Raw genomic sequence first — 144,179 nt, 5'->3', positions numbered from 1 at the left:
AGTTCCAAAACAGATTCATATTATGAATGTCACTGCAATCCTTTAATGAAAAAAATTGAGCTGGCCAGAACCTGAAAAGCCTCGTTATCTAATCTGGTTCTCTTCCATGTACCATGTTGTTCTTTGAGTGCTACAGGCATCTCTCCTGGAAAATGGAAGGAAAAAAAATAATTTTAAAGTGATCAGGCCAAATCAAAGGATAAACTTTCAAATCTGAAATAAGAGAATAGGCATGAGATTTGAAACCAAAATTTAAAAAAAAAAAAATCACATCCACATCAGGGCTGGAGTGGAGGAGTGGCCTAGTGGTTAGGGTGGTGGACTTTGGTCCTGAGGAACTGGGTTTGATTCCCACTTCAGGCACAGACAACTCCTTGTGACTCTGGGCAAGTCACTTAACCCTCCATTGCCCCATGTAAGCTGCATTGAGCCTGCCATGAGTGGGAAAGTGCAGGGTACAAATGTAACAAAAATAAAATAGATACTACTGGAGATTCTACATGGAATGTTGCTATTCCACTAGCAACATTCCATGTAGAAGGCTGCGCTGCGCAGGCTTCTGTTTCTGTGAGTCTGACATGCAGGACGTCAGACTCGCAGAAGCCTGTGCAGCCACATTGGTGATCTGCAATGGCCGACTTTCCATGTAGAATCTCAAATAGTAGCAACAGTGGAGGAGTGGCCTAGTGGTTAGGGTGGTGGACTTTGATCCTGAGGAACTGGGTTCAATTCCCACTTTAGGCACAGGCAGCTCCTTGTGACTCTGGGCAAGTCACTTAACCCTCCATTGCCACATTGAGCCTGCCATGAGTGGGAAAGCACAAGATACAAATGTAACAAAAATAAATAAAAAAATTTGCTGAAGGTGAAATCTGATGTTAATTCAAAAAAATTCTTTAAAAACTGTGAGGTATGCAATAAACAGTTCTTGCAAGACCTGTCTGGTCTATTGTCATCTTTGTTACATAGCTTTCAGGTTTTAGTTACATTTGCAGGCTTATTTTCGAAAGAGAAGGACGCCCATCTTTCGACACAAATCGGAAGATGGGCGTCCTTCTCACAGGGTTGCCCAAATCAGCATAATCGAAAGCCAATTTTGGGCGTCCCCAACTGCTTTCTGTTGCAGCGAACAAAGTTCCCAGGGGCGTGTCAGTGGTGTAGCGAAGGCGGGACTTGGGCGTGCCTAACACATGGGCGTCCTCAACCCATAATCGAAAAAAAAGGGCGTCCCTGACGAGCACTTGGACGACTTTACTTGGTCCTTTTTTGTTACGACCAAGCCACGAAACGGTGCCCGAACTGACCAGATGACCACCGGAGGGAATCGGGGATGACCTCCCCTTACTCCCACAGTGGTCACTAGCCCCCTCCCACCTTCAAAAAATTGTTTAAAAATATTTTGCGCCAGCCTCTATGCCAGCCTCAGATGTCATACTCGGCTCCATCGCAGCAGTATGCAAGTCCCTTGAGCAGTTTTAGTGGGTGCAGTGCACTTCAGGCAGGCGGACCCAGGCCCATCCCCCCCTACCTGTTACACTTGTGCTGGTAAATGTGAGCCCTCCAAAACCCACCACAAACCCACTGTACCAACATCTAGGTTCCCTCCTTCACCCGTAAGAGCTATGGTAGTGGTGCACAGTGGTGGGTAGTGGGTTTTGGGTTTTTTTTTGGGGGGGGGGCTCAGCACACAAGGTAAGGGAGCTATGTACCTGGGAGCTTGGTTACCTGTTATTATCTCTGAGTAGGTATTTAATCTGCATTTATTTATAAGAATAGTCATACTAGGTCAGACCAATGGTCCATCTAGCCTAGTATTCTGTTCTCTAACAGTGGCCAAGCCAGATCACATGTACCTGGCAGAAACCCAGATAATAGCAAAATTCTATTCAGAATCTTAAATAGTAGCAACATTGCATGCTACCAATCCCAGAACAAGCAGTGTTTTCCCCATGTCTGTCTCAATAGCAGAATACGGACTTTTCCTCCAGGAACTTGTCCAAACCTTATTTAAACCCAGATACACTAACCACTGTTACCACATCCTCCAGCAATGAGTTCCAGAGCTTAACTATTTACTGAGTGAAAAATATTTCTTCCTATTTGTTATAAATGTTTTTCAATTTATTTTTTGCAATAATCCTCCAATATTACCTATAATAATATTATAAAGGCATCTCTTATATTCCACATATACCTATTATAAGTTCAACATGGATTACAATCAGAGACAAGGTCAGTTACCTATCACAGATTTATCAAGTCATCAAGCCAAAAAACTTACAATTTTTTTTGACACATTCGCTCCTGTTTACTAAGCCATGATAGCGGCTGCCGCACGGCAATGCCGACATACTTTGAATGGGCCCTGCTGCAGATGACTCTGGCTGGTCTTTAGTAAAAGACCCCCCTCAGTTTTTGCTGGGTAAAAATTGCTTCCGCGAGAGGAGGCAAAGTGACTTTAGGTTATACACTGGACACTGATACTTCATCACAGCTGAACACCAGTTTGTATGTAAGATTATTACTTAGTAGCCAAAAGGATATTCCCAAGACCATTATTAAAATGGACTTGGGGAAAATCCATTGCTTATTTATGGGATAAGCAGCATAAAATGTATTGTACTGTTTTGGGATCTTGCCAGGTACTTATGACTTGGATTGGCCACTGATGGAAACAGGATACTGGGCTTGATGGTCCTTCGGTCTGTCCCAGTATGGCAATACTTATGTACTTATTGTACTTTAAAAAAAACATTGCTGTTTTTTAAGGCCTTCCTGAAAAGAACGTAATCTGATTCCAAAGTATAGATAATGAGTTCCATGTCTTTCCACAAAATATGAAATAGAAGAGGCAAAAACCTAGGTGGTCACCGTGTATGAGTCGAGAGTATTTCAGAAGAAATTCACAGTCTTCATTTGTTAAGTCATGCAACGTGGATTGCATGATTCTTATGGTCAGACCTAGCCCGGTGTTTACAATTATGTCATTAATATTTTCAGTGACTCTACTTTGCACCAAACTGCTAATTATGATGAATTAAGATTACACATACTTTTTGGAGTAAACAAAATGAAGATTAGTGAGGCAAAGTAAAATCTCTGAGTCAGTATCATTTTGCATAATTATATTTACCGGTCAGTGTTGTCTACCTTGATTTACCAACACTGTTACAATCACGGAAGACTTGAGATATTCAGAGTACGCTCCTGCAAACTGCAAGCTTCAATAATCTATCTAATTATTTTCTTTATCAGACCCTCTGCCGTTCTCCACAGTGAGAAGAAAATATTTTAAAATAATGATAAAAAAGGCATTGTGGGGCCTGTCTCACGATTGCATTAAGATTTTGCCTGTATCAGCTTTTACATTGAAATAGAGAAATGACAATAGATAAAGATCATACAGTCTGCCCACATCACCTACTGTGGATTAAGAGCTGGTTAAAAGATAGAAAACAGAGAATGGGGTTAAATTGTAAGCTCTTTGAGCAGGGACTGTCTTTCTTCTATGTTTGTGCAGCGCTGCGTATGCCTTGTAGCGCTATAGAAGTGATAAGTAGTAGTAGTAGTCTCTTGTAACCAGAGCTAATATTGTGATGTCATAATGCCTCAGTCCACCAATAAGAGCCAACCTCATCAGTGATGTCACAATGGCTTGATTGTCCTATACTTGGCTCACTTTTATTACATAGCTCTTTGAGCAGGAACTGTCTTTCTTCTATGTTTGTGCAGCGCTGCGTATGCCTTGTAGCGCTATAGAAATGCTAAATAGTAGTAGTAGTAATATTCAATATTATCAATGGAAAAGGGTAAATAATGGGGTTCCCCAGGGATCTGTGCTGGGACTGCTGCTTTTTAACATATTTATAAATGACCTGGAGAGAGGAATGAGTGAGGTGAACAAATTTGCTGATGGCAGAGAGTTATTCAAAGTTATTAATCACAAAAGGATTGTGAGACATTGCAAGAAGACCTTACGAGACTGGGCATCTAAACAGCAAATACAAATTGGTACACATAGAAAAGAGCAACCCAAATTATAGGTAAGTGATGTAAGGTTCCAATTTTAGAGTCACCACCCTGGGAAAGGATTTAGGAGTCGTCATTGATGGCAAGTTGAAATTCTCTGTTCAGTGTGCAGAGATGGCAAATAATAAAACTGCAATATGGGATTAAAGGTTTTGGTGCAAAATTCCCCCAGTAGTAGTACACCATAGCTAGTTTTCTGGGATTTTACTCATTCGCAGCACATGGAGTCTGCGAAAAGCTCCAAGCTTCAGGCAGCGCTGGCTTCTTGCAGCTGTTAATACTTGGCAAGAGCACAACACTGTCCGTGGTTGTTGCTACAAATGCCAACAGCTGAAAGACGTTAGAACTAATACTGATACTAATTCTAGTATTTATATTCCACAATGTAGACCATAAAAGAAAACAGCTGACTAATAACCAGGACATAAGAATAGCCATACGTGGTCAGACCATTGGGCCATCTAGCCCAGCAGTATCCTGTTTCCAACAGTAGCCAATCCAGGTCACAGGTACCTGGCAGAATCCCAAAGAGCAGCAAGATTCAGGAATCCCAGAGTAACAAGATTCCAGAATCCCAAAGAGTTTCAAGATTCTGGAATCCCAAAATGTAGCAAAAGTCCTGAATCCCAAAATGTAGCAAGATTCCTGAATCCCAAAGAGTAGCAAGATTCCATGCAATTAATCCCAGGGCAAGCAGTGTCTTTCCCATGTCTACCTCAATAGCAGACGAAGGAGTTTTCCTCCAGGAACTTGTCCAAACCTCTTTTTAAACCTAGATACGCTAACTGCTGTTACCACATCTTCCGACAATGAGCTCCAGAGCAACTATTCATTGAGTGAAAAAATATTTCCTCTTATTTGTTTTAAAACTTGATCTTTTATTTGCTGTTGTGAATTGTTGTGACAAGCATGATAAGCATCAGGCAGACAAATCTCAAGTAAAGAATTTTCCCAGGTTGCAGCCTGGGTGTTATGAGAGGACTTTTTCCAGCCAGATGCTAGGATAGCCCTGAAGCTTGGAACCAGGAATGGTCCGTAGAGCTAAGGACTCCTTCTTCAAGAAGAAGCCTGACAACAGTCTGCCTGGAAGTAGGGGAAATGCTAGTGAATTTTCACGGAAGCATATAACTTATGTCTTGGAGCCAGAGAGGGGAGGAAGCCCACCTCAGCTAATACTCTCCTGAGGAACAGAGTGAGTATACTGTATGAAGGTGAACCCTATAGAAGAAAAGCTCTTTCACGCTGCTGACAGGAGGAAGGAAGTCGGTTTTTCAAAGAACCCATGGGCTTAGGAGGCACTGCAACAAGAGTTTACTCTTGTGTTGCCTCACCACCTTGATCTCTCAATTTACCCTAAGAAAGTGGAAGAGTTTGAAGAGAGAGGGAAACAAGGACTGAAAGCCATATCACACCATAACAATATTAAGATCATTTTGAAACAGGTACGTTTTCAGCATACGGACTGCTAGGAACTTCTCTTATGTACATAAGTACATAAGTACATAAGTAGTGCCATACTGGGAAAGACCAAAGGTCCATCTAGCCCAGCATCCTGTCACCGACAGTGGCCAATCCAGGTCAAGGGCACCTGGCACGCTCCCCAAACGTAAAAACATTCCAGACAAGTTATACCTAAAAATGCGGAATTTTTCCAAGTCCATTTAATAGCGGTCTATGGACTTGTCCTTTAGGAATCTATCTAACCCCTTTTTAAACTCCGTCAAGCTAACCGCCCGTACCACGTTCTCCGGCAACGAATTCCAGAGTCTAATTACACGTTGGGTGAAGAAAAGTTTTCTCCGATTCGTTTTAAATTTACCACACTGTAGCTTCAACTCATGCCCTCTAGTCCTAGTATTTTTGGATAGCGTGAACAGTCGCTTCACATCCACCCGATCCATTCCACTCATTATTTTATACACTTCTATCATATCTCCCCTCAGCCGTCTCTTCTCCAAGCTAAAAAGCCCTAGCCTTCTCAGCCTCTCTTCATAGGAAAGTCGTCCCATCCCCACTATCATTTTCGTTGCCCTTCGCTGTACCTTTTCCAATTCTACTATATCTTTTTTGAGATACGGAGACCAGTACTGAACACAATACTCCAGGTGCGGTCGCACCATGGAGCGATACAACGGCATTATAACATCCGCACACCTGGACTCCATACCCTTCCTAATAACACCCAACATTCTATTCGCTTTCCTAGCCGCAGCAGCACACTGAGCAGAAGGTTTCAGCGTATCATCGACGACGACACCCAGATCCCTTTCTTGATCCGTAACTCCTAACGCGGAACCTTGCAAGACGTAGCTATAATTCGGGTTCCTCTTACCCACATGCATCACTTTGCACTTGTCAACATTGAACTTCATCTGCCACTTGCACGCCCAATCTCCCAGTCTCGCAAGGTCCTCCTGTAATCGTTCACATTCCTCCTGCGACTTGACGACCCTGAATAATTTTGTGTCATCGGCGAATTTAATTACCTCACTAGTTATTCCCATCTCTAGGTCATTTATAAATACATTAAAAAGCAACGGACCCAGCACAGACCCCTGCGGGACCCCACTAACTACCCTCCTCCACTGAGAATACTGGCCACGCAATCCTACTCTCTGCTTCCTATCTTTCAACCAGTTCTTAATCCATAATAATACCCTACCTCCGATTCCATGACTCTGCAATTTCTTCAGGAGTCTTTCGTGCGGCACTTTGTCAAACGATGATCTGTGGGTTGCGGAATTAAAAACCACTGAAAACCAAAATCCCTACACAAGGCAGATATGGCACCATCACCCACCCCAGTCTGTCTACCCATCTGCACAAGACCTTCCCTCACCCCCTCATCTTCCTCATACACTCTACCCGTAACTCACATCACTGTCCCCCAGGACCACTGCAAGTGTATTAGGCATCTAAGATGAACCTTCAGCTTTATGTCCTCCCCCACCCCCCACCGACCCCCCAGTTAACTTGCAGTTTAAAGTACGCATTAATGGTTGAGTTTTGTGGCTGTCAGGATCTATTGTTTTGCTTCGACTGTGCTGTTCTTTGATGCCTCCCTAGTAGTTCCAGCCCTAGGTAATTGCTTAGTCTTGCCTTATGGTTGGGCTGTCTCTGCTGTCCCCATTCTCTTCCAACTCGAATCATCCAACATTCTCTTTCCCATATGTCTCCCTCCTCTAGATTGTCCCCAACATACTCTTTCTCTTACAGTTCATTTCTCATTATAGATTCTCTTTTCCTCCACACTTGCTCCCCATACCTCCTCCCTTCAACAAACTCTCCCCCTTCTCCACAACTCTTTCTCCCCAGCTATCCCTTCAACTTCACCAGCGATACCTGTTGATCTCGTTGGATGGAGTGGCTGCATTTGATACTGTTAGTCATGAACTTTTGCTTGGGCGGCTTCTCTCATTCAGTATCACAGGTAATATCTCGGCCTGGTTTTGGTCGTTCTTGGTGGATTGTTCTTTTCGGGTGGTTCAATGTACTTCTGTTTCCCAGTGGGCATCCATTGTGTCTGGTGTGCCGTGGGGTTCTTGCTTGTCATCGTTGCTGTTTAATCTATTTATGTGTCCTGTGTGTCAGGTGTTAGCTGACCTAGGAGTCAGCTGCTATCATCTTCATGTGTAACTCTGGTCCACTCCAGACAGTTCTGGATGCTGGCTAAGCTCTTAGGGTCAGGCGCACATTTCGGTGTGTACAAAAGGTAAAGTCTTTCTTGAGCTGGGCGCAGGCCGGGGCTGAGCTAAATCCCAGTAGGCTGTGGGGTTTACTTTAAGCCACCACCTTTATCACAATCCCAGAAAAAATTCACTCCCGCTCCAGGAGTTGATTTTGTAAACTCTTGAACTTTCACTAAAAGAACTTTAAACAGGAATATTCAGCAACAAGTCAACTTAACAATTGTAAATCTCAGTTCCCTCATGGGTGGGTGGGGGTGGGGGGGATTGGGGCACTAATTAGATGGAAATCCCTCAAATTCAGTCTCTTTCAGTGTCCACTCAGCTCTCAACCCTCCAAATCCATCCCACCTGGTAGGACAATCTGAGGCTGCAGCTTGCCCGCTCCCTTGACAGACAAGTGTCCCGCTGGGCTTTTCCCCAGTTGCCAGACTGTATTCAGGACCAGACTCCCTGTCCATCCTCCTTCCCCAGAGGTGCGGTTCCTCCCACCCACCTCCAGCCTGAACAGGTCTCTCTCTGCACTCGTGGGAAGGAGGGGGTTATTCCCTCTCTCTCCCTCCCCGCAGCTTTCTTGCCTCAACCTCTTCTTTATCAGAGCACCCTCTGTCACAGCAGCCCTTGCTTATTATGCCAGGCAGGATACACCCTCACTCCATGGGTCCTGGCGGCAACCAAACACCTCGTGTTTGGGCAACCAAAGACCTTGTGTTCTCCTGATTCATGGTTTTTTTTCCCATCCAAACCACACCCCCATGCATAACAACCATCATAACTTTATCAGTCTCCCAACTCCACCCACCCTAGGCAGCTCCACTACTCCCATCACCATAGTAACCCCTATGGGCTTAAGTATGCAAATAAATCTCTTACATAATCATTGTGGAAATCCTGAAAACCCTATTCTGTTGCGGCCCTCGAGGACCGACATTGAGCACCCCTGCCCGATATTCAAAGCAATTTACCCAGCTGATGACCGGTTAAATAGCTTGTTGGGGGCTAGCCTCTAATGTTCAGTGGCATGCAACTGGCTAAGTTTCGCTTCGTATTGTGGTTAGCGCCGAACACAAAGTTGGCTATACTGGAGGTGTTCTGGAGCGGAGTTAGCACTTGGCTATTTAAGTGCTGCTATTCAGCCCTTAAGTGGCCAGGTTTACTGCATAAATGGGACCACATAAAGTATGTCCTATTTTTATGAAGTAACCCATGGTTACTTAAGTGATGAACATCAACTCAAGTGGCTATGTGTTAGCCTACTTAAAAATAACCAGATATTGAATAGGTTGAATCCCTCACAGATCCCAGCTTTGAAAATCCAAGAATAACGCCATCGGCATTGAGCAAAACGCTCACCGTCATATTGACCTCATAAGATCCTTTGAATATTGGCCTATGTAGACTTAATTTTATTGAGAAACAGTCAAATTATTTTTTTAACACATAGAACAGGATAGATAAAACAGACATAATCATATGCAAAGAAGAACATGGGACTGCATACAAATACATGTAGGTTCAAGTACAGGTAGGAGGAAGAAACACCGAAGAGTCACCCCCACATCACCCTCCGTGTACCGTCTTGACAGATATCTAATGGATAGAATCCCCACAGGCTGACTCTTCAATGCCTAGGGAGAGGAGCAGGATCACGATCTCTTCCCCAAAGCAACAAATCCTGTGCAGAAGGAAGGGATCCTCAGGAGCTTAACCTAGAATGGGTGGCAGAGCTGGTGGTTGGGAGGCGGGGCTAGTGCTGGGCAGACTTATACGGTCTGTGCCGGGGCTGGTGGTTGGGAGGCGGGACTAGTGCTGGGCAGACTTATACGGTCTGTGCCGGGGCTGATGGTTGGGCGGCGGGGATAGTGCTGGGCAGACTTATACGGTCTGTGCCAGAGCCGGTGGTGGGAGGCAGGGATAGTGCTGGGCAGACTTATACGGTCTGTGCCAGAGCTGGTGGTGGGAGGCGGGACTGGTAGTTGGGAGGCGGGGATAGTGCTGGGCAGATTTATACGGTCTGTGCCAGAGCTGGTGGTGGGAGGCGGGACTGGTAGTTGGGAGGCGAGGATAGTGCTGAGCAGACTTATACAGTCTCTGCCAGAGCTGGTGGTGGGAGGCGGGGTTGGTGGTTGGGAGGCGGGACTAGTGCTGGGCAGACTTATACAGTCTGTGCCGGGGCTGGTGGTTGGGCGGCGGGGATAGTGCTGGGCAGACTTATACGGTCTGTGCCAGAGCCGGTGGTGGGAGGCGGGGATAGTGCTGGGCAGACTTATACAGTCTGTGCCAGAGCCGGTGGTGGGAGGCGGGGCTGGTGGTTGGGAGGCAGGGATAGTGCTGGGCAGACTTATACGGTCTGTGCCAGAGCCGGTGGTGGGAGGCGGGGATAGTGCTGGGCAGACTTATACGGTCTGTGCCAGAGCCGGTGGTGGGAGGCAGGGCTGGTGGTTGGGAGGCGGGGATAGTGCTGGGCAGACTTATACGGTCTGTGCCAGAGCTGGTGGTGGGAAGCGGGATTGGTGGTTGGGAGGCAGGGATAGTGCTGGGCAGACTTATATGGTCTGTGCCAGAGTTGGTGGTGGGAAGCGGGATTGGTGGTTGGGAGGCGGGGATAGGGCTGGCCAGACTTATACAGTCTGTGCCCTGAAGAGGACAGTACAAATAAAAAAGTAGCACATATGAATTTATCTTCTTGGGCAGACTGGATGGACCGTGCAGGTCTTTTTCTGCCGTCATCTACTATGTTACTATGATTCAGACCTGCCATCGCGGGTCATCTCCAACACTCCCGCCGAGAAGCCAGCATCTCCTGCTGAGTGGCCTCCCTGTCCAGTGGCAGCAGGAAAAGCGTTCATAAAGCACCATCTCGTGCTGCCGCTGATTCCATGGCTGCAGGAGATGATGTTTTATGAAGACGTTTCCTGCTGCCACTGGACGGGGAGACCACTCCTTTTCCTGCTGGCCGCAAATCAGCTGTACTGCGGCGGAGCAAGGAGTTGGGATGGGCAGAGTTGTGAGCTGAGCAGAGGATAGTAACATATAGTAATGTAGTAAATGACGACAGATAAAGACCTGAATGGTCCATCCAGTCTGCCCAACAAGATAAACTCATTTTACATGGTATGTGATGCTTTATATGTACATCCGAGTTTGATTTGTCCTTGTCATTCTCAGGGCTCAGACCATAGAAGTCTGCCCAACACTGTTCCTGTACTAAAAGTTCTGAAGCTAACGTCGAAGCCCCTTAAAATTTACACTCCAGCCCATCAATATCTATTCAGTTACAATCAGGACGTAGACCATAGAAGTCTGCCCAGCACTGGTTTTTTTGCTTCCCAATTACCGGCATTGCCACCCAATCTCCGCTAAGATTCCGTGAACGGGCAGGATGGAGCTGGGGGCAGAGTGGTGTGGGCTGGGGGCGGGCCATAAATCTCCCGCTAAGTGGGTCGGTCCCCTTAGCAGCTCTGTATGACTGCTTCTGACATTTTAACACTTTTATACCAGTAACAGATTTCCCCTTTCCCCAACATACAGCCACAGGGTTGCCAAGACTTAAGTGCTTATTTTCAAGCAAATTCAGTGATTTGAAGGGTACTGCAAATCTGTGTATATTGGAGTTCTTACATCATAACATTTAATTTTTGCCTCGTTGTAGGTGTATACCATTAGTTACATGCCTTTGTTATTAAAAATGGTACTCTTGGTTGGCATTCTCTCTCTCTCTCAGCTCCCCTCATCCCCAGTGTTAGACTTTCTTTCTTTTTTTTTTTCTTTCTCTCTCTCAGCCCTTCAGATTCCTTGATGTGAGGAAAACATATGAGTAGAGACTGGGCAGTAAGAACATTACAGGCCTCAATTAGCCGCAGCAGTCTGAAGTCTTGGAGGGGAGAGGCAGGCCTGCTCTGGTGACATCATCTGGATGTGACAGCAGCAGTTGGATGGCATAGCTGGATCATTATGAGGAAGGGCAGTTTTTCAAAGGTTTTGGTTATAACCAGAAAACCCAAATTCCACATCAGAGTGTTAGGATCAGGGCATTTTTTGAGGGGGTACTGAGTACCGGCACCTTTTCCATTGTCTGCTAAAATTGACCCATGGTCCCAGTGGCGTAGGAAGGGGGGGGGGGGGACGGGGGGGGCGGTCTGCCCCGGGTGCACGCCGCTGGAGGGTGTCGGCTCCTGTTCCGGGACAGAGAGAGCAGTGAACCAGCGCGGAGCCGACACACCCCAGCAACGTGCAGTCGGGGCGGATCGGCCCTCCCGCCTGTCCCTCGCCGCAGGTATGCACTCTGGGGGGGGGTAATGCACTCCGGGGGGGGGGGGGCGCTCCAGCGGGAGGAGGGTGCGCCGTGCTGCACCCGGGGGGGGGGGGGGTGCGCAGCAGCGACCCGCCTCTGCATGGACCCCAAGTTTTAATGAAAGAGCTCAGGCTCTACACACCAATTCTGCCTTGTCATAGATTCTGTGACTGGTTGCAGGGGGCCTGGCTATTGTGGGGTGGGTCCCTCAGTGATCACCCCACCCCTGAAGAGTGGCCTAGCATTTGAGTACCGGCACCGTTTTTGTTAGAAAAAAAACACACTCATTAGGATTCTCCAGTTAAAGAAACAATGCTTGTGAAAGAGAATACAAAAGCAAAGGGTAGAAAAAAAACAGAATTAAAAAAAGGGGGGGGGGGGTGAGGGGGGCCCAAGTACCCACTCCGAAAGAAAAGTCAAAAGGTCCCATATCCAGAAATACTTTGCACTGTAGTCATTGCACTCCAGACTCGGAGCGTGCATTTCTTCCCGATCGGGGGTTGTGTAACATGGTTTTTTTATTGAATTGGTCACTTTAGTTACCGTTTTCATTTCCACGCCCTCCCGCGGGAGGTGGTGGAAATGAAAAACATGCGTGGGATAAGCATAAAGGAATCCTGTGCCGAAGGAATGGATCCTCAGGAGCTTAGTCAAGATCGGGAGGCAAGGCTGGTGGTTGGGAGGCGGGGATAGGGCTGGGCAGGCTTATACGGTCTGTACCAGAGCCGGTGGTGGGAAGCAGGACTGGTGGTTGGGAGGCGGGGATAATGCTGGACAGACTTGTACGGTCTGTGCCAGAGCCGGTGGTTGGGAGGCAGGGCTGGTGGTTGGGAGGCAGGGCTGGTGGTGGGGAGGCGGGGATAGTGCGGGGCAGACTTATACGGTTTGTGCCCTGAAGAGCACAGGTACAAATCAAAGTAGGGTATACACAAAAAGCAGCAAACATGAGTTATCTTGTTGGGCAGACTGGATGGACCGTGCAGGTCTTTTTCTGCCGTCATCTACTATGTTACTATGTTACTGGTCAGAAGACCATGCTTGAAACCACTTAGAAAGCCCGCTGCCTTTTTCTGAGTCATATAATAAACCATACTGCCATTATTTTAAGGGAACAGACTTCTATATGTTATGTTGATTTGAATGACGGCTTCATTAATGCTTGTCATGGTACTGCACAACTCTATTAGTCCTATGGTTTCAGAGAATAATTGTTCATATTGACAGCGCTACAACACGGTTGACAATTTTTTTTCCTCTTTATTTAAATGCATGTGATATTTTATTGCATAGCTGCTCATATGTTCTCATTACTTTTGGATAGCTATATACTGTAGCACAGAGCAGCTTGGATGTGATGCCAATGAGGCCGACGGTGAGCAGAGCCTGAAGATATTATGTTATTCATGCACATTATATACAAATTAATGAAGCAGATAGGATTGCGTGAGCTCAAGGTCATCAAGGTTAAGAGACAGAAGCCCCAGAGACAGTGGAGGTGATATATAGTCATCTTAAAAATATCAGATATCAGATGTCATTCAACTAACCCTTCTAGGTTGGCTCCGTAGTGGTGATGCAATAGTTAGGTTCTGCTAGCAAGCCAGTCACGTGTAATTAAACTCTGGAATTCGTTGCCAGAGAATGTGGTAAAAGTAGTTAGCTTAGCAGGGATTAAAAAAAGGGGTTGCATAGCTTCTTAAAAGAAGAGTTCATAAGCCATAAATGACTTGGGGAAAAGCCACTGCTTATTTCTAGGATAAGCAGCATAAAATGTGTTGTACTGTTTGGGGATCTTGCCATGTACTTGTGACCTGAATTGGCCACTGTTGGAAACAGGATGCTGGGCTTGATGGACCTTCGGTCTGTCCCGGTATGGCAATACCTATGTTCTTATGTACAGCCCATCCTGTTCATTCAGTCATTAGACTTTCAACGTGTTTTCATTGTATTTCATTTGTTCTTTTTATATACCATGATCCTCAATTTACAAACTGCTAAATATGGTTTACAGAAGACAAAGGACAGTATTACCACAATAAAAAAAAGGGTCTTTGAAAGATACAATCCTTTATTAAAAACCTGATGTGGCCACGATTTGCTTCAGAAATGCCAGTGACTGACTCATGCTGTAATGCTGTGAAAACGGTTTGATATTGTTGTTTTATTCTGTTACTGAAATAACCTTGTGATTGACACTGGGATTTGTTGGGCAACTCATGACCACGCTGAATTTCTAATAAAGGATTACATCTTTCAAGGACCCTTTTTATCTGTGGTAATACTGTCTTCTGGAATTGAGTATTACCAACCCAGGGCCGCCGAGCGGTGGGGAGGCGTAGGGGGCAAGATTCCCCAGGCCTAGCCTCCCGGGGGGCCCTGGCACCGGGGTCTGTCTATCCTGCTCCTGTGTGTCAAGACCCGGGTGATTGGGTTAAAGCGATAATCCAGATCCCGGTACACAGGAGCAGTGAGAGTGACGGACTGAGGGAGGAGGAGAAGAGGGATGCTGGCTGCCCAAGTGGACTGCGGCAGGAGGGGGTGGCAGTGGCCCGAGTGCAGGGGTGGGGCAGCGGAGGCCCTGCCCCAGGCCCAGCTCTGTCTCTCGGGGGCCCTGTACCAACCCTCCGTGGTTTTCTTCAATATAGTTTACAATCATAAACTACTACTACTACTTATCATTTCTATAGCGCTACTAGACGTAGGCAGCGCTGTACACTTGAACATGAAAAGACAGTCCCTGCTCGACAGAGCTTACAATCTAATTAGGACAGACAAACAGGACAAACAAGAGATAAGGGAATATTAAAGTGAGGATGATAAAATAAGGGTTCTGAACAAGTAAATAAGGGTTCTGAACAAGTAAATAAGGGTTAGGAGTTAAAAGCAGCATCAAAAAGGTGGGCTTTTAGCTTAGATTTGAAGACGGCCAGAGATGGAGCTTGACGTACCGGCTCAGGAAGTCTATTCCAGGCATATGGTGTAGCAAGATAAAAGGAGCGGAGTCTGGAGTTAGCAGTGGAAGAGAAGGGTGCAGATAAGAGATTTACCCAGTGAACGGAGTTCCCGGGGAGGAATGTAGGGAGAGATGAGAGTGGAGAGGTACTGAGGAGCTGCAGAGTGAACGCACTTATAGGTCAATAAGAGGAGTTTGAACTGTATGTGGAAATGGATAGGAAGCCAGTGAAGTGACATGAGGAGAAGGCTAATATGAGCATAACGACACTGGCGGAATATTAGTTGTGCAGCAGAATTTTGAACAGATTGAAGAGGAGAGAGATGGCTAAGTGGGAGACCAGTGAGAAGCAAGTTGCAATAGTCTAAGCGAGAGGTGATAAGAGTGTGGATGAGGATTCTGATTGTTCTCAGCGCTGAAATCCAGAAAATGCTGTCAGTACAGGAACTTCCATGTAATACCATAATGTATTCCTCTGTACCATGTATGTATGCACCTTAATTCAAAACCATTTTATACCCGGAAAAGGAGGTCACTCAGAAACCACTATGCAATACCATAATGCACTCTTCTTAACCATGTATGTATGCACCTTAATGTAATACCATTTGTAATCCTGTACCCGGAAATGGCGATGGCCATCACGGCAAAATGTAAGCCACATTGAGCCTGCAAATAGGTGGGAAAATGTGGGATACAAATGCTACAAATAAATAACTAAATAACTTGTCCAGACAGCAGTTATCAGTGCTTACCGGTGACCACAGAAAGTGACACTTGTTTACCCCTGCCATTGACGTTGTGTAAATAGTCGCATCTAAACTTAGGTGCGCCCATGCCAACTTATGCTAACCTCGTTGATGATACGTTGAAACCCTCTGCTCGGAGTGCGGCGGTGGCTAAGGAAGCAAATAGAATGTTAGGTATTATTAGGAAAGGAATGGAAAACAGAAAATGAGCACGTTCTAATGTGTTTGTATCACTCCATGGTGCCACCGCACCTTGAATACTGTGTGCAATTCTGGTCATTGCATCTCAAAAAAAGATATGGAGGGGCATAATTGAACGAAAACGTCTATCTCCATGGGCGTTTATCTCCGAGAACGGGTCCGTGAAGGGGCGAACCGAACCGTATATTCCAAAAAAATAGACGTCCATGTTTTATTCGACAATTTGTGAGCTGGGCGTTTTTGTTTTTCAGCGATAATGGAAAATGAAAGCGCCCAGCTCAAAAACGAATAAATCCAAGGCATTTGTTTGTGGGAGGGGCCAGGATTCGTAGTGCACTGGTCCCCCTCACATGCCAGGACACCAACCGGCCACCCTAGGGGGCACTTTTACAAAAACAAAAAAAAAGGTAAAAGAGCTCCCAGGTGCATAGCACCCTTCCCTTGTGTGTTGAGCCCCCCAAATCCCCCTCAAAACCCACTGCCCACAAGTCTACACCATTACTATAGCCCTAAGGGGTGAAGGGGGGCACCTAAATATGGATACAGTGGGTTTGGGGGGGTTGGACGACTAAGCATTAAGCAGCACAATTGTAACAGGTAGGGGGGATGGGCCTGGGTCCACCTGCCTGAAGTCCACTGCACCCCCTAACAACTGCTCCAGGGACCTGCATACTGCTGCCAGGGAGGTGGGTATGACATTTGAGGGTGAAAATAAAAAGTTGTGAAACATCATTTTTTGTGGTGGGAGGGGGTTAGTGACCACTGGGGGAGTCAGGGGAGGTCATCCCCGATTCCCTCTGGTGGTAATCTGGTCATTTAGGGCACTTTTTGGGGCCTTATTCGTGAAAAAACAGGGTCTAGGAAAAGTGCCCTAAATTCTAGCTACAAACGCATACTTTTTTTCCATTATCGGTGAAAGGCGCCCATCTCTGTTCGGGTGATAACCACGTTCCAGTCCCGCCTTCACCACGCCTCCGACACGCCCCCATCAACTTTGTATGCTTCCGCGATGGAGTGCAGTTGAAAACGTCCAAGTTCGGCTTTCGATTATACCGCGTTATTCGTTTTTGGGAGATAAACGCCTATCTCCCGATTTAGGTCGCAATATAGGCATTTTTGTCTTTCGATTATAAGCTGGATAGTGGAATTAGAAAAGGCACAGAGAAGGGCGATGAAAATGATAAAGGGGATGGGGGGGGGGGGCTAGGGCTCTTCAGCTTAGAAAAAAGATGGCTGAGGGGAGATATGATGAAGGTCTATAAAATAATGAGTGGAGTGGAATCGCTTGTTTACTCTTTCCAAAAATACTAGGACTAGGGGGCATGCAATGAAGCTACAAAGTAGTCAATTTAAAACAAATTGGAGAAAATACTTCTTCACTCAATGTGTAATTAAACTTTGGAATTCGTTGCTAGCGAATGTGGTCAAAGCTTAACGGGTTTTAAAAACAGTTTGGATAGTTTCCTAAAAGAAAAGTTTATAAGTCATTAATAAAATGGAATAAGCAGCATAAAATATATTGTACTATTTGGGGATCTTGCCAGGTACTTGTGACCTGTATTGGCCGCTGTTAAGTACTTATGTAGTGTATGAATTCTTAGCCTGTAAACAGAAGGCTGGAAGTAGGCTGCTCCCCTCAGAGAAAGGAGAAGACTGAAGTTATTCCTTATGGGGAAGTGAAGTGAGAGCCACACAGAGAGGGAAGCATTTAGAAAAGAAAGATATGTTTGGGTAGCTCTATTGAGAGGTTTGAGAAAGCTGTCTGCTAAGGGGAAGGCTGTAAAGGGAAAGTCTGGAGCTGGTTACTTCAAGACAAGGAAAACCCCTTTTAAAGAGCGTTGCCACAGACACGGAACAGACAGGATTTCAGTTGAAAGAAGATGCTCCGCATCCAGCTTGCAGTTTTGATTGTCTTCAGCACCCCACGTCCCTGTAGAAGGAGTTTCCGAAACATGGATCTCGGTTGGGAACTATGGTGCAGCATTGAACCCAGATAAATGGTTTGCTGTTTGTATTAGTACAAATGTGCAGTACAAAGACTGCATATTTATATATTTTTTCACTTTCTTTTGAAAGTGTCTTCAACAGGGGCGTAGCCAGACAGCAGATTTTGGGTGGGCCTGAGCAAGAAGTGGGTGGGCACCAAGTGTTCTCCCTCCACCCCCCTCCCCCCACCACCACGAAAAAAATATCTCAGCTGGCAGGAAAACACTTCTTTCCACCTTGGCAGTCTGCAGCAGGCTTACACTGAAAACTGAGCATGCGCAGGTGCCAGTATCATGGAGAGTAGCGTTTTCGTTACCATCAGGGGGAAGTCTTCAGCTGGCGGAGCTTGGGATCCCCACCAGCTACTGCTAAACATGTGCTACTGATGGGTGGGCCTGAGCCCTGAATGGGTGGGCCAGGCCCACCTGTAGCTACGCCACTGGTCTTCAAACTAAAACATTTTGTGTTTCATAAAATAGGGATAAAATTCACAAAAGTAACTGGTGTAAATTTCAAGGAGAATCGAGATGTCTAGAGTGGTCATGTGAGCCGGTTTCCGGCATGGTTCATTGATTATACTGAATTCTCCTGATACACCTTATAATTAACTTAAGGAGTACCAGGAGCTCTACATTTATAGTTTCGGGATTGGTTTTTTCTCTTTGTTGTAGCACATCTTGGCACGCAGATGCGGCTATAGAATTGGCAGCCTGCTGCTCAGCATTGGTGGGCCAAAGTAGAGGTGCCAATCGATAGAATTGCCTTCTAAGTTCTTTCAAAAACTGACCCCAGGGATTTCAAAGTGTGAAGACTGAGTGTTCCAGTTCTGGGGCAGCGGCTGTTCATGTAACTCATGCTTGGCTTCGATTTACATGTGAGCATGCAGGACCAGACCAAGGGGTCCATCAAGCCTAACATCTTGTCTCTGAAAATGGCCAGTTCGGGTCACTAAGGAGGTACCTATCTGATCCAAAAGAATAGATCCATTTCGCGTGGTGCCCTCCTAGGGATGAGTGGTAGCACTCTGGAATCTACTTGCTTAATCATTTTTTATGGCCTTCGCCTCTGGGAACTTGTCCAAACCCCATCTAAACCCATATATATCCTTGGTCGGCTGCCACCCGGGGCGGATCGCCGCTGTGCCCCCCCCCCCCCCCCCACCGGGTGCATCGACACCCCACCCCCCCCAGGTGCATTCTTACCTGCTGGGAGCAGCCGCGTGGCTGTCGGTTCCGCTGGTTCCCTGCTCCCTCTACCCCGGAACAGGAAGTAACCTGTTCCGGGGCAGAGGGAGCAGGGAACCAGCGGAGCTGACAGCCTCATGGCTGCTTTCTGCACCCCTCCAGTGGCGTGCACCTGGGGTGAACTGCCCCCACCACCCCACCCTCGGTACGCCACTGGCTTTGATTGACATCCTTTGGCACCAGATTTCATAGCTTGATGGTTTGTTGGGTGACAAAGCTTTCTCCAATTTCTTAGGCTCTATTGACCTAAGACGTCTTAGGTACAGAAGGGAAACTTTATAATCTAGGTGCTACAATGTACATGTGTATTAACCCCCTAATTTTACAAAAGTTGCTAAACATTTGCACACGAAATGTGCATGCAATTTTATTGAATAATGAGCTAATTAGCACCAATAATTGGCATTTTATCAAGCAATTGGCACTAATTGGATTTCATTGGGATATACACATTTCAGTTGGTGCAAATGGCCGTGCCTAAAGTTAGGCACAATTCCTGGGCACAAGCACTATTCTATACATGGTACAATGTATAGAATTCACCACATCCCCCGGATTCTATATACCGTGCCTAGAGATCCATGCTGAAATCCAATCGTATTCTATAGCAACGTGCATAACTTAATTGATGTAACAAGCTAATCAGCATTGATAACAACTTTTAACAAGCAATAATGAGCACTGACAATTGGAATTTATGCGCACAACTCGCTAAGCGCATTCTGTAATGTAGTGTGCCTAACTTTTAACGCATGCAGGCAAAAGGAGCACGGTTATGGGCAGGGAAATGGGCGTTTCATGGGCATTCCGAAATTTACAATCATAGTTATAGAATACAGCTCAGTGCACCTAAATCTATGCACCGGGATTTACGCCACATTTTCATTGGTGTAAATGGAGGCACCTAATTTTAGGCGCTGAGATATCAACTAAGCGTATTCTATATACCATGCCTAAATAAGAAACAAAGTCAGATCATGAAGATCCTAACTAAACCTACACTACCCAAATTGCAAAGGACTGAAATACAAAACAACTTACGCAGCCGGCTTCTCCTACATAAGCGCACAACTATGGAATGGGCTCCCAAAAGCTGGGAAAACAATCCACAACCACTTGAACTTCAGGAAATCACTAAAAACCAACCTCTTCAAAAAGGCCTACCCCAACGACCCCACATAACCCTCTTCACCTACCAACACAGCATGACTATGATCGAACAGGACAACACGCAATCTTCATCCATTCCAACCCTCCACTTATACCTCATACGATCACTATACAACTTTGTATTTGTTATCCACCGACTGGGCAAACGCCTTTGATGGTACTATGTAAGCCACATTGAGCCTGCAAATAGGTGGGAAAATGTGGGGTACAAATGCAATAAATAAATAAATAAATCTAGGCGCCACTTATAGAATACGCTTAGTCGGCACTGATTTCCAAGCTGATTATTTTAGGCACCATATATAGGATCTCCCCCTATATGTGTAAAAGTTTAGAATACCAGCATATATGCCAGCATGCCACCTAAACATTCTTATGCAAATGCTCACTTAACTTACGTAGCACATGTTTGCAAGGGGGTGTAGGCAGTAGTGGTGCAGGGGCTGGACATAGGTGGGGCTTCCATTTATGCATATACATATGGAGAGGAGGAGTAGCCTAGTGGTTGGTGCAGTGGACTTTGATCCTGGGGGACTGAGTTCGATTCCCACTGCAGCTCCTAGTGACTCTGGGCAAGTCACTTAACCCTCCATTGCCCCTGGTACAAAATAAGTACCTGAATATATGTAAACCGCTTTGAATGTAGTTGCAAAAACCTCAGAAAGGCGGTATATCAAGTCCCATTTCCCTTTCCCTATTTGAGATTCTACATGGAATGTTGCTACTATTGGAGATTCTAGAAAGAATGTTGCTACTATTGAGATTCTGTTGCTACTGTTTGAGATTCTAGAAAGAATGTTGCTACTATTGAGATTCTGTTGCTACTGTTTGAGATTCTACATGGAATGTTGCTACTACTGGAGATTCTAGATGGAATGTTGCTACTGTTGAGATTCTGTTGCTACTGTTTGAGATTGTACATGGAATGTTGCTATTCCACTAGCAACATTCCATGTAGAAGCCTGCACTTGCAGATCAGCAATGCGGCTGCGCGGGCTTCTGTTTCTGTGAGTTTGTTTCTGGAGGAGTAGCCTAGTGGTTAGTGCAGTGGACTTTGATCCTGGGGAACTGAGTTTGATTCCCGCTGCAACTCCTTGTGACTCTGGGCAAGTCACTTAACCCTCCATTGCCCCTGGTACAAAATAAGTACCTGAATATATGTAAACCGCTTTGAATGTAGTTGCAAAAACCTCAGAAAGGCGATATATCAAGTCCCATTTCCCTTTCCCTACCTAAATTAGAGAATACTGTAAGCTGCACATGTACCTACCACACTTAGCTACTCACACCAGATCTTTGACTGACGAAAGTGCTGGGACCTAAATGTTAGGCATGTTAATATGTGGTTATACCAGTGGTTCTGAACCTTTCTTCTGTTGTGACAGCAGCTTACCTGCCTTGCATGCTGCCTGGGGCAGGGCGAAGCACCCCCCTGGGCAGCAGACATATGCGCCCCCGAGCAGCGCACACATGCACCCCTTACTCAGAAGGAGAACACCCTCTCCTCCAAGCGAGGGGGTGTGTAGAGCATGGCTGTCGGCTCTGCCGGTCCTCTACCCTGGAACAGGAAGTTGACGTCAGAGGGGGCAGGGGGCCACTGCTCTGCCCTAGGTACGCTAGAGTGTTGTGACACACCTGACAGGCAAGGTTCATGTATTTGAGACATACCGAACACTAAAATTCACAGAACAAAGCATGCCTAAATATTTGAAGAACCTGAATCTGGAGATTGTTGGTCTTCTCAGTTTGCAGGCACTGATGGTTGTAAAGGAAACACAGGCTTGCTTTCTACATCAAAGTTTTGTGGCACACCTCCTACCTCTTGGGGACACACTAGCGTGTCCTGACACAATGAGACCCACTGGGTTATACTAATATTCTACAATGGAAAGTAGGCAGCTATGTTCCTTTACATAGAAACATGTAGGCAGATAAAGACCATATGGCCTGGCCTATCCAGTCTATCTACTCTCCCTATCACTCCCTTAGAGATCCTATGTCCTTGTCCCAAGCTCTCTTGAATTCAGATACTGTTTCCATCTTCACCACGTTCCACGAATTCACCACCCTTTCTAAGAAGGGAAGGGAAATGGGACTTGATATACCACCTTTCTCAGGTTTTTGCAACTACATTCAAAGCAGTTTACATATATTCAGGTACTTATTTTGTACCAGGGGCAATGAAGGGTTAAGTGACTTGTCCAGAGTCACAAAGAGCTGCAGTGGGAATTGAACCCAGTTCCCCAGGATCAAAGTCCACTGCACTAACCACTAGGCCACTCCTGCACTAGAAACATTCCATGTAGAATCTCAAATAGTAGCAACCACTAGGCCACTCTTTGGGATTCCGGAATCTTGCTATTCTTTGGGGTTCTACATGGAATGTTGCTACTCTTTGAGATTGTGCATGGAATCTTGTTAATGGCACTTGATATACTGCCTTTCTGTGGTTTTTGCAACTGGAGGAGTAGCCTAGTGGTTAGTGAAGAAGTATTTCCTCAGGTTACTTCTGAGTCTATCCCCTTTATCATGAGCTTCTTTCAACTGAAAGAGACTTGCCTCCTGTCACGTAGGTATTTAAATGCCACTATTATGTCTCCCCCCCCCCCCCCTTCTGCCTTTCTTCCAAAGTATACATATTGAAATCTTTAAGTCTGTCCTCATACACTTTATGACGAAGACAAAGGGGATCCACCTGAGATGGGACTTGAACCCACAATCCCTCGCTTAGGGGGCCAATGCCTTATCTATTAGGCCACTGGGGCTCCTTTATGGAATAGGATCATACCACATTCTCTCCAGGCCTAATTCTAAGGTGCCCTATATTATAGAATTGCTCCCAGAATGGGAAAAGTCATTTTTCATAGGCATATTTTTTGGGTGGGCATGAGGGGGTGGCAATCCTGAAATGTTTTGTTCGTCCTAATGCTGAATCCCCTCTCCTCCCACTGCCAATATGACTTCCTTATCTTTTGCAGCCCCCAAAGTAAGAAGGCAAACTATACCCAGGGTTTTTTTTTAACCAATGCCAATGAATCGCCACCCAGCACTTAAAAAACATCACGCTTCAAAATGTTTTTTTAACAGGCAATCATTTTCACTATTTTTGTTTAGGTCTGTCAGTCTGACTGGTGCAATGACATTTGAAGCAGGTAGTTTTCAGAATCCAGTTAACAACAAAACATACAAAAAATTGGAGAGTCATGGGATAGGAGGTAGTGTTCTATTGTGGATTAAAAACTGGTTAAAAGATAGAAAACAGAGAGTAGGGTTAAATGGTCAGTATTCTTAATGGAGAAGGGTAAATTGTGGGGTTCCCCAGGGGTCGGTGCTGGGACCGTTGCTTTTTAACATAATTATAAATGACCTAGAGATGGGAGTAACTAGTGAGGTAATTAAATTTGCTGATGACATAAAGTTATTCAAAGCCGTTAAATCACGGGAGGATTGTGAAAAATTACAAGAGGACCTTACGAGACTGGGCGTCTAAATGGCAGATGACATTTAATGTGAGCAAGTGCAAAGTGATGCATGTGGGAAAGAGGAACCCAAATTAAAGCTACGTCATGCAAGGTTCCACATTAGGAGTCACAGACCAAGAAAGGGATCTAGGTGTCGTCGTTGATGATATGTTGAAACCTTCTGCTCAGTGTGCTGCTGCAGCTAAGAAAGCAAATAGAATGTTAGGTATGATTAGGAAAGAAATGGAAAACAAAAATGAGGATGTTATAATGCCTTTGTATCGCTCCATGGTGCGACCGCGCCTTGAATATTGTGTTCAATTCTGGTCGCCACAACTCAAAAAAGATATAGTGGAATTAGAAAAGGAGCAGAGAAGGGTGACAAAAATGATAAAGGGGATGGGACGACTTCCCTATTAGGAAAGGCTAAAGCGGCTAGGGCTCTTCAGCTTGGAGAAAAGGCGGCTGAGGGGAGATATGATAGAGGTCTATAAAATGATGAGTGGAGTTGAATGCCGTTTCTGCCTCGCCTCACCCCATGCCTGGAATAAACTCCCTGAGCCCATACGCCAGGCCCCCTCCCTGCCCATCTTCAAAGCCTTCCTCAAAGCCCACCTTTTCAATATCGCCTTCGGCACCTAACCATCATACCTCTATTCAAGAAACCTGGACTGCCCCTACTTGACATTTCGCCCTTTAGATTGTAAGCTCCTTGGAGCATGGACTGTCCTTTATGTCAATTTATGTTAATCTGTACAGCGCTGCGTAACCCTAGTAGCGCTCTAGAAATGTTAAGTAGTAGTAGTAGTAGAACAGGTAGGTGTGAAGCATCTGTTCACACTTTCCAAAAATACTAGGACTAGGGGGCATGTGATGAAGCTACAATGTAGTAAATTTAAAATGAATCAGAGAAAAGTTTTCTTCACTCAACTTTGGAATTAGTTGCCAGAGAATGTGGTAAAGGTGGTTAGCTTAGCGGACGTATGTGCAGGACGTCAGACTCACAGAAACAGAAGCCTGCGCGGCCGCACTGCTGATCTGCAAGGGCAGGCTTCTACATGGAATGTTGCTAGTGGAGGAGTAGCCTAGTGCTTAGTGCAGCAGACTCTGATTCTGGGGAACGGTTCGATTCCCACTGCAGCTCCTTGTGACTGTGGGCAAGTCATTTAACCCTCCATTGCCCCTGGTACAAAATAAGTACCTGAATATATGTAAACCGCTTTGAATGTAGTTGCAAAAAACCTCAGAAAGGCGGTATATCAAGTCCCATTTCCCCCTTCCCTATAGAGTGTAACCTTTATGCCCGTTCCCCTCTTTCCCCAGTTTATGAATGGACCTGTTAACTATCTAGCAAAGGAATGGAGGAAAACCATCAGCAAGGTCTAAAAAGGTTTTGATAGCAAACTCAAAAGCAGCACAAAATTATTCCAGTTGATCTTCAGCCCACAATTTGGACAGCGCTGACCACAGTGGATGCAAGTAGGCCTGGATACACAGTGCTGACACCTATCTCGGTACCGGCACTGAACACCTGGGTTTTTAGTGGTGCCTGGAAGTGATCTGGCTATGGTGGATATTCGGAGCAGTACCCGGATAACTCACCAGACAGAGTTAGGATGCATTGTATGTGATCCAAGTTGCCTGGTTAGCTTATCAGACACTGGCATTGAACATCTGTGGTGTCCAGTTAATTTTTGGGTCCACCCTGCTTCTGTTCCTGGTCAGCCCCGCCACTAATTGGACAGTACCGTGGCAGTCAGTGATAACATTCAGCATTACTATTCAATTAAGTTCCTCTGAATATTAGCGGTTGGACTGGCCATTGTGATTTAACTGGGCAGGCAGGGCTGGCTTAGCCATTGGACCAGATGAGGCTCTGGCTCAGGGTGCCGGTGATTAAGGGCACCAAAATACCTAGCCTCTGAGCTCACCTGGTCTACAAGTTAAGCCTTTCCTTCCTGAGCCCCTACGTCTTGCCCCATCCTTGGCCACCTTTAAATCTAGACTGAAAGCCCACCTCTTTAACATTGCTTTTGACTCGTAACCACTTGTAACCACTCGCCTCCACCTACCCTCCTCTCCTCCTTCCTGTACACATTAATTGATTTGATTTGCTTACTTTATTTTTTGTCTATTAGATTGTAAGCTCTTTGAGCAGGGACTGTCTTTCTTCTATGTTTGTGCAGCGTTGTGTACGCCTTGTAGCGCTATAGAAATGCTAAATAGTAGTAGTACTCCCCTCCCCCATGGGTCTGGTACTGCTCCCTCATCTCTCTCCTGTCTCCTCTGATGCAATTTCCTGTGGGTGGGACACAGCAGAGGGAAGACCCAGGGGCTAGCCAAAGGCAGCCTGTCATGTTGCTGCTGGTGACCAATGTAAACTTTATAGGACTGCAGAGGAGAGAGTTGAGGAGGTAGTGCTAGACCCACGGTGAGGGGGACAGAAGAGGGGGAAAGAGACTGGACTGGGGGGAGAGATGCTGAACCCACGGGGAAGAGGGAGGGAGGGAGTGCCAGAAGCGATGTAATGTGTGTTTGTGTGTGGGGAGGGGGGGACGCCATCAAAGCAATTTGGCTCAGGGGGCCAGGGTCGCTTTACTCATACTACCCCTCTCCTCAAGACCCTTCACTGGCTCCCTATCCATTTTTGCATCCTGTTCAAACTTCTTCTACTAACCTATAAATGTACTCACTCTGCTGCTCCCCAGTATCTCTCCACACTCGTCCTTCCCTACACCCCTTCCCGTGCACTCCGCTCCATGGATAAATCCTTCTTATCTGTTCCCTTCTCCACTACTGCCAACTCCAGACTTCGCGCCTTCTGTCTGGCTGCACCCTACGCCTGGAATAAACTTCCTGAGCCCCTACGTCTTGCCCCATCCTTGGCCACCTTTAAATCTAGACTGAAAGCCCACCTCTTTAACACTGCTTTTGACTCGTAACCACTCGCCTCCACCTACCCTCCTCTCTTCCTTCCCGTTCACATTAATTGATTTGATTTGCTTACTTTATTTATTTTTTTGTCTATTAGATTGTAAGCTCTTTGAGCAGGGACTGTCTTTCTTCTATGTTTGTGCAGCGCTGCGTACGCCTTGTAGAGCTATAGAAATGCTGAATAGTAGTAGTAGTAGCATTATCCCTTGAGCTGGCCCTATGGGCGGGAACAGTGGGTCCATTAATTTTGTGCTGCTTTGAGTTTGCAATTAAAAACTTTTTAGACTTTGGTGGCAGTTTACTCCATTCCTTCGCATCCGCTGGCTGTAAATCCTTGTCCGATAGGACTTGTTTCTGTTAAATACCTATACAAGGTTATTAAATCCCCTCAATCACCTCTCTTCCCCAAAGTGAGCATCCCAAATCTAATATACCTGTGCTATACTAATTGCTTCTTCCTCACAAGGGCTTTTGCTTTATCAGAACTCCCCCAGCCTCGTACATAGCTGAGCTTTATTAATGAGAGATTTCTCTGCTGACACCTTGTCATAGGCAAAGAACCTCGGAAAGAAATGGGAAAGAGTTGCCGGAGAAACACTTGGGCCTTGAATCCAGACATATCGTAGCCCGATGAGCACAGCACGAGGTAATGGATGAAAACCGGCAAGATAGCCCAGGACTAATTGTTCAGCTCTTTTTCTCTGAGACCCACAGAGAGAGTGGAGATCAGAAGTGACAGTCTGAAATCGGTCGGAATCAGCTGTGCTAGAAGTGAGCTTGAATACACTTATTTTTTGGGTTGTTTTGCAAGCACAGCAGACACAGTGATTCATAAATAATGCAAACTTATCATGTTTATTTTATACACGGTGTTTGCCCAGATTTTCCAGAGAGGATTCTGAGCTTCAAGAAATGGGACGGATGCATATTATGCTCAGGACTTCACCGCACTGAACGTGGCCCACACTGTTCACAGAAAACGCTTTATAAAATCCAAAATTGCTGTGCTAAGAAGGAAAGTGCTCTGGTCTAGGGGTTGGCATTTGACACTACAAGAGAGGATAAATCCCATGACCTGTATCTGAGCATTTTATCTGTAACGGGGTGTTCTGGTAGTTGCTGTATAGGAAAATCTTGAAAACTTATTTTGTTGATCCAGTAAACAAAAGTATCCCAAACTACAAAGAGAACCACATTTTAAGCTTCTTTCCGAATATCTGTAATTTAATATCGCTGAGTACATCATTTGAGAACTGTGGCACTGCTCTGAAGAATGTAGAATTTCCAGGTTGCAACAAATTTTAAAGTCATTGACAGAAGAAACAGCCAACCACAACTATGATTCAGATTGGAATACTAGAGGGGGCACGCCTTACTAAAATCGGGTAAAGCTTAAATACTGTTCACAAATCAATAGGAAGCCAGTGTAGAGTGATCAGAAATAGGGCTGATAAGAGCTGTATCCTATCTTTTACTTCTAAGAATAATCTTTGTTGCCGTATTTTGCAGCAAATGGTAAACATTTTAAGCCCTGCTGACTAAGCCACGCCAGGGGCGTAGCTAGATGGCCAATTTTGGGTGGGCCAGAGCCCAAAGTGGGTGGACATGGAATTCACCCCCCCCCCCCAGTCCCCCTCTGGTTTGCTCCTCTCTCCACCCCTCCCTGCCCAAAAACCCCAAATATTAAATACTTGAGCTGGCGGGGATCCCCAAACCCTGCCAGCTGAAGATTTCCTCCTCCTCGAGCATCCAGCACTCTTCCAAACGGCAGCCGGCAGCACTTGCCTCAAACTGATGCTGCTGCTGGCAGGCCGTGCATGCTCAGTGCTTTTGCATGTGCGAAAACTGAGCATGTGCAGAAGGGCCAGTCTGTGTCAGCTCAAGGCAAGTGCTGCTGGCTGACATTTGGAAGAGCGCTGGCTGCCCAAAGAGAGAAAATTTTCAGCATGGCAAGGTTTGGGGATCCCCACCAGCCACAGCAAGTGTCACAATTTTGGGTGGGCCTGAGTCCAAAGTGCCCAGGCCTACCTGTAGCTATGCCACTGAGCCACGCTAACGTTTTTAGCGCTTGCTAAAATAACACAACATAACAGTTTATTTTTATAGCCCGCAATGCGTCGCAGTTCAATGTGGATTACAAACAATAAATCTGAACAATCTGGTTACATGAATGGTAGAGACACCCATGGGTGTCTCTACTGCTTAGCGTGCGCTAAAAACGCTTCTGCACCCGTAGCGCAGCTTAGTAAACAGGGCCCTTTACTTGAATCTCTGGGTTCAGAAACTGCTTCATTCGGGATAGTCGTATCAGGCCACAGTTTGGTTTTGGTTCATTCTAATAGCTGTTCTAAAATGAAGGATTGCAATTTTTTTAAATTCATATATTTATATTTATGTTTCAATGCTTACGTCTATTTATTGGATCTTACTGATTTGGATTGTAATTATTGCTGAGATCTCTATTGTCAGAGTTTGCTAAGGGATCTAAGTGCTGATATAAATTAAATTAAATCAAAGCGTCTAGTGTCTCCCCTGTTGCAAATGCCTACTGCTTTTGGACAAATGACTTCAACATCCATCGCTTCATTTTATCCACTAGGGATGGGATAAGAACAGCATTGCTTTTCTCCCTCATTAATATTTAACATATAGAGGTCAATTTTCAAAAGGGCACTAAGCACACGTCATAGTAACTCCACATTTTAAGCCGATTTCCCACCGAATGCTGTTTGGTTAGGCTTTGAGCTGAAAATCAGTATAATATAGCCAGCTAAAAGCTAGATGTGTGGGGCCTGATAGTCAGCTGGCAGTGCTCAGCCTTTTGCTGGAATTATGTCCGGAAGGTCAATGCTGGACATGTCCAGGTTTTGCCATTGCACTTCCAGGTTTGTGGAGCTGGCCAAAGCATGGTTAGTTCAGCGGGTTGTTGACGATATTTCCTCTAAGGAGTGGCCTGGTGTGTGCAAAGTTTTCATGTGAGCAACAATTTTTGAGTGCCAATATTAGCAATGTATTTCTGTATATAGCACAAAAACAAACAAACCATTTTTCTGAGCAACCATGTCAAATCATTCATGGAGACGCCCCGACCTACATGCTAGATCTTGTGGACCTCCCACCCAGAAATGCTAACCAATCCTCCCGAACCTTTCTCAACCTACATTTCCCCAGTTGCAAAGGGGTCAAATACAAGTTAACACATACGTCCAGCTTCTCCTACATAAGCAGAAAGATGTGGAAGGCACTTGAAAACAATCAATGAACTAAATAGCTTCCGCAAAGCCTTGAAAACCTATCTCTTTAACAAAGCCTACCACGGAAATCCTTAATGAACAGAACACAACCCTTACGCTCCTTTATTCAGAAGGTCTCACTGTATAACTGCATAACCTGACCCTCCTGTCTTGATTAACCCTTTGTAACACCAATTGTATTTCTTCTCTGTTACGGTAATGCCATAACAGATTTCTGTAAGCCACATTGAGTCTGCAAATAGGTGGGAAAATGTGGGATACAAGTGCAATAAATAAATAAAACATACAGTGGGGGAAATAAGTATTTGATCCCTTGCTGATTTTGTAAGTTTGCCCACTGACAAAGACATGAGCAGCCCATAATTGAAGGGTAGGTTATTGGTAACAGTGAGAGATAGCACATCACAAATTAAATCCGGAAAATCACATTGTGGAAAGTATATGAATTTATTTGCATTCTGCAGAGGGAAATAAGTATTTGATCCCCCACCAACCAGTAAGAGATCTGGCCCCTACAGACCAGGTAGATGCTCCAAATCAACTCGTTACCTGCATGACAGACAGCTGTCGGCAATGGTCACCTGTATGAAAGACACCTGTCCACAGACTCAGTGAATCAGTCAGACTCTAACCTCTACAAAATGGCCAAGAGCAAGGAGCTGTCTAAGGATGTCAGGGACAAGATCATACACCTGCACAAGGCTGGAATGGGCTACAAAACCATCAGTAAGACGCTGGGCGAGAAGGAGACAACTGTTGGTGCCATAGTAAGAAAATGGAAGAAGTACAAAATGACTGTCAATCGACAAAGATCTGGGGCTCCACGCAAAATCTCACCTCGTGGGGTATCCTTGATCATGAGGAAGGTTAGAAATCAGCCTACAACTACAAGGGGGGAACTTGTCAATGATCTCAAGGCAGCTGGGACCACTGTCACCACGAAAACCATTGGTAACACATTACGACATAACGGATTGCAATCCTGCAGTGCCCGCAAGGTCCCCCTGCTCCGGAAGGCACATGTGACGGCCCGTCTGAAGTTTGCCAGTGAACACCTGGATGATGCCGAGAGTGATTGGGAGAAGGTGCTGTGGTCAGATGAGACAAAAATTGAGCTCTTTGGCATGAACTCAACTCGCCGTGTTTGGAGGAAGAGAAATGCTGCCTATGACCCAAAGAACACCGTCCCCACTGTCAAGCATGGAGGTGGAAATGTTATGTTTTGGGGGTGTTTCTCTGCTAAGGGCACAGGACTACTTCACCGCATCAATGGGAGAATGGATGGGGCCATGTACCGTACAATTCTGAGTGACAACCTCCTTCCCTCCGCCAGGGCCTTAAAAATGGGTCGTGGCTGGGTCTTCCAGCACGACAATGACCCAAAACATACAGCCAAGGCAACAAAGGAGTGGCTCAGGAAGAAGCACATTAGGGTCATGGAGTGGCCTAGCCAGTCACCAGACCTTAATCCCATTGAAAACTTATGGAGGGAGCTGAAGATGCGAGTTGCCAAGCGACAGCCCAGAACTCTTAATGATTTAGAGATGATCTGCAAAGAGGAGTGGACCAAAATTCCTCCTGACATGTGTGCAAACCTCATCATCAACTACAGAAGACGTCTGACCGCTGTGCTTGCCAACAAGGGTTTTGCCACCAAGTATTAGGTCTTGTTTGCCAGAGGGATTAAATACTTATTTCCCTCTGCAGAATGCAAATAAATTCATATACTTTCCACAATGTGATTTTCCGGATTTAATTTGTGATGTGCTATCTCTCACTGTTACCAATAACCTACCCTTCAATTATGGGCTGCTCATGTCTTTGTCAGTGGGCAAACTTACAAAATCAGCAAGGGATCAAATACTTATTTCCCCCACTGTATGAGCAATCACTCATGCGCTCTGCATAGAGGGAACATTGGTTGTGGACCTGGGGAACTGTGTTTGATTCCTGCTGCTGCCTGACAGTCAGCAGTAGGTTGAAATCCTGGGGAACCAGGTTCAATTCCCTCTGCAGCTCTGTGTAAGTCACTTAACCCTTCACTGCCCCAGGTACAACCTATAACTTCGACTGTGAGCCCATTAGGAACAATGCAACGTACCTGTAATAGAAATTGTAAACCGCATGGCTGCGTCAGGGATCACGTGCAGTAAATTGAATGCTGATAATAAATAAAGGATAGCTGGCTAAGGGTCCCTTTTACAAAACAGCAGTAAGCCCACCGTGGGCATATCGCACGCCAATCTGGAGATGGCGGCAGTGGTAGTCCCACCCCCAGCATGGGGAGTTACCTGGCAGTAACTGGGCAGCAGAAAAGAGCAAGGCAAACGATCTGCGAAATCCAACATGGAAAATGAGAAAGCAGATCAGTATATAATCCAAAATATTTTACTGAAGATACCGTATATAAGACAGTTGCCCGACACAGGCCGTGTTTCGCCCACAAAAGGGCTGCATCAGGGGCTAGTCTGTATCTCTACAAATAAGAACAATTGCAAATTGCATATCAGGACAAGGAAAAAGGAAATGCAAAAAAAAAAAAAAACCCAGCACAAACAGCGTGTCCTGTTGTGTTTCCAAATCACCAGCAAGTAGTTTGCCATCAAAGCTGGAAAAAAAAAATCACTTGCCCCTGAGGAGCGGAGTTGGTGAATCCAGGGACTTTACATATGAGACGAGCCACAGTATTCTGAGCTGTTTGAAGTTTTTTGGTAAGACAGACTTTTAGGCCTGCGTAAACAGCATTACAGTAATCAAATTTAGATAGCACTAAAGATTTTTTTTTTTTGTTACATTTGTACCCCACACTTTCCCACTCATGGCAGGCTCTATGCGGCGGATTGAACTAAAAGAGTGAAAAAGCGAGTTTGAAAAGAAAGGCTTCAGTCTTTTCAATCTTCACAGAAGCCTGAGGTTCAACCTGAGGTACTGGTCGATAGTTATTCCCAGGAATTTCATGGTGGTAGAAAAAGGGTAGGACACATTATCTATAGTGAAGTTTTTATTAGTCATTGGGTGGGCGGAATTGCTTAGGATCAGGAACGTGGTTTTATCCTTATTCAGTTTTAATTTAAAATTGGCAGCCCAAGATTCCATCAGATCCAAGCCAACTTAATTCTAGGCAAGATTTCATTTAAGTTTTCTTAGCGTCCTACTCCAAAAACTGGTTAAATTTAGATGTGATTTCCATGATACATAAGGGTGAGGTACTTCCTTTTCTTTTCCACTTGACAGGATATGAAAGTGAAAGGTTAACAAGTGTTTATTCAGTAAAAACACAACACAAATTAACACACGTGTATTGGGCACATAAGACAAAAAGGGACTGAATTAGCATAAGCTTGAAAGAAGCAGCAATCGGTAAGGCTTCAGCTTAAGTTACTGACCATTCACATATCTTCAAATACTCACAGGCCGATGCTCGGAACCAAACATGGGCACGAGGTGAATAGTATTGAACTAGCACCCGAATTAGTGACAGCAAAATGCTCGGAGACTTTAGCGAGGGAGACATTTCATATTTCCTTCCAATGCTCAAAAGAACAGCGCACAAAACAAAGCCACCATACCACTGAAAACATAACGCCAGCTCAGAGCAGGCATTAGGGTGAAGAGAGGATTTCTCCTGATTCTTTCATTAAAATCTGACTTTTTATATAATTTGGAAGCAGAAAGAAGCCCGTGCAAGCCCCCTAAGCTCTGGTAGTGAGAAGTGTGAGTAAGAGCAAACCCAAAAGTGAAAGCACACATTGGCACCTGTTTGCTGCGTTTAAATATAAGCATTCGAAGTTTTTTTTTTTTTGCTGCATCCATGTTGTCACTCTTTATTGTTGGTAGCATTTGTATTTAATCGCACTTATATTTTCAAACATGCCAATTTGTGCAGTATATGGATGTACACAGAAAAAGTATAATAACGGAACGGAATATAGGTAGAGTAGTAATTTGTTATAAATCGTAATCAGTGTTTCATTTGGAGGGGCTAGTTATAGAGGCACTCTAGCACGTGTTATATTCGTGCAATTGATTTTTTTTTCTCCTGGTAAAGGCCACTAAAACAGAATATAAGAAAGCCAATGGATTGCATTAGGGGCTTATAGCCCATTTAGTTATGTTTTTTTTTTTCCGTTCATTTTTATTAAACCAGAATTAGAACAGAGTTACAAGATTTTAAGTACAGCGTTTACCAACCATGGTATTACAAAACCAAACAACAACTCTGTTAAGGTTTAAACTTATTTCCCCTCCTATCCCTCCCCCCTTCCCATAGAACGTGGCCACCCACCCACCCCCCCAACTCAACCTATCACCCCCCTACCCTCCCCCCCCATAAGTTCAGGATACGGCTTCGAGCAGTAGGGGTAAGCGTGTCCCAAAAGGGTGCCCAAGTGGCACAAAAAATGTCCCCTTTGTTGGACACCAAGTCTTTTATTTTCCGTTTCTCCAATGAGCACATTTGAATCATTGCTATACGCCACTGTGCCAGGGAGGGGCTTTCTGCATTTCTCCGCAGTTGTAGTATTGCTCTCTTACCCATCAGCACAGTGCGCTTTAAAAAAGCTTTCATTTTCGCTGGCATACACCCTGCACTGGCAAAAGACTCAAATAATTGTCCTGGAGCTATCTTCCATCTTGTGCACCAACAGTTAGATACCTGCAGTCCCACGTCCTTCCAAAATTTTTGTACCCCGGGACACGTCCAGAACATGTGCCCCAGGTGTGCTCCGGAAGCCCCACACTTTGGACAGGAATCCACGTCTGCTATGGTTGCTCTCCAGGCCCTATGCGGTGAGATATACAGCCTCAGTAAAAATTTTAGCTGCAATTCTTGCCAGGCTACGTTCTCTGTAAACTTAGTCACCGATACCAACTGTCTGTGTAAGTGCTCCTCCTGGAGATTAAGTCCCAGTTCTGCATTCCATTGTTCAATTATTTTGGAAAAGTCAAAGTTCGGTAAAGATTCTCTTATAAAAGAGTGAAAGTATCTCAATGGTACTCTTTGTTGGGCCTCCAGACCCAACAGTTCAGTAAGTTTATCCCCTATCTCCGCGGTCAAAGATTGTTTGGGCAGAGAGGCCACGTAATGTCTCAGTTGATAATATGCAAAATCATCCAATTGGTCAATATGAAATTCTGTACATATGTCCTGCAAAGGTTTCATTTCCCCCTGGTCCGTTACAACATGAAACAGGTAAGTTATCCCATGTCCTTCCCAAACCCTAAATACCACAGATGTGTCTCCTACTGGAAAGTCTGGGTTCCCTCTGACCGACAGAAGCGGGGAATTTTTACTATCTAGAGAAAGGAACCTGGTCACCCACTTCCAAGTTTGTTTTACTGGCTGAAATACAAATCTGGCCTGGCCTAGGGTATCTCCCCGATATCCCCTCCCATGCACCCAACTTGCAAAATGGGTTTCCCCAAGCATTTGTGTTTCTGTTATCGTGCAAGAAAAGTAAGATGTGGAACGAAACCAATCCGATAAATGCCTTAGGTTGCTGGAAATGGAAAAAAGCCGCAAACTTAGGAGGCCTAACCCTCCCTTTGCCCTGGGCAGTTGTGCCCTTTTTATGTTCAGACGAGCCCTCTTCCCATTCCATAAGTAGACATTTAATCTTTTATGTAGCCACTGTTCATCCCTCCGTAACAGATATAGAGGAAGCATTTGAAACGTGTATATCCACATGGGAAAAAGGATCATATTATATAATGCTACCCTCCCTAAAAGAGACAGCGGTAAACCCTGCCAATTTTTCAACGTCTCTGCTGTCTTCACCTTCAAAGGTTCAATGTTTAAAGTATATATCCCCGCTAAGTCCGTGGGGATCTTCACTCCTAAATAAGTAATGAAGTCTGATGCCCATTTTAGCGGAAAACAGCCTACCCACTGGTCCTTAATTGCAGGGAATAAGGGAAGTGCCTCCGATTTCTGCAAATTTAACCTAAAGCCGGAGTAAAACCCAAACTCCTCCACCGCAGAGAGTAATTTATAAAGCGATTGCTGGGGGGAAGTGAGTGTTAACAACAGGTCGTCCGCATAGGCCAGTATCTTGACACTTTGGAATGGCAATTCTACACCCTCTATGTCTGGATCTTTCTCAATAGTACGTATTAAGGGCTCTAGATAGAGCAGGAATAATAATGGTGAAAGTGGGCAGCCTTGTCGGACCCCTGCTTGAATTTTAAAGGAAGGGGAAACAAATGAGTTAATTAATAACTTCGCTGTGGGTCCCTCATAAAGAGCTTGGAGTGCTTCCATAAACCAGCCTTCCACCCCCATGTATTCCAAAACTTCAAACATGTAATCCCAATGTACTTTATCAAACGCTTTCTCAGCGTTGAGGCCCACTATTAACAAAGGCTGTTCTATTGTATGACAGTGAACCATAGCCAGCAATAGTTTACGTACATTTAAGGTGGAGTGTCTGCCTTTTACAAAACCCACCTGGGCCGGGCTAACCAACCCTGGTAGATAGTGTGCGAGTCGTGCTGCCATTGCCCTTGTTAGAATTTTTAGGTCGGAATTCATCAACGATATCGGCCTATAGGACGTCACCTGGTTACTGGACTTTCCCGGTTTTAAAATCAGAGTAATTAAAGCTGTGTTTATCTCTTGTGGGAAGAAACCCCTCTGAACCACAACCTCAAAAAATTCTGAAAGATACCCCCCGACCTGTGGTGGCAGTAGCTTATAGTATTCATTGGGCAAACCATCAGGGCCCGGAGTGGACCCCAGTGGGAGTGATTTTATTACCTGCTGTATTTCTTGTGCCGTAATCGGTTTTCCCAGCCTTGCCCTAGCTATCTGAGGCAACTTCGGGATGCCCGAGTCCTCCAGGTAACCTAACAATTCAGGGCCTTTCCCTTGTGGTTCGTTTGAAAAGGTTTTAGTGAAGTAGTCATAGAATATTTTAGAGATTCCCTCTTGGGAGGACACCTTGCCACCTTTGTTATCTAGCACCTCTGTAATTAATGGTCTGGTTCCCCTATGCTTAACAATGTTTGCCAGGAGCCGGCCAGATTTATTTCCAAATCTCTGGAAATTTAGTTTCCCATACATTAACTGTTTTCTTGTCTGTTCATGTATTGCTGTATTCAAGGCCGCTAGTGTGGCCGCTAGATTGCTTTGATTTTGCAGAGTTGGCTGCCGGATACTAATTTGTTTCAGTTTTTTATATTCTTTTTCCAACCTCAGTATGGTTCCCGCCTGCTTTTTCGCTTGCATGCACACATATGCAATGACACCCCCTCGAAGGACTGCCTTAGAGGCTTCCCACAGCAAAATGGGTGAAGTACATGAACTTTCATTGTCGCTCAGGTATTGATCCCATAAATTGACCAAATGAGTCCTAAAGTTGGTGTCACCATACAAGTGCGCAGGGAATCTCCATCTAGCTCCTAGTGCTCCGGGCAAAGTAAACTCTAGGTCGACCCAAACCATACAATGGTCCGATACTACTAATGAACCAATATCTGCTCCCTTGACCTTAAAGAACCAAGATTGGGTTATCAATATATAGTCAATTCTAGACCAGGTTTTGTGTGCTTTAGATAAGTGAGTAAAATCCCTAACTGTAGGATTCAAGGTTCTCCAGACATCTATAAGGTTAAGAGCCCTGCTCATTTGTGACAGGACCTGCCGTGATCCCGAAGCTACTATTTCACTGTTTCTGATACTTAATCTATCTTTCCCAGGATCCATCACCTCATTGAAATCCCCACCCCACACCCAGGGGGCGTCTGCATAACGATATCCTAATGCGGTCAGGTCTTGAAAAAAATGTGTGTTGGAGTCATTTGGGCCATACACGGAGCAAAGATAAAAGGGAAGTCCATGCAGAACAACATGGAGCAGTAATATCCGTCCCTCTTTATCCTTGTGGATCAACTTAGCCTTACAATGGAGACCCCGTCTAATTAAGATCGTTACTCCTCTGCAGCCATTTCCAGCTGAAGAATAATAACATTCTCCAACCCACTGTCGGGTTAGTTTCTCGTGTTCTGCGTCCGACAATTTGGTCTCCTGCAGACACGCTATGTCCACTTTATGTCGTTTTAATTGTGTTAGAATTTTTGTTCGCTTTACAGGAGAAGAGATACCTGAAACATTCCATGAGATTATACGTTTTGTGGTACTACTCTTCATATAAAGTCTCTCTCATATAATGTGTCGATACCCTGTGGTGTACCACCCAGGAGCCCAGCCCCTCCCAGTGGCTTCCTCTATTCTTGCCTCCCAACTGCCCCCGTCTACTATTATATCGTATCTCCTGAATCCACTCTCTCCGTATCCACCCCCTAAGTAAACCCCTCCCCCCTTCCCCCCTTTCTCCCCCAGGATCCCCAGGATCCCTCCCCTATCCTTCCCCACTATTATGCTATTTCCCATATAGGGTCAGAATCACTATTAATGCTCGAGGCCCCCCAGCCCCCACTTACAATGTTATACAGTCAACATACCATATTTCCAACCTCCTAGAAACCCCCAGCCTTATAACCATAACATATCACCGGTTTAAAGTCCAGTCCTTTTCTCGCTGTAACTTCAGTCTCCACTCCTGCCAGGACTTGCAGATGTCTGTCCATTATTCGTTTCCAAAGTTTTCACCATTTCCATTGCAGCAGCCACTGTTTCAAAAGCCTTCCACCTTCCTTCATGTTTAATTTTCAGAGTCGCAGGGTATATTAGCATAAAGTTTTCTTTTGCCTCATGCAGGCGACGACAGATTGGGGTAAATTGTTTCCTTCGCTCTTGCAGCGATGCGGAATAATCCTGAAAAATGCGGATCAGATGCCCCTCAAATTTGGTGTAATTTCTTTTCAGGCGGTAGCCCCGTAGGATCTCTGTTTTATGTATATAATTATGTAGCTTCAGAATCACTACTCAGGGAGATGAGCGGCCATCTTGTTTCCTGCTCACGCGGTGTATTCTCTCTATGCACAAGGGCCCCGCATGGTCTGAGGTCGCGAATTCTTCTTTCAACCATCTTGCCACCACTGTTTCCAGCACCGAGTCACTCACCGATTCCGGGAACCCTACTAATCTCAGGTTTGCCCGTCTCGATCTATTTTCGAGGTCGTCTAGTTTGGCAGCGACCTCGTGCAACTTCTCTGTATGTTGTTTCAATTGCTGTGGTATCGGCGATACAGAGTCCTCCAACTCCGATACCCTGTGCTCCAGTTTGCCGGTACGCTGCGTGGTCTCAGTCAGTAAGGATTCAAAACTAGCGAATTGAGTGGTGAGCGTTGCCAGTTTTGCCTCTAGCGTTTTTTCCATAACCTCTGTAAGTTGTACTAATTGCTCTGGAGAAAATTTCTGTTCAAGCGGTTCTGGGCGCTGTTCCGTAGCTTGTTCGGCGCCCTTAATTTTTTCTCTCTCCTTTTTGGCAGTTTTCCCCACCGTCTTTTTCGCGAGGGTTTCTACAAATTTATCTATTTGTGCTGTAAGTCACTGGTTTTGTATTCTGGAGTCTCGTTTGAGAAAAATTTGTAAGTTTTCAGATGCGGGAGGCTGCGGGGCCTCGGAGAGCAGAGCAGGCACGTCTTGCTCTCTCTACAGCATCAAGTGACTCCTAAGCATTCGAAGTTTAAAAAAATTGAAATGCTTATATTTAAAGGTGCAGAAAACAGATGTCAGTGTGTGTTTGCGTTTGGGTTTGCCAGCTTACCGTAAAACGTTTGCGCGTTTGCCAAGCACGTTCCCCTATTGCTTTCAGTTTTACAGCGTGCATATAATTTGAATATCATTTCCTTTCAGCATTGGCGAGCTACTTTTTGCACTGTTCCAGCAGTACGGTCTCTGCACTGTTGGCTTACCGCAGGAGTTCCGAGCGTTGGCCTATTGGTTATTTTAACCAGTTTCTTAAAACAGTCGGACAGCATGGATGGAATTAGCCATGACAGAGAAATGCTTATACGAAGAGGATAGGAAAGGTGGCAGGATCAGGGGTAAGGTATGAGTCTATGAGATTGACAGTCAAAAGGTTTTTCTGGGTCATATTTGGAGTCATATGGACAAATCTCAACTTTCGAATTTTCTGCTCCAGTTAAATATCTAAGCACGCTTTGCAAATAAAATGTAATGGGCTTTCTCTGGGAGAAGCTGGGAATGTACTGGGGGGAGAGGAGGGGGTGTAGTTTAACAGGATAGCAGAAATATTTAGTGTTATCCAGTTAAAGCTGACCGGTTATGCCTAGTCAGAAAAATGGCTGTCCTAAAGTTTAACTAAACTTGTAAGTACTGCTGAGGGTGGGGAAATGCACAATCGTTAGATAATACCCAGGCACAATAATTTCCACCAAATGAAAATGATTAAAGTTTCTAAAGGTAGTACCGTTCTGTAGTCTAGAAGGAAAAAGGCCTCACAGAGCTCCTAGATTATGACCATCTATTGGAGCTTAAACGAATCTTAAAAGATCCTCTGTTCATCATTGGCCAAAAAAACCTTCTAAGGCGTGTGGTGGTTTTTGATATCCCTCACACATTTACACATATATTAAACAAAAAAGTGATATGTTATACTAAATATCACTCATAGTTTGACGTTACCGCTATGTTGATCTACAGGGTAATGCAAAAAATGTGGTGTTGAAAGAACACTTATCTTTCAAACCGCTAGCTGCCAGCACTAAGGAATTCTTCAACTAGAGATCGTTCTTTCTCTCCCTTGCCCCAAGCCAACGATGACCAGTGTTTCGTCAAGCTGCTTCAGGGTCTTGGTAGCGGGACTGTTTCTGTAAGCACAAGAAGAAGAACATGTATCCTTACAGTCTAAATGTCCATAGTGCTATACTGAAATAAGTCTCAAAACCACTGTACTGGAAACGGTCTCTAGTTCTGTCGTGTCTTGCCTGTGCTCAGCGCTATGGTGTTTCAAAATGGCTCTCGTTTTATAAGGTAAGTGATGTCAGATGCCGATGATCATTTCAACCAATCAGTTGAAGGAATGGCTCATTTGTTTAAAGGGACTCAAATCTGTTTCAAAAATATCAATGACTTCAAAAGAAGTGGCACCATTCAATGCGTAAGTTGAGACCATTTGGTTCTAGAGAATGTAATCGAAAAATCCATTTCTGTTCAAGTTGTAACAAAACCTGTCGTACACCCCCTCCTCTAGAGGAACATTGTACTACTTGCAAGATGACACATCTCAGATCTTCGAAAGAGCCATCTTTCGAAACCTGGTACAATCAATGGTACTAAGTCATCTGGACTACTGCAATGCACTTTACGCTGGTTGCAAAGAACAAATCATCAAGAAACTTCAAACTGCCCAGAATACCGCAGCCAGACTTATATTTGGCAAAACAAAATACGAAAGTGCAAAACCACTAAGAGAGAAACTACACTGGCTCCCACTTAAAGAACGTACCACGTTCAAGATCTGCACGATTGTTCATAAAATCATCTACGGCGAAGCCCCGTCATACATGACAGACCTCGTGGACCTCCCACCCAGAAACGCTAAAAGATCAGCCCGCACTTTTCTTAATCTACACTTTCCCAGCTGCAAAGGACTAAAATATAGACTAACACATGCATCCAGCTTTTCCTACATGGCCACCCAGCTGTGGAATGCACTACGAAAACAACTGAAAACAATCAATGAGATAACCAACTTTCGCAAATCTTTGAAAACATATCTCTTCAACAAAGCCTACCACGAAAATCCATAACCAACTACAACTCTCCCACATGCCACCCTTATTCTGATTGTCTTCTATATAACTGCTGATTATATCGTCTTGTCATCCTTAATATCTTTGTAACACCAAATGTATCCTTTGTACCCTGAAATGGCGACGCTATAACAGGTCTTTGTAAGCCACATTAAGCCTGCAAATAGGTGGAAAAATGTGGGATACAAGTGCAATAAATAAAAAATGTTGCTTGTGTTTGCAATGTGCTACTAGCGACAGTCTGATTTTGTCTAGATGTATAGCACTCTTGTGTTCTGTTGAACGAATTGTTAATTTATGAGATGTCTGACCTACATATATTTTGTTGCAGGGACATTTCAAACAGTAAATTACGTGGTCTGATTTACACGTTGTTTTTAATTTATACTTCCTTTGATCTACGGGATTGATGAAATCTGTCGTTTCTTCCATGATGTGGCAGAAAGTACAATTGCCGCATTCTTCTTCTTGTGCTTACAGAAACAGTCCTGCTACCAAGACCCTGAAGCAGCTTGATGAAATGCTGGCCATCGTTGGCTTGGGGCGAGGGAGAGAAAGAACGAGCTCTAATTGAAGAACTCCCTAATGCTGGCAGCTAGCGGTTTGAAAGATAAGTGTTCTTTCAACACCACATTTTTTGCATTACCCTGTAGATCAACATAGCAGTAACGTCAAACTATGAGTGATATTGAGTATAACATATCATGTCCTAAAGTTTAACCAGATAACTTATCTAGTTAAGGGGCCCTTTTACTAAGCTGCGTAGGTACCTACGCCTGTCCAACGCATGCCAATTTGGAATTACCACCCAGCTACTACATGGCCTCTGTGGTAATTTCATTTTTTACATGTATCTGCTACGTGCACCGGAAAATTAGTATTTTCCGGCGCGTGGCGAAAACCGGGCGGTAATTGGCATTCTACGTGTGTAGACAATTACTGCACAGTTAATGCAAGAGACCTTACCACTAAGTGAATGGGTGGTGGTAAGGTCTCAGACCCAAAATGGACGCACGCCAATTTTTATTTTGCCGCATGTCCATTTTCGGCAAAAGTTTTAAAAAGGCCTTTTTTACCGGCGTGCTGAAAAATGAATCTGCCCACGCCTAAAACATGCGCCTACACTAGCGCGGTCCATTTTTCAGTGCACCTTAGTAAAAGGATCCCTAAGTTTAGTCTGCATTTTTTTATTGGCCCAGCTTAAGTGGACAAGTTTCATTTTCAAATTTCCCAGTTAATGTTAACCAGATTCTTCACCAGGACGACTTTACTGTAATGTGTATGATGCGCTGAATATCAGCCTCAGTTCTCAAGCCACTTTCGTAGCCAACGGATATGTGCTTTGGTCCATATCTCCCCACCACCCAACGTGCTCTCTTGCAACTTCCCCCACCCTACTGATATTCAAATTCCCAGTGGGGTTTTTTTCTAGTGACAAAGGTGCCGGTACTGAAATGTAAGGCCACCCTTCGAGGGTGGGGTGATCACTGAGGGACCCCACCTCACAATAGCCAGGCTCTCTGCAACCAGTCACAGAATCTATGACAAGGCAGCAGGGCCTCCGAGAGGGGGGGCAGGGGGGACAAAATTCCCCGGGCCCAGGCCTCCAACGGGGGGCCTGGCGCCAGGGTCTCTCTCCTTCTCCTGCTCCCAGGCCGCTAGCGCTGCAGTCCCCGGTCTTACCTGCCCGCCCTTGGCTCCGTCGACAGCCCCTCTCCGTCCGCCACCAGGCCCCCTGCATTCAAATCGGCAGCGCCTCACCTCCTTGTAAAAGTGACTGATCGCCTCCCTTTGGGCCTTCCCTCACTGTGTCCCGCCCTCATCTGCTGTAACTTCCTGTTTCTGTGAGGGCGGGGCACAGTGAGGGCCTGAAGGGAGGCGATCTGCCGCTTTCACACGGAAGTGAGGTGCTACCAATTTGAATGCAGGAGGCCCGGTGGCGAACTGAGAGGGGCTGTCGACAGGGTTAGGGTGGGCGGGTGGAGACTGGGGACTGCTGCGCCGGCAGCCTGAGAGCAGGAGAGGGAGGCGACAGTGTAGCAATTGGGGGGGAGGGCGGCGGTGGCGACCTTGCCCCGGGCCCCGCTCAGTTTCTCGGTGGCCCTGCAAGGCAGAATTTGTATGTAGATCTTGAGCTCTTTCATTAAACTATGAGGACCATGCATCAATTTTAGCAGATAATGGAAAAGGTACCAGTACTCAGTACCCCCAAGTACCCCCTCAAAAAAAAAGCCCTGCAAATTCCCAAGCACATTAGCCTGCTCTGTTCCTTTATTGAAATCATGAAGCAAATAAATGTAGGAGTTTAAAAAAAAAAAAAAAGATAAATTCAGATGTTTAAAAAAAATATGTGCAGCCAGTAACTAAGGATGAAGCCTTACCGATTGGTATTATTCCTCACAAATTTCAAACTTGCTCTACTTCAGCCATTCATATGAGTTTAAAAATAAAAACTGTTAGCATTTTAGGAACTACTGGGAAAATTAATGAGCCATAGGGGTGCCTGTAGCTTTTTCACATTCTCAAGCTTTCGTTGTTAATTAACTTCATTAATATTAGTTAGTGGCAGATTGGCCAATATTTTTTGGACTATGCATGCCGTTAACACCATAAGGAAATTAACTGTTGCAAAATGCCAAGGAACATGCATTCATGCTGGCAGTTAAATACTATTTCTTGTAATGCGCTCACCTTGGCTTTGTACGCAAAGCTGTCCAGCTACTGTCCGAAATTAACTTTGAAGCAAAGTTGTCCAGTTGTCCAGTATTAACTGTACAGAGATTTTTTCTGAGGAAGACACAGATCTAAAGATAGATATCTTAACAATGAAGTACATAGTTACATAAGTACATAAGTAATGCCATACTGGGAAAAGACCAAGGGTCCATCGAGCCCAGCATCCTGTCCACGACAGCGGCCAATCCAGGCCAAGGGCACCTGGCAAGCTTCCCAAACGTACAAACGTTCTATACATGTTATTCCTGGAATTGTGGATTTTACCCAAGTCCATTTAGTAGTGGTTTATGGACTTGTCCCTTAGGAAACCGTCTAACCCCTTTTTAAACTCTGCTAAGCTAACCGCCTTCACCATGTTCTCCAGCAACGAATTCCAGAGTTTAATTATGCATTGGGTGAAGCCCGCTTACTCCAGGTTTTTAATTTTTTCTGAAAACGTTCTCGTTTTCTTTTATGTTCCTATGAACATAAGAATATAAATGCCCCAGCCTACATGTCAGATCTGATAGACCTACCTCCCAGGAACGCTAAAAGGTCATCCCGCACATTCCTTAATCTGCACTTCCCCAGTTGTAAAGGCCTAAAATATAAACTAACGCATGCGTCTAACTTCTCTTACCTGAGCACACCGCATAGCTTAAAAACTACGTATGAACTAACTAACTTTCGCAAATCCCTGAAGACCCACCTATTCAACAAGGCATACCAACAAGGTCAGCAACTATAAATGTCACACATCGCAACCTTACCTATTATCAACAAGGTTTTTGCTTATATCTGCTTGTCTGAATTTCGATTACGTCACTTTCTACGGCTTCTTCACCTTACCCATTATCAGTAATGTTTTCTACTTACACTTACTTGTTTAAATCTCGATTATGCTATTCTCTATGTAATAATAACTGTTACCTCCTAATCTACCATCTACCAATAACGATAGCCACATTGAGCCTGCAAAGAGGTGGGAAAATGTGGGATACAAATGCAATAAATAAGGGGTTGGTGGTTGAGAGGCTAGGATAGGGGAGGGCAGACTTATACGGGGTCTGTGCCGGAGCCGGTGATGGGAGGCGGGACTGGTGGTTGAGAGGCGGGAAATACTGCTGGACAGACTTATACGGTCTGTGCCCTGGAAAAGACAGGTACAAATCAAGGTAAGGTATGAGTTTATCTTGGGCAGACTAGATGGACCGTGCAGGTCTTTTTCTGCCGTCATCTACTATGTTACTATATGTAACATAAGAACATAAGAGTAGCCACGCTGGGTCAGACCAATGGCTGACGAGGGCGGGGCACAGGGAGGGAAGGCCCCAAGGGAGGCGAATCCAATCTGCCGCTGCTGCGCTTTCAGTCACGGAGGTGAGGCGCTGTGATGATTTGAATGCAGGGGGCCCGGCTCGGTGGTAGACAGTCGACGGAGCCGAAGGTGGGTGAGACCGGGGACTGCGGCGCCAGGCCCCCCTTGGGAGGCTCGAGGAATTTTGTCACCCCCCCCCCTCTCAGCGGCCCTGCTAAATACTCTACCAGCAAAGTTTGTTTTTGTTTTTTTTTACTATTACATATCACTTTCTCAGCAAGAGACATATGGAGACGCCTGGGTGAAATTAGCGAAAGACAGAAATGACAGATACTCTTCTCTGCAGTAGTAGGATACCAGTGTGAGGTCCCACCGAGATTCTTAGTAAGCAGCATGTCGCTGTAGTATGCACCATAGGCTGCAGGAATGTAAGATCACTGCCGCAGTTCCTCCAGCTCCCAGGACAGGTTACCATTATTCCTGATTTATTTCAGTGAGACACCCCCTTGTGACTGTGTGAAGTTTTTAGTTGGATTGGAAAGAGTCCAAGCTTTTCCCCTCCCGCTTCTCTGTATATGAATTGCAGGCTGAATGCTCTGGAGAGCAATCCTTGGTGCTCAGTCAGAGATTCACTTCTAGTGCAAATCCTGTGGCTGGTTGCAGAGAGATTTCTCCATTTCTGTAATTTTATTCTGGAAAGATTTTATCCACTTTTCTTCTTACAGAAAGATGTCTAAAGAGAAAATCTGTAACGAGGCTGCCATTTTTCTAGGGCAGTGGTTCTCAACCTTTTTTCAGTCAGGACATACACAGACGGTGCTCGCACATGTGTCACTCTGCACATTATGTGAGCATACGTTGGAATCATCCTTGATTCAGCACTGTCTTTCTCCGCCCAGATTTCTCAGGTAATGAAAACTGTTTTTTTATTTTCCCTGACACCTTAGATCTGTACGTAGCATGGCTAACTCAACATCAGTCTGTTCTCTTTTTTACGCCTATATTAATTCCCGCTATGACTATTGCAATTCCATCTATGCAGGTATTACCAAGGCCATCTGAAATGTCTTCAAATGGTTCACAATACTGCTAAATGCGTAATCTGTCGTGCAAAGTGCCACGATCATGTGTCACCACTCTTGCAACGTCTTCACTGGCTCCCTATTGAATTGCAAATCCAGTGGCGTAGGAAGGGGGGGCGGTGGGGCGGTCCGCCCCAGGTGCACGCGCTGGGGGGGGGGGGGGTGTCGGCTCGCTGGTTCCCTGCACTTTCTGCTCCGGAACAGGTTACTTCCTGTTCCGGGACAGAGAAAGCAGGGAAGCAGCAGAGCTGACGCAGCTCCCAGTGACGTGCACTGGGGGCAGATCGGCCCTCCCGCCTGAAAGGTAGGGTGCGTTTCAGGGGGGGAGTGCTCCGGAGGAGGGGGGTGCCGTGCCCTGCACCCGGGGGGGGGGGGGGGGTGCGCAGCGGCGACCCGCCCCGGGTGTCAGGCACCCTCGCTACGGCACTGTGCAAATCAAATACAAGATTCTTACTTTAACACGCAGGGTTCTTTACACCGCCACTCTTTCAAACATGGGTGTAGTTTGACTGTTTCATTTGGGGGGGGGGCAAAGGATGGGGTGGGGCATATTAGCATATTCATATGCTAATATGGAGGAAGGAAGGGAGAAAGAGCTGGCTTTTTTGGGAATAACCATAATGAATATGTATGAGATATCAAGCCATCTCTTTCTCCCTTCCTTCCTTCCTTCTTTCCTCCTTACCCAGCACTCCCTCTTTCACTCCAGTAGTATTTCCCCACCCCCTTTCCCATACCATGCCAGTGTTGACCTTAGAAATGCATAGGCTCTATATGTAGATCCTTCAAGAGGTAGTGTGTCATGGTTTAGGCTCTACACCCTTTCTGATGTTTTGGTGCCACCTCAGTAAGGCCAACACACAATCTCTCCACTGCAAAACGCTATACACAAACTTGTGCAAAAACACACTCATAACCTTACCAAACCATAACAGCACTAATTCCAAGGACAGGACGAGCTACAACCTTATGCGTGAAAGGGCAGAACTGTAATTACACCAGGCTCTAAAACACCAATACACTACCTCGTGAAAAAAAAAGCAAAACAAAAAGGGCTGCAAATACTACACGCTAGCAGAATACTGCACCTTAATCACACATGAAAAACATGACACAACAGACATGACACAAGGAACTAGAAATAAAAAAGTATGAAGGCAAAATACTGAACTAGAAAGTTACCTCAAGAAGTCAGACTCAGCATGCAGCAATACCAGAAAAATTGAAACTAATCCAATTAATAAATTCTGAATAAAATTCTTTTTTTCTACCTTTGTTGTCTGATCTATTCGCTTTGGTCCCAGTGTCTTCTGTTTTATGCAGTGACTTCTTTCCATCTGATATTTTTTCTCTCACCATGTCCACCATCCTCCTGTGTCCTTATGCGTCCTGTCTACCATCTGTAGCCCTGTCTCTATCCTTCCTCGAGTTCCAGTATCTGCCCTCAAAGTGTTCCGATCCAGTCCTTAAATTCAGCAGTTTCCCTCCATATCCAGCATTTCTCCTCACTCCCCTCCCCTCCCTCCATGTCCAGCATTTCTCCTCTCTCCCTTTCCCTCCATCCATGTGCATCTCCTTCCTTTGTCTTTTGTTCCCTCCATCCTTGTCCAACATTTCTCCTTTCCTGCCCCCCATCCATCCATGTCCAGCAACTCTCCATTCTCCCCTGCCCTCTCCTCCATCCATCCATATCCAGCAAATGTCCTCTCTCCCCTGCCCCCTCCATCCATCCATATCCAGCAAATTTCCTCTCTCCCCTGCCCCCTCCATCTATCCATCCATGTCCAGCAATTCTCCTCTCTCCCCTGTCCTCCCCTCCATGTCCAACGATTTCTCTTCTCTCCCCCTTCCATCCCCTCCATCCATGTTGTTAAGAATGTGCATCTCCTTCCTGTTTTCCCTCCTCTCCATCCATGTCCAGCAACTCTCCTCTCTCCCCTGCCCTCCCCTCCATCCATCCATGTCCAGCAACTCTCCATTCTCCCCTGCCCTCTCCTACATCCATCCATATCCAGCAATTTCCTCTCACCCCTGCCCCCTCCACATCCAGCAATTATCCTCTCTCCCCTGCCCTCCCCTCCATGTCCAGCGATTTCTCTTCTCTCCCCCTGCCCTCCCCTCCCATCCATGTCCAGCCAGCGATTCTCCTCTGCCCTCCCCCTATCTATGTCCAAAAATTGTGTAGCTACGTCTCCTCTGCTGGGTGTGTTTCCTGCTGCCGGTGCTCTCCTCTTCCAGCTGCTGCATTTTGTGATTGTGACACACTAGTGTGTTGCAACCCCTGGTTGAGAACTGCTGCTCTAGGGCCTTCTCCTGTGAGAAATACCCTGGTATTATTTTAGTTTCTGGAAGCATGGAATTTTACTTTTACTTGTAGGTGGGCATTGCCCTGAGGTATTTGGAACTTTTCCAGTTACATTTATGTTCCTTACTGAAAGAGACACGGGGGGAGGGGGGTGGTAGTTATCAAGCTTCATTAAGACACTTACTCATACTCTTAATCAGGGCCACCGAGAGGGGGGACAGGGGGGACAAAAGTCCCGGGGCCCGGGACTCCAGGGGGGCCCGGCGCCGCCGCCTGGCCCACCCTCTGTCGCCGCCTGGCCCGCACTCCATCACTCCCAGAACTAAACTTAAGCCTCCTTTCACTTTGCAGCAAGCAGCAGCAGGTCAGGCCACTCCTTCCTTCCATGTCCCGCCCTCGCCTGATGTAACGTCCGCGAGGGTGGGGCACGGAAGGATGGAGGAGAGGTCTGCCCTGCCGCTGCTTGCTGCGAAGTGAAAGGAGGCTTAAGGTTAGTTCCGAGGGCCCGGCCCGATAGTGGGTGGAGGTGGGCCCGGCGATCTCGGGTGGGCGGTGACCTCGGGTGGGGGGGGGCCCGGGGGCGGCCTTGTCCCGGGCCTGGCTCCGGCTCTCGGCGGCCCTGCTCTTAATGCATGTTAAAGGGCTCTAGTGCTGGTCGTGGTGCCCTAACACAGCAACATTTAGGTCACCCCGTATTACATAGTAATGAGATGCAAAAATGTATGCAAATGTACAACACGCTAGTGCAAAACATGCAAAGTCAGAGGATCTCTAATTAGAAAATGAATACACTAGCTTCAACAACCGTTGTTCTTAGTAATCAATCTTTATTAAATGTTTAATTCAAATTATCATCATGTCATCCACATATTAAAAACTATTCACACAAACCAACATCCTACACGCACGTGTTTCGCTCCGTAGAGCGTCTTCAGGGGTCATATATTCTGAATGAACAACAATACATAATTATCCAACTTATCCCTTACTTATACATTCAAGAAATACAAAATTCATCATGCCTACCGGCTACCACAGGTTGTTGAGCACTCAAACACCAGTTGCTCGTGAAGGCGTCAAGGAAGGACGCCCACGCATGCGTACAGCTTACACCAGGACCTCAGTAGTTTTTAATATGTGGATGACATGATGATAATTTGAATTAAACATTGAATAAAGATTGATTACTAAGAACAACGGTTGTCGAAGATAGTGTATGATGTACTTATTGCAACCAATTATATACCTAGAATATAACGCTATTAGAAAATGAATGGTATATATAAAAAAAAAGTTAAATGGTTGCATGTGTGTTTCCATGTCAAGTGGTGCTTAGATGGTGACTCCGGCTGTGAAGAACTAAGACCGGTGCTGGGTAGGCTTATACGCTCCGGGTCCTGTATATGGCAATCTGATTTAGGATGGGCTGGAGAGGGCTTTGACGGAAACTCCAGTAATGGGGAACGTGAGGACAGGGCCGGGCAGACTTTTACAGTCTATGTCCTGCAAATGACAAGACGGGTTTCGGATCGGCTGGAGTGGGCTTCAACAGCAATTTCAGTGGTTGGAGCCTAAGGACAGGGCCAGGTAGACGTCTACCGTCTATGTCCCAGAAATGCCAAGGAGAGACAATGATCAAATATTTTATATCACATTCATTGCTGGTTTAAGCATGGCTTGATAATGAGTACGATTGTTGGCAGATGTCGTCATTTACTATGTTACTAATGTAAAGCAGCTCATTACTTGCACACTGCAAGCTGCGTTATAGCCAGTAACATAACCCCCAGGTATCACAATCAGCATTGCTCATTCACAATCGGAGTCAGAAACCTGCAGTACTGGGATATTGCAGGTTGATGGCTCCTGAGGTAAATCAAGGTGCCATAAAAGCCCTCCTTTTACTGCACCTCAATATCTTATCCCCCTCACATTACTAGCTGGCAAAGGTGAGGAGAAGGATAAGACACCTGTCTGGTACTGTACAGGTGAAAAGGAAGGAAGTCGCCAATCTAGTGCTCAGAGATATCTCAGAAGGTGCACGCAGGTAGAAACAAGGAGGAGAGAAGTGAATTAGACAAAATAGTTACTCATATTTACAGCACTACAAAACAGTTGACAATTTCTTCTATTATTTAAAGCCACATGTTATTCTGGAAAGAAATTTGCTTCCCTTTCCATAGAAAGATGACAACACTTTAAAAAGGGCTGCAATTCCTTTAAGGCCTTGTCTCTTTGTGAGAAACAGGGTTGCCAGGTGGAAAATTTTTTCCCCACCCAAATCAGCCCAAATCCAGCCCAAAACCCGCTCAAAGTCAAACCCCACCCCTGACACCCCCACCCCCGCCGTCATCGGCCCCGCCTCTTCCATCACCGGCCCCGCCTCCCCGTCATCGGCCCCGCCTCCCCCATCATCGGCCCCGCCCAGAACGTCACTAACCCCGCCCAGAATGTCACTAACCACGCCCAGAACGTCACTAGCCCCGCCCCCGCGGCCCGAAAAAAACCACTCAAAAAACCGCCGAAAGACCCAAAACAAGCCCAAAAAACCGCAACCCGCCGCGGGCAAAAACCGCCCACCTGGCAACACTGGTGAGAAAGAGAAATTGAAACAGGAAGAGGACAGGGGTGGTGGCAGGGTCAGGGGTCAGCCACAGTGTGTGCTGCAAATTATAATTGATGCAGCTCTGGTGTTTTCACCTGGCCCAGGGCTATGTGTCTTAGTCATGATAATCCCATCCCTCAAGAGTCCAGGGATCAGAAATGCAAGGCCATCCCTAAAGCTGGGCCTCCTGCATGAAGTTTAAGCATTAACTAATAATACAATGTAATACAATAAATGCTTATATTGTGCATCAAACAGTTACGAAGATTAACCATTGGACTGCCTTTTGTGGAAAGCTTTGGGTTTTTTTGAGAGCACTATTGGTACATAATGGAGGAAATTTTTATAAAAAGTTGCCTATGTGTGAAGGTGAAGTAGACACCTATGAAGCTGTAGAAATTTATGCCTGACTGGAAGCAGGCGTAAATGTGAGTATATAAAGTACATGGAAATAAGCAGATGTATGTGCCTTTTTTTTTAATCATGAGGAGCTTTGCACACATTCCCCCGGATTCTATATATGGCGTGAACGGCCGAGATGTGCACACAAACCAATTGGTTAACGAGCTCTTAACCGTCAGTAATTGGGTGCCAACAATCAATTACTGATGTTAATTGGCACTCATTGAAATTTGCACGTGCGTCTGGCTGCACTCTATTCTATAAGGCAAGGGGGCGTGGACACGGGAAGGGCATGGACATTGAGCAAATCATGCCCATAGTTATAGAATTCTGCCTTACCCTTCACTACCAATTACAATGTTCTAGTACGTATTGTGTTGTCATTGCAAGTAGTATACCATGCCATACTTTGTATTGTCGTTCGAATATTTGTACTGCTCTAATTGCCTATTGCTTATGTTTGATCTATTCTTACTGTACACCGCCTTGAGTGAATTCCTTCAAAAAGGCGGTAAATAAATCCTAATCTCTCTATATAAAACGCACCTCCAACGTTCTGAAGCCTCCACAAGTCCCAACGTTCTAAATGCATGGTGGTGAAACCAGGAATTCGCCCATGAGTGTTGGCCCCGCCCCCCAAGTACAACGTCATGACGTCGAGGGCGGACCAATGACACTCAACCAATCACATCGCAAACCCATTACTAAGCGACGGAACGTTACACACAAACAACAGACACAGAGGGCATAGGAGGGAAGGAAAAAAACCAGCACATACACACACACTCTCACTCTTAACTGGCTATAATCAGCAACTGACCTGCCACTATCACAGGGACTGCTAGCACCTCTCTCTCTCTCAAACACACACACACACACATGGGACACAAAGGGGATGGAAGACAAGGAACGAATCGTTGGATATGGAGGGGGCGGCAGGGGAGGTAAGGCAAGAACTGCCTCAAATGTTTGTGCTGTGCTACGTACAATTATAATGCTGTCTCTTCATTTTGACCCTACCCTTTCACACTCTCTTTCACACAGACGCACACACACACACTTACACTGTCTCTATCTCACACACACGCACCCACGCACATATACACACTCTCTCACACAGACACACAAACACGCCTCAAATGGTTCAGCTGTCCTATGTAAAATTTCACTGCTGTCTCTTCATTTTCAACCTACCTGTGCACACTCTCTTTCACACAGAGACACACACACACACACATACATATACACACTCTCACTCTCTCTATAGCCTTGCTAGCGCCCGTTTCATTTGTTTACGAAACGGGCCTTTTTTACTAGTAATAAATAAATAATAAAATACAGGAGGAAGAGAACTAGATCTAATAGTGTGCCTAGCCCTGTCTTTCGGAGGAATTTCAAGGCAAAATGCCAACTGTATTTCATATCTGTATTCCTGATACCTGCGACATAACATAACCAAAGACCGTAATGAACATATCCTAACTCTTCCTCTCCCTCTCTAAGTTCCCTCAACTGTATTTACCATACATGTACCTCAACCTATCGGAATATCACCTTGTATTTGTTCATACTGGAATCGGCTAACGCCATTTACGGTACTCTGTAAGCCACATTGAGCCTGCAAAAAGGTGGGAAAATGAGGGATACAAATATAACAAATAAATAAATAAATACTAAATATAAAAATTCTTTGACAACGCTGATACAATATAAAATACTGAGAGGAATATCATTTGCAGCACACAGCAAACTGGAATTGCTAACAAAGAAACCTCTCAATGAAAGGATGATGGTACTTGAATTGACTGATCGAATTTATAGCAAAGAGGAACAAAGACTGGAATTTTAGAAACACATTAGGGTAGCAGAATGACAGGGCACTTACAATGGCAACAGCAGCGGCAAAGAAGGCGCAGAAGACTTGAGAAGCACTTCGTTAACAGGTGGCTGGTGATATTCAGCTGTACATCCACTGCGACGAGGATCAGAATGACACCGTGGGAAGACTGATAGGCCGATGATCAAAGCTCCAGTGCTATTCTGAATAGCGTCATAAAAAAAAAACACCTCCGGATCAGCGCAGAAGAACAACACCCTACTGGTCAAAGTTAATGAGATGCAAACATAGGCGTGCTCATAGCTTTGAGCATTAGGGAGTTCAGCGGGAGGATTTTGCTTGGCGGATGAGCAGAAGAATTCAGCGGTAAAACCAGAACATGAAGCACGCATGGGCTCTGTTTTCTGCAGCCTAAATATAAGTGTTTTTAATTTTTTTTTCTCTGGATGCTTATATTTAGATCAATGCCGTAGCGAGGGCGGCTGACACCCGGGGTGCGTCGCCGCTGCGCACCCCCCCCCCCGGGTGCAGCACGGCGCCCCCCTCGGTGCGCACCCTCCCCCGGAGCACGATCTTACTTAGTTTAGAAGCGAGGGGTGGGCGGGAGGGCCGATCCGCCCCCGAGTCCACCTCGCTGGGAGCTGCGTCGGCTCCATTGGTTCCTTGCTCTCTCTGCCCCAGAACAGGAAGTAACCTGTTCCGGGGCAGAGGGAGCAAGGAACCAACGGAGATGACACCCCCCCCCAGCGGCGTGCACCCGGGGCGGACCGCCCCACCGCCTCCCCCCCTTCCTACGCCACTGATTTAGATGCATGTAACAAACACCAATGTGTGCTTTTTTTTTTTTTAATGTACGGATGCTTTAAATTTAGATGCAAGACAAAAACGCCAATGTGTGCCTCACGTTCAGGTCTGCTGTTTCTCACAATGAGTGCTCGAGGGTTTGCATGAGCTTTCTTCTGCTTCCAAAAGTAATCAAAACGGTAGATTTTGCAGAAAGAATCATTAGAGAATCACGGGACGTCCTCCCTTCCAACACCCTAATGCCTGCTCGAACCTGACGTTATTTGTTTACAGGGGTAAGGCACCTTTGTTTCGGGTGCTCTTTTCTGATCATTGGAGAGGAATACAAAATGAGCTCATTTAAATGAGCTTGACTACATTTGCATGCTATCGGCGCTAAGGTCTGGCGCACTCATTATTTGCTGCCTTAGACCCCTTTGATCATTCTGCGCTGGTAAATGCAGGTGCTAGTATGGCGCTAATGGCCTCTAGCGCCCGCGTTTACTTTTGATCCTTGGCATCTGAACGCTTGTCGTCAGAGGTAGTAGCATGGTTAGCACACCATCCATCAAAATACATGGATACATGATAGACCTCATATAGACCTACCATTAAGAAACAGTATCGGATCATCACGATCCTACCTAAACCTACATTACCCAAACTGCAAAGGACTTAAATACACAACAACTTACGCACACGTAGGGTTACTATATGGCTCCAGAAAAAGGAGGACGGATTGAGCCAGCCGGGTTTTACTTCCATTGCTTTCCAAGCAATGGAAGTAAAACCCAGCTGGCTCAATTACTTCCATTGAAAGCAATTGCTTTCCATTGAAAGCAATGGAAGTAAAACCCGGCTGGCTCAATCCGTCCTCCTTTTTCTGGAGCCATATGGTAACCCTACGCACACGGCTTCTCCTACATAAGCACACAACTATGGAACGGGCTCCCTAAAGCTGTAAAAACAATCCATGACCACCTAAACTTCAGGAGATTACTAAAAACCACACTCTTCAAAAAGGCCTACCCCAATGGTCCAACGTAAACCCTTCACCCAGCAACACAGTATGGCCAACGATCGTACCGGACAATATACTATCTTCGTTACCTTCGACCCTCCATAATTACCTCATTCAAGCACTATGCATCCAAGTATTTGTTATCAACCGACCTGGTGATTGCCTTGACGGTACTATGTAAGCCACATTGAGCCTGCAAATAGGTGGGAAAATGTGGAATACAAATGTAACAAATAAATAAAACTGAAGCCAACTAAATCCAAGTCTCTTTGGCTTAAGAGGACAAAAGGATCAGGCATGCTGGCGGTAATTGAAGGGGGGCAGACTCAGGAAAGATGTCAGGAAGTATTTTTTGACGGAGAGGGTGGTAGACGCTTGGAATGCCCTCCCGCGGGAGGTGGTGGAGATGAAAACGGTAACGGAGTTCAAACATGCGTGGGATATGCATAGAGGAATCCTGTGCAGAAGGAATAGATCCTCAGAAGCTTAGCTGAAATTGGGTGGCGGAGCAGTTGGGGGGAAGAGGGGGTGGTGGTTGGGAGGCGAGGATAGGGGAGGGCAGACTTATACGGTCTGTACCAGAGCCGGTGATGGGAGACGGGACTGGTGGTTGGGAGGTGGGAAATACTGCTGGGCAGACTTATATGGTCTGTGCCCTGAAAAGGACAGGTACAAATTCAAGGTAAGGTATACACATATGAGTTTGTCTTGGGCAGACTGGATGGACCATGCAGGTCTTTTTCTGCCGTCATCTACTATGTTACTATGTTACTATGCTGGCGGTAATTCTATAAGGATCCAAAGGCTATCCTCACTCCAAACATCTCCTGTGGTGCTTGCTATTTCTTCATTTGTACTCGTGCGTAGAAGACCTTCTTTCATTAATGGTGGATGAGAATTGGCAAATGTGAGAGGATTGTGATACACAGCCTTTTGTGGACAGTGGTAGAGAATCCCATAGAAAATAGTGTTATTTTCACATCCAAAAAGACAATTTTCTCATAGCTATAATCCATAGAAAACTTGATGTGATCATCACAGCTTTTCAGGTAATCTCTAAATGAGAACAAATCATTTTCACGCCTCCTCCATAGAAGAAATATGTCATCTTTGTAGCTATATCAAAATAAAGAATTCCATGATATACAAAATATTTCTCAAAACATATACTCAAAAATAAGTAAAGAAATCTTCTCGTTTTGCTTCATATAGGGAAAAATGGCTACCACTTGTTGCTTATTTTGATACGGTACAATGATAAGTACTAAATTTGATGTGTGTTTTTTGACATGTGAATGCTTTACACTTTGATTTGTATTCTCCAGCCCCCCCCCCCCCCTCCCCTTTCCCTCTTCTTTTCCTCTTTCCTCCCTCTCTCTTCTTTTCACTTAATTTGATTCTGGATGTAGATTGCTGCTTCTTACATGTGAGCTCCGGTATTGCCTTACTTTGTAAAATGTTACTTGTTGTTATGTTGTGAGCTCTTGATGGTATCTGTATCAAAAATCAATAAAAGACATTAAACTTAAAAAAAAAAAAATAAGCAACTCGATCTTAATAATTTATTTCTTCACTTTAAAAATAGAAACATTCCATTGACTAACCATCCAAATACATCAAAGGACTTATTTCCAAAAACCTTTAAGTCCAATGCAATATGGACTTAGCACTAGGTTTTGAAATAAGCTCTTCAATTCTCCTAAAATAAGAGGAGGAAAAAAAAATGTAAACTCAATAGGAAGGTCACTGTCAGACAGCATAAAGATCTCATAATTGCTTTGCCCCATAAACATAGAATACAACAAAGCTCTTTCATTTATCTCAACATCTTGAAGTAAAATCCAAAGTTCCAAAGAGGTCCTCCCGTCCAATAAAAGAAAACAGGACCCTTCTTGTCAGCAGATCAAAAAAAAAAAAAAAAAAAAAGGCTTCCTATCAGCCAGAACAAAAAAACTCCTCCTCAGAAGCTACCTGAATACAAATCCTTCAAGCAGGTCCCATCAGTTTCACCTGATCAACAGGCTTCTTTGGGGAACTTCCATTTCAACATCCGCTTTGTAACTTGTCTCACACAATGCTGACGTTATAACACCTGGACTAAGAGGTTCTTAGTATGCCAGTAGCACAGAGATAGTTGCTCCTTATCAGTTCTTTAGTTCTAGTAAATTTGGTAATGTGAGGATCACATGTATATAGCATCTGTAAAAAGCTTAAAATATTTCTTTTATCTAACTCGAGCATGTGAGCATACTTCCAGCCCATCTTTATGAATGGATCTCTCTACTTGGACTTTTTGCGACTGGTAAGTTAGCAGCCTGTCAGCTTTACTGTGCTTTTCATAATATCTTTCCATAAGTCTAGTAAGCTGAAAGGCTACCAAGTTACTATTTAAACTTTCAAGATGGAGCTGTGCTTCACGGAACTCCCAGAGTCTTTAATGCCCCCTTCTGTTACAGTATACTTATTCACTCCCTCCACTGAGCAGCCAAGGCTTCCCTCTTGGTGCTTACGCTTAGAGGCAATGAATATAAAAAAAAGCCCCATGTGACCACTTTCAGAGCATCCCACACAGCCCTTAAATCAGAGTGAGGTATCCAAAAAGATGTAATCTGCCCAGGTATAGGTCTCATGGGGGGGGGGGGGGCAGTATAATTCTGCTGCTCTGGATTACTCTCCTGCCAGCTATCCACCACCCTCATAACATTCACAAACTTCCTCAATAGCTTAGTAGGTCTTGGAACAGTTTCCATAGCTGCTCCCTGTAGTATCATATTCTGGAGAGAGGCATGCATTAAAATCATTCCCCCCCCCCCCCCCCCCCCCGCCATTAGTAGTTTTCCCTTCAAAGAGGACAGTAGGACCTCTCTCAGCTCCGTCAGGAAAGGTGCCTGTTCAACATTAGGTGGATACACAGACACTAGAGTGTATTCCTGCTGATCTATAGTAACCTGGACTACTGGACTAGTATCTACTTCCCCCTCCCCTGGATCTCTGTGAATTTGGTGAGCCTTGGCTTGTACATTCCAATGGATCAGTATTGCTACTCCTTTCTTCCTATACCCTGTTACATCAGAGGTAAACAGCACCTTCATAAAGGCACTGTCATTTATTTATTTATTTATTTGGATTTTGCTCACACCTTTTTCAGTAGTAGCTCAAGGTGAGTTGCATTCAGGTTCATTAGGTATTTCTCTGTCCCTGTCAAGACTGGTGCTCTAACCACTAGGCTACTCCTCCACTGATCATGGCTCGTCTTAAGATGAGTTTCCTGCAGAAAAACAAGATGTTGTTATTCAGGGCATGAGCCCTTGAGCCCAGGCCGAGGCCTAGTATAGGATTCTGGCCAAGGCCTAGGAAAGACCGAACAGGCCCTACGCACCACCCCAGCCACCAAGCCCCACACACACACAGCAGCCAACAGGCACCACCAGAAAATGGGAGATAGAGCATTCAGGCAGGCCTCACGGCTGACTGGGAACCCACTCGCGCGAGTCCAAGCAAGCGGGCCTCACGGCCAACCGGGAACGCAGTCACACTCTGGGAAGGGAGAAAGAATAACAAGGGTTCCCCATGGAACTGGAGCACAAGCAGCGCACACAGTGCAGAGTAGAGACACAAGGGAAGGGGTGGGAGACAGAAGCCTCTAAAGGTATACAAGGCTTTGCCACAGGGCAATCAAGAATATAGGAAGCCCCAGAGGGGAACACTCTAGGCTTGCACATAAGTACATAAGCATCGCCTTGCTGAGACAGACCAAGGGTCCATCGAGCCCAGCACTCTGTCACTGACAGCGGCCAAAAGAACAAGCAATTTGTCCCGCCCATCCTAGAAATACTATATTCCCTCGTCCACTCAATAACATTCTATGGCTTTTTCCTCCAGGAAGCCGTCCAACCCTTTTTTGAAGTCCGCTAAGTTAACCGCCTTAATTACCTTTTCCGCCAGCGAATTCCAGAGTTTAACTATGCGTTGAGTGAGAAAACTTTCCTCCGATTCATTTTAAATTTACCACACTGCAGCTTCATTGCATGCCCCCTTGACCTAGTATTTTTGGAAAGCGTAAACAGATGCTCCACATTGACCCATTCCATTCCACTCATTATCTTATAGACCTCTATCATATCTCCCCTCAGCTGCCTTTTCTCCAAGCTGAAGAGCCCCAGCCTCTTCAGCCTATCCTGATAGGGAAGCCATCCCATCCCCTGTATCATCTTTGTCGCCCTTCACTTCACTTTTTCCAATTCCACTATGTCTTTTTTGAGGTGCGGCGACCAGAATTGATCACAATACTCGAGGTGTGGTCGTACCATGGAGCGATACAATGGCAGAATAATATCCTTATTTTTGTTTTCCATCCCTTTCCTAATGATACCCAACATTCTATTTGCTTTCCTAGCTGCAGCAGCACATTGAGCAAAAGTTTTCAACATATCATCAACGACGACACCTAGATCCCTTTCTTGGTCCGTGACTCCCAACGCTGAACCTTGCATGACGTAGTTATAGTTTGGGTTCCTCTTTCCCACATGCATCACTTTGCACTTGTTCATATTAAACGTCATCTGCCATTTAGACGCCCAGTCTCCCAGTCTCGTAAGGTCCTCTTGTAGTTTTTTCACAATCTTCCCACAATTTGACTACTTTGAATAACTTTGTGTCATCAGCAAATTTGATTACCTCAATAGTTACCCCCATCTCTAGGTCATTTATGAATATGTTAAAAAACAGAGGTCCCAGCACCGATCCCTGAGGGACCCTGCTAACTACCCTTCTCCATTGCGAATATTGACCTTTTAGTCCTACTCTCTGTTTCCTATCTTTCAACCAGTTTTTAATCCACAGTGAAACACAGCACTCCAGGGGAAAAAGGGAACCAACTATGGGAATACACTCTAGGCTGAACCATTCAGCACACAAGGAAAGGGGAAGCCACTCAAGGAATACTCTACGGTGTGCCACGAGGCACCCAAGGGAAAAAGGAAAACCACTCACAGGATTACACTAGGCTGTGCCACACAGCAGTCAAGGGAACTAGGCTGCACCTACAGCATACAAAAATACAGGAAGCCCCACAAGGGAACACACTAGGCTGACTATACAGCACACAATGGGAAAGAGAGAACTACCTATAAGAATACACAAAGCTGGCCCCACAGCAGCCAAGAGAAAAAGGGAACTGCTAAAGGAATAAACAGGGCAGAGCCATTCAGCAGACAAGGTAAAGGGGAGTGTAAGCAAACAGAGGAAGCTGCCTTGACACACACAGACCAGAAAAGGAACACTGCTCCCAAGAAATAGGAGACAGAGGGCCAGATGCACTAAACTTAACGAGCCATTAACTAGCAAGTAGTAAACCCTGGCATGCATTAAAGACTTTTTTCCGACCACGGTAGCAACTAACGAAAACAGAATGCAGATGAGCAAATTGTGTAGAAACCCTATTGTAATGAGATGCACTAACCTTTTCCGATTGCCTTAACGCTGGAAAATCTAACGAGAGGTCTGTACCTCTCGTTGGGGCTGTGCAGGATTGAAAAACTGCAACAAAAGTAACAAAAAATAAATAAAATAGCGCTCCGCTTAAAAAAAACATCCATTTTGGCCGTCTTCCCCCCCAAAGACGCCGCACTGCTCACCCCCTCCGATGCGGCTCAATCCAGAGGACAGTGCAGTTGAGGACGCCCATCCCAAAAAAACGTCCATTTTGGAGGTCATTCCCCCCTTGCAATAATAAAAATGTTTTTTTTTTTTGGCAGTGCTTCACTCAGCCGAGAGACCAGGAAGTCTCTGAGCCAATCATAGCGTGTTTAGCTCGGCTAAATGTGTTGTGATTGGCTCAGGGACTTCCAGGTCTCAGCTGAATGAAGCACTGCCAAAAAAGACGTTTTTATTATTGCAAGGGGGGAATGACGGCCAAAATGGACGTTTTTTTTTTTTGGATGGCCGCCCATTCTGGCCATCATTCCCCCCCTTGCAATAATGAAAACGTCTTTTTTGGCAGTGCTTCACTCAGCTGAGACCTGGAAGTCCCTGAGCCAATCACAACGTGTTTAGCCGAGCTAAACACGCTGTGATTGGTTCAGAGACTTCCTGATCTCTCAGGAGCTGCTCTGCTTGTGCCCGACCGGCCGATTGGCCGACTGTTTAATGATGGAATAGAGAATGCAAGTGAGCTATAACGAGCAGCTCATTTGCATTCCCTTTCCTTAATGCATGCCCGTTCCTTACCGATTCGCTAAGGGAATCGGTAAGGGAAGGGCTCTAACGATTGTTTAGTACATCTGGCCCAAAGTCAGCAAACAAAGAGCACTAAAACAAACAGCAACAAAATACAGGGACAAGGGGAACTGCCAAACGGAGGCAGAATCACAGGGAGCAGAGCCAAAACTCAGCACACCAAAGGGAACACAGAGGGAGAGAAAGCAAAACAAACAAAGGAACCATACAAGGCAAAAGATTACCACAGACAGCACAATGTTAGAGAAACAGAAAGCAGACCAGGTGTAGAGAAGTGGGGCAATCAAGGTCCTGCTGGGGAAACCCAGCACACCACACACACACACACACAGAATAAACAAGCACTGAGGAGAAAAGCTAAACTCCAACGGAAATACAAGCACCCAAGCACAGGCTGACTTCCGCTGAGCAAACAAAGCAATCAACGCTAAAGCAATGATTGAAGGGAAAGGCAGGCTTTAATGGATCAGGCTTCTGACGTCTGCTGACTCAGCCCTTGGCAAGCCAATCAGGAGTGAGTCCCAAACATTCCCCTGCCTATCCAGCAGAATCATAACAGATGTACTTTCAACAGTGCAAATACCTTTAACAGTAATCTTCTTTTCACAGAATGAAGTCCTTTAGTGTTCAAATTTGGCGGACTAAAATAGTAATCACTGAAACTGTAACTTAAACTTGTAACAATTCCACCCAGCACCCATTTGCACTCCTATGTCATCTCCAACCCTTCCAAACCACCACCACCACCACTTGAGCCTTTTGTCCCCCCCACCCCCACCCTCTCCCTCCCATTGCCTCCAACTTTCCCTCCTTCCATCCCTCCTCTTGAATGATCCCCTTGGACTTTCAAAAGAATACCTCAGGAGGTCATGATACGTCTACCCAATGAAGCCCTCCTTACCCCTCCATATGTCATATTGGCAACTCACAACTAACAACATCCACTGCCCACTAGTGGGAGCATTCATATATCTCATCCGTACATCTCTCCCAACCCCCACACAAGCAAGAAGTTATTATAACCCAGTACTAATGCCCTACAGTCAATGCAAGCACACTATATAAGGCAAGTCTCAAATCAAATCTCTTTCAATAAACTCCTTGAGTAAGTGCTATACAGAATCATACTAGTTGAACCATCTCAGGGTCCCACTTAAGATATATATACAGCAAGGTTGCAAAGGTCAAAAGGTTCAGGAACTTGGTGAGCTCTGTTCAATCATTATCGGTTGTACCACTTTTCTTCTGCCTCTTGTTCTTCCTCGCTACTGTCTGTCATCGAGGCAATTTATCGCAGGCCATTGACAGTGGTGACAGCAACACAGAGACTCCAACTTCACACAGCAACTTCCTAGCCTTCGCAACTGTCTCAGCTACACCAAAGCTAAGATAAAAAGGAAATCCCCAGCTATATTTTATATTTTCACAATTCAAAACTTCCGGAATGAACTTGAATTCTCTCCTCTTGGCCAAGGTAAACGCTGATAGGTCTTCAAAAATAGAGACCACCTGAGTCCTGAAAATGTGGCCTCTCACAAACTTTAGACTGCTACAAAATCCACTCTCTGTCCACGTATTTAGCAAATATGGCCATAATGTTCCTGGGTTTAGTATTCGGTGGGGTTCCACGCGAGCAGTGTACACGTTCTAATTTAAGTATGTCCCAGTGACGTAGCCACAGGAGGGGTCTGGGTGGGCCAGGGCCCACCCAACAGTAGCACTCGTTTAGTGGTAGCTGGTGGAGATCCCAAGCTCCACCAGCTGAAGACTTCCCCTACTACTACTACTACTATTTAGCATTTCTATAGCGCTACAAGGCGTACGCAGCGCTGCACAAACATAGAAGAAAGACAGTCCCTGCTCAAAGAGCTTACAATCTAATAGACAAAAAATAAATAAAGTAAGCAAATCAAATCAATTAATGTGAACGGGAAGGAAGAGAGGAGGGTAGGTGGAGGCGAGTGGTTACAAGTGGTTACGAGTCAAAAGCAATGTTAAAGAGGTGGGCTTTCAGTCTAGATTTAAAGGTGGCCAAGGATGGGGCAAGACGTAGGGGCTCGGGAAGTTTATTCCAGGCGTAGGGTGCAGCGAGACAGAAGGCACGAAGTCTGGAGTTGGCAGTAGTGGAGAAGAGAACAGATAAGAAGGATTTATCCATGGAGCGGAGTGCACGGGAAGGGGTGTAGGGAAGGACGAGTGTGGAGAGATACTGGGGAGCAGCAGAGTGAGTACATTTATAGGTTAGTAGAAGAAGTTTGAACAGGATGCGAAAACGGATAGGGAGCCAGTGAAGGGTTCCCCCTGATGGTAACAAAAATGCTATTCTCCATGATACCGGCACCTGCACATGCTCAGTTTTCAGCGCATGCCTGCTGCAGACTGCCAAGGTGGAAAAAAGTGTTTTCCCGCCAGCTGAGATATATTTTTGTTGGTGGTAGTGGTGGTGGGAGAACACTTGGTGCCCACCCACTTCTTGCTTAGGCTCACCCAAAATCTGCTGTCTGGCTTCTTGATCTGGCTCTCCAGCATGCCTCAGAATCATAGATTTTTGCCATAGCCCCTGTTTTCAGTGTCTTCTAATTTATATACGAGTTCATCATAATTGTTCTGCAATCCATCAATGTAACTTTTTACACCTACCAAACCTCATTATGTTACTCCACCAACGCTTCAAGCTCCTTGACACAAGCTCCCACCTCTCCGAGGTCACTATGCATGATATCAATCTTTTCTAAAGTCAGTTTGCATATTCTTAAAGCACTTGTTCCATGTCCCGACTAATGTCCTTTTATCCCTATCATAGCAATCCCCCTAACACATCTGTGCTGAGTCTGAGTCTAGTGTAGGCCTATATGGAGGGGATGACAGGTGAGAGCAGGCCTTCCCACCATTTTGCTGCGATCCCCAGTTTTATTTATTTATTAGGATTTACTTACCACCTTTTTTAAAGAATTCACTCACCCTTTATTTCAGTCGATTTTGCTCTATGTGATAGTTCTTCCATACAATTGCCCCTATTATAGACTTCTGGGCTAAATTTCAATTCTAATGTGGGCTGATTCATACACAATCATGGAGGGGAGGGGGCGTGTCAGGATGGTGTCGAGAACGGGTGAAGTGTAATTCGCTCTAGCCAGGTTGCTCGAGGAAAATGTTTAAAAAAAGTTTCTACTTATACAAAATGCCACATTCCAAACGAAAAGGGACGCTGAGGTCAGCGCCCCCGCCTACCTCAACTTCCTCCCTGATTCAACCTAGTCTCGAGCGTTGCTTCCCCGGGACTTCCAAGCACAGAGGGGAACAGAACCCACAGCGGTTGTTACCGGAGAAGCGGACCAAACGCGGGAGAATGAGACATCGTTGTCCCCTCCGTCAACATCAATGATTCCCCCGTGTCCAGCAACATTAGCAACTCGAGAGCCAGAGATCGGGTGTTTTCACACTCTCTGGAAGGAAACTCGGAGGTGAATCTAGAAAAGATATGGCTAAAACTTTTAGAAATGGACTCAACCCTACAGAGATCCTCTGGAGAGGTAAAAGCTTTAAATGTTAAGATTGAAGAATTGAAAGACTCAGTAGAACTGGTTAAACAAGAATTGACTTTGAAGGTTTCAACGTTTCAGAGTGAAGTACAACAAATGCAAGAGTTCAAATCCTACTACTACTACTACTTGGCATTTCTAAAGCGCTACTAGGGTTACGCAGTGCTGTACAATTTAACATAGAGGGACAGTCCCTGCTCAAAGGAGCTTACAATCTAGAAGACAAGTGAATGGTCAGTCCGATAGGGGCAGTCTGGATTTACTGAACGGTAAGAGTTAGGTGCCGAACACAGCAATGAAGAGGTGGGTTTTAAGCAAAGACTTGAAGATGGGCAGGGAGGGGGCTTGGCGTATGGGCTCGGGAAGGTTGTAGTGGCAAAGGATAACATTGAACTTCGAAGAAAGATTGAACAGATAGAAAATTATAATGGAAGATTGAATTGGCGTATATTAAATTTCCCTAAACTCCTTGGGACAAACCCATTAGATCTGTTTAAAAGATTTCTTGTAGAAAACTGAAAAATTCCACAAGAAGCAATTCCTCCTATTAATAAAATCTATTATATACCTATACATATATCTAGAACTGTCTTACAATATTTGCTTGTTAAACTACTATCATGTTTTATCAATATCATGTTACCCAAGATCCTCCTGTAATACTAAATGTATATTTTCTTATGTATTTCCACCATTCATGATGTATTGTAAGCCACATTGAGCCTGCAAAGAGGTGGGAAAATGTGGGTTACAAATGCAACAGATAAATAAATAAATAAAAATAAACCCAAAGGAGCAGAAGGAGAAAGAAAAGCTACAGAAAAAGAGGACATTGATGAGAACAATATTGCAGCAGAGCCGTAGCGAGGGGAGCTGACACCCTGGGCGGGTCGCCGCTGCACACCCCCCCCCCTGGGCGCAGCACGGCGCACCCTCCTCCCGCTGGAGCGCAACCCCCCGGGAGCACATACTTCCCCCCCCCCCTGGAGCACATACCTCCCCCCCCCCCGGAGCGCATACCTGTGGCGAGGGACGGGCGGGAGGGCCGATCCGCCCCGACTGCACGCCGCTGGGGTGTGTCGGCTCCGCGCTGGTGCACTGCTCTCTCTGTCCCGGAACAGGAAGTAACCTGTTCCGGGGCAGAGAGGGCAGTGCACCAGCACGGAGCCGACACCCCCCAGCGGCGTGCACCCGGGGCGGACCGCCCCCCCCTTCCTACGCCACTGTATTGCAGCAATTCTGGAACAATCTTTAGAGAATGTCACTGAAAGAGCCGCAATGATCGTTTCTTTTGTCTTCGAGCAAGATTTGAACTCAATTATGAGACTATACTTTAAGTCTGCCAATTCTCAGTTTGGAGGCGAAAAAATGTGTTCATATCCTGATGTTACTAAAGTGACACAACAGAGGAGGAAAGTTTTCTTGTCTATGAGAATGAAAACATTAGAACTGGGAGGCTCCTTTTTGTTAGCCTATCCCTGTAAATGTATAATACGGTTGGCCCAGACTAAATATGTCTTTTATGTACCGGAGCAGCTGAAGTCTTTTCTAGATTCAAAACCATCAAAAGCAGAATGAATATTGGGAAGTAAGACACCTTGTTACGATTTGTATAAATACTTTGTAATCTTCTCTGATTCCTACCCCCCCCCCCCCTCCTTTCACTTTAGTGGTCTAAGAAAGCTGTATAGATAGTGGTTAGAGAGATTACTACTACTACTACTACTTAGCATTTCTATAGCGCTGCCAGGGTTACGCAGCGCTGTACAAGTTTAAACATGGGGAAGGACAGTCCCTGCTCAAGAGAGCTTACAATCTAAAGGTAGCAAACTATGTAGTCAGTGTAGGTATCATGAATGGGGAAGGTGGTTAGGCGCCAAAAGCAAGGGAAAAGAGATGGGCTTTGAGTAAGGACTTGAAAACGGGCAGGGAGGGCGCATGACGTATGGGCTCGGGAAGTCTGTTCCAGGCATAAGGTGATGCGAGGCAGAAGGGGCGGAGTCTGGAGTTAGCGGTATTTCTTGTATTTATTTTTCTTTTTGGCTGTATTTCGCTTGACAGGTGTATTCTGCTTAAGTATTAAAAATGCCATTAAAACAAAAAACAATCATGGAGGGCTCAAGAACACTCAGAATAGGCATCCATCAAGACCAATGATGTCACTTCCTTGAGCCGAATAAATCGTATTTTTAAACAATTTTCATGCTCCATGAAGACTTTTAATCCTCGCAATTGCTAACCATAATCTTCCCTTTTAAATCATGTTATCATAAATGATTACCTTAAACTTTATTGCTGTACTAGTAAAAAAAGCCCCGTTTCTGATGCAAATGAAACGGGGGCTAGCAATGTTTTCTTCTGTGTGCATGTGGGAGTGTGTGTGTCCCTGCCCTCTCTCCCCTCCCCCCTCTGGGGCTAGCAATGTTTTCTTCTGTGTGCATGTGGGAGTGTGTGTGTCCCTGCCCTCTGGCCTCTCTCCCCTCCCCCCTCTGAGTCCTTCACTGTTACAGAGCCAGCGATTTGATTTCGTGCTCTGCTGTTTTCCTTCACTGACTGTTACAGAGAGGGCGGGGCAGACACTCATAGGGAAACCGGATATCTCGCCCCCTTCACACTTCCGGCTGGAGGCTTCATAGAACGTTGGTGTTGCTTTTTATATAGAGAGATGTTACTACTTCCACTGCCATTACCCGTGTATCACATCCAGCATTCCAGTGAGAAATAGATCTAAAGAGCCCCCACCCCCCATCAGTTCTAGCACCATTTGCTCCATAAATTGGTTATTTATTGCTCACTAGCTGCCACCGTCTGAAGGTGTCTCAGTCAAACTGTTTGGATTTATTAAATTAGTTTATCAGAGCCTGTGGTTTCAAACCATAAAAGTTGGTGACACCATTATGCACAGCCTTAAACTGTGCATGGATGAAGGAATCTAGTCCCATCATAGCCCAGAATTTCATAGTTCATCTCCCCTTGGGCTGTTAAGTTCATATATATTTTAATTAGACCAACTGTTCTTATGACAGGAAGAACCATTTAATGGAAGATTCCAGTGGAGAAAAGGCAACCGTAAAATAATTTCGAGTCACAGATGTCAGCAGAAGATGACTTAGGCTGCCTGTTGACAGTAGAGCAGATTATTTGGGAGTAACAAAGCGGGAATGTATAGTTTGGTACAGTTCAGGGTACCTGATGTATAGAACTGACTTGAATTCTTTTATTGGGGATACATTCAGAACACACAAATTTAATAAATAAATATATATTAAATTTATTTCTTGCGTGGTCCGCATTTATGCCAAATAAAAGTAGTCATTAGCAGCTGAAGGTTTGAGATGTAAATGCATATTATGAGTTGCATAAGCACATAATTACATAAGTATTTTGCCGTACTGGGACAGACTGAAGGTCCATCAAGCCCAGCATCCTGTTTCCAACAGTGACCAATCCAGGTCACAAGTACCTGGCAAGATCCCCAAAAAGTACAATAGATTTTATGTTGCTTATCCTAGAAATAAGCAGTGGATTTTCCCCCAAGTCCATTTTAATAATGGTCTATGGACTTTTCCTTTAGGAAGCTATCCGAACCTTTTTTAAACCCCAGTAAGCTAATTGCTTTTACTACATTCTCTGGCAATGAATTCCAGAGTTTAATTACACGTTAAGTGAAGAAATATCTTCTCCGATTTGTTTTAAATTTACTACTTTGTAGCTTCACTGCATGCCCCCTAGTCCTAGTATTTTTGGAAAGAGTAAACAAGTAATTCACATCTACCCATTCCACTCTACTCATTATTTTATAAACCTCTATCATATCTCCTCTCAGCTGTCTTTACTCCAAGCTGAAGAGCCCTAGACACTTTAGCTTTTCCTCAAAGGGAAGTCATCCCATCCCCTTTATAATTTTGTCGTCCTTCTCTGTACCTTTTCTAATTCCACTATGTCTTTTTTGAATTGAACACAATATTCGAGGTGCGGTCGCACCATGGAGCAATACAAAGGCATTATAACGTCCTATTTCTGTTTTCTATTCCTTTCCTAATAATACCTAACATTCTATTTGCTTTGTTAGCCACTGGTAACATGAAGATGTCTGACAACGTTTTTCCTATTTATATATCACAGTATTGTGCAAGCGAGGAAGGTGACCTTGTCAGTAGGTAGCCTGAACTTTCGTTCTTGTGGAAAAAATTCATTTCTGATTAAACCTGATCTGAGCCTTTCATCTCCTCACCCTAGATATTTAACAAGGGCACCACTGGGAATGCCTGGCACACAAATAGACCACCAGTGAGCTAAATTTGAAGCAATAAAGCTAACTGGCACCATTATAGACACACTTTGTCACACCCATCTCGTGCCAGTGCAGGATGAAGGATACAATGCAAATGTGACTTACTCAATGGCATATGCCAGGGTTTGTATTTCAGATCCAATGCTTTACTATCATCATCGTTTAGAGGCTAAGTAATATTACCTAAGGATGTAAAAAGAATTGAAGTGGTGCAAAGAAAAGCTACGAGAATGGTATGGGATTTGTGTTACAAGACGTACGAGGAGAGACTTGCTGACCTGAACATGTATACCCTGGAGGAAAGGAGAAACAGGGGTGATATGATACAGACATTCAAATATCTGAAAGGTATTAATCCGGAAACGAACCTTTTCCGGAGATGGGAAGGCGGTAGAACTAGAGGACATGAAATGAGATTGAAGGGGGGCAGACTCAAGAAAAATGTCAGGTTTTTCACGGAGAGAGTGGTGGATGCTTGGAATGCCCTCTCGCGGGAGGTGGTGGAGATGAAAATGGTAACGGAATTCAAACATGCGTGGGATAAACATAAAGGAATCCTGTTCGGAAGGAATGGATCCTCAGAAGCTTAGCCGAGATTGGGTGGCAGAGCCGGTGGTGGGAGGCGGGGCTGGTGGTTGGGAGGCGGGGCTAGTGCTGGGCAGACTTCTACGGTCTGTGCCCTGAAAATGGCAGATACAAATCAAGGTAAGGTATACACAAAAAGTAGTACATATGAGTTTATCTTGTTGGGCAGACTGGATGGACCGTGCAGGTCTTTTTCTGCCTTCATCTACTATATTACTATAAGTTACCTTGAAAGTAGAAAAGCGGGAGAACATTTCACCGCATTTACTGCATGCAGTTCTGGAGACCGCACCTACAGAAAGATATAAACAGGATGGAGTCAGTCCAGAGGGCGGCTGCAAAATTAGTAAGTGGTCTCGAACGCAAAAATTATAGGGACAGGCTTATGAACCTCAACATGTATACGCTGGGAGAGAGAAGACATGATAGAGACATTTAAATATCTCAAGGGCATTTATGTACAGGAAGAGAGCCTTTTTCAACTGAAGGAGAGCTCTGGAACGAGGGGGCATACGATGAAGTTAAGAGGGAACAGGATTAGGAGTAATCTAAGAAAGTATTATTTCACAGAAAGTGTGGTGGAGGCATGGAATGGCCTCCCGGTGGAGGTTGTGGAATCGAAGACTGTGTCAGAAATTTAAAAGGCACGGGATAAGCATGTGGGATCGCTTAAGAAAAGGAAGAGTTAGGGGTAACAGAGGATGGGCAGACTGGATGGGTCATATGGCCTTTATCTGCCGTCATGCTTCTGTGTTTCTTTCGTTTGCGTAATTGCGCCTGTCTCTTGCTTGTCTTTTTTTCATCTGGTTCATATATTTGCAAATCAAGGCGATTACAGCATCAGCTAAAGCGGAGATATTTTAGGGAGCAATTAACCGTGCTGACATCACCATCATTTGTTTGTCCCTGCAAATGACAAACTGTTGAGTTGTCTGGCTCGGAACTCTTCATGTGTCTCCTTTGTGCCAGCTCGCTTTCTCGTACTTCGTCTGGACGAGCTACTTAGAAGCAGCTGTCATGCTCTTAACTTTAATCATTCAGTCAGAGCAAAGAGATATACAAATCTGTTTAGTCTGTGTTTCAATCTGACTGTTTAAAAACGTACATAACCAGAAATAAAAGTTAGTTACTTGTGGTCGGTTGCAGGACTGGGGGAAGGGCAAGAAGCACGGAATCGGATGTAAATAATGTTGGTTACACACTCAGCGCTTTTCCTAGAGCTTCAGTGAAGTTGGGTTCATGCAGCATGAATGCTTAGCTCTGGTTACATTCCTCTGTTTTGAGATTGTTTTTAGTCTCACTGAGAAGCCCCTATGAGTTGCAAAAAAAAAGTAGGAACACAGGGATAGGCTTTTCACCTGATCCTTATGACCTGAGCTCCGCAACATTATTCCTTCATTCCTGCCCTCCCCACCAAAAATTCTAGCCCCTATCAAATTGAAATCATGTGAATATTGTTGACAAGGTCTACCTATTCTTTCCCCTCTCCCCCCCAAAAAATCTTAAATTTTATTTGACATAATTGAGTTCGTATTCTCTACCACTTCCTATAGACACCTTTCAGGGATGTGTATTCATCAGCACGTATTCAGTTCATTAATGTACTTTAAAGAAATGTATGTACACAAACTTGATTTAACACATCAAACCCCTGAATTAACACGTATGATTGATCTTACATTTTTTCTCATTAAAACAAAATGAAAAGAACAACAACAAAAAAAGCCCCAAAATCAGGAAAAAGTCCCAAAATATCTAAAAACAAACCAAAGGCCCAATGTTCGAACCAATTAATCCAGATAACGGCAGCCGTTATTCAGATAAACAGCTTCTTCGGGCCTATCCACTGATATCCAGTAGTTCTATCCAGCAACTGCCGCTGAATGTAATTGCAGACAGATTCATTGCTATCCGGATAGTACTGGGCAGTACAAATGTGGAGCCAGAAATTATCCAGTAACTGGGGATATTTCATCTGCTGCCCAGATAATGATTTGGATACAATTAAAATACCAAAAATGCTACCCAAACTTTATCTGGTTAGTTATCCAGAGAGCGGTGCCCATCACTCCTGAATCCAGATATTGAGCACCGGCCACTATATAAATTCTGGCACTGAATATCCAGATTTTTTATAGCCATGGTGGCTGGCATTAAAAAAACCCTCTAGTATATTTAAAGTTTACAAAATATCTTTATTGAAAAAGTGTGCCTTTAACAATCAGCACTTATCCTAGCTAAAATCCACAATACACTCATTCATTCACCAATCACACAAAGTACCTGACTAAAATCTCCATCAGTACCAACTCACTTGAATATACATAAACCATTATCATTCGCAATTATTGCAATGTTATAAGTCTTTGGATTGCTGTTAATTTCCAATTGAATCTCTCATCCCGGCTTTCCACTTGGGTACTTTAGTCAAACTAAGCTGTACTGGTTGCACCTTCAGTCCGCTTAGTTATAGTCTCTTGTACAATCCACATTTGCAAAATGTAATGTCTTTAGATCCCCCATACAGGTACACGGTGAAAGGTAACAATTCCACTGTTCATCATCAGCTGTTCTTCATACATATGCTGGTTCCCCAGTGCTGGACCGCATTTCGTTCACTTCATCAGGAGAAACCACCACCATATCTAAAACAACACGAACCCATTAACACCCCTCTATAACTAAATCCGTACATCATACTAAATCACAATATAAACCCAATATCACACTTACTTTCTCAAATTTAACCAGCCGCACGCCGGACTGGGACATCCCAACACCTGGAGTTCAGGTGTAAATCAATGAATGTTGAGTAACTCTAGTGGGTTCAACTTGTCCCTATTTACCAAGGCTGAATACTGGCCCAAAAATATTTTGTGTGAATGATATTTATTAAAGATTTCAATAATCACAAGAAATGTGAAAAGCCCTCCTACTTCTAATCCCCCCCCCCCCCCATATCAGTTAGTAATTCTCCCATACTCTCACTACCCTCATTCCCCCCTTCATGTTATATCCCTCCTGTAGTACTGCTAGTGGTCCATTATTCCCTCAGACCACAAGCGTTCTCCTCCTCCCCCCTTCCAGAAATCAAACGATACACATCTGAGCTTGGACTTATCATCATTTGAAGTCACTACTACTCATCTCCTTTTGGTGTACAATAGGTCCACAGTTTGGCGGTCAAGATGTCTATAGCCCTCAAGGTCTCCAGCCTAGTTTTTGCCTGTCCACCTCCACAGTATCTCTATTTGGAATGAAGCAGAATGAAGGGGGAGGGGGCACAGCTGCTCTCCCTCCATTGCTCCTGTGCTTTTGTATCTCTTGACGTGCACAAGCTACCCTATGAGGTACTGTACGTCGTACTGAAGCTAAGAACCACAGCACTATCCTTGCCACGAAAAGTACCAAGGTCTTCAAGAAATAATCCAAGGGCTAAATCATCTTTTCTAATATGGTGCTAGATTTACCAATGTGCATTATTGTTTATGGTTTATAGATTTGATTTCCATATCACTTATAAATACAAAGTGTTTTAATTACCCCTCTCTAAACCCCCGCAGGACCCTTGCCCACGGAGGTGGAGAGAGGGTTTCAGAAGGCTCATTTTAAGTCTGTTACCCAGGACCTCGGCTTTCTGACTCCTGGTGTCTAGGTGTATCTTAGGGCATCTATTCTCCCATATAATGTACTAAGGAGTAGGAGCTTCCTTGCTTATGTGAACACTATTTGTGTAAGGGTGTTCAGAAAAACAGATAGGCAGTCAAGAAATTTAGGCACAGACCAGGAGAGTAAGCGTTAGAAATAATCTTTAGTCTCACCACTTGGAACTTCAATCAATCTGGCACACTCATCAGTCAAGATCTTAGGTTACCGACCGTAGTTCTGCCCTCTGGGTAGAGTTGGGGAAAATTCCAAACTCCGCCTAGATTTGCAAATCTTAAATACCATCTGCTGGCCATTCAATTCAATGGGCACACAATTTTTTTCATATGTGAATCATACTTTCTGACAGTTTGCTTAACCGCAGATCGGATGCCCACCTTCCCCCCCTTTCACCTATTTCTTCATAACTGTCATTTCCTGAGTTGTAAACAAATGTCTTAACATACAGAGATTAGTATTCATATCTCATTAACAGGACACCATCTTTACAAAAGCAGACTCCATCTTCTTACTATTTTAGCCATTAATTCCTCCATCTTGGCCCTTACACTGTATTTGAATGTCACACCAGATCCTGATAAGGCTTGCCAAGCGGTCCTGCTTCCGCAGGCACCCAGCTACAAGGCCATCGTCAGATTTTCAGGCCTAGTCAGTGTTTTACAGCAGCTTAGGCTATAGAGCTTGGCCCACCACTATTCCAGTGGAGGGGTCTCAAGTTATAACACATATTAACAAAAGAAATGAAAGCAACTTACAAGTTAAGGGCCTCTTTTATCAAGCCATACTAGTGACTCCCGGTGCGGTAGTTCCGACAAAGCCTATTGCTGCACAGGAACCTCTAGCGTAGCTTGATAAAAGAGGCGATAAAAGAGTAAAATAGCAGAAAGAAAAAAGATCAATGGTGTTAAGTCACCTAGGTTACTGCAACTCAATATATGCCGGATGTAAAGAACAAATCATCAAGAACCTCCAAACAGCCCAAAACACAGCAGCCAGACTCATATTTGGAAAAACAAAATACGAAAGTGCCAGACCCCTAAGAGAAAAATTACACTGGCTCCCTCTAAAAGAATGTATCACGTTCAAAATCTGCACTTTGGTTCATAAAATCATTTACGGAGATGCCCCAGTCTACACGTCAGACCTCATAGACTTACCACCCAGGAACATAAATGTTCAGCGCGCACATTCCTGAACCTCCGCTATCCTAGCTGCAAAAGCCTAAAATATAAACTAACACATGCATCTAGCTTTCCCTACATAAGTACACAGCTCTGGAATGCCTTACCGCTTGCCATGAGAAAAATCAGTGACCTAACTAATTTTCGAAGATTACTGAAGACCAACCTGTTCAAAAAGGCATACCACAACGATACAACCTAACCACCAGCCAACAAAACTCAAGTCTAAGCAAGTTAAAAGCCAACCCTCTATATTAGACTACCGAAGACTGCTATACTACGAATGAACGTCAACGTATTAACACCCTATTCCCTAATTCCGAATATGAACTCTTTATACTTTTTAAACTGGTCTGTTTAATCTACCATGCCAATCATGATCTCTAATGTAATATCACTTGTATCTCTCACTCTGGAAATGGCGATCGCCATGACGGAACAATGTACGCCACATTGAGCCTGCAAAAAGATGGGAAAATGTGGGATACAAATGCAACAAATAAATAAATATATACAGAGTCTAGACTCCCAGTTCAAACACCCATCCCAGTCTCTAGTTAATGCAGAATGCAAGTGAGAAATAATAGTTTTTAGGGCCTTTTAAAATCTCTTGTGATTAGTTTCAGCAACAGTTTCGCTGGGTTAGTAACAGACTTGCTGGCTAGCACGTCAAGCAGTCTGTGGCTGGTGGGGTAGCCCCACCCCAAACACAGCCGGTATGTTCTCAGCAGAGTTGCCAGGTGGGCGGTTTTACCGCCCAATTGGGCGGGTGTTCGCCAGCGGTGGGGGGAAAATTTCGCCAGCCACGGGATGCGTTTTTTTGGGCGGTTTTCCCATCGCCGCTGTGCGAGTTCGGCAGTTTTTTCCGGGGCTTCTATTGGTCCAATTCGGTCCAATAGAAGCTTTTCCAGGGCTTCTATTGGTCCAATTTGAGCTTTTCCGGGGCTTCTATTGGTCCAAATTGGACCAATAGAAGCCTGTCAGGGGCGGGGTTGACGTCAGGGATGACGTGGGAGGCGGGGTTAGTGACGTGGGAGGCAGGGTTAGTGACACGGGGGGGGGGTTAGGTGATGCGGGGGGCGGGGTTGGTGACGCGGGGGCGGGGTTCGGTGACGCGGGAGACAGGGATTGGCTACGGGCGGTTTTTGGGCGGGTTTACGGCTTGTTTGGGGCTGGGAAAATTTTTCCCAGATGGCAACCCTGGTTCTCAGGTCTTCTGAGACTCAGGTCTGGCTCCAGCCAGACCTCAGCAAGGCTTTCAAGTCTTAACAAGAAACAAGCTTGGCTTACCTCTGCCAGGTCACAGCAACTAAACGCTTTTCGTAAAGGCCAGAAACTTGGGCTTCAGTTCTTCCTTCCCTGGGCCTCCTTATTCTTAGCCTGACCCTGTCTTTTAAACTCCCAGGTATTGACTCCACCCCTCTGGGTTCACTTCCTCCCAGGGCGGGATTAGTGCTCTTAAGGTGGCCCAGGATAGTTAGAGAGAGACTTTTCTTATGGGTGAGGGGCAGTGTTCAATAAACTCCTTTACGGGAGGGTGAATTCCAAAGAATTGGGGAAAGATGAAGAAATGCAGAGTTATAGACTTAAAGTAAATGCTTTAAACTGGGCGTCCACATTTATGTGCACATTACGGACCGGATTGAGTAAATGGCATTGAAAGTTAGGCACCAGAAAGATCTGCACTCAGGGCCGCCGAGGGGGGGGGGGGGGGGGGGGGACAGGGGGGGGGCCGGCCATCTTTTTCTTCGCTAATACGGTTGGGCCCAGCCAAATGTCAGAGATGACCGGGTTTGAGATGGCTGGCATCGATTTTCGGTGATAATGGAAACTAATGCCAGCGATCTCAAACCCAGCCAAATCCAAGGCATTTGGTCGTGGGAGGAGCCAGCATTTGTAGTGCACTGGTCCCTCTCACATGCCAGGACACCAACAGGGCACCCTAGGGGGCACTGCAGTGGACTTCACAAATTGATCCAAGGTGCATATCTCCCTTACCTTGGGTACTGAGCCCCCCAAAAATCCACTCCCCACAACTCTACACCATTCCCATAGCCCTAAGGGGTGAAGGGGGCATCTACAGGTGGGTACAGTGGGTTTGGGGGGGGGGGGGGTTGGAGGGCTCCCATTTACCACCACAAGTGTAACAGGTAGGGGGGGATGGGCCTGGGTCCACCTGTCTGAAGTGCACTGCACCCACTAAAAACTGCTCCAGGGACTTGCATACTGCTGTCAGGGAGCTGGATACGACATTTCAGGCTGGCATAGAGGCTGGCAAAAAAGGGGGGGGGGTTGAGTGGGAGGGGGTTGGTGACCACTGGGGGAGTAAGGGGAGGTAATCCCCAATTCCCTGCGGTGGTCATTTGGTCAGTTGGGGCTCCTTTTTGAAGTTTGATTGTGAAAAAAAAGGGACCAACTAAAGCCGGTGAAATGCTCATCAAGCCTGGCTTTTTTTTTCCATTATCGGGCGAAGCCGGCCATCTTGTGAGCACGCCCCGTCCCGCCCCCGTCCTGCCTTCACTACCCTACCGACATGCCCCCTTGAAGTTTCGCCGGCTCCGTGACGGAAAGCATTTGAAGCCGGCCAAAATCGGCATTCGATTATACCGATTTGGCCGGTTTCAGGAGATCAGCCATCTCCCGATTTGTGTCGGAAGATGGCCAGCGATCTCTTTCAACAATGAGCTGGATAGTTTTACATTTTTATCAAAAATATTTTAAGAATAAGAATGTATTTTATAAAGAAGGTACTTAGCTTTCTAGCTTATTAACTCAGCTTATCCATTTCGTTCTAAGCACCCAATCAATATTGGAGACCAGTTGTCACCGACACGAATATCCATGTTTCGCTCATAGCTGTTTCAAGGTAGTCTCCTAAAACCCCAAAATATCCACAGTTTTGGTATTTATTTCCAAATAAAGTATGTTATAACCAAGTAACATTCTCATACTAACATTCTCATAGAAGCCATGACGGCTTCTAAAATGGCCGCCTCGTTTTTTTAAAAACTTCCTTATATACTATTAATAACATCATGTGATATAAAGAGCTCCAGTCAACGGTCAAGAACTGCATAGGCATTAGCCAATAGATGAACACTGTCAAATTAAAGTCATCTATTCAATCTCAAGATTCAATCCCTTAGGTTCAATGGTACTCAATGAAAGTATCCAATATTGATCTCTATAGTTGAGAATTCTTTCCAAATTACCGCCCTCCCACCCATCTTTTTATGATCTATCATGCGCCATCTGAGATCAGATATCTGATGCTGGTGCTGTATCCAATGTTGTACCAGCGGAGCCTCAGTTTTTTTTAATTTAAAATCCTAGATTTATGCTCCATAAGGCGGACCTTTACAGCTCTTGTGTTCCTCCTGACATAGATCTTATTACAGGGACATTGGATGACATATACCACCATTTTGGTGGTGCAGTCCGAGCTCAGAAAAAGATTTAATTTGCAACTTGGAGCTCGGGTCCTCCCATGTTGCTCCAGTTAAAGAGTACAAACACCACTGGCAGTACTAATAGACTGAAAGATATGAAGAAGAACAGTAGAGTGATCCTTCCACCAAAAACATTCTGCTCGCCGAACATGACAGCAAAGTAAGTGGAGTTCATGATGGAACCAAGGATTAGATGGCCGATGGGAATATGTAATATTGGGAACATGGGAAATTGAGCTGAGAGACCAGAAATCTTGGAGGTAGCTGAATGAAAGAAAACCAGAAGGAAACTGAGAGAAAAGTGGGGGAACCATCTTAGCATCAGGGAGGTCAAGAAAAGGCACACAAGTCCAGGGAGGGGGAGGTAAAGGAACCAATAGGGACAGAACCCGAGACCAGGCAGCAGAGGCTGTCCTAGATGGCAGTCCTCAATTGGAGAGAAAAGTCATACCCTAGCTGGCCCATCAGGACAAAGATAGTAGGAATAATCAGGAAATGATTGTAGATTAACAAAGGAATCAAGCTTGGTAGAGAAAGGGAGGAGGCCTTTGCAGGAGAATACACTACTAGTAACAAACTTTACAAGCCTGTATTTCAAGACATAGATGTCCCTAGGTATGTATATGTGCCTGCAGTAAGGGGCAGCTCTACATGCCGATATCTGGGCTGCCCGTTGATCACCACCCCGACATTCATTTCTACTCAAGCCCTTCCCCGATATCTGTTCTCATTCTGACCGCAACAAAGCACCGATTCTTCCCTTGATGCAGCAACACCCCCTCTGGAGCATTAACCCCTCTCAAGCAGGATCCCCCCCACATGTGGCAACAACCCCCTACCACATGGCACTGCCCCCATGAGGGTGCAATCCCTCCAAGGCCACAACCTTCCCTCACTGTGCTGCATCTTGGCAGAATCCTCTATTTCCCACTCCACTATCCCCAGCCTGGACTTATCAAGGGCTCTTGAGGTCTAATGGGGCAGGAGAGATGTCCACTTGCTCCTGTCTCAATGATCCCACTCTCAAAATGGCTGCTGAGATCTCGAGAAAAAATATTGTGATATTACCACTAGGGATCAGGGTTCTGTAAAAGGACTGAGATCATCGAGACAGGTATTGCTCCTTCCCCACTAGACCCCCAAGGACCCTCAGTAAGACCAAGGTGGGGTTCAGGGGATGAGAGATAGGGCCTGCATGTGGGGCACATCAAGGTGGAGTTGTGGCCTGGGGGGGGTGCTATCTTGATAGGAATTGCTATGTGGTAGAAGTTGGTTGCCATATGGGGTAGGGAAGAAGCCTGAAGGGGTTACTGCCACAATGGAAGTCCTGCTTGGGGGAGATTACTGCTGTGGGTGAGGGGGTTGCTGCATCATGGAGGTGTTGTCTGGCCATAGGAGAGAGGTCATGGTACGGGTGAAGATATATGCCTTGGCGCACTGCTGATGATGGATTGGGGCCCTTTACAGAGGGAGAGCAATTTTAGCAAGCTGTTCCCATGTATTTAGGGAAGGAGAAGGAGAATTCTTCATTATTTTCTAAAATTGCTGCTTCGACTTTGATGTGTTTACCTGCACTTGTTTTACAATAGGCTGTATGTTTGGCAGAGCCTCTTGTAAAACAGTATGGCAATTGTCCACCTCCTAATTTGGATGTGTAAATTCACCTCTTCACTTGCCATGTAAAATCTGCTTGCATGGCTCTCAACTTACTTAGACAATTCCACCATTAAAGTTGTAAATAATTAAATTTAAAAAAAAAAAGAATTTAAACATCTATTTTTCAAGAATACTGGTTTTGACAGCAACATTTGTTTTCACAAAATAAACCCTCTTTAGCATTGAACATTAATTAATCCTTCAGTCAGTAGCTGAATTTTTGTCATCTCTAAGGGAAAATCCTAAGTATGTCTGCAGATTTATATAGGCCAAGAATTAGCATTCTCTATAGGCCCATGACTGTGTTATCAAATCATTTCCATGGCAACAACAGTGGGATTAAAATGGAAGAAGGTTTAGGAACAGTAGCTGGAATTCTGTAGTAGATGATGTGAGGATTATTGGACAGCATGCCAGGGTTGTTATGGGAATGCAGAGTTTGCATGTCATACTGGATTTAAAGTACTGTTAACTAGATTTTTCTGGAAGCGTCTTATAAAATAGATTGAAGTTCTTCTCATGCGTACCTTGAATGTCATTTTCATCTTTTCATTCTCAGAATAGTTAAACTAAGGACTCTACTTTTAAGTATGTGTAACCCCCCTAGTGGTGGAGCCGGTAATTACAATAAGTAAAGAAATAAACGTATAGGAATGTCACAGTTTCAAGTAGGGTTCCCAAATAAACTCCACGCGACCAAGGGATTTGACAAGAAAAATATTAAATATTTTATTACATGGTAAAGTAAATAGAAACACTTGGCTATGTTCCTTAATGTTGGTACCAATTCTTAAAGTTTGCTAGTATTAAATAAAAATAGTGCAAGTGTTAAATACTTTGTAATAAGTTACAAAGGCAATAAGATGTTCAAAAGTACAATTACAGTTACCAAGACCCTGACCCCACTTCTGCAATAACAGAAACCATCCCAAACATGTACACAACCCCAAATATTGTACTCAGATCTGAGATATATATATATATTTCTTTTTTTCAATTTGTGTGCACACAATGTTACCGGTGTATCAAATCTTCGCTAGCATCGCAGCTCTCTTGCGTTGGGTACCTTGGTCTTCTCCACATCCATGTCTCCTCGGTTGGCGAGGTCAGCTCACTGGCTCAGGAACTCCAGGATACCTACTTCTCTGACTCAAAGAACTAAAAAAAAATGAAAATCCTGACTCCCTGTGCTCGGTAGGGACTTTGTGGGCTAACTAAATTCAAATAAAAAGACAAGCAAGGAAAATTCCTATCTAGCCCTCCCAAAACATGACTCCTTTTCTTTTGTTCTACACCCACTACTCAAACTGATGGATGGCTAAACTAAACCTCCCAAAGGCAGGCCCTTAACTGCAGGCACCCACAGGGCCTGAGGCTTAGGCTGGGCAGCTCCTTCCCCAGGGCAGGCTCGCTTAGGTGTGGACACTTGAACCAGACTTCTGTGCTGGATCCTCCTGAGGCAGACACTCACATTGACAGACACTCTAAAAACAGTTCCTTTGGAGTCTGGGTGCGGGGGGGGGGGGGGGGGGGGTGTCTCTCTGTCTCTCTCCTTGTGGGGCTTCTCCCCTTTCCAGATAGGCCTCTTCTTTACAGGACAGGCAGTCACACGGCCGGCTTTCTCCTCTCTGGACAGGCAAGCACACACATGGAGGGATGCGCTGGGTGGACTTCTAAGATTCAGGGCCCTTGCCATGCTGCTCTCTATTCAGCTCTGCACTGCTCCTAACACGTCTCAGCTCCCTAGTGTGGTCCCTCTTCCTCCTCTGCTTCTCTCTCTGCCTGAAGAATGGCCTCTGTGGCTACTGCTACAGCTCCTCTCCTTGGCCCCAGCTCACCTACTCCCCTACAGCTCGGCTCCTCTTTTGCCCCCAGCTCGTTCCAGATCCCCTTCTCCTCCTCCTCTGTTCTGTCTGCTTTGGTGCCTGGCCCCTTATAGGACTCACCAGTTCTCTCTCTTCATCTGGGGCTCGTCAGTGGGTCCTTCTCTTGCAGCCTGCAGCTCACTCCTGCTTGGGTTCGATCTTTTTCTCCTCCAGCCTGCAGCTGCCTCTCTTGCCTGAGCTTGCCATTCTCTTCCCCTGCTTGCAGCACACTCCTGCCTGGATCTGATCTTCTCCTCTCAGAGCATGCTTGCAGCCTCCTCCCTTTGCCTGGGCTTGCCTTTCTCTCTCCCAGGTTGCCTCCAGGGTTGCCAGGTGGAAAATTTTTTTCCAGCCTAAAGGAGCCCAAAATCCAGCCCAAAACCCGCCCAAACTCAAACCCCGCCGCTGACACCCCGCCCCCGCGTCATCACCCCCGCCCCCGCCGTCATCAACCCCGCCCCCGCCGTCATCGGCCCCGCCTCCCCGTCATAGGCCCCGCCTCCCCGTCACTAACCCCGCCTCCCCCGTCACTAACCCCACCTCCCCCGTCACTAACCCCGCCTCCCACGTCACTAACCCCGCCCAGAAACGTCATTAACCCGCCCACCGCGGCCGAAAAAAGCCGGCGAAAAAACCGCAAAAGCCGGCGAAAAAACCGCCCCGAAGCCAAAAAGGAGCCCAAAAAACCGCAACCCGCCGCGGGCAAAAATTTCCCACGGCGGGTCGCGGAAAACCGCCCAATTGGGCGGTAAAACCGCCCACCTGGCAACACTGGTTGCCTCTGGCTTGCTATTCTTTTTCTGTTGTTCCACCCCTCCTGTCCCCTGGATTGGCTTGAAATTTGCGCCAATCTACGGGTCAGGCTGCCTCCTGCCACCTCATTGGTCCAAATTCATGCCCTTTAGCAGATCCCGGCTCCTACTGGCCACCTTCCACACTGCCCCTCAGGTTTGCTCCACATGCCCCCCAGACTCCCAGCTTTCCCTGGGGCCTCAGACAGCCAATCAGGAGCCTTGTAACAGACTTCACTGCATATCCTCCCCACAGTTACACTCATAAAATTTAAACACACCTCTAGCATCTATGGGCACCTGAGTTCTTAGTTTTATAACAGTGCTGGAGCTTTTTAAACACTTTAAACATTTTAACTAAAAGGTGTCAGTGCTCTTTCTGGGCTGCCCTGAGACCTCTGTACCTCCCTGTCCCCTGCAAGATGCCCCCCTCTCAGGGAAAGGGGGGCAAGGGAAAGGCTTCTTTTTTCTATATTTACATATGGAAAACAAATACTAGAGCAATTATCCAAGTTGATTGGCGATCTCAGCTCTTTGCTACTTTTTCTGGTAAACAAGCAGTAAGCAGAGCAGACTGTGTACTCGGTCAGCAACTAGTGAAGCTTAGGGTACTTCTTGACTGACTGCTGGAGTTACCAATGAAATGGTATGAGCTAAATGTAATTAAAATTTTCTTTTCATCAAGTAACCGCCTTGCTCAGGGTCCTACCTGTAATAGACAAGGAGCCACTTACTAATACCCTAAACTCACTCAAAATTGATTACAAAAGGTACCTGGTGACAGTGGCGATCCTAGCCGGCATGACACCCGGGGCGGATCGCCGATGCGTCCCCCCCCCCCTGGGTGCAGCGTGGCCCCCCCCCCCCGGCAAAATGACACCCCCCCGGGTGCACGCCGCTGGGGGGGGTGCCACGGCGCGCGCCTGTCAGCTGAGTTCGCTAACTTCACTCGCAGCTCCCTCTGCCCCGGCCGGAACAGGAAGTAACCTGTTCCGGGGCAGAGGGAGCTGCAGCGAAGTTAGCGAAGTCAGCGAAGTCAGTTGACAGGCGCGCGCTGCGGCCCCCCCCCCCCCCCCCCAGCGGCGTGCACCCGGGGCGGATCGCCCCCACCGCCCCCCCTTGGTACGCCACTGCCTGGTGAGCAGGGCCAGTCTTAGGAAGGGGCAACAGGGGTGGTCGCACAGGGCCTCATGCTTCTAGGGGCCCCGCATCTCTGGCACGTCTGCACTCCTGTCTCGGAACACCTCCCTGCTCCGTACCTTAATGTGCATCCACATTTCAGTAGAGAGCATTTATTTATTTATTTGTTTGTTACATTTGTAGCCCACCTTTTCCCACCTATTTGCAGGCTCAATGTGGCTTACATAGTACGGTAAAGGCGGTCGCCAATTCCTTTATGAACAAATACAGTAATGTTGTGGTAGAATAAGGTTCGTGTGTACAGACACATTAGGGAATCGTAGAGAGAAAGAGTTAATATACGTCCATTATATGACCTTCATAAGGAGAGTAAATTTGCGGCTCCCTATAGATGAAATACTTCAAGACCTGTACAGGGCCGTGCCAAGGGTCTCTGGCGCCCCCCTGCAGACTACCAGTTGGCACCATCCCCCCCCCCTGCCTGGCTCCAAGGCAGCGATTCCCCTATCTCCCTGAGCCCTACCCTCCCACCCATCCATGCCCATCTGTCCCCTGCCCCCGCCATTCATCCCGATCAAGCAATTCCCCTCTCTCCCTTCCATGAACCCTGCCCTCCCATCTATGCTCCTCTCTCCCCTGCCCTCCCGCTCCCATGTAGGAACTGCCCGCCCTCTTCTCCCCCAAGATCCCTTTCCTTTTTTTTTTCTTTTAAATTTACCTTCCTCCGGCAGCGCAGCGTCAGTGAAGGAGGCGGCGCTCCCAGTCCCGACGTCTCTAGCCTTCCATTGGTTCGCTCAGTGTTCCGTCAAGGATGACGTCAGAAGAAGGCGGGACACTGAGCGAACCAATGGAAGGCTAGAGACGTCGGGACTGGGAGCGCCGCCTCCTTCACTGACGCTGCGCTGCCGGAGGAAGGTAAATTTAAAAGAAAAAAAAAAGGAAAGGGATCTTGGGGGGGGGGGGAGAAGAGGGCGGGCTGTTCCTACATGGGAACGGGAGGGGCAAGGTAAGCACGCAGCGGCGGCACCCCCCAGAGGATGGCGCCCCCTGCGGCGCTTACCCCGCTTACCGCATCGGCACGGCCCTGGACCTGTACATACATGCTGCATCAGCCAGCAGCAGCAATTTTCATATCCTGTCGGCTGCCCGGCCCAGAGCCTCCTCGCTGCTGTGTCCCGCCCCCTTTTGATGTTACTTCCTGCTTCCGCAAAGGCAGGACGCAGCAGCGAGGAGGCTCTGGGCTCGTCAGCTGACGGGATATGAGAATTGCTGCTGCTGTATGCTGCTCTCTACTGAAATGTGGTGGATACACATCAAGGTATGGGGCGAGGTGGGGTTCCGAGAGCTCTAAACCTCCTTTTAAACTGATAAATTATGGCTTATAGTGGCAGGTGCTTTCTTATACATTAAAAAATAATCAGAGCCTTCAAAATCGCCTTCAAACTGTGGTTAATTAAAAAGTAGTGACAATAGCAAAAAAAATGTTCCAGCACTATGGAAATGAATAATCCTGACATTCAGCGGTAGCCACTGTCCATTCACCGATGCTTTTCAACCATGACATCTGGCTCAATATTGACCTGAATATTCAAAAACAGAGAGAGAAAATCACAAGCAAGATCAGCCAGTGGCGTAGGAAGGGGGGGTGTCGGCTCCGCTGGTTCCCTGCTCTCTCTGCCTCAGAACAGGTTACTTCCTGTTCCGGGGCAGACAGAGCAGGGAACCAGCAGAGCCGACGCAGCTCCCAGCGACGTGCACTCGGGCGGAGCGGCCCACCCACCCGTCCCCTTTCGTACGCCAGTGGTAAGAATGCGCTCCAGGGGGATGGTGCGCGCACCAAGGGGGGGGGGCGCTGTGCTGCACCCGGGGAGGGGGTGCGCAGCGGCGACCCGCCCCGGGTGTCAGCCGCCCTCCCTAAGGCACTGAGATCAGCACAGGCATTTGGCTACAAAAAACTCTTAGGGCAAGGTTGGGTGAGAGGCAGAAGAAAAGGAGCAAGCTCTTATACAATAGAAAATTCAAATACCCCCTTTTCATAGAAACGAAGCATGTGAAAGATTATTGAGCTGTTTCATGCAGATGAATCATATCTATTTGAGAAGGAGGAAAAGCATTACAGATAAGCTTATAAAGGTGAGTCAATAAGTGTCACAGTCACAATTATGTCCCCAATCAAGGAGACCACAATATTTTAAAATAATTTATATTTCCTTTGCTTGAACATTTGAGGAATGAAGAAGGGGGATTGTATGGATTTCAGGACATGCAGCAGAGGTTTTCACTTACCAATAAAGATTACTATACATATAGACAATTACATCATTATTGGTTTAGTTTGGACCCAGCAGCCTTGGATATGAGGGTGGGTCAAAGGCTGCGTGATTTTATGAGGGGAGATGCAAATGGACAGGTGTCAATATCAAGTTTACACAGAGCCTTAATGATGCCCAATCCACCTCGAGTATATGACAAGCTTAAAGACTCATGGAGTAAAGATTTGGGATATGAGCTGAAGGGAATAAATTTTGATAAACTGATCAAAGACATACCCAAACAAGTAAGTGGGGCGGAGCTGCAGGAGAGTCAATATAGGATTATACACCGAGGTTACATAACACAATCGCAGGCAGCAAGGGCCGGATGGATATCTGATGCCCAATGTCCTAAATGCAGCAAAGAGAGGAACACTTTTATGCACACATTCTGGAGATGTAATAAAATTAAATCATATTGGAAAGCAATACAAAACTATCTTGAAAAAATATCGGGGCAAAGGATGTTCCCCTCCTGGAGAGGGGTACTTTTGAATAAAAATAATGCATATGGAATTTCAAATAAAAACTTGGAGTTACTTTTCTGTAAGGCATACGCAGTGGGGAAGAAATGTATACTCAGGCACTGGACACAGGCGGAGCCACCCTCAGTGTGGCTCTGGAGGAATAGATTCCATGAGCTAATGCTTTGGGAGGCCAGATCGGCCTTTAACAGCCCAAAGAGAAGGAAGCATTTTATAACTATATGGAATCCATACTTACAAAATATCTCTCATAAAGCAAGAAGTGCAGTACTCAATAATTTAGGTAAACCCTAATTTGAGAAGAGCTCGGTTGACATATACTCCTAGTGTAATTAGGTATAGATTGACGTTGGTTTTGAAAGATGATACCATGAAGTAAGGAGCTCAGAGTAGAGGCTATGGGGGGAGGGGAGGGAGATGGTTGAAGGGGAGTTACTGTTATATAAAAATTGATGATCACTGATGAAACAATTAAGATGTATATAAATGCATATGCGGTATTGTTATGACTTTAATCTGTTTACTTTCTATAATTTTGTTTAAAATGTCTGATCATCAATAAAAACCGTTTAAATATAAAAAAAAAAATAATAATTTATATTTCACCTGCCAAATGTGTATATTGTACAAGAGGGTTTATTTATTTATAGTACTCCTTCTAGGCTATACTCTATCCCTAACTCTAGGTGGTTTACAAAAAATAGTCATAATCAATCAAAAACAAAACAGCACATATAATACAACAACAAAACACAACATAAGTTTAAAATGATAACTGCATAAGCTGGAAGGATGCTTGGACACATAGGGAGAGGAATGGCCAGTAGGAAGAAGATGATGCCTCTGAATAAGACTCTGATGACACTTCATTTAAAATATTGTGTACAATTCTGGAGGCTGCACCTTTCAAAAAGATACAAACAGGATGAACTTGGTCTACTACTACTACTTAACATTTCTAAAGCGCTACTAGGGTTATGCAGGGTCTAAAGGATGTTTACTAAAATGGTCGGTAGTCTTCATGTATTGGGGGCAGACTTAAAGATCTCAATATGTACTTAAGTATTTAAATGTTTCTAATGAGGCATAAATGCACAGGATGCAAATCTCTTTCAACTGAAAGGAAGCTCTGGAACCAGGGGCATAGGATGAAGGTGAAAGGGGATAGACTGGGAAGTAGCCTGGGGAAATACTTCTTCACAAAAAGGGTGGGGAATTCATGGAACAGTCTCCCGGTTGGACGTGGTGGAGATGAAAACAGTATCTGAATTCAAGAGAGTTTGGGACAAGTACGTAGGATCTTTATGGGAGTGATAGGGAGAATAGATGGCATGGATGGGCAGACTGGATAGTACATATGGTCTTTACGTACACGTTTCTATGTTTCTAAATTTTCATCTCCACCACCTCCACTGGGAGGCTGTTCCATGAATTTATACCTTTACCACATTTCCCTCTCTGGTGGAGATGAAAACTGTAACGGAATTCAAAAATGCGTGGGATAAACATAAAGGAATCCCGTTCGGAAGGAATGGATCCACAGAAGCTTTGTGGAGATTGAGTGGCAACACCGGTAATTGGGAAGCAAAGATGGTGCTGGGCAGATTTCTACAGTCTGTGCCCTGAAAATGGCAAGGACAAATCAAGGTCAGGTATACATATAAAGTAGCACATACAATGAGTTTATCTTGTTGGGCAGACTGGATGGACCGTACAGGTCATTATCTGCCATCATCTACTATGTTAACTATGTAGGTCTTCTCATCTTGAGTCATGGAGCTTTTTGCCACATCCATTTGATAACTGTCACGGTTGTGCCCAGGTCCCGGGCTCGCAGTCACCTCAGTCCCCGGGCTTCAGACCTGGGGAATGCTGCGAGGTGATGGTTTACTGTTTCCTGGGTTCCAGAAGATATGCTGGTCCGGTCCGGTCCGGTCCGGATCTTCCTGCTCTCCAGATTGTTTTGGGAGTTTTTTGGAACCAAGCAGCACCCATACCTGGTGAACTCCCTTGTGACCTGCCTTTATTAACCACCTGGTAAGGTTCTTAGTTGCCTTGCAACAGTGTTCTTCAGAGGCGTTCCTTTGGTGTGAAGTGTTGCAGTGCCTTTGTGCTGTTCGTGTTGGTGACTTTTACTCTGCTTGTTTTTTGGACTATTCTTCTGCCTGCCGCCTGCCCAGACCCGGATTGTTTATTGGACTATTCTTCTGTCTACATCCTGCCCTGACCCGGCTTGTTTCTGGATTGTTTGTTTGCCTACGGGTTTTCCTGGAACCCAGCGTGTATCTTGTGTTCCTGTTATTTCTCAGCCTGCTGCTGTGTCCTGCCGTGTCCTGCAAGTCCTACTGGCCGCCTGAAGCCCAGAGCTCAACTCTTGGTGAAAGGTGGCCAAGTGTAGGTGAAGCCTTACTCCAATCCACCGTGTTCCAGTTCCGGTCTGCCTTATCTGGTGCTGGGGTGATTCTCCTGCCGCTGCTGCTCCTTGGCAGTGGCCCAAGGGCTCACAAACCCAGGTTCCTGCTGTGTATATGTGACAATAACCCTTTTCAGGACCACTTCCACTCTGTTTATAACTTGTAGAGATTTTCTCTTACTAATAGAAAATCGACCCAAATGGATGTACCCCCAAACCACACCCATAATCCAGGTGTATGAGCATAGACAACAAAACAAAATACTGTAGTGTGATAAATTCTTTTAAGTCTTAGTATTTTTATTGATTTAAGAACAGAATAACATATTAGAAAGCATTATAACATCATTCTGAAGCCGTGTCCGTACTACAGACATTTCTGATATCTTTAACAATGCAGTCATTGATTGTGATCTAGTAAACAGCACCCCTAAAAATAATGACAATGTTGTGGGCCAGGTCTAAATTTTCTTTCTTTCTTTATTATACACTAGTAAAAGAGGCCCGTTTCTGGAGCAAATGAAACGGGCGCTAGCAAGGTTTTCCTCCCCAACACCCCCCCCCCCTTCTCCCTCCCTCCCTACTTACCTACCTACCTGCCGACCCCTTCGTCGTTCTAACGCCATTGCTCCACACCTCCTGAATGCACCGTACGTCATTGCTCCGCCCTCGGTGTGTGACGCCATTGCTCCGCCCTCGACGTCATCACGTTTGACGCGAGGGCGGGGCCCCGAGACTTGGCGATTTCGGTGGCTTCACCACCACGAACTCTTGGAACCCGTCTTGAAGGATGTGACGTCAGTGGCTTGGCTTCACTGACTTCAGTGTCTTCAGAACGTTGCAGGTGAGTTTTATTATATAGGATAATTTCTGATGGGGAATGACCCAAAAACAGGGAACAATGGTATGCTAAAATGCAAAAATACAGCAAATAAAAAACTCTGTGACCAAATTAAATTAAACAAACAAAAATTGTGCAAAAAATATTTAGAGGTAGGAACTATTCATATTTATTAGGAGTCAGACAGGGACATTTTTCTTGTTTTTTTCCCTCCCACTAGTTGGAGGTGTTTGGGCATGAGCAATTCCTGGTTACTCCAGCTGCATCAGAGGGTCTTTTACTAAGACGCTGCCATGTTTTTGGCACGCGCTAAAATTGTGGGTGCGCTAAACATTACATAAGTACATAAGTACATAAGTAGTGCCATACTGGGAAAGACCAAAGGTCCATCTAGCCCAGCATCCTGTCACCGACAGTGGCCAATCCAGGTCAAGGGCACCTGGCACGCTCCCCAAATGTAAAAACATTCCAGACAAGTTATACCTAAAAATGCGGAATTTTTCCAAGTCCATTTAATAGCGGTCTATGGACTTGTCCTTTAGGAATCTATCTAACCCCTTTTAAAACTCCGTCAAGCTAACCGCCCGTACCACGTTCTCCGGCAACGAATTCCAGAGTCTAATTACACGTTGGGTGAAGAAAAATTTTCTCCGATTTGTTTTAAATTTACCACACTGTAGCTTCAACTCATGCCCTCTAGTCCTAGTATTTTTGGATAGCGTGAACAGTCGCTTCACATCCACCCGATCCATTCCACTCATTATTTTATACACTTCTATCATATCTCCCCTCAGCCGTCTCTTCTCCAAGCTGAAAAGCCCTAGCCTTCTCAGCCTCTCTTCGTAGGAAAGTCGTCCCATCCCCACTATCATTTCGTCGCCCTTCGCTGTACCTTTTCCAATTCTACTATATCTTTTTTGAGATACGGAGACCAGTACTGAACACAATACTCCAGGTGCGGTCGCACCATGGAGCGATACAACGGCATTATAACATCCGCACACCTGGACTCCATACCCTTCCTAATAACACCCAACATTCTATTCGCTTTCCTAGCCGCAGCAGCACACTGAGCAGAAGGTTTCAGCGTATCATCGACGACGACACCCAGATCCCTTTCTTGATCCGTAACTCCTAACGCGGAACCTTGCAAGACGTAGCTATAATTCGGGTTCCTCTTACCCACATGCATCAATTTGCACTTGTCAACATTGAACTTCATCTGCCACTTGCACGCCCATTCTCCCAGTCTCGCAAGGTCCTCCTGTAATCGTTCACATTCCTCCTGCGACTTGACGACCCTGAATAATTTTGTGTCATCGGCGAATTTAATTACCTCACTAGTTATTCCCATCTCTAGGTCATTTATAAATACATTAAAAAGCAACGGACCCAGCACAGACCCCTGCGGGACCCCACTAACTACCCTCCTCCACTGAGAATACTGGCCACGCAATCCTACTCTCTGCTTCCTATCTTTCAACCAGTTCTTAATCCATAATAATACCCTACCTCCGATTCCATGACTCTGCAATTTCTTCAGGAGTCTTTCGTGCGGCACTTTGTCAAACATTAGAGACGCCAATGCATTCCTATGGGCATCTCTAATGTTTAGTGCGCCCTCAATTTTAGCGCACGCTAAAAACGTGAGCACGCCTTAGTAAAAGATGCCCTTAGTGACTAGGATCAAAATGGCACTGAAAGCCCCCTTGTGGTAGTCTTGTAGTACTACCACTATGGGTCAAGCTGTCAAACCAAGCACATGCTCCTATTTGGTAGCTTGGCCCCCTAGCTGCAATACTGCAAGACTACCACTAGGGGTCGACTGGCGCCATTTTGACGCAAGCAGCTTGATGAGCAGGGCTGCCTCCCTCCCCACCAGAAGACACCAGGGATTGCACTTATAGGTTTGAGGGGGTCTCATTTGACAGGTCTGAGGGAAAGGATCTTTTCAAGCGGAAGGGGCAGTGGGTTTATTGAGGGGCTCAGACTGCGGGATGGTCTTTTCTGGGGGAGGGGGGGAGTATGAGAGTGAGGATATAACTGGTGCCTTTAAGATGACCCCTGAAGCATCATGCATGTGTTAGTGACCTCATTTTCTAATGGAGTAAATAAACAGTTTGTGAAGTTCAGTGCATTTTTTCTACCAAAAAAGCTGCCGGTACTCAAATGCCAGGCCATCCTTCAAGGGTGGGGTGATCACTGAGGGACCCACCCCACAATAGCCTGGCCCCCTGCAATCAGTTACAGAATCTACGACAAGGCAGAATTGGTGTGTAGAGCCTGAGCTCTTTCATTAAAACTTGGGGACCAGGGGTCGATTTTAGCAGACAATGAAAAAGGTGCCGGTACTCAGTACCCCCAAGTACCCCCTCCAAAAAAAGCCCTGGTTCTAGAGCATGCGGATTTGTCCATGTATCCAGCTGACTCAGGAACTAAATTGAGCTCCTTCACACACCCTCAGCCAGGTTTTAAATCCATAAAAATATTCCTAATCTGTAGATCGGCTCAAACAGGGAATTGGTAGTGGGCTTTATTTCCCATACAGTCATCAATACATAGCATATGGAACCAGAGAAAAATCCCAGATTCAGTATTCACAGCTGTGCGGCTCCTGCTCTGAAAAAAAAAGAAAAGAAATCCGCTAGCTCCACAGAGAAAATTCAGTCCCTAGCAAAGCTGCCAAAAGAAAGCAAAATGCTGTCCCTTATGTCTTTACAAATGAAGTCAGCTTTTCCTAGAGTAGGTAAGACAGTTCTTTTTATTCAGTTCAATAAGTCCAGTACTCAGGTTTATTCTGTCACTCAGGCTTTCTAAATCAAACAATGGTATTTCACATCAATGCCTGATCCTGTTGAACCCCCCTCTCCCCACCTTAAGGAAGGGGTTTTGAAAAGCAGAAGGAGAAAGAAGAAATCTCTGGTTAAAGTGATTTTTGAAAGCAGACTTATTCTCCCTGGCTAATGTACAGTGTTTGAGAGAGAAAGGGAGCTTATAGCTGACATATTATTATTCTCTGGTAGCAACCCTGTGAAAAAAGAAACCGTTTTTTGAAGATTGTGAGCTAGGTGAAAGGTGAATAGCAAAGCAGGCTGGATATGTAAATTCCTCATTGTAAGGAAAGGCAAATCAATGATCAACATTTACACACTTTAAGGATGATTATTAAAGTTGATGAATAAAGCCTGTGTTAATAAATGAAAGTACCTGAAGTCTGTTGGGGGGGGTGGGGGGGGTCAGGGAAAACTTCTCACCTGAATCTAATTGGGGCATAGGTTAGCCATGATCAGGGCTTCCGAGAGACACGGACACTTAGGCTGTGGTGGTGCCAGCCCCCCCCCCCCCCCCCCCCCCCCCCCCGTGACACACACCTGTGCGCCCCCCTCCCCACACACATTCAGGCTGCCCGCTCCCTTACTTTCTGTGTCTGACTGCTCCAGCTCCTGTGTGCCAGGACCCTGATGATTGCATTAAAACGATATCCCAGCTCACCCAGGTTATCACATTAATGCAATTATCCGGGTCCCGGCCAGCACACAGGAACAGGAAAGAGACAGACCCGGAAGAAGCTTGCCGGCATCGGGCCTCCCGTTGGAGGCTGGGCCTGGAGAATTTTGTCCCCCCTGCCTAGGGTTACCATGTGGCTCCAGAAAAAGGAGGACGGATTGAGCCAGCCGGCTTTTACTTCCATTGCTTAAATCAATGGAAGTAAAACCCGGCTGGCTCAATCCATCCTCCATTTTATGGAGCCATATGGGAACCCTACCCCTGCCCCCCCCCCCCCCCCCCCGTTGGTGGCCCTGGCCATGACCTTCCTAGAATTCTGACCCCTTCAGACGTTCAGTAATATAGAGACTGACCAAGCCACACTGACTGAGCCCCTTATTGGATGTCCAGCAGCCACCAGTCCAGAGTGTTCCAGCAGGCAGGTGAGCTCTGAGTAGCTGATAAATTTTCTTCTATATGGAGAATGTTGATAATTCTGTTCCATACGTCTGTCCAGAAAATGTTTACATTGGGGCAATCATAACGTAAATGTAAGAAAAAACCAAGAGCAGGCCAGCATAAATTATTAGTTGAGAAACCACTTTTATAAGATTTAATAGGCGTCCTTAATGATCGGTGATATAGGAAATATAGTGATTATGTAATAAAATGAGGATCCTGCAGATCTCACAGATCTCCAATGTACAGCCTTAAATGTATACTGCTCTGTATGTTGTGACGTCTGTGGTTGCTGTTTGGGTGCTTTGAGCCCTCACACTGAATTCCCTTCTCATTCTCTGCTGGGTCCAGGGTTGCCAGGTGGAAAATTTTTTCCCCACTCAAATCAGCCCAAATCCAGCCCAAAACCCGCCCAAAGTCAAACCCCGCCCCTGACACCCCCGCCGTCATCAACCCCGCCCCCGCCGTCATCAACCCCGCCTCTTCCGTCACCGCCCCGCCTCCCCGTCATTGGCCCCGCCCAGAACGTCACTAACCCCATCCAAAACGCCACTAGCCCCGCCCCCGCGGCCCGAAAAACCACAAAAAAAACCGCCGAAAGACCCCAAAACAAGCCCAAAAAAGGCAACCCGCCGCGGGCAAAAATTTCCCGCGGCGGGTCGCGGAAAACCGCCCACCTGGCAACACTGGCTGGGTCCCGCTCCCACAGCAATAGAAGGTCGTGTCATAGGGGGCGGGACCCAGCACAGCATGATAGGGGAGGTTGACGCAAAGGTTCCCATCAGCCAAACAGCAGTGTTGTAAAAAAAAAAAAAAATTAAATAAAGTGCTGCAGAGCTACTCAAATTTGGCGCAACTCCTGCCTGCCTGAGCTGCTTATTATTGACTCTCTATGGGGGGGGGGGGGGTGCGGAATGAAAGAGACATGCCAGAAATAATGGGAGGGGAAGGAGAGAGATCCTGGAAATCATATGGGGGGAGGGAAGCAGGAAGGAGAAAAATGAGGAAAATCATGAAGGGTGGAGAAGGAGAGAGATGCTGGATTCTGGAGGTAGAGGGGGAAGAAAGAAATGCTGGATATTATGGGGTGGGGGAGAGAAAGAGAAATGCAGGACCATTCAGAGGAAGGTAGAGAGGTAGGGAACACGAGAGATGCTGGATACACAGTAGTGGCTCACTCAATTTTAGTCCGTCTTTCCTTTCCCTCTTATTCCTCATACCCACCACAAGAGCTGAATCCTATCGGGTCCAGCATTGACTCCCAAGAGAAGATATGATATGGTCTATAAAATAATGAGTGGAGTGGAACGGGTAGACATGAATCGCTTGCTTACTCTTACCAAAATTACTAGGACTAGGGGGGCACACAATTAAGCTACAAAGTAGTAAATTTAAAGCAAATCAGAGGAAATATTTCTTCACTCAACATGTAATTAAACTCTGGAATTCGTTTGCCAGAGAATGTGGTAAAAGTGGTTAGTTTAGCGGGGTTTAAAAAAGGTTTGGATATCTTCCTAAAAGAAAAGTCCATAAGCCATTGTTAAGATGGATTTGGGAAAATCCGCTGCTTATTTCTAGGATTAGCAGCATAAAATGTACTGTACCATTTTAGAATCTTGCTAGGTACTTGTGACCTAGATGGCCACTGTTGGAAACATGATTCTGGGTTTGATGGACCTTTGATCTGTCCCAGTATGGCACCGCTGATGTTCTTATGCAAGGACTGTTTCCACCCGCATTCAGCACTCATTCTCCCAGAAGGGCTTGATCCCTTGGATCCAGCACTAGTTCCTACCAGGAATTCTGGATCCCCATGGATCCAGCACTAGTTCTCTCCAGAAAGACCGCATCTCCACTGTTCCAATACTTGTTCCCTCTAGCAAGGCTGGACCTATACACATCCAACACTCATTGCCTCCAGGATGGAGGTGGGAACAAGTGTACGGATCTAGCACTTGTTCCCACCAGGAAGGCTGGATCACAACAGACCCAGCTCTTATTCTAACCATAAGGGATGGATCTACAAGGATCCAGCAATTATTCCCACTTGAAGGGCTGAACCAGGAAGCACCCCGACAACCACAGGATGCCAACACCTAGAAGCGGGTCACCGCCCAGAAGAACGCTGACAGAGAGTCAGCGCGAAACTGACCCCGACACCCCCAAGATGACAGGAGATGAGTCAAGGTGCGAGTCACGGTGGGAGTCATGACAGTACCCCCTCCTCAAAGGCCTCCTTCTCTCAGTCTAAGGCAAGGAGTCACAGGAAACTGAGGAACATCCTCAGGACACACAGGAGCAGGACTAGTAGACTTCCAAGAAGAGTCCTTGAAACTGCAGGCCCATCTGGAATCAGAGGTGTCCTAGACCATGACCCCATGGTCTAGTTCTTTGGGCACAGTACAGGAAATGCAAAGTTGAAGACATCAATTCACAGAGAACTTAGCCACCCAATCAGTCATGGAGGAATGCGAACAAGCTGTCCAAAGAAACCTCTCTCCCAGCAAGAGAACTGCAACATCGTGTTCATCCAATGAGGAGAGCACTTCTCTGCTTGCTGGATCAGGTCCAAGCAAACAGCTAGGTCCTGGGCAGAACTGGACAAAAGCAGAAGCAAAAGACAAGATGCTGAAGCAGGACTAGACTGTAGTCAAGATCAAGGTCAAAGCAGGAACACCAACACCACTTGACTCATCGAGTCCATGGCCTTCTCCATCTGTCATGAACACAGTACGGTGAGCCCTTGGTCTGCAGCCGGACCCCGACTGCGGTAGACAAGTCTCCAGGGCTGGCACAATGCAAGGTGATCCCAGGCAAGAACCAAGGCAACACTGGACAAGACAAGGCAAGACTAGACAGGACAAGGCTAGGCAGGACCAGGCAGGGCTAGGCTAGACAAGGCACAGCTAGACAAGGCAAGATAGACGAGTCTGGAACCAGATCCAGATGAGGCAAGAAAAAGCAAGGCAGCAGGGCTAGAACTGGAACCCAGCAGGACAAGGCAAGACAAGGAAGTAGGCTAAAACTGGGTCCCGACATACAAGATGAGGACAAGGCAAGAACTGGATCCAGACAGGACAGGACAAGACAACAAGCAAGAAAGACAAGACTAGGACTAGGTGCAGAAGGCAAAGCAAGGCGAGAAGGGAAGCAAGGTCTAGGCAAGATAGGACTAGCCAGGGCAAGAACAAGAGTCCAAGGCAAATCAAGACTGGATGGGTCCAAGGCAAGGCAAAGTCTGGAGGCAGGGCAAGGCAGGAACTCAGAGACAAGGCAGAACTGTAAACTTGGCAGGAACTTGGAGACAAGGCAGGGCTGGAGCTTCGCAGGAACTTGGAGACAAGGAAGGGCTGGAGCTTGGTCGGACCTCGGAGACAAGGAAGGGCTGGAGCTTGGAGACAAGGCAGGGCTGGAACTTGGGAGGAACTCAGAGACAAGGTAGGACTGTAAGCAAGGCAAGGCCTGGAGACAAGGCAAGTGGAAACAACCCTTCTTGGTTTGTGCTGGATCTGGGTGGATCCAGTCCTTCTCTTGGGAGTTAATGCTGGATCTGATAGGAAAAGGGAATGGGACTTGATATACCGCCTTTCTGTGGTTTTTTGCAACTACATTCAAGGCAGTTTACATAGTATATACAGGTACTTATTTGTACCTGAGGCAATGGAGGATTAAGTGACTTGCCCAGAGTCACAAGGAGCTGCAGTGGAAATCGAGTTCCCCAGGATCAATGTCCGCTGCACTAACCACTAAGCTACTCATGAATAAAGGGAAAAAAGGGAAGACGGGCCAAAAGCGAGTGAGCCACCACTGGGTAATACATATATGGATGGCCAATTTAGTTGCTGCTCATGCCAGAGTTTATGGAGCCCTCCAGCCCCTTGGCTTTCTTTGCTGTCTTTGAAATTCAAACATTTGTGGCCAGGGTGAGCAGACCTGTTTTTTTTCTTTTGGTGTTCCAATTTCAAAAACAACTCCAAACCTAAACCCAGAATTTTCCCCTCCCTTTGCTTATATTTCATTGTTCATTATCTGCCTTCTGTAGCCCCCGTTCCCTACCTCTCTACCTTACCTTGAATGGTCCTGCACTTCTCTTTCCTTCCCCTGCTCCCTCATAATACCCAGCATTTTTCTCCCCCCCCCCCCCCCGCAACTCCAGAATCCAGCATCTCTCTCCTACTCCACCCCTCATGATTACCCTCATCTTTCTCCTTCCTGCCCCCTCCATGATTTACAGGATTTCTCTCCTTCCTTCTCCCCCTCATGATTTCAACTATCTCTCTCCTTCCCCCTTCCTCCTCCTCCACCCCATGACTGACAGGACCTTTCTCCTTCATTCTCCTCCCCCCATACTTGTTATAGGGAGTCAGTAATGAGCTATTCGGGCAGGCAGGAGTTGTGCCAAACTCGGGCAGCTCTGTAGCACTTTTTTTTTTTTTACAACACTGCACAGCTGTTTGGCTGAAAAAGCCCTCGTGTCGGGTCCCACCCTCTATGACGTGAAGTTCTGTTGCTGTGGAGGCAGGTCCCAACAGAGAACGAGAGGGGAATTTGGCACTAGGGCTCGTGGCATCCAAACAGGATCCATGGCCATCACAAACATACAGAGCAGCATACATTTTAGGCCTTGCGCTGGAGATCCGTGAGATTCGCGGGTCCTGTAGGATCTTCATTTTACCCGGACCTTGATAGAAGCAGAGAGTAAGGTTCAAGGAGTATATGATGGAACTGGATACTATTATATAGAAAATATGAAAGAGTTCTAGAAACCAACTACCCATTACATAGTCGCTTTTTCGAAAAATGGAGAACACTAGATAATTATGGGCCATAAACCTGCTTAAATGTAGGCACATAGTCAGACAGTGGGAGTTAGACTGGCTAACTCCGTGGTCAACGCTGATCCCAGATATTCAATGCTGGCTGTTTTCAATGACTGGCATTTTATATCCGGTTTATTTTTGACCGGGTTAAAGATAACCAGCTAGGTCAATATTCAAACTTAGCCGGTTATCTTTAAACAGGCCAAACATGTCCCAAGTTTTCACGCAGTCAAATATTGCCGCTAAACTGACTTTCAAAATAGGCGGATAGCCAGTTATATCGGGTGATACATCTGGCTATCTGCTAGCCGCTAACCGGGGATATTCAGTGGGAGATAGTCGGTTAAGCACTATTTAACGTGTCAGCAGCCTTTCTGGCCGGTTAAATAGCATTGAATATTGGAGGTGGACCCAATATTCAGCTGGTGACAATGAAGAACCACATAAAGATAAGACTGCTTTTTATGTGTTCCTACTTATTTAGGTTTTGCTCACACCTTTTTCAGTAGTAGCTCCAGGTGAGTTACATTCAGGTACTCTGGATATTTCTCTGTCCCAGGAGGGCTCACAATCTAAGTTTGTACCTGAGGCAATGGAGGGTTAAGTGAGTTGCCCAAGATCACAAGAAGCAGCAGTGGGGTTTGAACCAGCCACCTCTGGACTGCAAATCCAGTGCTCTAACCACTAGGCTACTCCTCCACTAGCAATATTCCATGTAGAAGTCGGCCCTTGCAGATCACCAATGTGGCCGCGCAGGCTTCTGCGAGTCTGACGTCCTGCACGTACGTGCAGGACGTCAGACTCACAGAAACAGAAGCCTGCGCAGCCTTCTACATGGAATGTTGCTAGTGGAATAGCAACATTCCATGTACAATCTCCAATAGTAGCAACATTCCATCTAGAATCTCCAATAGTAGCAACATTCTATATAGAATCTCAAATATTTCTTTATTTAGATTTTGCTCACACCTTGTTCAGTAGTAGCTCAAGGTGAGTTACATTCAGGTACTCTGGATATTTCTCAGTCCCAGGAGGGCTCACAATCTAAGTTTGTACCTGAGGCAATGGAGGATTAAGTGAGTTGCCCAAGATCACAAGGAGCAGCAGTGGGATTTGAACTGGCCACCTCTGGATTGCAAGACACGGCCGCCTCTGGATTGCAAGACCGGTGCTCTAACCACTAGGCCACTCCTCCACTCCACTTATGCAGTTATCTATAACCAGTTATGTTCTGAATATCACACTTAACTGGTTGAGTGCTGATTCCTCCCCAGGAATACCCCCCACAATAGACGGTTTCAGTTTGGGAAGTAATTGGGCATTTTCAGCACCACATAGTAAAGTAACATAGTAGATGACGGCAGAAAAAGACCTGCACGGTCCACTCAGTCTGCCCAACAAGATAAACTCACATGTGCCATTTTTTGTGTATACCTTACCTTGATTTGTACCTGTCTTTTTCAGGGCACAGACCGTATAAGTCTGCTCAGCACTATCCCCACCTCCCAACCACCAGCCCTGCCTCCCACCACCGGCTAAGCTTCTGGGGATCCATTCCTTCTGAGCAGGATTCCTTTATGTTTATCCCATGCATGTTTGAATTCCGTTACCGTTTTCCTCTCCACCACCTCCCACTATACCAAGCAGGTGATTTAAATGGTCAGGAGCCTCTCCTGGCCGTTTAAATCATTTTTGAATATTGGGCCCTATGGGTTAGTTCTATTTACAGCGCCTAAAAAAATTGGTGTAGAAAAAAATGCACCCAGGTGTATTCTATAAACAATGCTTAAATGTAAGCGTGGTTTACAGAATACACCCAATGCCTATTTTCTGTGACTATATTTAGTCATGGCCACTTATGCCAATGGAAACCTGGTATAAATGCCGACACCTAGATTATGCGTGGAACGTACATATTCTACATAAGTATATAAGTATTGCCATACTGGGAAAGACCAAAGGTCCATCAAGCCCAGCATCCTGTTTCCAACAGTGGCCAATCCAGGTCACAAATACCTGGCAAGATCCCAATAAAGTACAAAACATTTTATACTGCTTATCCCGGAAATAGTGGATTTTCCCCAAGTCCATTCAATAATGGTCTATGGACTTTTCCTTTTTTAAACTCCGCTAAGCTAACTGCCTTTACCACATTCTCTGGCAATGAATTCCAGAGTTTAATTACACATAAATTCTAGGAATGCCCATGAGCCGCCCATGCCTCTCCCATGACCATGCCCCCTTTTCAGATCCACGTCTTAGAATTTACACGCATCACTTTGTAGAATACGCATAGACAGTTGTGTGCGTAAATTCTAATTAAAGCCAATTAGTGTCAAGAATTGCTTGTTAAGTGGCAATTATCAGCGCTTATTGGCTTAAGCCAATTGGACGCTCAAATCTAGAATATGACCAGATTTGCATGTGCAAATTAAGTCGCACTATATAGAATTTGGGGATATGTCTAAATCCATTTATTATGCTTAAAACTAACATGTCTTTCATGAGATTCTGTTTACATATGATACTATGTTAATGCGTTGTTTATTTTATATTTTGTTGATTACTCTTGATGACCAATAAAAAGATTTGAAAAAAGAAAAAGCTGCACCATATATTCTCTAAATATCTGTTTATATTTGTACAACCTGCTATATAGTTATATATGACAAGCAAAAATGCCCGTTTCGGAACAAATGAAACGGACCCTAGGAAGGCTATCGTCTAAGCATTTTCTCGTCTCTCTCCCCTGCCCTCCTCTCCATGTCCAGCAATTCTCCCCTGCCCTGCCCTGCCCTCCCCTCCATGCCCAGCGATTCTCCCCTCTCCTCCATGTCCAGCGATTCTCCCCTCCCCTCCTATCCATACCTCAGGTCGCTGCCGCGGCAGGCTCGACTCGGCTCGCGTCGTCTCCAGCCTTCCCTTGCCTTCCCTCTCAGTGTCCCGCCCTCCTCTGACGTCATTTCATCTTTCCGCAAGGACGGGACACTGAGAGGGAAGGGAACGCTGGAGGCGAGCTAACGTAATACGGTTATAAACCAAGCCAGCCAGCCATCCAAGGAGGCTGATTGACCAATTATTATATAGAGATAAAGGTAAAATCTATACACTAGTGAAGTTATCTATTTGCCTTTTGTGGTTATTTTTGATAAACAGAGGAGTTCTCACTGATTTGACTTTCTTATTATTTATGACCCAGCCCTACAGATCCCAGCAGTCCTGATTTTTCCAGACAAGGGGGAGCACATTTTTTACAAATTTGTACCTCCTAAATCTGAAGATATCTCCCAGAGCCTACCCCCTACTAAGTTTAATCTGCCACAGGGTGCTAACAAGAGGCTCGGATTGGGGGGGGGGGGGAAGGATTTACATGTGGTTATCACAACAAATATATATCTGTTCAAGCAAGCCTACCCAAATGAACCATAATAATCCTATGAACCCAATTACTACTACTACTACTACTACTTGACATTTCTAAAGCGCTACTAGGGTTACTCAGCGCTGTACAATTTAACATAGAAGGACAGTCCCTGCTCAAAGGAGCTTACAATCTAAAGGACAAATGTATAGTCAGTCAAATAGGGGCAGTCTAGATTTCCTGAAAGGTATAAAGGTTAGGTGCCGAAAGCAACATTGAAGAGGTGGGCTTTGAGCAAGGATTTGAAGATGGGTAGGGAGGGGGCTTGGCATAAGGGCTCAGGAAGTTTATTCCAAGCATAGGGTGAGGCGAGGCAGAATGAGCGGAGTCTGGAGTTGGCGGTGGTGGAGAAGGGTACTGAGAGGAGGGATTTGTCCTGTGAGCGGAGGTTACGTGCGGGAACGTAAGGGGAAATGAGGGTAGAGAGGTAATGAGGGGCTGCAGACTGAGTGCATTTGTAAGTAAGAAGGAGAAGCTTGAACTGTATGTGGTATTTGATCGGAAGCCAGTGAAGTGACCTGAGGAGAGAGGTGATATGAGTATATCGGTTCAGGCGGAATATAAGACGTGCAGCAGAGTTCTGAACGGATTGAAGGGGAGATAGATGGCTAAGTGGGAGGCCAGTAAGGAGTAGTTTGCAGTAGTCAATGCGAGAGGTAATGAGAGCGTGGACGAGAGTACGGGTGGTGTGCTCAGAGAGGAAAGGGCGAATTTTGCTGATGTTAAAGAGAAAGAAGCGACAGGTCTTGGCTATCTGCTGGATATGCGCAGAGAAGGAGAGGGAGGAGTCGAAGATGACTCCGAGGTTGCGGGCAGATGAAACGGGGAGGATGAGGGTGCCATCAACTGAGCTAGAGAGTGGAGGAAGAGGAGAAGTGGGTTTTGGTGGAAAGACGATAAGCTCGGTCTTGGACATGTTCAGTTTCAGGTGGCGGTTGGACATCCATGCAGCAATGTCGGATAAGCAGGCCGATACCTTGGCCTGGGTCTCCGCAGTGATGTCTGGTGTGGAGAGATATAGCTGGGTGTCATCAGCATAAAGATGATACTGGAAACCATGAGATGAGATCAGGGAGCCCAGGGAAGAGGTGTAGATTGAAAAAAAGAAAAAGAAGGGGTCCAAGGACAGATCCCTGGGGAACTCCAACAGAGAGCGGGATGGGGGTGGAGGAAGATCCATGAGAGTGTACTCTGAAGGTGCGGTGGGAGAGATAGGAGGAGAACCAGGAGAGGACAGAACCCTGGAACCCAAATGAGGACAGTGTGGCAAGAAGTAAATCATGATTGACAGTGTCAAAAGCGGCGGAAAGGTCGAGGAGGATGAGGATGGAGTAGTGACCTTTGGATTTGGCAAGGAACAGATCATTACAGACTTTAGAGAATGCCGTTTCTGTCGAGTGTAGAGGGCGAAAACCGGATTGAAGCGGATCGAGGATGGCATGAGAGGAGAGAAAATCAAGGCAGCGGCTGTGAACAGCACGCTCAAGTATTTTGGAGAGGAAGGGTAGGAGGGAGATGGGGCGGTAGTTGGAGGGACTGGTAGGGTCAAGTGATGTTTTTTGAGGAGAGGTGTGACTACGGCATCTCTTTTCTTCCCCTTGCATGCGGTTCGGTGTTTCCCCTCCTCTCTCATCCACCTTCCCCCCAAACATGCACACACACAAGTCTACCTTAAAACTGGCCTTCTACCCAACACTTACACATCTCCACCACCTATTTCTTCTACTACTCTGCCATACTCCCTATCAGGCTTCACTATCAATAATCTGTAATCCCTATTACTATGTAAGCCACATTGAACCTGCTTTGAGTGGGAAAGCGCGGGGTACAAATGTAATAAATAAATAAATAAATAGAAAGGAAAAGATCATGGTTTCTTTTTTGGGGCCCATACTGTCTCTTACCGTTTCCCATACCCAAGCCTGTTTCCAGAGCTCTCTCTTTCACCTTTTGGGGATGAAATCAGCGCTTCACCAAAAATCACACATTTTGTTATACTGTACACTCATAGTGGAAAGATAAGTACCATAAGTATTGCCATACTGGGAAAGACTAAAGGTCCATCAAGCTCAGCATCCTGTTTCCAACAGTGGCCAATCCAGGTCACAAATACCCGGCAAGATCCCCAAAATGTACAAAACATTTTATACTGCTTATCCCAGAAATAGTGGATTTTCCCCAAGTCCATTTAATAACGGTCTATGGACTTTTCCTTAGGAAGCCGTCCAAAACTCCACTAAGCTAACTGCCTTTACCACATTCTCTGACAACGAATTCCAGAGTTTAATTACATGTTGAGTGAAGAAATATTTTCTCAGATTCGTTTTAAATTTACTACATTGTAGCTTCATCTCATGCCCCCTAGTCCTAGTATTTTTGGAAAGCGTGAATAGACGCTTCACATCTACCCGTTCAACTCCACTCATTATTTTATAGACCTCTATCATATCTCCCCTCAGCCGCCTTTTCTCCAAGCTGAAGAGCCCTAGCCGCTTTAGTCTTTCCTCATAGGGAAGTCGTCCCATCGCCTTTATCATTTTCATCACCCTTCTCTGCACCTTTTCTAATTTCACTATATCTTTTTTGAGATGCGGCGACCAGAATTGAACACAATATTCGAGGTGTGCTCGCACCATGGAGCGATACAAAGGCATTATAATATCCTCATTTTTGTTTTCCATTTCTTTCCTAATAATACCTAACACATATTATATTTCCAAATATTTTATTAATTTCCAAGAATACAAATAACAGGAAAACAATGATGGAAAAACATAGGAAGCAAGAAACACAACAGGTGGGCTTTCTTAGCCGCAGCAGCACACTGAGCAGAAGGTTTCAACGTATCATCAATGACGACATCTAGATCCCTTTCTTGGTCTGTGACTCCTAACGTGGAACCTTGCATGACGTAGCTATAATTCGGGTTCCTCTTTCCCACATGCATCACTTTGCACTTGCTCGCATTAAACGTCATCTGCCATTTAGACGCCCAGTCTCCCAGTCTCGTAAGGTCCTCTTGTAATTTTTCATAATCCTCCCGCGATTTAACAACTTTGAATAACTTTGTGTCATCAGCAAATTTAATTACCTCACTAGTTACTCCCATCTCTAGGTCATTTATAAATATGTTAAAAAGCAGCGGTCCCAGCACATACCCCTGGGAACCCCACTAACTACCCTTCTCCATTGAGAATACTGACCATTTAACCCTACTCTCTGTTTTCTATCTTTTAACCAGTTTTTAATCCACAATAGAACATTACTTCCTATCCCATGACTCTCCAGTTTCCTCTGGAGTCTTTCATGAGGTACTTTGTCAAACGCCTTCTGAAAATCCAGATTAAACCTATCAGTGGCGTACCAAGGGGGGAGGCGGTGGGGGCGGTCCGCCCCCGGTGCACGCCGCTGAGGGGGTGCCGCGCGCCTGTTGGCTCTTCGTTTTCATGCTCCCTCTGCCCCGGAACAGGTTGCTTCCTGTTCCGGGGCAGAGGGAGCATGGAAACGAAGAGCCGACAGGCGCGCGGCACCCCCCCCCCCCCCCCCCAGCGGCGTGCACCCGGGGGGGGGTTTCTTTCACCGGGGGGGTCGCGCTGTTCCGGGGGGAGGGGGCGCTGCATATCGGCGATCCGCCCCGGGTGTCAGCGCCCCTAGGAACGCCACTGAAGCCTATTGATGTTGCAAAAAAGTGTTGTTCAACTAGCATTTACATGTACATATGGAGAGAGACAGAGAGAACGAGTCTTCTTCCCAGAAGCGGTAGCTCTTCAGACCATCATTGAGGTTATTGGCAAGCCTGGAGGAAGCCTGCTCTGCAGGTGTCTAATTGATGACCTAGGGATGCAAATAGATACCTTCAGTCTGCAGAGCTGATAGCCATTTAACCTATATAAACTCATGCATCTGCGCACACACATTAAAACCACAGGCTTAGGAAAGGCCATCTGCAAGTGAAGCTTCAGCTGCCAAAACTGGGTCTGCTCAGTTCCAACTTTATTGGAAGAGTATTGAGGCCTACTTCAACTTTTTAAACTTAGTTTACAGATTGCTAGCATAGGCCTGCAGCTGCCAAAAATACAACATAATTTCAGCTACAGAATCTTGCACACTGAGACATGATTTTATTTTAAAAGATTTATTATCGATTTAAGGCTCTTCAACCTTATCTCTTCTTTCTGAGAACACATTATAATAATTCACTTCACCCTACAATATCTCACTGCAACTGAAGCCCCAAGTGTCCTGCCTCTGAAGCATAGCAAGAAAGTGAAAGCACAGTGCCAGTGGCGTACCAAGGGGGGGGGGGGGCGGTGGGGGCGGTCCGCCCTGGGTGCACGCCGCTGGGGGATGCCACGGCGCATGCCTGCTGCAAGAGTTCGCTAACTTCTCTCGTTCGCTGCAGCTCCCTCTGCCCTGTTCCAGGGCAGAGGGAGCTGCAACGAACGAGCAAAGTTAGTAAACTCACAGCAGGCGTGCGCTGCGGCACCCCCCCCCCCCTCAGCGGCATGCACCCAGGGTGGGCTCGTTCGTCGGGGGGGGGGTCCGCGCTGCATCGGGGGGCGGGGCGCCGCCCCGGGTGTCCGCCCCCCTAGGAACGCCACTGCACAGTGCACTGTCTATATAACCAATAATATCTTCTTAGATACAGACAGTGGTGTGCTGGAGCAGGCTCTCACAGGCTCGCAAGAGCCGGTTGTTAAGTTTTTAAGAATTTTGGGAGCCGGTTGTTAAAGTAGGGCCCTCCAAGGCTACTTTAACAACTGGCTCCCAAAATGTGGGCTTGGGCCCCCTGCTGAATTACCTTTTACTTTGCTGGTGGGGATGCTGAGCCCTGCCAGCCAAGTAAATAGACTATTGCTGCTCCCCGCTCCTTGTTTCCAGCTCTGGCCATCAGGCTGGGACTTCTCGAGCATGTGAAAGAAGTTCCAGCATGCTGCTCAGAGCAAGACGTTGGGAGTGGTGGCAGTCCATTTATTGGCTGCCAGCAAAGGTATGCCTAGCGTGCCTGCACGAAGGGAGGGAGGAGAGAGAGGCAAGTGTTGCTCCCCCCCCCCCCCCCCCCGCCACCCCTGGCCCTTCCAACTGCAGAGCTGGCTACGTCCGGAGAAAGAGCCTGTTGTTAAAAATTTACCAGCACACCCCTGGATACAGACATCAGATACAGGGAGTTTGATATCCAAACTATCTTCCTTCACACAGTGTAAAGCCCTAATAAATTCATGCAAGGAATAACAAGCATGTTCCACACACAAATCACTATTGAACAGCCCTCCTCCCCCATCAATATGAGCTCACAAAAGACCAAACCCACTAAGCCATTTTCCACATAGAAATTTTAAAAGGAGTAATTGCGTTGGTCTAGTGTAAAAAAAATTGACTTGAACCAATTTTTCAGCCACGATCTTTCGAGAACCAGAGTCCAATTTGTAAGATGCGTATGTGGCCCTTAAAAGTTCATGCCTTAATAATTTGGTTAGTCTATAAGGTGTCACTTTTTTTCCACATAACAGTTTTCATAGTACGAAAAAAATCATTTTAGTACATATGACTGAAATGTCTTATATGGGAATCTCCCCTACAATTACTACTACTACTACTACTACTTATCATTTCTATAGCGCTACTAGACGTATGCAGCACTGTACACTTGAACATGAAGAGACAGTCCCTGCTCCACAAAGCTTACAATCTAATTAGGACAGAACAAACAAGAGATAAGGACAAAGTGTAGCAAGATTCCGGAATCTCAAAGAGTAGCAAGATTCCATGCAGAATCCCAAAGAGTAGCAAGATTCCAGAATCCCAAAGTGTACCAAGATTCCGGAATCCCACAGACTACTACTACTACTTATCATTTCTATAGCGCTACTAGACATACGCAGCACTGTACACTTGAACATGAAGAGACAGTCCCTGCTCCACAGAGCTTACAATCTAATTAGGACAGACAAACAGAACAAACAAGAGATAAGGACAAAGTGTAGCAAGATTCCGGAATCTCAAAGAGTAGCAAGATTCCATGCAGAATCCATAGAAATCAAACAAAATAAAACATGGAAAAGAAAATAAGATGATACCTTTTTTATTGGACATAACTTAATACATTTCTTGATTAGCTTTCGAAGGTTGCCCTTCTTCGTCAGATCGGAAATAAGCAAATGTGCTAGCTGACAGTGTATATAAGTGATAACATTCAAGCATTACTATGACAGTCTGACAGGGTGGGAGGATGGGGGTGGGTAGGAAGTATGCATGGGGACATCAAAGCATATCATTGATATTCTAACAGGGTGGGTGTGGATAGGTGAGGGGAGGGTGATCAACAGAGACATACAGCTTTATGGTTTATAATGGGCTAGGAACCCCAGATCCTTGTTAAGTCCTTTCTGTTGGGTGTTAAAATATTCAATCATTCTGACTTCAAAGGTCTTACGTTCTTGTATGGTTTTAAAGTTACCTTTGAGGATTCTCACTGTGAAGTCACTGGTGCAGTGTCCTGGTCCTGTAAAATGTTGCCCAACAGGCGTGGGAACCCTGCTGGCACCAGTATTGTTTATATGATGTCTATGTAAATTGAATCTTGTCTTAAGCATCTGGCCTGTTTCTCCATGTTTTATTTTGTTTGATTTCTATTGATAACCTTAAGAGTGGACTAACACGGCTACCACACTCCTCTACATGCAGAATCCCAAAGAGTAGCAAGATTCCAGAATCCCAAAGTGTACCAAGATTCCGGAATCCCACAGACTACTACTACTTATCATTTCTATAGCGCTACTAGACGTATGCAACGCTGTACACTTGAACATGAAGAGACAGTCCCTGCTCGACAGAGCTTACAATCTAACTAGGACAGACAAACAGGACAAACAAGAGATAAGGGAATATTAAGGTGAGGATGATAAAATAACTTCTAACCCCTACAGAACTCTCCAAAAATGATGGGCAATTATTAAATAGTACTTATCTGGCTTTCCCCCGCTGAATATCCCTGGTTAACGGCTAGCAGATACCCGGTTGTATCACCTGATATAACTGGCTATCCGCCTATTTTGAAAGTCGGTTTAGCTGCCATATTTGACTGTGTGAAAACTTTTTGGAAAGAGTAAACAAGCGATTCACATCTACGCATTCCACTCCACTCATTATTTCATAGACCTCTATCATATCTCCCCTCAGCCGTCTTTTCTCCAAGCTGAAGAGCCCTAGCCGCTTTACCCTTTCCTCATACAGAAGTCGTCCCGTCCCCTTTATCATTTTTGTAGTCCTTCTCTGTACCTTCTCTAACTCTCTATATCTTTTTTGAGATGCGGTGACCAGAATTGAACACAATATTCGAGGTGCCAATTGGATGCATTTTGGGGGTCCTTTTACTAAGGCACGCTATAAGGTGGTCCACGCTACCTTTATCATGTGGGTTTCCCTCACACTGCAGCCGCCTTTATCGTGTGCCTGATTTTCTATTTTTTTTATTAATGACCACGTACTAATTTCATCATTAGCGTGTGGCCATTACCTCCAGGAGCCTTTACTGCCACCTATTTAGGAAGAGGTAAGGGGTCATGCACTAATCGGGTAGCATGAGGTAATGTGCCTGCACTACCCGATTAGCAAGGGCATGCCTACTCTCCACCCCCAGAACGCCTCCGCGTGCATACTAAACATGACCAAGACTGAGCTTCTTATCTTTCCCCCTAAACCAACCTCTCCTAACCCTTATTCACTTGTTCAGAACCCTTATTTTTTCATCCTCACTTTAATATTCCCTTATCTCTTGTTTGTCCTGTTTGTCTGTCCTAATTAGATTGTAAGCTCTGTTGAGCAGGGACTGTCTCTTCATGTTCAAGTGTACAGCACTGCGTACGTCTAGTAGCGCTATAGAAATGATAAGTAGTAGTAGTAACCCCAAAACTACCACGGGACGCCTCAGCATGTCCCGCGGTAGTGCCCTTTTAGCACACGGTAGGCCCGCGTTAGGCATTCTGTGCCTTAGTAAAAGGGCACCTTTGATTGGCGCCACAAGTTGGCATTTACATATGTAAGTGCTAGGCCGGAGGTAGGCAACCGCGGTCTTCAAGGGCACAATTCAGTTGGGTTTTCAAGATTTCCTCATAATGAATATGCATGAGATCAATTTGCACACAATGGAAGTAGTGTATGCAAATCGATCTCATGCATATTCATTGTGGAAGCCTTGAAATCCTGACTGGGTTGTAGCCCTCGAGGACTGTGGTTGCCCACCGCTGTGCTAAGAGTTATTCTATAACATACATGCCAAAATTGGTCCGCACATGGGTTCGAGGGGGCGGACACATGGGTGAAAAGTAGGTGGGCTGTTGAGGTACGCATGTAACCTTTACGCACACTTCAAGGCACCAACAGTTACAATTGCCATGGACTTGGCGTAACTGTAGGTGCCTAACTTTAAGCGCACCAAGACCAACTTGCACTCATTTTATAATGAAATCTTAGCGCCCAGATGCCATTATAGAATTGGAGCTAACCGCACAGCATTGGGGCACCTAAATCTTGGTGCCAATTTGTAGAAATGCCACCATAGTTAGCACCCAGTTCAACAACTTATATAACATCCTTTTTTCTCGATACATAACAGAGATGAAGCTACGGGTAGGCCTGGGCGGGCCAGTCTCAGTCTGAGCGCCAATCAGGTGCCTTGTCTTCTTTTGCGTCGGTAACCTTGCACAGCCGTACTGTAGTACTACTTGACTCACATTCAACCTCATGTAGAAAGCACCTCTATGCTATGATTTACCTAGCGCTCCAGCCTCCAGCAAGCAAGCAACAGCTGGCCTCCTGCCTGCCTTGTGTGCTGCTGATCGGGCCTGGAGTCAGGCTTCAGGGGACCTCTGCCGAGTCTGCTCTGTAGTTTGTCTCAACTTTCCAGTGGCGGCTGCAGCTGCTGCTCTATAGCAGACAGCTCTGCTAGCCTCTGCACCTCGGTGTCGCTTGCCCCACAGCCCTCATGCACCGGATATGGCATGACACGTCGGCAAAATCGGCCTGGGGTGTTGATACTTGGAAGCTTGCACTGCTTTTTATCTAGCTGCCCCTCATCCCGTGCCACTGGAGAAATCTGGGCATTCATCAGCCCCAGACACCAGGAGTTAGCAGCCAGACAATGCACTGCAACAGCATACATCCCCCCCTCCCCGAGTCAAGCCTACTCTTCCCACGACCTCCTCTCCAGGACATAGATCAGGGCTTCATCAGTGGGCACTATGGTAGACTTTTGCAGGGAAGTGCTGCTCAGGTTAAAAAAAAAAAGCTTTCTGTGTAATTTTGGATTGCTGGTGGATTTCTGAGTGGGGGTAGGCTCTGCACCGCCCAGGTAAAAAAAAAAAAGTTTTATAATTCATGTCAGGATTCTGGTGGGAGGTGGGCTCTGCAGTATCCAGGAAAGAAAAAGAAGGAGGGGGATTGGGAAGGGCAGGGTTGATGCCAGACTATGGGGGAGGAGGAGGGGGAGGGCAGGGTTGATGCCGGACTACAGGAAGGGATGGGGGTATGGAAGAGAAGGGTGGGGCTGATGCCAGGCTACATGAAGTGATGAGGGGGGTAGGGCAGGGCAGGGCTGATTCCAGGCTCCATGGAGAGATGGGGGTAGGGAAGGGAAGGGCAGGACTTTTACTGGACTGCAGTAAGGAATGGGGATGGGGTAGGGAAGGTAAGGGCAGGGCTGATGCAAGGCTACAGGGAGGGATAGGGGTTGGGAAGAGAAGGGCAGGGCTGATGCTGGGCAACAGGGAGGGAAGGAGGGGTACGGCTGATGCCAGGTTACAGGGAGGGATGGGGGGTAGGGAAGGGAAGGGCAGGGCTGATGTTGGGCTACAGGGAGGGATGGTGGAGTAGGGAAGGGCAGGGCTGATGCTGGAGTGGTGGCCTAGTGGTTAGCGTGGTGGACTTTGGTCCTGGGGAACTGGGTTTGATTCCCACTGCAGGCACAGGCAGCTTCTAGTGACTCTGGGCAAGTCACTTAACCCTCCATTGCCTCAGGTACAAATAAGTACCTGTATATACTATGTAAGTCGCATTGAACCTGCTATGAGTGGGAAAGTGTGGGGTACAAATGTAACAAAAAAAAGTAAGTTTTTCTGTGAGCTTTGAATCCCTGAATGTTGGTGAAGAGAGTTGAAGGTGAAAAGTGTTGGATTTCAGCAGAGAAAGAAAGTTCTAAAACTGATGGGTTTTTTTGTGTGCTGTTTAAGTATCTGAAAGGGAATTTCTCTGCTAGTGTTTAGTACTGAAACAGTGAATTCAGGGGAAGTGAGCTGAAGTTGAAAGGTGTTGGATTTGAACAAGAGAAAGAAAGAATTAAACTGTTTTTTTTTTGTTTGTGTGCTGTTTAAAAGTTTTGCAGTTAAGACTGTGGTGGAGAGACCCTGTGCAAGGTTGTGTAAAACAGGTTTATGCAAGTGGATTAATCCCAGTTAAGCCACTAGGAAAACTGGTCTCCAAGCTTAAGGTTGGGCTTGCAGTATGTGTGTTCTGCATGGTCTGCTGGTGTACTAGTGTGGAAGATTGCATGAATTTGGAGAGACCAAGTTGCTGTGGGCCGTGTGACTACAAGCGCCTGTTCATGCTTTCCAAAAATACTAGGACTAGGGGGGCATGCGATGAAGCTACAATGTAGTAAATTTAAAACGAATCAGAGAAAATCTTTTCTTCACTCAACATGTAATTAAACTCTGGAATTTGTTGCCAGAGAATGTGGTAAAGGCGGTTAGCTTAGCGGAGTTTTAAAAAGGTTTGGACGGCTTCCTAAAGCAAAAGTCCATAGACCATTATTAAATGGACTTGGGGTAAACCCACTATTTCTGGGCTAAGCAGTATAAAATGTTTGGTACATTTTGGGGATCTTGCCGGGTATTTGTGACCTGGATTGGCCACTGTTGGAAACAGGATGCTGGGCAATACGTATGTACTTATCCAATGAAGAGTGCCCTTCCTGAGTTAGGGAACTCAGTACAAGAACAGAGAAACTATTTAAGGTTATACAATTATTATTTATTTTGTTAGTTAGCTAGCCACAGTTATCCCTGAATCCCAGCTAGTGCTGTTCCTGCTGTTAGTCAGGAAGGAAGGGGTTTTTTTTTGTTTATTTCATTTAAAGTGTGAGGCAGTAGGTTCCTTTACTGGACGAGAAGATCCTGAGCTCCAACATACAAGCAAGGAGAAGAAAGAAGAATCTCCAAAAAAGACCAAAGGTAAGTCTTCACTCCTATGAAAAAGGACATTAGAAGGTCACTGAGTTTAATCTGACTTACCTGTTCTAGAGACTGAATCTGGGTGTTCACACCTAACAGACATAAAGCAGGGGCGTAGCCAGACCTCGCTGGGAGGGGGGGGGCCAGAGCCCGAGGTGGGGGGGCACTGTTTAGCCCCCCCCCGAGCTGCCGCCGTCACATCACCCCCCCCCCCTCACCGGCCTGCCCACGATTCCCTTCAACCCCCCTCCCGCCACCAACCCTCCCCCGCCGTCGCCGCCCGCCCCGTCGCCGCAAATGATACCTTTTTTAAAGAGACTTTCTTCCGTGCTCGAGTAGCACCTTTCTTCAACGAAGTTCCGGCGATCAGCTGTTTCGACGCCGGCCGTCGCCGCAAATGATACTTTTTTGAAGAGAGAGACTTTCTTCCGCGCTCGAGTAGCGCCTTTCTTCGATGAAGTTCCGGCGATCAGCTGTTTTGACGCCGGCATCGAAACAGCTGATCGCCAGAACTTCGTCGAAGAAAGGCGCTACTCGAGCGCGGAAGAAAGTCTCTCTCTTCAAAAAAGGTATCATTTGCGGCGACGGGTTGGGCGGCAACGGCGGGGGAGAGTTGGTGGTGGGAGGGGGGTTGAAGGGGATCGTGGGGCAGGGGGCCAGGGCCAAATCTACGGGGGCCCGGGCCCCCTCAGTCCCCACGTAGCTACGCCACTGACATAAAGTAATTCAAAGAAATTGATTCTTGAGACAAACTGTAAAGCCACATTGAGCCTGCAAAAAGGTGGGAAAATGTGGGATACAAATGCAATAAATAAATAAATAAAGGAAATTTATAACTATAGATTGAGAAAGAACAAATAAAATACTTTGGTTAATACTTATCTGTTGGTTTCACTGTTCTTCTTAAGCCATACTACTTCACCTGTTAGGAAAATTTCTGTTATTCGTTTATGTTTAAATGTATTTTTATGTAACAAAAGAACCTAATGTGTTAACAACAACACATTTTCCATACGCCAAATTGGGTTTAAATAAACAACTAGTAACTTGTACTTACCATCTGTTTGGTTACTGGGTCTTAAAATCCTTTTAGTTTTCTTTCCCGTCCATGGTCTAGGACTTTGGAGGCGAGGTTAGTTTAAGTGTCTCCGAGCTCAGAGGTGAACTGCAGGCTTGAGGCATTCGGCCACGGGTAACAGTAGAGCTTGCAGGGCCTTCTGAGACCAGGAAGCTACAGTGAGAAGAATGAAGGAATCAGTTTGGGGTCTAAGGAATTACTAAGCCGTGTAAGAAGGATGCACGTGATCTGATGAAACAAAGATGCTATTTTAAATGTTCAGTTATAAGTAGTGGAGAAAAACTATTATATTTCTTTGCACCACAGATGAGGTTTAACTGTTGTATTCTGGACTAATTGAAGCTGTCTAATTTGATATTGGTCCCAAAAAACAAAACGGGCAAACGACCTGCAAGATCCAGAACAACAGAAAAAAAGAGTAGACCACGAAAAAAGTAAAATGATATTTATTTCCAAGCCATCAGAACAGCAAATTCCTTTAATCGCCCAACATGACCATGTTTCATCCTACAAGGACCGCATCATTTCAAGGCAGATTGTATGCCAGGTTGCTGAGGCTGTTGTAACTGTAAAAGAAAACCTCTTGCTAGTTTCCAGAGCTGTATTTATTGGACATAACTTAATACATTTCTTGATTAGCTTTCGAAGGTTGCCCTTCTTCGTCAGATCGGATCTGACGAAGAAGGGCACCCTTCGAAAGCTAATCAAGGCTTATTTCCGATCTGACGAAGAAGGGCAACCTTCGAAAGCTAATCAAGGCTTATTTCCGATCTGACGAAGAAGGGCAACCGTCGAAAGCTAATCGAGGCTTATTTCCGATCTAATGAAGAAGGGCAACCTTCGAAAGCTAATCAAGAAATGTATTAAGTTATGTCCAATAAAAAAGGTATCATCTTATTTTCTTTTCCATGTTTTATTTTGTTTGATTTCTATTGATAACCTTAAGAGTGGACTAACACGGCTACCACACTCCTCTACTTTAGTGCTGTATTGTAACCAGACAGGGAAAACATTGGACTGCTCCTGCTGGTTATTTGTTTAGCCCCTGATACAGCCCTTGTAGGTAAAACATGGTCGTGTTGGTTGATTAAATGATTTTTTTTTTTTTGCTGTTTTGATGACTTGGAAATATATATCATCGCGTTCAAGGTATGCACCCTAGTTCACAAAATCATCCATGGCGATGCTCCAGTCTACATGTCAAACCTGATAGACTTACCACCCAGAAATGCCAAAAAATCATCTCGCACATTCCTTAATCTTCATTTCCCCAACTGCAAAGGCTTAAAATACAAACTAATGCATGCATCAACCTTTTCCTATATGAGCACACAATTCTGGAATGCGCTGCCGCGCAACCTAAAAACGATCTATGAACTAGCCAGCTTCCGCAAACTATTGAAGACCCATCTCTTCAGCAAGACATATAACAAAGATCAAGACATGTGAAATTCCCCACATGCATCTAGAACTGTTTTATAATGTTTATCTTGTTATATCGCTACTATGCTTTATCACTATCATGTAGCCCGAAATCCTTCTGTAAAACCAAATGTCTATACTGTCCTATCTCCACTATTCATGATGTATTGTAAGCCACATTGAGCCTGCAAAGAGGTGGGAAAATGTGGGATACAAATGCAACAAATAAATAAATAAAATAAATAAATATATCATTTTACTTTTTACATGGTCTGCTCTTTTTTCTGTTAATTTGATATTGGAGCAGAGCTGACGAGATAAAGTTGCAGTAGTCAACACGAGAGATAATTAACGAATGAACTAGTAATCGAATGAATTGGGTGTTGAAAAGTGAATACGCTGAGCGCAACTGACACATTATATAAAAGAATATATGGATGACCACGGAAATAGGGTTGGAAAAGGAAAGTCAGTTGTTAACAATGATACCAAGAACTTGAACAGAGACGTCAATAGCACAGATTTCTTGGCAGGCATGGTAGTTTTAAAGAACCAGAATGAGAAAAAAAGTTTATCAATGGTTTCTGAAGGTTTCAAGTTTAATCCATTAGTAGAAAGCCACTTTGTAATTTGGTTGAGATTAGAGGAGATTTCAGAGGTGGACTGTGTAAAAAGGAAAGGGGACTGAACCGATAATTGAATATCATCTGCGTAGATAAAAAGGCAATGTTGATTGACTGTGTAAGAAGGGCAAGTGGTGCCAGAAAGATATTAATAAGATAGGGCCTAGGACTGAGCATTGGGGAAATTGTAGATTGTGGAGATGGAATCAGACCATTGGATTTAAAATATTCTGTTAGAAAGGTAAGAGCACCCCTCCGAAGGGACACCACCTTGGAAGTGGTGGAGGGGCTTCCGTGTTTCAATGACTCAGAGGGCTATGCTGAAGGGTTACCCATATCAGACAGGCCTCTGAGGAGAAACCAGACAAAGAGTGTCCCAAATTAGGGAGAGGGGAAAGATGGTGACCTGAAGCTCGTACACTCAACGGCCCAGCTGTCCTCTGAAGTTCAGTTTTTGTTCACTTGAAATTTCCTCTCTGCATTGCAGTTCCCTTAACAGAGGAAGGGGACAATGGGGGGGTCAGCCGCCGATGACCAGCGTTTTGTCCCCTGTGCAGCAAGTGTGGGACCGCTGTGTGACGAGCTGCCCATAGATGACTGGGTTGATGAGTCCTTTGATTAGCGCCGACGAAGGAGCGTCGATGCTCTTGGACCTGGCAACAACTTCATCGCTCAAAAATCATTTAACCACCATGCCCAAAGGAGTGGAGGAGTGAGTCAGGAGTGTATGCTGAAACGGAAGTCGTTTACAGCTGAACCCGTGTCGGCGGTGCTATTCCTAAACCCTTAAGAGTTATCAGCTTGGAGTTTTTGGCTCCCGTGGAGGTTGCATTGAATGTCATCTGGAGGGTGCTCCAGGACCTGACGGTGGTAGAGAATGACTTTGCTTCAGATATAGTCTTGTTAATGAGCCACATGGATAATCTAATCGAATCCATTGAGAATATACAGCAAATGAAGTTCTACTGAAGTAGGAAACGGTTAAGATTTGAAAATGATAAAAGACCAGAAAAATTTGAACAAAATGAATATTGTTACAGATGATTAATATCGAGATTGTTGTTTTCCCAGAGTTCCGGGTATGACTCCTAATGTTTTTTTCCTCTGAAATGATTCCTCTTAATATATTAATTCAAAAGGAGTGAAGCCTGTGAAACTGGGATTACTTTAATCAGTGGGAATTGGATTGGAGATTCGATGGTTTGTATTGTTAAACAATTTCTGGTTTTAAAAGGGAAAAAAATGAAATCAGGGGTATTACTTTCACTAATATTGGACAATAAGTATGTTTCCAATGAAATTGATGGACTATGCACCGTTATAGTCTTGAAGAAACCAACCAGATGATCAATGTGGAATAATGATTTAGATAAATAATAACTGGGGATAATCGGGTTAATACCTCGTTTTCTTTGTTTGCTGTTGTTTAAATTGATCTCCTTGTCTTGTTTCACTCTCCCTATTTATTTTGTGGTCTAAGAAAGAGAAAGATTGTATAAAATCCATTTATCTTGTTGAGATTGTTTTTCTTCTAATATTGTTTTAATGTACAATCATCTCTGTTTTACTGTTTTGCAAGCGATCCTTGTAAAATGAAAAAAATTATAAATAAATGATTAAAAAAAAAAAAAAAAAGGTAAGAGCAGAATCACGATAGTGCCGTGCCAGTGATGCCAAGTTCTTCAAGGTAGTATGCTTTTACGAAATCAAATACTGCAATGAGATCAGAAGAAACGAGAATAACTTCATTGCCTTTATCATGGACTGAATGAATACAGTCATGCAATGAGATCAAAAGAAATGAGAAGAACTTCATTACCTTTATCAAGGATAGAATGAATACGGTCATGTAAACCCAAAAGGGTGTGCTCGGTAGAAATGTGTTCTCTGAAGCCTGTCTCTCTTGGATTAAGAGCATTAATCTGTGTAAGAAAAGAGGTTAGTTGATTAGCTGCCATCTTCTCACTAAGCTTAGAGAGGGAAAGGAGTTGGGAAATAGGCTGACAGTTAAGAGGGTTAGAGGGGACGGATTGTGAATCTATACCGTGAGGGAAAATGGTAGCTACTTTTCAGCAGGCAAGGAAAGTTCCAGAAGCGAGGCTGATGGATATCATAAAGATATGAGAAATAAGACCGACTTATTTCCTTCAGCAGGTAATAGAATAGGATCAGTATGTGCAGTGGAAAAGTTAGACAATGATATTGCTTTGGTGAGATCAAAAAAAGTTGGGCTTTCCTTGATCTCACAAATGCATCCTTTCAAACAGCAACTCTGTAGTAGAAATGTAGAATTTCCACTCATCTGGCAGTCTTCCCTTGGACTCTAAAATATAAATTTAAGGCAACGTTTTAGTGAAAGTAATGAGTAGGGGGCCAAGTCCCCCACTGGTTCCTCTTAATTAATTAATTTATTTATTGCATTTGTATCCCAAATTTTCCCGCATAGCAGTAGGCTCAATGTGGCTTACAGGTTCTGGAGAGGAGAGTACCAATTCCGGGAATATATACAGAGTGGAAAATAAAGTAACAGTAAGTGCAAGGAAGCTGATAAGGTTCCGGAAAAGAGAATACAACTCTGGGACGAATATATAGTAGCATATAGAGAGAAGTAATCCCAATGAAGCTGATAAGTCTCCGGGGATGGGACTACAGCTTCTAGTGAGCAACATAGAGTAGGATAAGGATAGAAGTACACTTAATTATAAGTGGCGTGGTAAAATTCGTACAGTTTGAAGTAATAGGATTATGTGGAAGGGGTATTGTTCATTTCTTAGTTTGATAGATGTGATGCATTGTTCATGAATTAGTTCGGGTCTGCTGGGTAGGCTTTATGGAAGAGGTGAGTCTTGAGGTCTTTTCGGAATTTTAGATGGGTGTTCACAGTTCTAATATTTCTAGGTAAAGCACTCCAGAGCTGAGTGCAAATGTAGGAAAAGCTGGATGCATATGCTGATATGTATTTTAGTCCTTTACAATTTGGGTAATGCAGGTTTAGAAACGTTCTTGATGATTCGATGATGTTTCTAGTTGGTAAGTCGATAAGTTCGGTCATGTAGGTTGGGGACAGACCAAGGATTATTTTGTGGACCAGAGTGCAAATTTTTAAGGCTGTTCGTTCCTTGATTGGTAGCCAGTGCAGTATTTTGCGTAGAGGTTTAGCACTTTCAAATCTGTTCTTTGCATCCCGCATATACGGTGTTACAGTAGTCAGCATGTGATAGTACCATTGTTTGAATTATATTATGGAAAGTTTCCCTAGGGAAGAATTGTTTGATCTGTTTGAGTTTACACATTGCATGGAACATTTTCTTCATGGTGACAGAGGCTTGACTCTCCAGGGTTAGGTTGGTGTCAATAGTAATTCCAAGGATCTTCAGTGTCCGATATTGGTAGAGTATGTTCAGGGGTTTTTATGGATGAAGGGAGGTTTGTTTTGTGGTGAGAAGAGAGAATAAGGCAGTGAGTTTTTCCTTGTTGAGTTTGAGTTTGAATGCCGATGCCCATGCATCCATTAAGCTTAAACTAGTCTTTATTGCAACAGTGATTTCTGTTGGATTAGAGCTGAACGGTATGTAAATGGTGACATCATCCGCATACAGAAAAGGATTAAGATTTTGCTTGCATAGGGCATGAGCAAGGAGGATCATCATCAGATTAAATAATATGGGTGAGAGAGGTGAACCCTGGGGTACTCCGCAGTCGGTACTCCATGATGGTGATATATTTGAGTTTGCTTTGACTTGATAGGATCTCGTGGTTAGGAAACCCTTGATCCATTAAAGTATATTCCCTCCTAAGCCTATCTTAAGACTCTATGGGAGAAGTTATCAACGTGGGCTACCATTAAGACAGATTATTTTACTAAAGACCTTGTTCCCCCACTAACTTGTTCTGTTTTAGCACAGGTCCCATTATATGCAATGAGACCTAGTTAATAATAACCTGGTTTAACTGTAAAATAATCTATTTTAATGGTAGCCTATAAAGATAACTTCCCTCCTAAGAGGTGCAGTTACTAACATATGTAAAGGAAATGATGCAGGATTTTTGTCATTTAATGCACATTAAAAGACAAAATCATGTATTATTTGTCCTTAGCTCATGTTAGTTTACCACATCACAAACAACATAATAATGAGATGCAAATGATGTAAATGCATGCAAAACACCCCATAATTATGCACATTTAATAATGTAGCTTGTGTTTAACTACAGACGTTCAAATATTTGAAAGGTATTAATCCGCAAACGAACCTTTTCCGGAGATGGGAAGGCGGTAGAACTAGAGGACATGAAATGAGATTGAAGGGGGGCAGACTCAAGAAAAATGTCAGGAAGTATTTTTTCACAGAGAGAGTGGTGGATACTTGGAATGCCCTCCCGCGGGAGGTGGTGGAGATGAAAACGGTAACGGAATTCAAAAATGCGTGGGATAAACATAAAGGAATCCTGTTCAGAAGGCATGGATCCTCAGAAGCTTAGCAGAGATTGGGTGGCAGAGCCGGTGGTGGGAGGCGAGGCTGGTGGTTAGGAGGTGGGTCTAGTGCTGGGCAGACTTCTACAGTCTATGCTCTGAAAATGGCAGATAATGGCAGATACAAATCAAAGTCAGGTATACACATAAAGAAACACATATGAGTTTATCTTGTTGGGCAGACTTGATGGACCATGTAGGTCTTTCTCTGCCGTCATCTACTACGTTACTACGTAGAAGTAGAAAAAAGCAATTTCCAACATATCCTTTAGTAGGTTTCTTTATGGACACCATTCTTGTGTGGGTGGTGTGGCCACATAGGTGCAAGGGAAGCTGGGGCTTGAAAATTGCCCACTTTCCATTGACTTCCTTTGCAAAGTGTGCGGGGCGGGGACGCATCAGCAGCATTTGGGGGCGTGTCACCGGAGTGGCTTTGGCTATGCTCCCGTGTTAAGTCCTTTTAATGCTTTACTCCCTCAGGGGGTCACTTCCCAAAATCAAAGCTTCTCTGTAAGTCCTTTAGAAAATAGGTAGGTTCTCTGAGCCTTTTTTGTACAAAGTCCTTATTAGGTGTGAACTTCTCTAGATAGGACTCTGCTACTAGTTTTCTTTATCCTTGTAGGTCTTCAGGGACTCTCTTCTAGTCCCCTCCTATTCCTCAAGGCTTGTTATAAGTACATGAGTGTTGCCATACTGAGACAGAACGAAGATCCATCAAGCCCAGTATCCAGTTTCTAACAGTGGCCAATGCAGGTCACAAGTACCTGGCAAGATCCCAGAAAAAGTACAATACATTGTATGCTTCTTATCCCAGAAAAAAGCAGTGGATTTTCCCAAGTCCATTTTAATAATGGCTTATGGACTTTTCTTTTAGGAAGATAGCTAAACCTTTTTTAAACTCCGCTAAGCTAACTCCTTTTACCATATTATTACACGTTGAGTGAAGATATATTTTCTCCGATTCATTTTAAATGTACTACTTTGTAGCTTCATTGTGTGCCCCCTAGTCCTAGTATTTTTGGAAAGAGTAAACAAGTGATTTACGTCTACCCGTTCCACTCCACTCAATATTTTGCATACCTCTATCATATCTCCCCTCAGCCGTCATTTCTCCAAGCTGAAGAGCCCAAGCCTTTCAGCCTTTCCTCATAGGGAAATCGTCCCATCCCCTTTATCATTTTCGTCGCCCTCTCTTTACCTCTTCTAATTCCACTATATCTTTTTTTAGATGTGGTGACCAGAATTGTGCACAGTATCCAAGCTGTGGTCGCACCATGGAGTGATATAAAGGCATTATAACATCCTCATTTTTATTTTGCATTCTTTTCCTAATAATACCTAACATTCTATTTGCTTTCTTTGTTGCTGCAGCACACTGAGCAGAGGGTTTCAAAGTATCGTCAATGATGACTCCTAGATTCTTTTCAGGTTGGTGACTCCTAACATGGAACCTTGCATCACGTAGCTATAGTTCGGGTTCCTCTTTCCCACATGCATCACTTTGCACTTGTTCACATTAAACGCCATCTGCCATTTAGATGCCCAGTCCCCCCGCCACCCAATTTCAGCTAAGCTTCTGTGGATGCAGAAGGAATGGATCCACAGAAGCTTAGCTGAAATTGGGTGGCGGGGGGAAGAGGGGTGGGTGGTTGAGAGGCTAGGATGGGGGAGGGCAGACTTATACGGGGTCTGTGCCGGAGCCGGTGATGGGAGGCGGGACTGGTGGTTGGGAGGCGGGAAATACTGCTGCACAGACTTATACGGTCTGTGCCCTGAAAAAGACAGGTACAAATCAAGGTAAGGTATACACATGAGTTTATCGTGGGCAGACTAGATGGACCGTGCAGGTCTTTTTCTGCCGTCATCTACTATGTTACTATGTTACTATGACTCTTAACATGGAACCTTGCATCACGTAGCTATAGTTCGGGTTCCTCTTTCCCACATGCACTGCACTTGTTCACATTAAACGCCATCTGCCATTTAGATGCCCAGTCTTGTAAGGTCGTTTTGCAATTTTTTCACAATCCTCTTGCGATTTAACAATGAATAATTTTCTATCGTTGGCAAATGTAATTACCTTTGTTCTTCTAGCCCTTTTCCTCCTTGGAAGGACATGGGATGGGTTGGTTCCCCATTCCCCTTACCACCTACAGCCAGTGTAGCAGCTTTATAAACTCTGTTACTGCTCCCCACAACCTCTCTCTCCAGGTACACTGGTTGCTCTAGCCAGAAATCCCCTTAGTGTAATGGTGCAGTGGCCAGGGAAGCAGGAGTCAAAGACAAAGGGAACTCCTTTTGGTAGTTATTTATATTTTTACAGTTTCTCTCCAAAAGTTGTCTCCTTCTACCATTGTCATTCACTGGTAGGGAAAATCATCTTCTTGTTCCAGAACTGTTAAGGTTAAAAAAGGTCAAAACTCCATTATCTGAGTAGATCCATTAGGGGTCTCTGAAGATCTTTTAATTATCTTTTGTTTGTTTTATTATATACTAGGAAAAAAGGCCCGTTTTGGACTCAAATGAAACAGGCGCTAGCAAGGTTTTCCTCGGAGCGTGTGTGTTTTACAGAGTGTGTGCGAGAGTGTGTGTGTGTGTGTGAGAATGAGTGTGTGTGCCAGGAGCCCCCTCCCTCCCAGTTTCAGGGTCCGCCCTCCCTCCTACCCACCCAGTTAAGGGTTGTTGCCCCCTTCCAGTTTCTGGTTCTGCCTGGCCCCCCTCCAAGTTCCTGGGTCCGCCCTCCCTCCCACCCACCCAGTTCCAGAGTTGTTGCCCCCCCTCTCCCTCTCAGTTCCAGGATAGTTGCCCCCCCTCTTCTCCCCCCCCCCCCCCAGCCACCCTGCGATGTTTAAATGAAAAATTAGGGAGCTGTGTGTGTGTGTGTGTGAGAATGAAAGTGTTTGCCAGGGACCCCCTCCCTCCCAGTTTCATGTTTCTCCCGCCCCCCCCTCCAAGTTCCAGGGTCCGCCCTCCCACCCACCCAGTTCCAGGGTCGTTGCCCCCCTCTCCCCCTCCCTCCCAGTTTCAGGGTCACCCCCCCCCTCCTGTTTCAGAGTCCGCCTGGCCCCCTTTCTAGTTCAATGGTCGTTGCCCCCCCTCTTTCCCACCCCTCCCCCTCCAGCCACCCTGCGATGTTTATTAGAAAAATAATGGAGCTGTGTATTTTAACCAAATGCACCTGCTACTTTGTGAAGCTGACTCCATGGCTTCATTGAATTGAAGGGTTGGTAAGGTTCGTCGGATTCGTCAGTGTGCTACCATGTCTGTCGGCCCCGCCCTCGTGCCTCTGATAGGTCCGCCGCCTTTGACGTCAAAACGTGATGACATCGAGGGCGGCGGACCTAGCAGAGGCGCGAGGGCGGGGCCGACAGACATGGTTACAGATTCACGAATCAGACGAACCTTACGAACCCTTCATTAGTGAAGCCACGGAGTCAGCTTCAGAACGTTGGAGGTGCTTTTTTATTATAGTAGAGACGTATTATTGTTCTCCACCTTTGATAAAAGCAAATTATAAATAATAATAAATGAAATGAAATGCAGTAGAAGGACTAAGCTTGGCAGAGGGCAGTCCAGATAATCGAAAATCCGGATGATTGGAGAAACCTAGCTGTTTGAAAAGAGCACACATTCTGAGCATTGTATTTGTATTTTCAACAATAAATGCAAAAAAATACCAACCTACAATACAGTACTATATTTATAGTACATATATTTCTATTTTAAAAAGGAAATAATTTTTAATTGCTTTAGTACCGATTTTCATTTCTCTTCTTCAAGATCGTGTAGTCTCTTCAGCCAAAGGAGCTGGGTTACGGTGCTTTCTTCCTGCTTTTCCAGCCAAGCCATCCCTGTATTTGAACACTCAAAGGCTTCTGCATGTGTTGGCCCCACATCAGCATTAACCTGGTGATCATCATCGGTTTCTGATTCCTCATGTTCCTTGTCTTGTACTGATTTCACAGTTCATCATCTGTTATAATCTGATACCCCGGATCATTAACATCACTGCATATCCATTTGCTGACATTCTCTACATCACAATCGGAACAGCCAGGAACCTGTAGAACTTAGCGCTGTTTTTAAGGACATCTTCACCTCCTTCTCTGTGCCTTTCAGATTTGTTTAGAATAATGTTCCAAACATTTTTTTAGGGTTTGAACTAAATTCCAAGTGTCAGCAACCATGTAGGAACAATCTTTTATATTCAATTCTCTTATGAAGTGGATCATGCCTCATTAACGTGGAGGGGCATAATCGAAAGGGGCCGGCCATCTATATGGGCGGCCATCTCTAAGGCCGGCCCCGTAAAGCGGCATACCCGACCGTATTGTTGAAACAAGATGGCTGGCCATCTTTCGTTTTTCGATAATACAGTCGGGGCCGGCCAAATCTCAACATTTGGGCCGCACTTAGAGATCGCCGGCGTTACAGATGGCCGCTATTGGTTTTTGCCGATAATGGAAACTAATGGCGGCCATCTCAAACCCGGCCAAATCCAAGTCATTTGGTTGTGGGAGGAGCCAGCATTTATAGTGCAGTGGTCCCCCTCACATGCCAGGACACCAACCGGACACCCTAGGGGGCACTGCAGTGGACTTCACAAATTGATCCCAGGTGCATAGCTCCATTACCTTGTGTGCTCAGCCCCCCCAAAACCACTACCCACAACTGTACAACACTACCATAGCCCTTAAAGGGTAACAGGGGGCACCTACATGTGGGTACAGTGGGTTTCAGGTGGGTTTTGGAGGGCTCCCATTTACCACCACAAGTGTAACAGGTAGGGGGGGATGGGCCTGGGTCCACTTGCCTGAAGTGCACTGCACCCACTAAAAACTGCTCCAGGGACCTGCATAGTGTAGTGATGTAGCTGGGTATGACATTTGAGGCTGGCATAGAGGCTGGCACAAAAATGTTTACAAAACTTTTTTTGGGTGGGAGGGGGTTGGTGACCACTGGGGGAGTAAGGGGAGGTGATCCCCGATTCCCTCCGGGTCAGTTGGGGCACTTTTTTGAGGCTTGGTCCTAAAAATAAGAGGACCAAATAAAGCCGGCCAAGTGCTCGTCAGAGCCGGCCTTCTTTTTTCCATTATTGGCCGAAGCTGACCATCTCTTAACCACTCCCACGTCCCACCTTCGGTACCCTGCCGACACGCCCCCTTGAACTTTGGCTGGCCCTGCGACGGAAAGCAGTTGAAGGCGGCCAAAATCGGCTTTCGATTATACTGATTTGGCCAGGTTTAGGAGAAGGCCAGCCATCTCCCGATTTGTGTCGGAAGATGGTCACCCTTCTCTTTCAAAAATAAGCAGGATAGTAACATAGTAAATGACGGCAGAATAAGACCTGTATGGTCCATCCAGTCTGCCCAACAAAATAAACTCATTTTACATGGTATGTGATACTTTATACCCAAGTTTGATTTGTCCTTGCCATTCTCAGGGCACAGACCGTAGACCGGGGGCATAGCCAGACACCCAATTTTGGGTGGGCCTGGGCCCAAGATGGGTGGGCAGAAGAACCCTGCCCCTTCCCACAGGTGATTTGGTCTCTCGCCTGCATGCCATATGGTCTCTCAAACATCTTCCCTCTCCCTTATACCTTTTAAAAAGCAGATTTTCACCAGCAGCGAGCAACAACTAATACACATTGCTCATGTTGGCCCCACACCCTTCCCTCTGATGCAACTTCCTGTTTCCGCCTAGGCAGAAATACATCAGAGGGAAGGCTGTGGGGCCGATGCAAGCAGTATGTATGTCACTGCTCACTGCAGGCGAAGATCTGCTACTTACAAGGTATGCAGGAGGGACACTTGTTGGGAGTTTTCGGCTGGTGGGGCTTGGGGATCCCTGTCAGCCACATCATAGGTATGCTGCTACTGGGTAGGCCTGAACCCAAAGTGGGTGGGCCTGGGCCCACCCATGGCTACGCCACTGCCGTAGACAGTCTGCCCAGCACTCTTCTTGTACTAAAGGTTCTAATGCTAACGTAGAAGCCCCTTAAAATGTACACTCCAGCCCATCCATATCTATTCAGTCACGATTAGGGCGTAGACCATAGAAGTCTGCCCAGCACCGGTTTTGCTTCCCAATTACCAGCGTCACCACCTAATCTCCGCTAAGATTCCATGGATCCATTCCTTCTAAATTGGATTCCTTTGTGTTTATCCCACACATTTGAATTCCATTACCATTTTCATCTCCACCACCTCCCGCGGGAGGGCATTCCACATATCCACCACCCTCTCTGTGAAAAAATACTTCCTGACATTACTCCCGAGTCTGCTCCCTTCAACCTCAATTCATGTCCTCTAGTTCTACCACCTTCCCGTCTCCAAAAGAGATTTGTTTGCGGATTAACACCTTTCAAATATTTGAACGTCTGTATCATGTCACCTCTGTTTCTCCTTTCCTCCAAGGTATATATGTTCAGGTCAGCAAGTCTCTTCTCGTACGGTTTGCAACACAAATCCCATGCCATTTTTGTAGCTTTTCTTTGCACATTCATCTTCAATATCAGCCAATAGAAGTTTTTGTAGACCAAAGTTCACGGGGGCGTGTCGGCACCGTAGCGAAGGCGGGACTGGGGCATGATTAAGAGATGAGCATCCTCGGCCGATAATGGAAAAAAGAAGGGCGTCTCTGATGAGCACTTGGCCGACTTTACTTGGTCCATTTTTTTTCACGACCAAGCCTCAAAAAAGTGCCTGAACTGACCAGATGACCACCGGAGGGAATCGGGGATGACCTCCCCCAGTGGTCACTAACCCCCTGCCACCCTCAAAAAAACAACTTAAAAAACTTTTTTTGACAGCCTCTATGCCAGCCACAAATGTCATACTCAGGTCCATCGCAGCGGTATGCAGGTCCCTAGATCAATTTTAGTGGCTGCAGTGCACTTCAGGCAGGCGGACCCAGACCCATCCCCCCCTACCTGTTACACTTGTGCTGGTAAATGTGAGCCCTTCAAAACCCACCCGAAACCCACTGTACCCACATGTAGGTGCCCCCCTTCACCCCTTAGGGCTATTGAAATGGTGTACAGTTGTGGGGAGTGGATTTGGCGGGGGGGGGGTTGGGGGGCTCAGCACACAAGGTAAGGGAGCTATGCACCTGGGAGCAATTTGTGAAGTCCACTGCAGTGCCCCCTAGGGTGCCCAGTTGGTGTCCTGGCATGTCAGGGGGACCAGTGCACTACGAATGCTGGCTCCTCCTATGACCAAATGCCTTGGATTTGATCGTTTTTGAGATGGGCGTTCTCGGTTTCCATTATCGCCGAAAACTGGGGATGACCATCTCTAAGGTCGACCATCTCTAAGGTTGACCTAAATGTTGAGATTTGGGTGTCCCCGATCGTATTATCGAAACAAAAGATGGATGCCCATCTTGTTTCGATAATACGGGTTTCCCCGCCCCTTCGTGGCGCCGTCCTTACAGATGGGTGCCCTTAGAGATGGTCGTCCCCCTTCGATTATGCCCCTCCACATCTACCAAGGACATAGCCGGACACCCAATTTTGGGTAGATATTTAGTGCCACTGCCTGCTGAATATTGACCGCTATATTTATTTGCCTCTAACACAAAAATCACTGCCTGTTCCAATGCTTTGCATTAAGGTTTCATGAGCAGTACTGGTTAACTCAGTTAGGGGGTCTTTTACTAAGACGCGCTCATGTTTTTAGCACGTGCTAAAATTGGGCGCACGCTAAACGTTAGAGACGCCTATAGGAATGCATTGGTGTCTCTAACATTTGGCGCAAGCTAAAAACGTGAGCGTGCCTTAGTAAAAGGGGGTCTTAGTGTCTTATAAAGTGTGTCTTTGGTGTGGACTGCTCTATATTAATGCTGGATCTTTCGAGGGCTATTTTCAGCCCCCCCTTCCTTCCCTTCCCCCACTTAGCTTGCAGGCCCACAGGGCGCCTGATGATTTTGAAAGGAGTACTCCCTGTGGGGCTTCCCTTTCAAAACCCCTCTCATCAGGGCTTAGGGATACTTAAGTACCCACAAAGATTTTAGGTGAAATTTCCCCCCTGGGCCATGACCGGTGTTAGGGGGTGGCAAACAGGGCAATTCCCCTGGGCTCCCATACCACAGGAGGCTTCCTAGCCTGGCTCATGCTGAAGGAGGCATAGGCTGAAGGCCAGCCTTGGGGCCCGCTCCCCAGTTTCTGCCCTGGGTCCCTGAATATCTAACACCAACCTGGGCAGTACTTACAAGCAGACACAGAAACTTTGCCACGATCATTCCAATGCTGTTCTTCGGTGCTGCTCTTTCCCCACACACTGGGAAAGGTGCAATTTTTCAAACTTTCTTTTTTTTCATGGATGAACACCTATCATACCTTCAGAAAAACCTTTGAATATTGCTTCCTTTATAACCAAAATCTCACCCTTTGCCTGCGTGAAATGCACATTTCGCTTTGGTAAGAAAATGTTTCATAAGGATGAGCATACAGCAATTGATAAAAGTGATTTTTCATTGAGTTTCTGTTGGTACAGAGCTCATGCTCCAGATTTTCTTAATCTCCTTGGTGTGGAAATTGTACAGCTCTTGCCTGCAGCTAGAATCAGAGCAGCGTACTTAAGAAACAAAGCTTGTAATACTTCTCAAAGAAAATGAATATACATGAGTGGGTCGATATTTAAAAGGACTTTGCAGTCAGCATTGGTTGCCAACAGCTTACGTTCTTTTTTGAAAAATGATTAGGCTGCGGAATGGCTAACCTTCGTGCAGTTGCAGACTTGGGAGAAAACACAGGTAGCAGCAACGTGGTGATATGCTTTTTAATAAAGATTAAACCAATCACTAGGTGTAACAATTGCCCGACGCGGCCGCATTTCCGCAAACGCCTTCATCGGGGGCTTGAATTCACTTCTAAATAAAACATTCGATGTCAAATTCTAATTTACTGAACAATGGCACAAAAAACAATGGTTCCACTAACCGCCTTATTTTCGAAAGAGAAAGATGCCCATATTTCGATCCAAATCAGGAGATGGGCGTCTTTCTCCCGTGGGCGCCCAAATCGGTATAATCGAAAGCCGATTTTGGGCGTCTTCAACTGCAATCTGTCGCGGTAACGGCCAAAGTTGATGGGGGCATGTCGGAGGCGTGGTGAAGGCGGGACTGGGGCGTGTTTATCGGCCGAGGAGAGATGGGCGTCCTCGGCCGATAATCAAAAAAAGAAAGGCGTTTTTAGCGCGAATTTGGGTCACTTTTTTTGGACCCTTTTTTTTCACGAACAAGTCCCAAAAAAGTGCCCTAAATGACCAGATGACCACCGGAGGGAATCGGGGATGACCACCCCTGACTCCCCCAGTGGTCACTAACCCCCTCCCACCCAAAAAAAAGAACTTTAAAAACTTTTTTTCCCAAGCTGTATGCCAGCCTCAAATGTCATACCCAGCTCCATCACAGCAGCATGTAGGTCCCTGGAGCAGTTTTAGTGGGTGCAGTGGACTTCAGGCAGTCAGACCCAGACCCCCCCCCCCCCCCACCTGTTACACTTGTGTTGGTAAATGGGAGCTCTCTAAACCGCCCCCAAAACCCACTGTACTCACATCTAGGTGCCCCCCTTCAGCCATAAGTGCTATGGTAATGGTGTAGAGTTGTGGGCAGTGGGTTTTGGGGGGGGGGATTTGAGGGGCTCAGCACCAAGGGATGGGAGCTATGGACTTGGGAGGTATTTAATTTTTTTTCTAATTGTTACAAGTGCCCCCTACGGTGCCCGGTTGGTGTCCTGGCATGTGAGGGGGACCAGTGCACTACGAATCCTGGCCCCTCCCACGACCCAATGCCTTGGATTTGTTCACTTTTGAGCTGGACCGCCTTCGGTTTCCATTATCGCTGAAAAACGAAACCGCCCAGCTCAAATCCGCACAAATCCGATGCATTTGGCTGGCACAAACTGTATTATCGGAAAAAAGATGGACGCCCATTTTTTTCGAAAATAAGGTTTGCCTCGCCCCTTCACGTACCCGTTCTCGGAGATAGACGCCCATGGAGATGGGCGTTCGCGTTCGATTATGATCCTCCACCTCTCTCAAAGTCCTTTGATTTGCTATTAACAGGGTGCTAACAATAGTTCCTCCCTCTTTTCTCTAATTTGGAAATAAGATAAATAGTGAATATATTACAGGTACAGTCGCTCAACCCACAGGTGGTTGCATGTCTATTTCTGTTACTAGAACTGGGAGAATCTGGCAATGTCCTTACTATTATTTAATAAGGATCTGGAACATAAGAATAGCCATAGTGGGTCAGACCAATGGTCCATCTAGCCCAGTATCCTGTTTCCAATTCAGATCACAAGTACCTGGCAGAAACCCAAATAGCAGCAACATTCCAAGCTACCAATCCCAGGGGAAACAGTGGCTTCCCCAAAAAACTTGTCCGAGGGAGATCAACCCTTGGGAGACAACACTGATAGATGACTTTACTCTTATTTTATATTGAATATTTGGATTTTGCTCATACCTTTTTCCATAGTAGCTCAAGGTGAATTACATTCAATCACAGTAGGTATCTCCCAATTGCTTGAGGGCTTATAAACTAAGTTTATACCTGAGGCAATAAAGGGTTAAAGGCTTCTTTTACAAAGCCGTGCTAGGAATTCATAGGAATTGAATGGGCTTTCATTTGCCACATCAGGAATCTGTAGTGCGGCTTTTTGTAAAACAGACCCTAAGGCCCTCACGATCAAAAGCAAACTCTGGCGCTAGAGGCTGTTAACGCCATACTAGCGCCAGAGATTGCAGCCGACCCATGATCAGAGCCCTCGAGTGCCTGAAACAGCGCACTCGAGGGCTCTCAGCGCAAGTAGCATGCAAATGCATGCTAAACAGGGCTTCTAGCGCAATTAGCTTGCAAATGCATGCTAATTGGTGCTTAACACATTCATCCCCAATGATCAGCGACCAGCGCGCCAAAGATTGGGTCGCTGGCCGCAGCAAAATCAACGCCAGCTCCGAGCTGGCGTTAGATTTTGCGGATCATTGGGGAGGAATGGTGAGCCCTGTCCAGCATGCAGTTGCATGCTGGCAGGCCCCCGTTCCCCCCCAAGGCAACAGCATACGGGTCCCCCCCCCGACGATCCGACCCTCCCCCGAACCCCCCGAAATCTTTGTGGCCGCCTCCGGCCAAGCGTTGTCCCACCCTCCCACCAGCGCTGGGGGGGGGGGGCTGGAGGTTCGGTGGGCCGCCAGCCCCCCAAACCCCAAGAAATCCTTGTGGCCGCCTCCGGCCAAGGGCTGTAATCTATCGACGAGGGGGGTGGGGCTGGAGGCCCAGCCCAACTCCTCCCCCCCCCCCGCGTTCTCAACAAATCCCTGGTGGTCCGTGGTGACACATAAACCCAACCTCCTCCCTCCCTCCCGGCCCCCCTACCTTTTGTTGGAGGAGGGACGCAGCCTGCATGCCTCCCTCCTCTTCCTTTCGACGCCGCTTCAAAATGGTGGCGCACAGCCCCGCCCATTGCATCCTGGGATGTGCTGGGCGGGGCTACATACCATGTAAGGGAATCGCTCCCTTATATGGTATGCAGCCCCGCCCAGCGCATCCCAGGATGCAATGGGCAGGGCTGGGCACCGCCATTTTGAAGCGGTGTCGAAAGGAAGAGGAGGGAGGCATGCAGGCTGCGTCCCTCCTCCAACAAAGGGAGGGAGGAGGGTGGGGTTACGTGTCACCACGGACCACCAGGGATTTGTGGAGAACGCCAGGGGGGGGGGAGGAGTTGGGGTGGGCTGGAGGTCCGGTGGACCTCTAGGCCCCACTCCCCCGTCGATGGATCACAACGATTTCTGGGGGTTTGGGGAGCTGGAGACCCACCGATCCTCCAGCCCCCCCCCCCCCCGTCGCAGATGGGATAAGCCGGCAACCAAGTCCCCTGGGGGTTCGTGGGGGGGGGGGGGGCTGGAGAACCACCAGATCTCCAGCCCTCCGTGAACATGGGGGGGGGGGGTCGTCGGGGGGACCGGAGGTCCACCGGAACTCCAGCCCCCCCCCCCATCGCTGGGTGGGAGGGTGGGAGTCGGTTTGGCCGCCGGCGGCGGCGGCCTCTTTGTTGGGGGATTGGCAGGCCACTTTGACAGTTTTGGGCTTTTGACAGCCCAGACCTGTCAAAGAAGTGCGGGAGGATTGTGCTGAGTGCATGCTCGGGCGCAATTCTCCCGCACTTCAACATGATAATCAAAGATAATAGCGCTGCTTAGACTGCCATTCATTATCTTTGATCATCGATGCAGAAAAGCCCTGCGCTGTCCCGGTGCTATTTTTAGGGCGCTGTTTGGAACAGCGCAGGGCTTTTGATCATCTGGGTGTCAATGACTTGCCCCAGATCACAAGCAGCAGCAGCAGGAGTTAAACCCAGCACCCCGGATGTTAATGCTGGTGATCTAACCCCTAGGCTACTCCTCCACTTGCATAAAGTCCTGCTGATAAGGTTTCAGTGGTTCTAGTTAAATGTCAGTTCTTGCCAGCAGTTCCGAAATGGATTATGTCTCTAAAATGTTGAGTGAAAACATTCAGCTAAATCCTTTCTTCTTTCCCTGTCCATTGCCTACAGCACTGACTGTGGCGGAAGGAAATTTAACACCTGTTAGCCTGCCAATGAGAAGCGCATTTGCCATCTGAAATAAACCCTAGGTGATAATTTGGGCAAAAGGAAATTGAAGGATCTGCTTGATACTGTTTTTTTTTATTTATGAACAAATTTTTACAAATTCCAAAGCAAACTTTGTCAAGCAATACGCCATGATTTAGGCAGTAGTTCACAATTGGAGGGGGACTGAAACTCTATTCCTAATGAAAGGAAAAGGAAATTTAACAAAGAAAAAAAAAAAAAATTAAAGAGAAAAGAAGCAGAGAAGATTATAAGACTACATTATTTTTCCTATAAGTCCAAAACGTCTGTGTCATTTTTAGGAGTTCTTGCATTAAGAAAGAAACGAAGTTGTAAAGGTTCAAAGAAATGAAATGTCGTATTATCTATCTGAAGAACGCATTTACTACTACTACTACTACTTAACATTTCTAGAGCGCTACTAGGGTTACGCAGCGCTGTACAAAATAATGGGAACCTTAATTGAAATTTAGCACCCACCCAAAGTCAAGGTTTCTTGTCTCATAGATAGAAATCTTTTTCTTCTTTCCTGTGTCAGTCTTGAAACTCGGGAAATATCTGAATCTTGTCTCCCATGAAAAGGAGTGGAACCAATTGCCTCAAATACAATCTTATCAAGGCCTCTTCATCTTGAAGAAATACAAAAGAAACCAACAAGGCAGTCCGATATTCCACCTCATCCTGCGACTTCTCCAAAAGCGCTGAGGCATCCAAACTATCAGAAGACAAATTTGCCCCCACTTGATCTTTTACTTTAGCTGCTCTCTGCTGATATAGATGGTAAATAATAAAGGTTTTGTAATGGGGGGGGGGGGGGGGGAGACCATTTTCAGGATATTGAAGAACTTCTTTTACAAACTTATGAAATAAGTCCCCGGTTTTTTTTAAAGTGATTCTTTATTGAATTTCAAAAGAAAGTCAGTATATTAAGAATAGAACAATCCAAACATATTTTTAACATTACAATACAGTGAGATAACGGAACTGTGGAAATGTAAAGCGTCTGGTCAACAACAGTAATGAAGTGAATGCTGGCAAGAGAAAAACGGAATGGATTCGAATGAATAGCTCAGGGGCCCTTTTACTAAGGTGTGTAGGCGCCTACGTGCGTCCAACGCGCGTCAATTTGGAACTACCGCCAGGTTACCGCGTGCCCCAGGCGGGAATTCCATTTTTTACATGCGTCCGATACCACCTGGTTAACGCGTGAGACCTTACCACTAAGTCAATGGGTGGCGGTAAGGTCTCAGGAACAAAATGGATGCGCGCCAATTTTTATTTTGCTGCACGTCCATTTTCGGCCCCCAAAAAAGGCCTTTTTAGCAGGTGCTCTGAAAAATGGACCAGCGTGAATCCAATACACGCGCCTACAACAGCGCGGGCCATTTTTCAGTGCACCTTGGCAAAAGGACCCCTCAGTTTGTTACCACTTCACTTAAGGTTAGAACAGTCACATTCTACCTTTAAATCAGGATTAAGAACTTTTTTTTTATTTCAAGTCTCTTAGAAGTATCTCCCAGTTTAGGGTTCCCTCTTCTCGCCCTCCTGATGGTGGGGCATCAGCCACCTGCTGTATGTTTTATTAAATACTAGTAAAAAAGGCCCGTTTCTGACACAAATGAAATGGGCGCTAGCAAGGTTTTCCTCATTTAGCAGTTGCCTGTGAGGTGCGATGCCCCCCCTCCCGGCACCATCCCACCCACGGCGATGCATCCGGCCACAGCCATCCGACCCACCGTGCCCATCGCACCCACCTTCGCGTTGGTTTGGCGGCGGGGGACCCGGAACCCCGCCACCACAAGTCCTGTGTGCTGACTACGGCGTCATCGTCGGTAGCTGTGCAGGGCGGAGTTCTGTGCGTCTGACATCATGCACGTGCAGGACGTCAGACGCACAGAATCCCTGCCTCCACAGGCTAGGAACGCCGAAGATGACACTGTAGTGAGCAGACAAGGCTTGTGCTGGCGAGGTTTCGGGTCCCCCACCGGCAAAGCAACGCGAAGGTGGGTGTCTCAGGAGGAGGTTGTTGCAGGGGGGGGGGGTGCTGGAGGTCCTTGTGTTCAGCTGCAGCTTTAGGGGGGGGTCAACGTCTCTATGGGCGGGGCTTGTATTTTTTGAGGTTTGGTGCGTGGGGGGGGGGGGTGTTGGATGTGGGAACAGTGGTCTCCGGAGTCGTTTGCACTCTGGAGCTTTGGAGGTGCGTCCCCTTTCCGCAGGTGGGTTGGCAGGGGGGGAAACATACTCCTACTCCTCTTCCCCCTGCGTGGGTGCGAACCGTTTGTTTAGTTGATTTTTTTTTTCCTGCCCTCGACGTCATGACGTTTGACGCAAGGGCGGGGCACGGGTCTGTGGGGTGGCTTCACCACCATGAATCTACGAACCGTTCTGGGAGACTGACTGACTTCAGTGACGTCAGTGTCCTCAGAACGTTGAGGTTACTTTTTATTATAGTAGATACTCTTCTGCTGTATTCTCTAAAGTCCCTTTCCTATTATTATTTATAGTTTCTTTCATCTCTTCTGATTATATTTTATTGTGAACTGCTCAGACAGTGCACTCAGGGGCGGAATTTCAAAACTGAATAAAACTTGAAACTTGAATAAACTTGCAGAAGGTGTCAAAAGGTGCCCACAGAGTTCTAGAATTGTAGAGATGATGGTGTCTTTTCGTAGTTTCAGATGGCATATAAATGATTCCAGAGCACAAAGAAGAAAAAAAAACCTTTGCAAAACACAAGCAAAACAACAAAACAGCAAAGGGGACAAAGAGAAGTCCCAAGATCAATCATAGCGATGTCTAATACTTTATTGGGTCGAAAGAAAGACTCTACATGAAATCGTGTTTCGGCCAAAAGGCCTTCATCAGGAGTCTGATTTCAACACTTGATCTCAAATAACAAAGTGATGCTACTGAAACATACATGTACTCCTTCGTGAAGATACGGCAATTTGAAAAAACAAAAGGAGGACGGAAGACCAAACGACAGCCAGTGTGGTTAAAAAGTGAGGTGAAGGAAGCTATTAGAGCTAAAAGAAAATCCTTCAGAAAAAAGAAGAAGGAACCGACTGAAAATAATAAGAAACAGCATAAGGAATGTCAAGTCAAATGCAAAGTGCTGATAAGGAAGTCTAAGAGGGACTTCGAAAAAAAGATTGCGTTGGAGGTAAAAACACATAGTAAATTTTTTTTAGGTATATTAAAAGCAGGAAGCTGGCAAAAGAATCAGTTGGACTCCTAGATGACCGAGGAGTAAAAGGGGTGATCAGGGAAGACAAAGACATAGCGGAGAGATTAAATGAATTATTTGCTTCGGTCTTCACCGAGGAAGATTTGGGTGGGATACCGGTGCCAGAAATGGTATTCGAAGCTGACGAGTCGGAGAAACTTAATGAATTCTCTGTAAACCTGGAGGATGTAATGGGGCAGTTCTACAAACTGAAGAGTCGCAAATCTCCTGGACCGGATGGTATTCATCCTAGAGTACTGATAGAACTGAAAAATGAGCTTGCGGAGCTATTGTTAGTATTATGTAATTTATCCTTAAAATTGAGCGTGGTACTGAAAGATTGGAGGGTGGCCAATGTAATGCCGATTTGTAAAAAAGGTTCCAGAGGAGATCCGGGAATTATAGACTGGTGAGTCTGATGTCGGTGCCGGGCAAAATGGTAGAGACTATTATTAAGAACAAAATTACAGAGCATATTCAAAAGCATGGATTAATGAGACAAAGTCAACATGGATTTAATGAAGGGAAATCTTGCCTCACCAATCTACTACATTTCTTTGAAGGGGTGAACAAACATGTGGATAAAGGTGAGCCGGTTGATATTGTGTATCTGGATTTTCAGAAGGCGTTTGACAAAGTACCTCATAAAAGACTCCAGAGGAAATTGGAGAGTCATGGGATAGGAGGTAGTGTTCTATTGTGGATTAAAAACTGGTTAAAAGATAGAAAACAGAGAGAAGGGTTAAATGGTCAGTATTCTAAATGGAGAAGGGTAGTTAGTGGGGTTCCCCAGGGGTCTGTGCTGGGACTGCTGCTTTTTAACATATTTATATTTAACATAATATCATCTTTATGCTGACGACACCCAGCTTTATCTCTCCACACCAGACATCACTGCGGAAACCCAGGCCAAAGTATCAGCCTGCTTATCCGACATTGATGCCTGGATGTCCAACCGCCACCTGAAACTGAACATGGCCAAGACCGAGCTTATTGTCTTCCCACCCAAACCCATTTCTCCTCTCCCTCCACTCTCTATCTCAGTTGATAACACCCTCATCGTCCTCGTCTCATCTGCCCGCAACCTTGGAGTCATCTTCGACTCCTCCCTCTCCTTCTCTGCGCATATCCAGCAGATAGCCAAGACCTGTCGCTTCTTCCTCTATAACATTAGCAAGATTTGCCCTTTCCTCTCTGAGCACACCACCCGAACTCTCATCCACTCTCTCATTACCTCTCGCCTTGACTACTGCAACCTACTCCTCACTGGCCTCTCACTTAGCCATCTATCCCCCCTTCAGTCCGTTCAGAACTCTGCTGCACGTCTTATCTTCCGCCTGGACTGATATATCACCCCTCTCCTCAAGTCACTTCACTGGCTTCTGATCAGGTACCGCATACAGTTCAAGCTTCTCCTACTAACCTACAAATGCACTCGATCTACAGCCCCTCCTTACCTCTCTAACCTCATCTCCCCTTACGTTCCTACCCGTAACCTCCACTCTCAAGACAAATCCCTCCTTTCAGTACCCTTCTCCACCACCACCAACTCTAGGCTCCGCCCTTTCTGCCTCGCCTCACCCCATGCTTGGAATAAACTCCCTGAGCCCATATGCCAAGCCCCCTCCTTGCCCATCTTCAAATCCTTACTCAAAGCCCACCTCTTCAATGTCGCCTTCGGCACCTAACCACTATACCTCTCTTCAGGAAATCTAGACTGCCCCAACTTGACATTTCGTCCTTTAGATTGTAAGCTCTTTGAGCAGGGACTGTCCTTCTTTGTTAAACTGTACAGCGCTGCGTAACCCTAGTAGCACTCTAGAAATGTTAAGTAGTAGTAGTAGTATTTATAAATGACCTTCAGATGGGAGTAACTAGTGAGGAAATTAAATTTGCTGATGACACAAAGTTATTCAAAGTCGTTAAATCGCGGGAGGATTGTGAAAAATTACAAGAGGACCTTTCGAGACTGGGAGACTGGGCGTCTAAATGGCAGATGACGTTTAATGTGAGCAAGTGCAAAGTGATGCATGTGGGAAAGAGGAACCCGAATTATAGCTACGTCATGCAAGGTTCCACATTAGGAGTCACGGACCAAGAAAGGGATCTAGGTGTCGTCGTTGATGATACGTTGAAACCTTCTGCTCAGTGTGCTGCTGTGGCTAAGAAAGCAAATAGAATGTTAGGTATTATTAGGACAGGAATAGAAAACAAAAATGAGGATGTTATAATGCCTTTGTATCGCTCCATGGTGTGACCGCACCTCAAATATTGTGTTCAATTCTGGTCACGCATCTCAAAAAAGATATAGTAGAATTAGAAAAGGTGCAGAGAAGGGTGACGAAAATGATAAAGGGGATGGGACGACTTCCCTATGAGGAAAGGCTAAAGCGGCTAGGACTCTTCAGCTTGGAGAAAAGGCGGCTGAGGGGAGATATGATAGAGGTCTATAAAATAATGAGTGGGGTTGAACGGGTAGATGTTAAGTGTCTGTTTATGCTTTCCAAAAATACTAGGACTAGGAGGCATACGATGAAGCTACAATGTAGTAAATTTAAAACAAATCGGAGAAAATGTTTCTTCACTTAACGTGTAATTAAACTCTGGAATTCGTTGCCAGACAATGTGGTAAAGACAGTTAGCTTAGCGGAGTTTTAAAAAGGTCTGGACAGCTTCTTAAAGGAAAAGTCCATGGACCGTTATTAAATGGACTTGGGGAAAATCCACTATTTCTGGGATAAGCAGTATAAAATGTTTTGTACTTTTTTGGGATCTTGGCAGATATTTGTGACCTGGATTGGCCACTGTTGGAAATAGGATGCTGGGCTTGATGGACCTTTGATCTTTCCCAGTATGGCAATACTTATGTACTTATGTAAAATCCTGGTGCCAGAATCGATGTTAGATACCACTGATAGCAGTATGCGTTTACTGTGACAAGTCCAGCGCTTTGCTACAGGATTTTGTTTTTTTAAATTGCCGTATCTTCATGAAGGAATACATGTATGTTTCAGTAGCATCACTTTGTTATTTGAGTTCATAGAATATGCCGAGTGCCTGTCCGCATGACTAAATTTAGTCGCGGGCAGTTACAGCAAGTAAAACATGGTGTAAATGCTGATGCCTAAATTACACGTGGATCGACTGTATTCTATAACCACGTGCATAGATTTTAGAAACACCCAAGACCCGCCCATGGCCGTGCCCCTTTTCATCTATGCAACTTCAAATTTACGCACATCACATTATAGAATACACTTAGACAGTTGTGCACATAAATTCTAATTAATGCCAATTAGTGTCAATAATTGTTAAGTGGCAATTATCAGCGCTGATTAGCTTGTTAACTAGTTAAGTTGCATGTGTAAATCCACAGTACGACTGGATTTGTGTGCCCAATTTAAGTCACGCTAAATAGAATCTGGGAGATTGTTCATACCAATAAAAACACAGCTAAACTTTCCTGCCTGTGAGGGCTACCTGCCCTACTTACTCATTTTCTGTAGGTCACTGTAGTAAAACAAAGCCTGCATGTCCCAGGATAGTAGCATAATTAAAATAGTAATGATTACATAATTCTTTTACAGTACTTCCAGATGCCCTCTGTCTTTCATTGAAAGTGGTTCTGCTAAACTGAGACACTCTCTACAGAAAAGTGAGAGAAATTTAGGAGACGTAATGTTGTAAAGCAATTGATGTACGTGTTATTCTATAAACTGCGCTGAACTTAAGGCGTGGCTTATAGAATGCCGCATAAGCATTTTTTGTGTCAAAATTTTTAGGCGCTGTTTATAGAATCTAGCCCTATTTGACAAAGGAATTAATTATGCTTCAGAAAAGATTTGTGAAAAGTTCCATGCAAATACTACACATACTAATATTTTTTTTTACCAAGCTTATTTGCACATACATCCAGTAGCAAAATAATACATGGACTTCAGTGCTGTTTATTGGTGTCATGATACAATGGCACATTATATCAAGCAATCTGTGCTTCTAAGGATAGAAAAACCTACTTCATGTAAAAAAAAAAAAAATCTCAAACAGCAACACAATAAAGAAAAGGGATCTCAACAGGATACACAAAGAAAACCAAACAGCGGAGGTGGACAAAAGCAGAAGGGGAACCACGGGTCCAAGAGCATTAACGTAATTAAACGCATAATTAAACTCTGGCATTCGTTGCCAGAGAACGTGGTGAAGGCGGTTAGCTTGGCAGAGTTTAAAAAGGGGTTAGACGGTTTCCTAAAGGACAAGTCCATAAACCACTACTAAATGGACTTGGGAAAAATCCACAATTCCAGGAATAACATGTATAGAATGTTTGTACGTTTGGGAAGCTTGCCAGGTGCCCTTGGCCTGGATTGGCCGCTGTTGTGGACAGGATGCTGGGCTCGATGGACTCTTGGTCTTTTCCCAGTGTGGCATTACTTATGTACTTAACTTATGTACTTAGTGTACATTTCCTTTATTAATCACTGACCAGGAATTGCTTTTCGACTGTGGTTTTGCTCCTGCTTCTGGCCCAAAAAATCCTGAGGGGCCCTTTTACGAAGGCGCGTAGGCGCCTACACACGTACAATGCTGCCCAAATAAGAACTACCGCCCGGCTACCATGTTCCCCGGGTGGTAGTTCTAATTTTTACGTGTATCCGATACACACGGCAGAAAATATTTTTCATTTTGTACCGTGTGGCGAGAACCGAGCGGTAATCGGCAGTGTACGTGCGCTGATGATTACCATCTGGTTAACGCGTGATTACCTTACCGCCATGTCAATTGATGGCTGTAAGGTCTTAGGCCCAAAATGGACGTTTTGCCGCACATCCATTTTCAGTCATAAAAAGGCCTTTTTTTGCAGGCGCACTGAAAAATGGACGCGCCTACACCGACGCAGGCCATTTTTTTGCACCCCTTAATAAAAGGGCCCCTGAGAGTCTGAGTCATCTTATCCTAAGCTCTTTCATGCCAGTCTTGTCCTACTGAGAGCGTTCTGTAGTACCCATCAAATACTGAGTAGAGTTCTCACACTAATATAAGTAAGTCGTCCTGATCTGGTGGCACACATATTGTACTTTTTAAGGCACAATTTCCTTCTTTTTTAGGAGCAATATATGAATCTTGCTGTTTCTTTTGGGGGGGGAGCTCCCATTGATTGATCATATCCACATACAAACTTCTCCCCCTACTGATATTAAGGGACCCTTTTACTAAGCAGTGTAGACACTTACACGCATCCTATGCACGTCAATTTGGAGTTACCGCGTGGCCCGGGTGGTAATTTTATTTTTTACGCGCCAGAAAATAATTTTTATTTTCCTGCTTGCGGTGGAAACCAGGCAGTAATCGTCATTCTATACGCGTAGATGATTGCCGCCAGGGCCGCTGGGAGACTAGGTCAGGCCCGGGGCAAGGGTGCCCTGCCTTCGCCACCTTGCCGTTGCCACCCCTGTCACTCTCCCCTCCGCTGCCGCCCTCTGTCACTCCCCCCGCCGCTGCAGTCCCCGGTCTTACCTACCTGCCTCCACGGCTCCAGGCCCCCTGCATTCGAAGCGGCAGTCGCAGATCTCCTCTCTTCTGGCCTTCCCTCCCTGTGTCCCGCCCTTGTCTGATGTAACTTCCGGTTTCCGCAAGGGCGGGACACAGGGAGGGAAGGCCAGAAGACAGGAGATCTGCGACTGCTGCTTCAAATGCAGGGGGCCCGGAGCCAAGGAGGCAGGCAGGTGAGACAGGGGACTGCAGCGCCGGCGGCCTGACCCCGGCACTGGGCCCCCCTTGGAGGCCCGGGCCCGGGGAATTTTGTACCCCCTGCCCCCCCCCCTCTCGGCAGCCCTGATTGCCGCACAGTTGCTGCGTGAGACCTTACTGCTAAGTCAATGGCTGGTGGCAAGGTCTCAGACCCAAAATGGATACGTACCAATTTTAATTTTGCCGCATGTCCATTTTTGGCAAAACTTTTAAAAACAGATGCGCTGAAAAATGGATCTGCATGCCCAAAACATGTACCTACACTAGCGCAGCCCGTTTTTCAGCGCACCTTAGTAAAAGGACCCCTTAAATTTTCTTTTGAAATCTGACTCAATAATGAATTACGTGAAGGTGAGATATACTCTCCACTATACATTTTTATAAAGATGATTGAAGACGCTGAAATGCACAATAGCCAGGGTTTATGGTTTATGATCGGCGCTATAACATGAGTTTCAAATTTTGGCTAATTCACCTTTTTTTTTTGTTGTTGTCTGTCACCGTGTGTCCAACAAATGCATTCATTTTTCTGTTCCCTGTGTGAGCATGAGAACCCAAAAGGAAGGAGTGCACACAAAGCATATCACCCTTGGTGCCATTTTCTTCAGTGGGCGCCCTGTGTGTGTCATACCTTCTGCCTCACCACATCCTCTTTGGAAATGCAACAGCATCAATATCTCTCTGAATAAATGCTAAATCCATTTCTGGTGGAATACAAAAATAGCCCGGAGGATAGAGTAAAGGTATTTGTCAATATTACAAGTAATTTGAATTTGCTATGGCCGAGAGTGTCTTAATGCAGCAGCTGTTACTCTTCTAGGAAAAGGAAAAGGAAACTGTATTAGAAAACAGGCAGCTAAGAAGGAATTGGGGCGCAGGTGTCTCAATAAAATGGTAACAAGTTTATGTCATTATATCTGCAGCCTGACCAGCTACTTCAACGAATAATACATGTGCTCAGGTATCCATCTAGGCTCATTGCTGACCATTCTTCCTTCATTTAATTTGTTCTGCTTTCACTTTCTCTCTCAAATAAAATAAAAAGAAAAAAAAATTTGGAAGAACGCTTTTTTTTTTTAAGTATAGAACAGAAGCAACAAAGCCCAAGCTGTAAAGAGCTAAGCATATTTATTTTATTTATAGTTCTTATTAAAATTAAGGGTCCTGTTTACTAAGGGGGTCTTTTACTAAGGAACGCTAGCGTTTTTAACACACGCTAAAACTAGGCGCTCGCTAAACATTAGAAGCGCCCATAGGAATACATTGGCATCTCTAGTATTTAGCGCGCGCCTATATTTAGCGTGCGTTAAAAATGCTAGTGCACCTTAGTAAAAGACCCCCTAAGTTGCACTATAGGTGCGCTAACATTTTAAGCACGCGCTAACACTAGGGACACCCATAGGAATATATGTG

Source organism: Microcaecilia unicolor, chromosome 1 (assembly GCF_901765095.1).
Source record: "Microcaecilia unicolor chromosome 1, aMicUni1.1, whole genome shotgun sequence".
Classification (NCBI taxonomy): Eukaryota; Metazoa; Chordata; class Amphibia; order Gymnophiona; family Siphonopidae; genus Microcaecilia; species Microcaecilia unicolor.
The sequence above is the reverse complement of the archived record's forward strand: the minus strand, read 5'-3'. Positions refer to the sequence as shown.